Here is a 144,179-nt window from a genome sequence, read left to right as displayed (position 1 = left end):
GCATTTAAGAACCTCTTAGATAGGGACATGGATGGAAGGCTATGGGGGAAGAGAAGGGTTAGATTGATCTTGGAGTGGGTAAGGACGTGGGCTGAAGACCCTATACTGTTCTATGGTATATTCTGTGTTGTATGCTCTTAGCAGAGATGGGTTTGAGAAGCTCACTGCACAAAGAATGCATCTCAGTCAAAACCTGAGCAATCTCATATTATCCAGATCAGCAACTGGACCAAAGGTGCGTGCCAAATCCAGGTGACAGGCCCCACAAGTCTTGTGAGATAATTATTTAAGAGTTGTTTTCCAGCTTTGGGCAAAAATAACCAAAGAAGCCATGTTAAACAGCAAGTGCTTCACTGAAACCATTGAATTATCCAGTACACGGTCTGTTTGTACTTTTCACAGAAGTGCACTTTAACATTTTCAAGGAGCTAACTCTCCAGAGCCCTATCTCCACTCTCATCTTACAGGATACAACTCGAGAGTGCAGACTCTTTGTGAAAAGCGGGCTTTATTTTTAGCTTGGCTCCTGTTGATGTTCTTGAGAAGGTTTATTTTTACCTCATTGGTCTCAGCTCAATTTAGACCGTTATTGATTTTCGCGTGTTTAATGAGGGCACTCTTGGATGCCTTACATCTTTGTCATTGGCTCATCTTACCAAAGCTTGAGAGGTCAAGGCTTCTGGTGATGCTCCAATGACACCTGAATGATTAACCCTCACATCCTTATGTCTGACCACGGTAAAGGTATAAAAGAGTAAATTAATCCGTAATATTAATGTCTTTGATGCATTTCCCATCTCAGTGCACAAACATAACTGGAAAGACAAGCTGCTTTGAAACATACAGGCAAGGAGAACTCTCCTGTTAAGTATCTGGTACTCGTTATTGTGGTGTCGTTCGGCCATTCCAGTGCTGACAATCTTCCCTGAGTATTGCAGAGTAGAAATGGCAGAAGCCATGTTGTGATAATACCATTTTCCACCTGCTCTGATGTAGGCTGAGATTCCATTCATCCTTTGAGGTGGAATTATGCTTATCTGGTTTTGCATTTGTTTTTAGGAGACAAAGAGTAGAACCCTACAGCACATTATGAGCTATTCGGCCATCAATGTTGTGACATCCTTTTAACCTGCTCTAAGATCAATCTAACCCTCCCTTCCTACATACAGTACTGGGGGCAGAAATCTTGGGCGCCTAAACTTTTGCACAGTACTGTAGTTGTCAAAGTGGAGCAGAGAGCAAGTTTGTAAATTTGATGGGAGCAAAGGATGTCAGGGATGACGAGGGTGGAGCGCCACAGGAGGGGTGTGGGACAGATGGCAGAGAAGGGTACCGGGGTGGGGGAGGGGTGGCACAGGTGCCACACCCACTTCCGAGACACCAGGCAAAGTGATCTGATTCCCAACAATTGGTTTATTGATCATTACAGAATGTCTCCCTGCTGCTTCCCGCTATCTCCCCTCTCCCTTCTCCTTTTCCCTTTCTCTGCCCCTTTTCCCACTCAATCCACAACAGAGACCCAAATCAGAATCAGGTTTATCATCACTTTCAAATGTCATGAAAGTTGTTTTTGTTTTTTGTGGCAGTGGTACATTGTAATACGTAAAATTACTACAGTACTGTACAAAGGTCTCAGGCAGCCTAGCTATATATACATATATACATCATGTGGATAGCCAGCTTTTTCCCAGGGCTAAACTGGCTAACACGAGAGACCATAGTTTTAAGGTGCTTGGAAATAGGTACTGAGGGGATGTCAGGGGTAAGTTGTTCACGCAAAGAGTGGTGGGTGCGTGGAAAGCACTATCAGCGGCAGTAGTGGAAGCGGATACAATAAAGTCTTTTAACAGCCTCTTAGATAGATTCATGGAGCTTAGAAGAATAGAGGATGATGTGCTAGGAAAATTCTAGGCAGTCTTTAGAGTAGGTTACATAGTCAGCACACCATCCTTCTTATAATGAGACAATCAGAATTGAACAGTTGAGGCTGGATGAAAGTTTTATAAAGGTTCAGCAGGATTTCGCATATCCATACTCTTATATACCCTGAGTTTATTAACCTCTTTCTCTTTTGCCACTCTTAATGACTCCAGGTTCCTCCCCTCCTGAGTCCTGTTATCTCATGGGAGACTGTATTCCATATCCTCTTCTCATTAACAATGTATCGCTCCACATCAACACACATCTGCTCATCCTATTAGACTATGACATGAAAATTTCATCACTATCCTCTTTTCAATTCACAACACTCCCATGTTTTGTGTCATATATTGATTTAGAAATAATGACTTGTACCTCAAGACTATGTTATTAATGTGAATCCAAAAAAAACTCTACGGCTCCAGCACCTATGTCTTGAGAATGCTACCAATCAGCTTAACCAAGTACAAGATGCATCCATTGGCACACAAGATTCTGGAAATCTTGAGCAATCGGCACAAAATTCTTGAGGAACTTGGCTGGTCGGGCAACGTCTACAGAAGGAAATCATAGTCAACATTGTGAGCCGAGACTCTTCATAAGGACAGGAAAGGAAGGGAGAAGAAGCCAGAGTAAGATGGCAGGTAATAGATGAAGCCAGGTGAGGAGGAAGGTAAGTGGGTGGGAGGAGGAGGTTGAGGTAAAGGACTGAGGAAGAAAGAATCTGATAAGAGAGGACAGTAGACCATGGAAGAAAGGGAAGGAAGAGGGACGTCAGAGGGGTAGATGGGGAGAAATGAAGTGGTGAGGGGAAACCAGAATTAGGAATAGGAAAAGAGAGAATGAGAAGAAATTATGGCAGGTTAGAGAAATTGACATTCACGCCACCACGTTGGAGGCTACCTAGACAGAATATGCAGTGCTGCTCCTGTAACCTTCAACAGGAATCTTGTTCAGCATGGACTAGCTGGGCCAATGGGCATGTATCCCTGTTTAACTTTAAATGTTGAAAAGGTAATGTGTATCAGAAACAAAGTGCCTAAGTAAATCAAGTCAGTAAAGATTTTACAGAGTTGAAACAGGTGAAAAAATGCATATCCAAAGAATACTTATTGAATATTGTGACAGGATTAATCATTTTTGATGCTCATAGACAGTCAGTCAAATTAGATTCATGTGAATCACATCAAAGGCTGCACTACAAGAGTGCACTGTGGAAGGACTGAGATCTAATTTATCATGTCATGATGGCTCACAAAGGGACAGGTCTCAGGTAAATATGATTTTAGTATCTTAAGAAGCAAAATGGAATTGAGTGCCCTCAAGTCACCTAGCATTCAATTCAACGGAAAAGGCATCAGTAAGAAGTGTCAAGGGAGATTGAAGAAACAGGAATTACAGAGGAGGTCGTTAAAATAAGACATCAAAGAGCAAACCATTGTTAATGAACTAGACCATGAGCCCATCGAGTATCCTCCACCATTCCTTCATGGCTGATTTATTAGCCCTCTCAACCCCATTCTCCTGACTTCTCCACATAATCTTTGATGCTCTTACTAATCAAGAACCTGTCAACCTCCATTTTAATCTACAAACCAAAGCTACATCCTACAATAAGAAGTACAGTCATTGAATTACTAATATGCATGGAGGACCTCAAACGAGTTGAACTTGTTTCACCCAGGACCTGAAAGAAGAGTTGGAAGAGAGGAAGCTGGGATAGAATTCCAACACGATTCAGGTCATAGAGAGAAGCAATTCAACATGGAGAGCAAACGGATGTTCAAATATGGCTTGTTAATCCGATGATTGAAGTGTGTGGTAAAGACCTATCTTGGAGAACTAGGCCTCCTCTATATTGGTGACACCCAAAGTAGATTGGGGGACCACTTTTTTCAAGCGCCTTTGCTCTATCTGCAAAAAAGCAGGATTTCCCAGTAGCCAGCGATTTTAAATCCAATCCCCTTTTCCATTCCAACACGTTGGTCCATTGACTCCCCTACTGCCACAATCAGACCAATCTCAGATCAGAGGAGCAACACCTCACATTCCATCTGAATAGCCTTCAACCTGATTATACAAACATCAATTTCTCTAACTTCCAATAACTTTCCCCACTCCCCCTTCCATCTTCAACCGTGCCCCACTCTGGTGCCCCTCTCACTTCTTCTCTTCTTCTCACCTATCTATCAGCTCCTCCTGGTGCTCCTCCTCCTTCCCTTTCTCCCATCTCCTCTCCTATCAGATTCCTTCTTCTTCAGCACTTCACCTTTTCCACCTATCAATTCCCTGTGTCTTACTTCCTCCCCACCCACCTGATTCACCTATCACCTTCCAGCTTGTAGTCCTTCCCCTCCCCCTACCTTGTTACTCTCACTCATCCTCCCTTCCTTTCCAAAACTGATGAAGGGTCTAGGCCCAAATTGCCAACTGTTTAGTCATTTCCATCGAGGCTGCCTGACCTGCTGAGTTCCTCCTGCCTTAGTGTGTGTGGCAGAAGTCGGAGACATGTTTAAAATTCTGCACATACACTCCTTAATTCCAGCAAGATACATAAAATGTAATGCATGATTGTGAGTCTATTCCAAAAGCTGATCCTGTGGAAACACTGGTTTCCACTGAATTAATTTGAGAAACAATTGAATTAATAGAAGATTACAGAGCAGATGCAGGCAGATGGGACTAGCTCAGCTGGCATGGACTAGTTGAGCCAAAAGGATTGTTTCCATGTTCAGAATCAGAATCAGGTTTAATATTACTGGCATATGTCATGAAATTCGTTAACTTCGTGGCAGCAGTACAATGCAATACGTGATAAGTAGAGAAAAAACTGAATTATGTAAGTATATGTATAAAATAGTTAAAGTAAGTAGTGCAAAAGCAGAAATTTTTTAAAAAGTGAGGTAGAGTTCGTGGGTTCAATGTCCATTTGGAAATCCGACGGCAGAGGGGAAGAAGCCGTTCCTGAATCGCTGAGTGTGTGCCTTCAGGCTTCTGTACCTCCTTCTTCCTGACGGTAACCATCAGAAGAAGGTTGTATGACCTTATGAGACCTTGCTCAAGGCAGTCTATTGGACGTAAATCTACAACATATATTAGTGACACATGCACACAGACATGTTCTCGCATCTCTTCGTGTCTCTTGAAGACTGTTCAAGTACTTCGGCTTCGGAGTAACAAATATGTGCACATGTGCACCTATATTTCATGTACTGTGCCCCAACTTTTGTTTAAAAAGAACAGCATTTTGTATTGGTGCAACTTGTGCTTCCTGGTGGTGACCACCTATATTCCACTCCCCTTTCCCATTCTAACATGAGGGTTTATGGCCTTTTCTACTTGGAGGGTCAACATCTCATATTCCACCTGTGTATCCTCCAACCTGTTGATTTCTCTGACGTTCCTCTCCCTCCCCGTTCTCTCCTTTTCCATTCCCCATTCTGGCTCCCTTCTTACCCTTTCTCCTCTCCTGCCTCCTCTGCTGCATCTCCTCCATCCCTTTCTCCCATGGTCCAATCTCTTCTCCTATCAGATTCCTTCCTCTTCAGCCTTTTACCCCTCCCATCAATCACCTTCCCACTTCTTACATCATCACCCCTCCCCATCCACCTATCTTCCCCCTCATCTGGTTTCCCCTATCACCTTACAGCTTGTACCCCCCACACCCTCACCTTTTTATTCTGGCTTTCCTTTGAAAAACAGTCTCGGCCTGAAATGTCGACAGTTTGTTTTCTTCAATCGATGCTGCCTAACCCGCCGAGTTCCTCAAACACTTTGTGCGTGTCGCTTTGCACTTCCAGCATCTTGCAGAATCTCGAGTTCACCATCTTTTAAACTTCCTGAACAACATCATATCTTGCCACCTGCAAGCATTTCAAACAGAGTATGAGGTGTTACAAGGAGGTTTAATTATATGATGAGTCACTTTATTTTAGAGGTCATCCCAGTGCTAGGATTTGTGTGTCTTTGTTGTGTATTGTTGACACCAGATTTAGTGCTCCAGAGCTACTGTATTGTTATTGTATTGAAAACTGAAGCAACACAATGTATTCATCTATTAATGGCTGTGGTGTCTGAATGCCCAGATAGTGTTCTGGAGACGCTTTATAAACAACCTCTCAGTAATGCAACCATCTCTGCAGTCTCCAGCCTTGAATAGATCTTCCGTGTCTAGACATTAACGATAATCATTAATCTGGAAGGAGACAGTATACCCATTACCATCCTTTTAATAACCAACCCTTTGTTCATTCATTTCTATCAAATGAAACTGTTGAAATGACTTAGCAATTGGCACAATTATAAAACCTATACATTACCTACCAGTTACAGACGGTGTGTAGCAGATCTTCACAAAACTGAAAGCTAATACAGAATGGAATATTAGAAGCTACAAGGCCTGACACATCACTATTACTAGAAATAAGTTTCTTCTCAGTATATATAGCAAAGGAGAAAAGATACTTTTATAGACACCACCAATATCTCTATGATGGAGTGGAGTCATAGAACATAGAACATAGAGCATAGAGCATAGAAATTACAGACCCTTCAACCCACAAAGTTGTGCCGACCATGGAACCTACTCTGGTAACTACCTAGAATTTCCCTACCGCATAGCCCTCTATTTTTCTAAGTTCTATGTACCTATTTAAGTCTCTTAAAAGACCCGATTGTATCTGCCTCCACCACCGTCACTGGGAGTGCATTCCACACACCTACCACCCTCTGTGTGAAAAACTTACCTCTGACGTCCTCCTTGTACCTACTTCCAAGAACCTTAAAGCCATACCCCCTTGTGTAAGCCACGTCAGCCCTGGGAAAAAGCCTCTGACTATCCACATGATCAATGCCTCTCATAATCTTATACACCTCCATCAGGTCACCTCTCATCCTCTGTTGCTCCAAAGAGTAAACCACTCAACCTATTCTCATAAGGCACACTCTCCAATCCAGGCAACATCCTTTTAAATCTCCTCTGCACTCTTTCTACAGTATCTACATCCTTCTTGTAGCGAGATAACCAGAACTGAATAAGGTACTCCAAGCGGGGTCTAACTAAGGTCTTATACAGCTGCAACATTACGTTTCGGCTCTTGAACTCAATCACACAGTTGATGAAGACCAATGCACCATACACCTTCTTAACAACACTGTCAACCTGCACAGAAAATTTGAGTGTCCTATGGACATGGACCCCAGGATCTCACTAATCCTCCACACTGCCAAGGTTCTTACCATTAATATTATATTCTGTCTTCAAATTTGACCTCCTACAATGAACCACTTCACGCTTATTTGGATTGAACTCCATCTGCCATTTCCCAGCCCAGTTTTGCATCCTATCGATGTTCCATTGTAACCTTTGACAATCCTCCAGACCATCCACAACACCCCCAACTTTTGTGTCATCAGCAAATTTACTAACCCACCCTTCTACTTCCTCATACAGGTCACTTATAAAAATCACAAAGAGGAGGGGTCCCAGAACAGATCCCTATGGAACACCACTGGTCACCGACCTCCATGCAGAATACAAACTATCTACAACAACCCTTTGCCTTTAATGGGCAAGCCATTTCTGGATCCACAATGCAAGGTCTCCTTGGATCCCATACCTCATTACTTTCTGAATGAGCCTTGCATGGGGAACCTTATTAAATGCCTTACTGAAATCCAAATACACTACGAACAGTGATCTACCTTCATCAATGTGTTTTGTTACATTCTCAAATAATTTGATCAGGCTCGTAAGGTACGACCTGGCCCTTGACAAAGCCATGCTGTCTACCCCTAATCAGATTATGTCTCTCCAAATGCTCATACATCCTGCATCTTGGATCTTCTTCAACAACTTTCCCATCACTGAAATAAGACTCACTGGTCTATAATTTCCTGGGTTATCTCTATTCCCTTTCTTGAACAGGAAACAACGTTTGCAACCTTCCAATCCACTGGTACTTCTCCTGTCCCTATTGATGATGCAAGGATCATTGCCAGAGGCTCAGCAATCTCCTCCCTTGCTTCCCACAGTAGGTTGGGTTATACCTCATCCAGATCTCTTCAAAGCTTCAGCACACCCTCTTTCTTAATGTCTGCATGCTCAAGTGTTTCAGTCCACTGTAAGTCATCCCCACCATTACCAAGGTCCTTATCACTGGTGAATACTGAAGCAAAGTATTCATTAAGTACCTCCACTACCTCCTCAAACTCCAAGCACATGTTTCCACTATCACACCTGATTGGTCCTATTCACACACGGCTCATCCTCTTGTTCACCACATACTTGTAGAACCCTTGGGGCTTTCCTTAATCCCATTCTAGCTCTCCTAATTTCATTCTTATGCTCCTTTCTGGCAACCAAGTAATTTTCTAGAGCTCTAACTATATCTAGTTTCTTGAACCTTTCATAAACTTTTCTTTACTTCTTAACTAGATTTTCTACATCCTTTGTACACCATGGGTACATTCCAATGAGAAAGAGAAAGGATGGGTAGGGTACAGGAACCATGGTGTACAAAGGCTGTTGAAAATCTAGTCAAGAAGAAAATAAGAACTTATGAAAGGTTCAAAAATCTAGATAATGATAGAGATCTAGAAAATTACATGGCCAGCAAGAAGGAGCTTAAGAATGAAATTAGGAGAACTAGTAGGGGCCATGAGAAGGCCTTGGTGGACAGGATTAAGGAAAACCCCAAGGAATTCTACAAGAATGTGAAGAGCAAGAGGTTAAGATGTAAGAGAATAGGTCCAATCAAGTGTGACAGTGGAAAAGTGTGTATGGAACCGGAGGAGATAGCAGAGATACGTAATGAGTACTTTGCTTCAGTACTCACTATGGAAAAGGAACTCGGCAATTGTAGGGATAACTTACAGCGGACCGAAAAGCTTGAGCATATAGACATTAAGGAAAAGGATGTGCTGGAGTTTTTGGAAAGCATCAAGTTGGATAAGTCACCGGGACCAAACAAGATGTACCCAAAGCTACTGTGAGAGGTGAGGGAGGAGATTGCTGAGCCTCTGGCAATGATCTTTGCATCATCAATGGGGATGAGAGAGGTTCTGGAGAATTGGAGCATTGCAGATGTTGTTCCCTTATTCAAGAAAGGGAACAGAGATAGCCCAGGAAATTATAGACCAGTGAGGCTTACTTTAGTGGTTGGTAAGTTGATGGAGAAGATCCTGAGAGGCAGAATTTATGAACATTTGGAGAGGCATAATATGATCAGGAATAATCAGCATGGCTTTGTCAAAGGCAGGTCATGCCTTACAAGCCTGATTGAATTTTTTGAGGATGTGACTAAACACATTGATGAAGGAAGAGCAGTAGATGTAGTGTATATGGATTTCATCAAGGCATTTGATAAGGTACCCCATGCAAAGCTTATTGAGAAGGTAAGGAGCATGGGATCCAAGGGGACATTGCTTTGTGGATCCAGAACTGGCTTGCACACAGAAGGCAAAGAGTGGTTGTAGACGGGTCATAGTCTGCATGGAGGTCGGTCACCAGTGGAGTGCCTCAGGGATCTGCTCTGGGACCCTTACTCTTCATGATGTTTATAAATGACCTGGATGAGGAAGTGGAGGGATGGGTTAGTAAATTTGCTGATGGCACAGAGTTTAGGGGTGTTGTGGATAGTGTGGAGGGCTGTCAGAGGTTACAGCAGGACATTGATAGGATGCTAAACTGGGCTGAGAAGTGATAGATGGAGTTCAACCCAGATAAGTGTGAAGTGGTTCATTTTGGTAGGTCAAATATGACGGCAGAATATAGTATTAATGGTAAGACTCTTGGCAGTGTGGAGGATCAGAGGGATCTTGGGGTCCAAGTCCATAGGACACTCAAAGCTGCTGTGCAGGTTGACTCTGTGGTTAAGAAGGCGTACAGTGCATTGGCCTTCACCAACCGTGGGATTGAGTTCCAGAGCCAAAAGATAATGTCACAGCTATACAGGACCATGGTCAGACTCCACTTGGAGTACTGTGCTGAGTTCTGGTCAGCTCACTACAGGAAGCATGTGGAAACCATAGAAAGATTGCAGAGGAGATTTACAAAAATGTTGCCTGGATTGGGGTGCATGCCTTATGAGAATAGGTTGACTGATTGTGTGGATAGTCAGGATCTTTTTCCCAGGGCTGAAATGGCTAACGTGAGAGGGCACAGTTTTAAGGTGCTTGGAAATAGGTACAGAGGAGATGTCAGGGGTAGTTTTTTACTCAGATAGTGGTGAGTGTGTGGAATGGGCTGCCGGTGACAGTGGTGCAGATGGATACAATAGGGTCTTTTACGAGACTCTTGGATAGGTACATGGAGCTCAGAAAATTAGAGGGCTATGGGTAACCCCAGGTAATTTCTAAAGTAAGCACATGTTCGGCACAGCATTGTGGGCTGAAGGGCCTGTATTGTGCTGTAGGTTTTCTGTTTCTTTGTAATACTAAGAATGTTATAATCACCTATCACAACAACCCTATTCTTGTTGTATCATTCCACAATCTGCCTCCTTATCTGCTCCTCGATATCTCTGATACTATTATGGGGTCTATAAAAAACAATCAGTATTGCCCCCTTCCTGTTTCTGAATTCCACCCTCAATGACTCTGTCGGCAATCCCTCCGTGACTTCCTTCTTTTCTGCAGCAGTGATACCATCCCTGGTTAGCAATGCCAAGCCCCCGCCTCTTTTGTCTTCTTCCCTGTCCTTTTTAAATCATCTTAATCCCAGCACACCCATCAGCCACCCCCTGCCCTGAGACATCCAAGTCTCCGTAATGGCCAGAACGTCACAGTTCCATGTATTGATCCACAGTCTAAGTTAATCCGTCTTGTTTATGATACTCCTCGCATTAAAAGAGACACATCTCAAATCATCTGGCTGAGTGCATCTTTGCTCTAACATCTGCCTAGCCTTCCTCACAAACTCCCTGCAAACAGTTTCCACTTGTGCAACCAACCACTCCATCCTCTGCCTTTTCACTTCAGTTCCCTCCCCCTTCAAATCTAGTTTAAACCCTCCCCAATAGCATTTGCAAACTTCCCTCCCAGGATATTGGTTCCCCTCCAGTTCAGGTGCAACCTGTCACTCTTGTACAGGTCACCCCTTCCCCAGAAAAAGTTCCAACGATCCAGGAACTTGAAACCCTGCCCCCTGCACCATCTCCCCAGTCATTCATTCATCTGCGTTATCTTCCTGTTCTGACCTTCACTAGCTCGTGGCACTGGGGGTAATCCGGAGATCACCACCTTGGAGGTCCTGCTCTTCAGCCTCCTTCCTGACTCCCTAAACTTACTGTGCAGGACCTCTTCCCCTCTCCGGCCTATGTCATTGGTACCAACATGTACCACAATCTCTGTCTGCTTGCCCTCTCCTTCAAGAATATTCTGCAACTGCATGAAAACATCCTGGACACTAGCACCTGGGAGACAGCACACTATCCTGGCATCTCTTTTGCTGCTACGGAATCTCCTTTCTATTCCCCTAACTGTCGAGTCCCCTACGACTAGTGTTTGATTTCTGAATGCCTGACTTCCACCCTCACTTCTGAGTCTCAGAGCCAACCACAGTGCTTTCGGTCAGGCTGATGCTGCCTTGCCCAGATAGGTCATCCCCCTCAGCAGTGTCCAACGGGGAAAACCTGTTGCTGAGGGGAATGGCCACAGGGGGACCCTGCACTGACTTCTTTACCTCTCTCGGTGTTCGCCCATCTGCTCCCTGAATTCTGTATTCTGGGTGTAACCACCTGCTCAAAAGTTGTTTCTATCAAAGCAGGGACAAGGCAGGGACTGGGTATTGATAGTGAATGATCAGCCATGATCTCAGAATGGCGGTGCAGACTCGAGGGGCCGAATGGTCTACTTCTGCACCTATTGTCTATTGTCTAAATGCTCCGCCTTCCGAATGATCCTTAGTTCATCATCTCCAGCCCCGACTCCTTAATGCGGTCTTTCATGAGCTGGAGTTGGCTGCGCATCCCACAGGTGCTGTCTTCAGGGTGACCATCAGGTTTCATGAATTCCCACATCCTACAGGAGGAGCATTCCACTGCTATATCCACCACCCTGCCTGAACTGTACAACGCACAACCAAGACCAAATCAGCAACAACGAAAAGAAAAACCTACCCTTCTTACCTGTTTCTTTGGCCACAGCCTCTCCTCATTGAAACCTCTGGAGTCAAAGCCTCCAAGTTCCCACTCGGACGGCGGCCACTCTGCTCGACCCTATCTCTCTCTTATGGTTTAAAACATCAGAAAAAAACCCACACAGGGAGAAAACGCATCGTGCTTGGTGGTGCTCTGCCTGCCTTCCGCTGCTGCTGATACCGCCCAATAGACAGGCTGGATACCCCTCTGCACGAGGACAGGTACAAAACATTTGCTTTTCTTCCAACAGTCTGTTACTGGATCTGGAATTATCATTTGAAAACAAGATCATTGCATTACCACAAGCATGGGGCTACTGTGTCCATTCATGGGAAACCTTACCAATGAGAGAGAGACTGGATAAATGATAATGCCCTACAATATAGTTCCTCCTAAATGATCTCACTTTAACTTCTTTATCATAAATCGTAAAACTATCACAGTTCTGAAAGAGACCACCCGGCTCTTAGTCTAACAGTACTGTCAGTCCTATATTTGTATTTCCAGAGCGAATTGAAATTCGAATAATGTCACTTTCCTTCCAGATTTATTTGGGTTTAATCCCAGCCCCTAAGTCTTCTCTGATGATCTGGCTTCTGTCGTTACTATATTCTCTTTACCCCAGGTGTCCAGCCTTTCCTCATCTGACATCACGCACGAGGTAGGCAGCCTGTTCCTTCAGAGGAAATGCTGAAAATACTCTGCAAGTCAGGCTGCACCTGTGGAACAGAAACAGAGTTAATGTGAAGTTCAAAGTATGTTCATTATCAAAGCAACACACACAAAATGCTGGAGGAACTCAGCAGTCTAGGCAGCATGCGCTCTGGAAAAAGTACAGTCGACATTTCAGGCAGGGAAGTGCATGTATGTTGCTATATAATACCTTGGGATTTATTATCTTGCAAGCATTCACAGTATAATAAAATAAAATCAATGGTATCAATGAAAAAACACACAGGAACAAAGGGTAACAGTAAATCAATGTGAGAAACATAGACAAACTTTGCAAACTTAAATAAATAAATATTGCCAAGAACATGAGATGTAGAGTCCTTGAAAAAGAAAACATAGTTTCTGGAATCAGTTCAGAGCTGAGTGAGTGAAACTATCCACACCGGTTTGGGATCCTGATGTTGAAGGGTAGTAATTGCTCCTGAACCTGGTGGTGTGGGACGTCCTTCCTGACAGTGGCAGCGAGAAGACAGCATGGGCGGCATTCCTTGAGGATGGATGCTGCTTTCTTGAGACAGCGCTCCTTGCCGATGTGCTCGATGGTGAGGTGGACTTTGCCTGTGATGGACTGGGCTGTGCCCGTCGTTGTTTATAGGCTTTTCTGTTCTTGGGCATTGGTGTTTGAAATGATGTTTCAGGTTGATGGCACTCTGTCAGAACTGTGAAGGAAAGGAGAGAAGCTAATAAAGTAGCTGGGGGGGGGGGGTTGCGGGAGAGGCGATGTCTCTGACAGCATAATACCAGAGGAGACCACGGGGGAAGCTGTAGATGAGCTTATCAGATCCGTAAGTGAATGGGACAAGTTAGAGAGTGAGAACATAGACACAAAAACATTGACCTTTAAAGGGCAATCCTCAGTCAGTCCCCACTGTTTTCACTTTCTGCTACTTTAGACTAATTTACACTAACCTTTAACAACATTTTTAACACTTTCCACGTAGAAGTTTATAGTATTCCTGAAGTCCTGATTCCATACACCCATTACCTATGCACTTCACCAAACATATACCCTCCCCATCTAGTTCCATCTGCCCTTCATCTCCCCTAATCATTCCATGACCTTCCTTGCTTAGTAGATACTAACACTCATAATCTTCGTGTCCCTGCTTGTCTCCCTCCAGCCTCAGTCTTTATCTTCACTCTCCTACCCTCCACCCATCTTGCCCTTTACTCTCCCTCATCTATATTGACTAGCCTCTGCTTCCCAACTCCACCCCTTCTCCACCTAGCTCCTTCTGCCAATCATCCTTCACCCCTCTTTTGCCCTCCTTTGTCCTATCACCTTTGGCTGCCCCTCCACCTCTAATTATAGAACATAGAATGTACATCGAACAGATACCATAGCACAATACAGACATTTTGGCCTATCATCTTGTGCATTTACTGTATTTAACCTAAGCCAAGCTCAATTTAACCCTTCCCACCACATAGCCCTCCATTTTCCTTTCATCCATGTGCCTATCTAAGAGTCTCTAAAATGTCCCTAATGTATCTGCAGTACCAGCCGGTGATGCAGCTGGTCAGAACACTCTCAATGGTAGTCCTGTAAAAATTGATTAGAATGAAGGGGTGGGGTGTGCGTGAGCCTAGCTCACCTCAATGTCCTGAGGAAGTAAAGCAGCTGCTGTGCTTTCTTGACCAAAGAGCTGGAGTTGAGGAATCATGTAAGATCGTCCATTATCAGCACTTCTAACCATGATCCCATCTTCCTCCACCTGAAGTGCATTCCAGGCACCCAGCACGCTCTGTTCAAAGTTCAAAGTAATTTTATTAACAAACTACATATATGTCTCTATATATAAATCTGAGATTTATTCTCTTGTGGGAAATTGCAGAAATCCTCCATGAGGACCATATCCTTGTCCTGTTTTGAAGGCTGGCATGCTTCAGTGACACAGAGAGCCTTGTGCTTTGGTTCTTGGCAGAGTCACCTATGCCAAGCTGGTCGAAGGGTTCGAGGCCAGATTAGGAGTGATCCAGCGGTCCTCCAGCCTCAGGGTTTCAGCTCAGGGCTAACAACCCCAACTGGTAAAACAAAATTATTGCGGAAACAGCAATGAAGAATGCTTCTACATCTGAGTGCAGTGGTATTCCTGAGTCTCCACCTGAGACGTGATACTCCTGGACCTTCTTCCTGATGGCAGCATGAGAAGAGAGCTTGACCTGGATGTTGAAAATCCTTGACGCCGCTTTCCTTTGACAGCACTCCATGCAGATGAGTTCAGTGTTGGGGAAGGTCTTACCTGCGGTGGATTGGGCCATATCCGCTACTTCTGGAGGATTTTCTGTTCAAGAGCATTGGCATTTCCATGCCAGGCCACAATGCAGCCAGTCAATACACACTCCATCACACATCTTTAAAAGTTTGTCAGAGTTTTAGATGTCATGCCGAATCTCGGCGAACTTCTAAGGAAGTAGAGGTACTGCAATTCTTTCTTCGTAATGGCACATATGTTGGACCTAGGAAAGATCCACGCAATTGACAACACAGAGGAGTTTAAAGTTGCTGACACTCTCCATCTCTGATATCTCAATGAGTACTGGCTCGAGGAGCTCCGGCTTCCTCTTCCTAATGACAATAGTCATCTCCTTGGTCTTGTTGACATTGAGTGAGTGGTTGTTATAACACCATTCAGTCAAATTTTCAAACTGCCTCGTATATGCTGATTCGTCACCACCTTTGATTTGGCCAATGACAGTGGTGTCGTCAGTAAACTTAAATATGGCATTGGAGCTGTGTTTAGTCTTATAGTCATAAGTATAAAGCGAGTAGAGCGGAGGGCTAAGCACACAGCCTTGTGGTATATCTGTGCTGACGGTGATTGTTGAGGAAATGTTGTTGCCAATCCAAACTAATTGGGGTCTGCAAGTGAGGAGATTGAGTATCCAATCCCGCAAGGACATAAAGGATTTGAAGCTTATAGATTAGATCTCACATGATGATAGTGTTGAATTCTGAGCTGTAGGAGCTGATATGTTTCATCACCAGCCTCTCGATGACTGTGGATGTAGGTGCAACTAGACAATTGCCACTGAGGGAGGTGACCACCCTCCTTTGAGGCACTGGTATAATTGGAGCCTACTTGAAGCAGACTGCTGAAGTGAGAAGTTAATGATAATGTTGAACATCCCAGCCAGGTGGTCAGCACAAGTCTTCAGTACTCATCCACGTACCCCGTCTGGCCAGATGCTTTCCATGGGTTCACCCTCCTGAGGAATGCTTTCTCATGCTTTTTTCAAGGACGACAATCCAGCATTCAGGGGTTATGGAAGTTCATTTTTTCAAAGTCAAAACAAGGCATTGAGCTGATCTGGGAGCGAAGCCTTGCTGTCACCTATGTCACTTGGTTTCACTTTGTAGGAGGTGATAGCCTTCGTCTGTCGAGCATCCGTCAGTGATTCAGGTCTGGTCTGGCATTGCCACTTCACATATGAGATGGCTTTCTGGACATTTTACTTGGACCTCTTGTATTTATCTTGGCCACCAGACCCTGAACGACACTGATCTGGCCCTCGGCAGATTGCGAATATCATAGTTTGTTCAGGGTTTCTCTTTTGGGAAGACTCTGAATGATTTTGTGGGGACATACTTGTCTAGGATTGTTTTATAAAGTTTGTGACAACCATAGTTTGTGGATTTGTTCAGATCCACTGATGAGTTCTTGAACATGGCCCAGTCAACTTCACAGCTCTATGGGGGACAACTAACTGATCAGATCTCCGTGCTAGGCATGAAACGGTAGTCATTCCCAATCATAGTGTAACAGTGGTTGAGTGTGTTGGGAGTTCTTGTAATGCAGGAGATACATTGATGATAATTAGGCAGAGATTTCTTCAAACAAGCTTGACTGAAGTCCTCAACAATGATTTGAAAGACGTTGAGTTAGGCTGTTTCTTGTTTGCTAACCTCGGCATCAATACATCGAGTGCTTTATTAACAACTGCCATTGGCAGTGTGTAAACAGCGGTTAGGATCACAGAGGAGAACTCTTTTGATAAGTAGAATGGTCAGCACTTAATCATCAGACGTTCCAGGTCAGGGGAACAAGAGAGTGACAAGACCACTGCATCCATGCCCTACAAAGAGAAACACAGACTCCCACCTTCTGCCTTCTTCGAATCAGCAGACCAGTCCATCCTGTATATCATGAAGCCCTCGGGTCTTATCAACATATCCAGCTTGTCTGGAGTGAGCCATGTCTCTATGAAACACAGAACACAGCAATCCCTCATTTCCCTCCAAAACAGTAATCTTGCCTTTAGGTCCTCAGTCTTGTTCTCCAGTGACTGTACATTTGCTAACAAGATGCTGGGTAGAGGAAGTTTCGCTCCTCAGCATTTCATTTGACTTGTAGCTCTCCCTTCCTCCCTCTCTTTTGGTCATGGCGATGTCCTGTTGTCTGCTTAAGGGTGCTGTACCTGCATGCTTAAGTCCACAGAGTGCTTCAGAAGATTGTGAGATCACTGGTTCATTAATATGGTTTAAAAGTGCATTTCTTATAGGGGATTTCCAGGCTACAGATTGAGGTGAGATCATTCAGAAGTATCTTTAGAGGTTCTGTAAACTGCATGCAACACATCACCAGTGCTCTGTGTAAAAATCTGCCCTGCACATCTCCTTTGAACTGATCACCTCTCATCTTAAATGCCTGCACTCAAGTATTGGGCATTCTGATCCTGAGCAAAAAAAAAATACCTGCTGTCTACTGGCTCTCCCTCTCATAATGTATCAGGTCTCCTCACAGCCTCCAGTGCTTCGAAAGAAAGCAAAGCAAATCGCTCCAGAGTTTCTTACAAAGGCAGAATGAGCTTGAGGCTCCTCTTCCAGATTCCTCCTTTGGCTTCAGTTGGGAAAGCCTGTTTCAGAATCAGGTTGCTTATCACTGACGTATGGCATGAAATTTGTTGTTTTTGTGGCAACAGTAGGATGCAATACATAAAATGTACTGTAAATTACGCTGAAAAATATATATCAAAAAAATTAACTGAGCAGTGCAAACGGAGAGCAAAAATAGTGAGGCCGTGCTCATGGATCCATTCAGAAAGCTGATGGCGAAGGGGAAGAAGCAATTCCTAAAATGCTGAATGTGTGTCGTGTGTGTACCTCCTCTCTGATGATAGTAATGAGAAGGAGGCAGATCCTGGATGGTTGCATCCTTAGTGATGGAATCAGTCATTTTGAGGCACTGCCTTTTGAGGATGTCCTTAGTTGTGGGGAGGCTAGTGCCCCTGATGGATCTGAATGAGTTTACAATCCTCTGAAGCTTTTTACAATCCTGCACAGAAGCCCCTCCATACCCGTGATGCAACTAGTTAGAATGCTCTCCACAGTACATCACAATGTCATTAGTTTCAATATAATTATGGAGAAGGATAGGACTGGACCCAGGGTTGAGATTTTTGTTTGGAGAAATGCTAACTTTGAGGAGATGCGAAAGGATTTTTAAAGGAGTGGATTGGGACAATTAGTTTTATGGGAAGGATGTAATAGAGAAATGGAGGTCATTTAAAGATGAAATTTTGAGGGTGCAGAATCTTTATGTTCCTGTTCGGTTAAAAGGAAAGGTTAAAAGTTTGAGAGAGCCATGGTTTTCAAGGGATATTGGAAACTTGGTTTGGAAAAAGAGAGATATCTACAATAAATATAGGCAGCATTGAGTAAATGAGGTGCTTGAGGAATATAAAGAATGTAAGAAGAATCTTAAGAAAGAAATTAGAAAAGCTAAAAGAAGATGAGGTTGATTTTGGCAAGTAAGGTGAAAATAAGTCCAAGGGGTTTCTATAGTTATATTAATAGCAAAAGGATAGTGAGGGATAAAATTGGTCCCTTAGAGAATCAGAGTGGACAGCTATGTGTGGAGCCAAAAGAAATGGGGGGAGATTTTGAACAATTTCTTTTCATCAGTATTCACTAAGGAGAAGGATATTAAATTATGTAAGGTAAGGGAAACAAGTAGAGTAGTTATGGAAACTTTGATGATTAAAGAAGAGGAAGTACTAGAGCTTTTAAAGAATATAAAAGTGGATAAGTCTCCAGATCCAGACAGGATATTCCCTAGGAACTTGAGGGAAGTTAGTGTAGAAATACCAGGGGCTCTGACAGAAATATTTCAAATGTCATTAGAAACGGGGATGGTGCCGGAGGATTGGCATATTGCTCATGTGGTTCCATTGTTTAAAAAGGGTTCCAAGAGTAAACCTAGCAATTATCAGCCTGTAAGTTTGACATCAGTGGTGGGTAAGTTAATGGAAAGTATTCTTAGAGATGGTATATATAATTATCTGGATAGACAGGGTCTGATTAGGAGCAGTCAACATGGATTTGTGTATGGAAGATCATATTTGACAAATCTTATTGAATTTTTGGAAAAGGTTACTAAGAAAGTTGACAAGGGTAAAACAGTGGATGTTGTCTATATGGACCAGTAAAGCCTTTGACAAGGTTCTGCACAGAAGGTTAGTTAGGAAGGTTCAATTGTTAGGTATTAATATTAAAGTAGTGAAATGGGTTCAACAGTGGCTGGATGGGAGATGTCAGAAAGTAGTGATGGATAACTGTTTGTCAGGTTGCAGGCCGGTGACTAGTGGTGTACCTCAGGGATCTGTACTGGGTCCAATGTTGTTTGTCATATACATTAATGATCAGGATGATGGGGTGGTAAATTGGATTAGTAAGTATGCAGATAGGTGGCATTGTGGATAATGAAGTAGGTTTTCAAAGCTTGCAGAGAGATTTAGGCCAGTTAGAAGAGTGGGCTGAATGATGGCAGATGGAGTTTAATGCTGATAAATGTGAGGTGCTACATTTTGGTAGGAATAATCCAAATAGGACATACATGGTAAATGGTAGGGCATTGAAGAATGCAGTAGAACAGAGTGATCTAGGAATAATGGTGCATAGTTCCCTGAAGGTGGAATCTCATGTGGATAGGGTGGTGAAGAAAGCTTTTGGTATGTTGGCCTTTATAAATCAGAGCATTGAGTATAGGAGTTGGGATGTAATGTTAAAATTGTACAAGGCATTGGTAAGGCCGAATTTGGAGTATTGTGTACAGTTCTGGTCTCTGAATTATAGAAAAGATGTCAACAAAATAGAGAGAGTACAGAGAAGTTTTTCTAAAATGTTACCTGGGTTTCAGCACCTAAGTTACAGGGAGAGGTTGATCAAGTCAGGTCTTTATTCTTTGGAGCATTGAAGGTTGAGGGGGGACTTGATAGAGGTATTTAAAATTATGAGGGGGATAGATAGAGTTGACTTGGATAAGCTTTTTCCATTGAGAGTAGGGGAGATTCAAACAAGAGGACAAGAGTTGAGAGTTAGGGGGCAAAAGTTTTGGGGTAACACAGGTGGAACTCCTTTATTCAGAGAGTGGTAGCTGTGTGGAATGAGCTTCCAGTAGAAGTGGTAGAAGCAGGTTCAATATTGTCATTTAAAGTAAAATTGGATAGGTATATGGACAGGAAAGGAATGGAGAGTTATGGGCTGAATGCAGGTAGGTGGGACTAGGTGAAAGTAAGCATTCAGCATGGACTAGAAGGGCTGAGATGGTCTGCTTCCATGCTGTAATTGTTATATGGTTATATCAGTCACCAAAGTCTAGCAAGTATCTATAGATGTACCGTGAAGATCATTTAATTGTTTGCATCGCCATTCAGTATGGAGGGGCCATAGCACAGGATCAGAAAGAGCTGCAGATCCTATTATTTTCATGCATTTTTTTTAGAGTTTTCCTTTCCACTCAAATTATATCACCAACAGTACGATTTCATTGGACAATAAAGATTTTGCTTCCTGAATACCTTTAGGTGTATAATATATTTTGGGCTACTGATCATGAAAATCACGATGAAATTTCCCTATCACGCACCATTTTTTGATAAACGTGTTTATTATTTCAATTCATAATTCAAGTCAATTGAAATGCTGCCTACAATGTAAGCTGGAAAGTTTCCTCTCTTGTCCAGGCATGCTTGGGCAGCATGGCTTCTGCATGGCAGGACAGGTTTTAGTAATAGTTATTGGGTTCAGGACTGTAAGGATGCAATTTGCTATCACCAGACACAAAAACTTCTAAGAAGGATTTTGATATTTGAGACAGATGCTTCCCAGCATAACTGATGCCAAGATTAAGGAAAACATTTTTGTTGGTCCATAAGTCAAACAGGTCATCAATGACAGGCAATTTGTAGAATTTCTAGTGGGACCGGAGAAAATCACATGGAAGGCATTCAGGAGGTTGTTGAAATTTTTCTCAGCATCTACAGAGCACCAAACTACATGCAGCTGGTTGAAAGCATGCTTCAAGCATATAAAACCGTGAAGTGCAATATGTCACTAAAGACCCATCTTCTGCATTCCATTTAGACTTCTTCCCTGCAAATCTTGGTACTGTCAGTGACGAGCACGGTGAAAGGTTTCACTAGGACATTGCGGTCATGGAGAAAAGATACAAGGGCAACTGGAATCCATCAATGCTGGCGAATTATTTTTGGATACTTAAGTGAGAAGCCTCAGACCCCGAGTACAAACGAAAATCATTAACAAAATATTTTTAACTTAGTTGAACTATTGCAAAGCATCAGCACCATTATGCAATTAAACACATTATATTCAATAAAAGTTAATTTGTTGTTTATCCAAATTCCTACGTGATACAAGTAGTCTGAAATTATATTTGTGTTCATCTTCAAGCAGTCTATCATAAACAAAAAAATTCTGAGGAAGTAAAACTTTTGAAACAATTTGTTGTCCAGTGTTTCCTTCACCTCTCGTCTTGCTCCATGGGTGACAGGGTGCTCCAGAACAACGTGACTAGAGGCGAGAAGAATCGATAGAAAAACTCATCGAAAACCAGTGCAACTTATGTTTCCCATTTCTGATTACAGGGGATGAAAAGCACACATCTTGGAGACATGAGATTCTCCATATGCTGCAATGCAGAGACAACAGAAAGCAAAAGCTGCTGGAGGAAGTCGGCAGTTCAAGCTGCATCTCTGGCATCAAAGGGGTGGTCAATATTTCAGGTCACGCACCTGAAGCACAGCTGTGATGTAAGGGGATGACGGGGAGCTGAAAGAGGTGTGAGGGAAAGGGTGAGACAGGGCCTTGTAGATAATGTGTGGCTGAGCTGGGGGGTGATAGTCAGAAGGAGCAAGGACAGGATAGGTAGTAGAAGACTTGAGGGAACACAGTGACCATTACTTTCTGTCAGTTCTTCTGCTGGGGTTTTACAGAATTGGAAATTATATGAACAAGGACTGAAAGAGATGGTGAACCACCCTGGCCCTTGAAGCAGGAAGACTGATCTCCTACCGTTTTCACATTAATTCTCGATGAAAACTGGAACCACACAGAGGCCAATGGAACAGGAAATGAGCGGCTCAGGCAGTATCTATGAAAGGAAGCAGGGAGTCGACGTTTCAGGTCACGACCCTTCATCTGGACTTGGGGTAGGGTGGGGCTGTCCAGAATAAAAAGCTGGAGGGACGTGGTGGACCAGGTGACGGGGGCTCCATGTGAGGCTGGGGAGGGTAGGTAATAGGCATATGGAAGAGGGATGAAGGCAGATGGAGGAAGGGTAAGAGGAAAAGGCACCAGCAGCTGTGGGGCAATAGGTGGAAATGGCAAATGGTTGGGGATGATGAGATCTAACTGGGTAGGAAGGCAGAGCATGGAACAAAAAGGAGGGAAGAGGGAAGGGCAGAGGGGAGTAAAGGGGCAGGGTTACCAGTGGGAGGAGTGTGGAGTGATGGGTAGATGGAGGGGGAAGAGGTAGAGAGGAGAGAAAAGGGGTGGAGGGAGAGCAGTTAACAAAGGTTGGAGGTGGACAGAACTATTTATACTGGCCATCTCCCTCTGTCCTCCAGTTCAGCTAAGGTTCTCAACTGTGAACATCTACTGTCCTTTTCCCTCCACAACTGTTGTGTTACAGCATGTCACAGGCTCTTCCAGCCCAATGAGCTCACACTTCCAATTACGCCCATGTAATTAATTAATCTACATCTTTGCAGTGTGGGAGGAAACCGGAGCACCCGAAGCAAAGCCATGTGGTCACAGTGAGAATGTACAAACTCCTTACGGACAGAAGTGGGAATTGAACCTGGGTTGCTGTCGCTGTAGAGTGAGGCGCTAACCGTACTGTCCCCTAGATCCCCCAGCGTTTCAGGTCTTGCTCCAGATTCCAGCATCTGCAATCTCTTGTGTCTCCGGGAATAGGAAACCAGTAGCTCCAGAGCGCCAGTGGAACCAGGAAATCTTGCTTCATATATCGCTCGCCCATGAATTCTGACAATGTTGTGGTCACATTCTACTAAAGGAAGATGACACAGCCCTCCCCAACACCCTGACAGAGTTTCAGAACTAGAGCCTTCACTGTGAGCAGAAGAACTTATGAGGGGTATAGCATGCTTTTTCTAGTGAGATTAAGAGTAGAGGTCATAGGCTAAGAGAGAAAGGTGAAATCTTCAAGAGGAACCCAAGGGGAATCTACTTTACTCCAGTGGTGAGCGTATAGAATGAACGGCCAACAGAAGTGGTGGATGCAGGTTGGAACATTTAAGAGAGGTTTGGGTAAGTACGTGGATGGGAGGGCTATGGCGGGTGTGGTCGATGGGACTAGGCATATTGACAATTTGGTGTGGATTAGACAGGTCAATGAATGGTTTTCTGAACTGTAGTGCTCTATGATCTTATGAAGAAGAAAAGGAACCCGGGATGGTATGGATGGAGTGTAAGAGTGGGAGGGAACACTCTCTGGAGAAACAAGACAATGCAAATGCTAGAATGTGGAGAAGCACTGGAGGAACTCAGCAGGACAGGCAGCGTCTGTGGGTGGGGAGACAGAATAAACAGTCAACGTTTTGGGTCAAGATCCTCATAGTCATAGAAAAGTACATCACGGATATAGGCCTTTCAGCCCATCTATTCCATACTGAACCATTTAAACTGCTTACTCCCATGGACTTGCACTGGGACATAACCCTCCATTCTCCCACCATCCATGCACCTATCCAAACTTCTCTTAAACATTGAAATCAAGTTCACATGCACCACTTGTGCTGCCAGCTCATTCCACTCTCTCACAACCCTCTGAGTGAAGAAGTTTCCCCTCATGTTCCCCTTAAACTTTTCACCTTTCATGCTTAGCCCATAACTTCTGGTTGTAGTCCCACCTAACCTCAGTGGAAAAAGTCTGCTTACAAAAACCGCGTAATTGTATATATCTCTATCAAATCTTTTCTCTGTCTTCTATGTTCTAAAGAATAAAGTTCTAACCAATTCATTCTTTCCTAGAACTCAGGTCCTCCAGTTCTGGCACCATCCTTGTAAATCTTCTCCGTACTCTTTCAACCTTTTTTCATCTTTCTTGTAAGTAGGTGACCAAAACTACATGCAATGTTGCACAAAATTCGACTGAAAAAAAGATGGGAGGTAGCTAGTATAAAAAGGTAAGGGGAGGGAAGTGGCGGAAGGAGAGTTGGCAGGTAATAGGTGTATCCAGGTGGGGGGGTGGAAAGAAGGGAAGTAGTGAAAAGAAAATTTCTTCAAGGTAGGCGTACCCTGACGAGACTTCACATGGAAGCAGCTAAATAGAGACATGGGGGACTGCAGATGCCAGAGCCCAGTGCAACACACAAAATGCTGGAAGGACTCAGCTGGTCAGGTAGAATCCTGGGGACGGCCAGGAGGACCCACAGTCCACATTGAAATTACAATAGCAGTTCCCAACCTGGGGTCCACAGACCCCTTGGTTCATGTTAGGGTCCGTGTCAGAGAAAAGGCTGGGAATCCCAGAGCTAGATGATTGCAAAAAGCCATTCCGTTCTTCAAGCCAGCAAGACTGAACGCGAGTTAACGATTGTGAGCTGGAGGTCGGGCTGGGGGACAACAGCAGTGAGGAGCTTAGGATATGAGAGGTCCAGGCTTCTCATGGTTAGACCCTTCAGCTTCTGGAAATTTGTAACCGAGCATCCAACAACATGTGCAGTGGAACAACTTACATAATTGAGCAGCATGCAAAATGCTGCAGGGACTCAGCAGGTCACACAACATCCATGGAAGGAAATAGATGGTCTGAATTTCAGGTCGAGACCCTTCAGCTGGACTGTTGACCGGCATATCCCTCCACAGAGGCTTCCAACATATTTTAAACACAAATTTTACAATGAAACATAATTAGAACAAAAAAAAAACACCAAATCTATTATCATGCAGTGATCAAAGTGGTCGTGGTGTTTCTAAATGCAATGGCTGGCCTCTCCTGTTGAGTCTGCATCCATTTGCATCCTCTTCAACCTCAGACAAGGGTAACTCAAATTAGCATCTGCCCAGTCAGGCCCCTCAGGATGGCAGGTAACATGCACAAGCCGTGGGTGAGGAACAGGAAGGCGGCACACAGAAAATTTCTCTGAGGAGGTTTACGTCTGGATCATTAACTTGTCAGCTGCGGAGCTGTCAGGCCCACTTTCTGTAACTTCAGCTTCAGCTTATTGTTCAACCTGATAATGCTGAGATCCTGAAGTAATTCTATATTTAGTTTTATAACCTGAATAAAATATAGCCTTCTTGGCATTTCAGTGTCAACGTGTAAGCTTCTGAAGGAGCTCCAGAAAACCCAAGTTGTGCTCTGGCACATGGAGGGAGCTAACAGAACATGAATTATGGAGGGCTGCTTGCCCAAGCTGAAAATATTATTTATTGCTCTATTTACTTTAATTATTCCCTTTGGTTTCAAGATGTTCCGTGTAATCACAGCCAGAAAGAAAGTCAAACTTTTCAAACTAATGCTTGAAAAGCCGCTAGGCTACAATTGCGTTTTTCTTTGGAGATGTTCAAAAGGCAGGATCTTCCTGACAATAAAATTGCACTTGAATGAATGAATGCATGAATGAATGAATGAATGAATGAATGAATGGTGGCCCTTAAGAGTTAACAGACCTCACACCTTTTCTGCGTCTGGACAGGAGCAAGGAGCGTGGAGCTGGAGTGCTTGGCCTAGACAGAGTCTAGCTAATAAATCCACCAACGTAATCAAATACCCCTCCCACCCTGGATATTTTCTCTCCTTTCTCCTTTTAAATAATATAAAAGCGTGAAAGCATGGACCAACAGGCTCAAGGATAGTTTCTGCCCTGTTACTATGAATCCTGAACAGACCTTTTATCTGCTAAAGGTGAATTTCTATCTCTCAATCATGGCATGTCATGGTCCTTACACTTAACTTGTCCATCACACAAACCAGCCATGGTCTACATTGTGATTGTGGACTTCAGAAAAGGTAAGACAAGAGATGACACACCAGTTCTCATAGAGGGATCAGAAGTGGAATGAGTGCACAATTTTAAGTTCTTGGCTGTCAATATCTCTGAGGATCTAAACTAGGCACAACTTATGGATGCAGCTGCAAAGAAGGCACAACAGTGACTATATTTCATTCAGATTTCAAGGAGGTTTGGTATGTTACCAAAGACACTTGCAAATTTCTACAGATGTACCATGGAGAGCATTCTAACTTGCTTTATCACCATCTGATATTGGGTCGGGGGGGGGGGGGGCACTGCACGGGATCAAAATAAGCTGCAGCAAGTTGTGAACTCAGTCAGCTCCATCACAGGCACTAGCCTCCATAGCCTCTGGGACATCTTCAAGGAGTGATGCCTCAAAAGGGGGGCATCCATCATTAAAGACCCCCATCACCCAGGACGTGCCTTTGTTCTTATTGCTACCATCAAGGAGGAGGTTCAGAAGCCTGAAGGCACACACACCACGATCTATGATCAGCTTCTTCCTCATGGCCATCCAATTTCTGAATGGACATTTAATCCAGAAACACTACCTCACTACTTTTTTATTTATATTTTTGCACTATATATTTAATTAAATTTTTAATATATACTTACTGTAATTCACGGTTTTGTTTTGTTCTAATTATTATGTATTGCATTGTACTGCTGTCACAAAAACAATAAATTTCACAACATATGCCGGTGATACTAAACCTGATTCTGATTTTTTCTTGCCTCAGAAAAGCACGAACGTAATTGAGGACACCCCCCCACCCCAGTCAATCTCCTTTCACCTTAAAGTTATGTCCTTTGACTTTCCCACCCCTGAAAAAAGACTCTATTTACTTGATTAATGCCTGTCAGGGTCACGGATGTCTCAGATTGCGTCCACAACATTTTAGAGGGAGGGGGAGCAGCCAGATGCCTTGATACATATTGGTACCAATGACAAAGGAAGGAAAAGCAGAGGTCCTGAAAAGAGAATGTAAAGAGATAGGTAGAAAACTGAGAAGCAGGACCTCTCTCGGGCAGTAATTTCTGTAATTTCATGCGCCATTGAGGGTAGAAACAGGATGATTTAGCAAACTAATGCATGGCTGAGAAGCTGGTGCAGGGGGCAGGGCTTCAGGTTCTTGGATCATCGGCATCTCTTCCGGGGGAGGTATGACCTCTTCAAAAGTTGCACCTGAATCTGAGGGGGCCAATATTCATGCGGACATGTTTATTAGAGCTGGGGAGGGTTTAAGCTAATTTGGCAGGGGATTAAGAACTGGAGTGAAGGGACTCAGGATAGGATGGATAATGAAAATAGAAAAGATAGCGTGCAGTCAGACCATCAGGAAGGGCAGGCGGATGACAGGACATAATTGTAGCCAGCAGGGTGAGTATCAGTGCATTAGGGATGCAGAATCAAAAAGAGTAGCAAATATAGTACTCAATGTGTTATATCTCAATGCACAAGGTATAAGAATAGGGTTAATTATCTTGTGGCACTATTATAGATTGGCAGGTAAGATGTTGTGGCCATTATAGAATCGTGGCTGAAGGATAGTTGTAGTTGGAAGCTGAATGTTCAAGGTTACAAATTGTATTGGAGGGATAGGAAGGTAGGCAGGGAGGGTGGTGTGGCTCTGCTGGTAAAGAATGTTATCAGATCAGTAGAAGGATGTGACATAGGATCGGAAGATGTTAAATCCTTGTGGGTTGTGTTGAGAAACTGCAAGGGTAACAGGACCCTGATATACAGGTGTCCCAAAAGTAGCTGGGATATGGGCAATAGATTACAACAGGAAACAGAAAAGGTGTGTCAGAAGGACAATGTTATGATAGTCGTGGGAGATTTCAACACGCAGATCAATTGGAAAATCAGGTTAGTAATGGATGTCAGAGAGTGAGTTTGTTGAATGCTTACAAAATGGCTGTTTAGAATAGTTTGTCGTTGAGCCTGCTAGGGGATTGGGTGTTATGTAAGGAATCATAGCTGATTAGGGAGCTAAAGGTAAAAGAACCCTGAGGAGGCAGTGAGCACAATATGACTGAGTTCAACTTGAAATTTGATAGGGAGAAAGTAAGGTTTGATATAACAGTATTTCAGTGGAGTAAAGGAAATTTATGAGAGAGGAGCTGTTCAAAGCAAAGTGGAAGGAGATGCTGGCAGGGATGACAGCATAGCAGCAATGGTTGAGAAATACTCAAATGGGAAAACAGTACAACCATGGCTGACAAGGGAAGTCAAAGCTAATGTAAAAACAAGAGAGGTCATACAACAAAGCAAAAATTTGTGGAAAGACAGAGGATTGGGAAGCTTTTAAAACCCTACAGAGAGCAACTAAAAGAATCATTAGGAGGGAAAAGATGAAATATGAAAGCAAGCTAGCAAACAATATCAAAGCAGATAGCAAAAGCTCTTCAAGAATGTAAAAAATAAATGAGAGGTGAGAATAGATGTAGGAACGCTAGAAAATGAGGGTGGAGAAATACAAGGAGTGATTGATAAGTTTGTGGCCTAAGGTAGAAGGAGTCAATTTTAGAAAACCTAGCACATTTACTTTTCAACATTGTCCCCTCCTACATTTACACACCTAGTCCAGCGGTCGTGGACCATACTGATCCCTTCTTTGTAGAAGTCTGTATCTTGGACCTCCAGAAGTGGTCCACAGCAGGGGTGATTGATAAGTTCGTGGCCTAAGGTAGAAGAAGGTGAGTTATACAGCTCTCATTACATGCACATGCCGTTCAACTCTGAGTGATTATGCAGAAAGTTTGAAGTTAATAACTTTTGTGGTATTTCTGTTTCAGATATATGAAAATTGCAAGTAAGCACTATCTGAGAAAATGGACAACATTGGCCTTCGTGCAGTCATCTGCTACCTCAACCTCAAGTGTGTAAATATAGGAGGGATTATGCTGAAAACTAAATGTGCTAGGTTTTCTAAGATTGACTCCTTAGGCCACGAGCTTACCAATCACCCCTCATATTCAATGTACGCGGGGAAATCTCATTGAAATGTAATGAATTCTGAAAACCTGGATTGAGTGGACAAGGAGAAGATGTTTCATTAGCCAGAAGTGATGATTCAGTGGAATTTGTTGCCACTGATGACAGTGGAGGTCAGGTCAATGGCTATAGTTAAGGCAAGTTCTTGATTTGTTAAGGATTACAGGGAGGGGTGAGAAGGGCATTTAGAGAAAATCAGCCATGTGCAGGAGACTGGATGGGCTGATTAGCCCCATTCTGTTCTTATCGCTTATTGCCCTATGGTGTAACTTTCCTGCACTGACCGTGCTTTACAGGAGAGTTCATGGGACAAGATGTCACAGTTCAGATTGAGAAAGCAACTTTGAAATGGACTCCACAAACAGGCTCTTCGCAACGTGATGCCAGTGGAATAAATGCAATGTGGTTGAGTCATGGTATGTGCTGGCAATTTCGGAACCCAGGGTGCAGAGGAAGGACAGGCTCCCATGTAGAGTCGGCATCAAATGTTTATTCATCATAATTCCAAAAGAACATTAGTGGCTCAGCCGAACAACACCACGCAAAGTAACTAGGACCCCCACAATTAGCGCTAAGCAGGCATGCACTTAAATAATACAAGTAACACAGAATTCTGGAGCTTATCAAAATAAAGTTAACAAGCTTAAACAGAAAGCACCTGGAGATAACACTACAAAGAGCAAGCAACTCTGAACAATTATCAGCTCTCATTGAACAACAATTAACCAATTTATGTGCTCTAAGAACCTCAGAGTCCAATGCTCTCTGGTGCCCCACACTGGCCTGTAGAGCTCATTACAGGGTGGCCCAGTCTCCCAGTGCAGATTCAATCCTGACTCCTGATGCTATCTGAGTAGGATCTGCAGATACTGCTGATCCCGAAGAATTACAAGTTGGTAAAATGGTTTATTATTGTCATGTGTACTGAGATACAGTGAAAAGCTTTGTTTTGCATGCCATCTCATCACATCAGTGCATCGAGTTAGTACAAGGGAAAAGCAATAAGAACATGCTGAATATATTGTACATTTACAGGGAAAATGCAATGTAAGCACACAACAAGGTACCATAGTATAGCAAGGTTGACTGTCAGATCAACAGCCTATCTTATTGTACGACGGCGAGGTAGAAGCCGCCTGATAGTAGGAAGTAGGTTGAGTGGCCCCAGTAACTTGCCCCTAATGTGTCAGTGAGATGTAAAATCAGCAGAGGAAGGGCTGATGGGAACGTGGGAAGAACAAAAAGGATGTTTGATGGACCAGGTAGGCTGAAATGCCTGTTTCATTGCTGTCTGACACTGTGATGTCAGCAAACACACTGACCTCCAGTAGTTACATAAAGATTAGACAAGATTCATTCTTTAAGGTTGTCATAGCCAGGGGAGGTGGGTAATTAACTTAAGCTCCAACTACCTATTAATGGCGTGCATCTCAAATAGCCTCTGACAACCAAGTCCAGCTCCTGATCTTCATGTGTGATTTAGCTGCCAAGCCCGGCAGAATTCTTCTGTTTTACTGACAGAAGGGGCAAAGATGGGTTACTGGCAATTTAAAACCAGTTGCTTGGGACAGATGGGGCTCTCCGCTGTGGTTGACAGCACGTCTAGGAGAAGGGAAACACTGATCTCAAAGCTCTTCTGCCTGGTGGCTACACCCACTCAAGGGGGAGGCTTCGGGAATAAACCCCGAGGAAAAGTCTGGAGCTGAGGTCCCTGAGGCAGTCAGTGTTGACTGGCAGCTCCTGCAATGCCACTCTGTTGGTCTCCACTGTTCCTCTGGGTTCATCAGCTGCATGGAGAGGGGGAGCCTGCCGCATGGGCAGCAGCGTGCTCTCCATATCGTACGTCCCCAGCTTGCACTTGGTCTTGTGTATCATGGAGACAGCTGGAACACAATATCCACGGTCAACCCCGACCAATGGAGGGCTTTGATCGCAGGGATAAAAGCAGGAAGTGTTGAGAATTCAGATCATGCAGTAGGCCTAGACAGCTAAGATGTAATATCGATAGTCGAGTCTACCAGTCAAGGTAGCAGTGTGGAAGAGAGGAATTAGCCTGAAATCTCAAAGCAAAAATCATCATTAATCTTACCTGACAGTACTTTTTGTGTATTTTTTAAGGTTATACATTTATAACCTGGTGATGTCCATAATGGTCCTTTAACGTTTAGTAATGTGCTTCAGGGAGCTGTTAAATGGATCAACAAATAGACTGCAGCCTTTACAACTCTACTCCATAATTATGCCAGCGGCTTAAGTCCTGCTTAAAGAATGTTGACCTGTCAAAAATAATGTGTTTACTTAAACAATGGAGACTCAATTGAATCAGCAGTGAGCTGAATTTAGAAGCATTCAAAAGTACACCTTTCCTTCTAAGCTGAATTCCCTTTATGTGAGTGTTAAGGACCATAGGAGTGCACGCAGATGTTTAACAACAATAATAAGAAGTTTTCATGCTCCTCTTAATGTCTGTATCGAAAGGTCCTGCAAAGCTGTTGTCACAGCCTAATTGCAATGCCAATCATTGCTATAAGTGGCAGAGTCTGACTTTACCTAGTTACTTTGCAGAGCTTGAACCTGAATCACCGACGTTAGATTTGAAATATGTTTGTTGTTTTGAGGCAGCTGGACAGTGCAATACATAAAATATAATATAAAAAGTAACTAAACTATGCAAAAATATAGGTGGTGCTCATGGATTCATAGACTGATAAGAAATCTGGTGACGATGGGGAAGAAGCTTTTCCAGAAATATCGAGCCTGCGTCATCAGGCTCATGTCCCTCCTCCCTGATAGAGGTAGTGAGAAGAGAGCATGTCTGGATAGCAAGAGTCCCTAGCGATAGCTGCTGCATTTTTTAGGCACTGCCTTTCAAAGATGCCCTCGATGCTGGGGAGGCTAATGCCCATGATGGAGCTGGCTGAGTTTACAACCCTCAGCAACTTCTTTACTGATTCTATGCATTGACCCTTCATTAGAGACGGTGATGCAACCAGCTGGAATACTCTCCATGGTACATCTGTGGAGACTTGCGAGAGTCTTTGGTGATATGCCAAATCTCCTCAAACTCCTAATGAAGTATCACCGCTGGCATGTCTTCTTTGTAGTTATCCTCCACTGATAGCATGTTGCATTTTCCTGGAAAAATTAACATACTTCCACAGAAAAAAAATGCAAGTCAATTAGCTTTTTAGTCTAAATAATTAAAATGTTGTTAGTCACTGAATCTTTTTATTTTGGAGGGTTTACATATGTTACAGGTACCTTGGAAGGTGAGAGATAGCTAAGTTTTAATATAAGGTAGGAAATTGGCCGTTATTATCATGTGGATTTCTTTGCTTTCCATCTCAATAAGAACAAAATAGTTATTTATTCAGGATGGCACAGCAGTAATACTATTTGGTTGTTCAACGGCCAGCATCAGCAAACCAGAGGAACCAATTTCAAACCTCACCTGTGGAATTTCAAACTAGTAAATTATATGAAACTTTTAAAGGGGATTAATAGCTTCAGTAATGATGGCTTTGAAATGATTAAGTCGTTGTTAAATAGAAACAGAAAATCTGTAAAGCCCCCCAACAGATCAGGCAGCATCTGTGAAAGGAGAAGCAACATTGCCTGATAGAGTCATAGAGCAGTACAGCCCAAAAACAGGCCCTTCAGTCCATCTAGCCTGTGACAAACTATTCATCTGTCTAGTCTCGTTGAGCTGTACCAGAAACGTAGACCTCCATACACCTCCCATCCTCACCCCTATCCAGATTTCTCTTAATCTTATAACTGAAGCTGTATCTACCTCTGACGGTAAAATGTTTGCATCGGTTGTCCGAATGGCTGGTTTCCTTGCTGTCTTGCTGCCTTCGTCTTCAGGGGGGGTTACATTCTCTGTCGCTGGGACAAATTGTTAGAGGACTTATAAGAGCCTTTGCCTTCCCAGCTCCTGGTATGTTGGCTGTTGACACTGTCTGTATAGTTCCAAGTCCAGCTGAAGGTTGGTTAGCGACAACGCGGGACCACAGATGCTAGAATATGGAGCAGCAGGCTACTAGAGGAACTACTCATACGGCTGAGTCCCTCCAGCAGAGTTTTATAGAGTTACCGAGTCGTGGAGTACTACAGCTCAGCAACAGGCCTTTTGGTCCATCTAGTCCATGCTGACCTGATCCTCTTTCTAGTCCCATCCACCAGACCATCTCTCTCCAAACCCCTCCCATCCATGTACTTATCCAAATTTCTAAATGCCATAACTGAGCCTGTATCTACCACTTCCACTGGCAGCTTGTTCCATACTCACACCAGCATCTGTGTGAAGAAGTTTGCCCCTCAGGTTCCCCTTCCGCCTTTCAAATCTAAAACTAAATCTAAACCTAAACCGAAACCTAAACCTAAACCTAAGGTGCCCAGTCTGTTTTGTGTTTTTCACAATAAGGTGGTCTCGCGTTAACCATCTTCCTCATCTGTCGTTAAGGACCAAATGCTCGGCACATTGGTGTCAGGAGTAGGATGTGAGATTAATGACGAGATTGAAGAGCTATGATGTCAGATAGAGTGCCTCAAGACCCGGGAAATAAGAGAAGGGACCGAACGGAATGCGTCCCCCACACCCACTGGCAGGGCTCATAAAGACAAGACCCTAGGGAGGACCTGGGAACCGAACATCGTGCCTTCCCAAGGAGCCCCCCCCCCCACCCCGTACGCAGGGTCCCCAACCCGGGGGACACAGGAGAGTGCATCACCCACCTCCATCATGACCCACACAGGGAAACCCAAGGCGCCTGGGAGGATGTGCACCATGGCAGATGTCGCCAGAGGAACGGGAAGACCGAAGGGCCACCCTGAAGCTCCCAGATACGACGGTACCAGCTGCCCGGGTGCGTACCTGGCGCGAGTCAAACTTGCCGCACGGCACAACGGGTGGAGCCCCGCCGAGATGGCGGTGCACCTTGGAGCGGGATTCTCTGCGGACCCTCCTCCACCTAACGCCGGCTGAGCCGCACAATTACAGGGCCCTCATAGTGGCGCTAAAGCAGCATTTCGAGCAGAGGTTGTTGGCAGAAGCAGTGAGGGAAGAACTGTGCAGCAGATGGAGCATGTGGGAGAAAGCCTGGGGGTGCTCACAGCAGATCTCCGCCACTGTGCCCAGCACGGCAACCCCCTATCCTCTCTCACCCTCTGTGCCCTTGTAAAGGTGCTAACACCAGAACGCCTTCGACAGCATGTTCACCGGATGTGGAGAGGGCAGAATTAGTTATAGCTCCCCAAGGCAGTGGAAGAAACTGGTGAGGAGGAGCCCGTGAGACAGGTCTGACCAGTGTCACGCTGACCCCACCACAGGCCACAGAACGATGCCTGCTACCGGTATGGATAGGCAGGCCGTTTGGTTTGGGACTGCCCTGCACTGGCACCACGCCACAGCCCAGCACAGCCATCGGCAAATGGCAATCAGCTGGCACTGCCCGAGACCTCCAGCAGAATCCTTCCCCTGTCACCCCTCTGGGTGGGCCATTTGGGAGAAGACCAAGGCTTATATGTGGACTGCGTGGCGGAGGGCATCAGATGCCGTTCGTCGGTGGACACAGGGTTAGCTATCACCATCAACCGTCCCGGTGTTCCCCCCGACACGAACCAGCCATCCCCGCTTGAGTGGACAATGATGGCGGTCCAGCTGGCTACGGTCACTGGCGACTGTGCGGTGATGAGAGGGAACAGGAGGCTGCACATCGCAGTGGGGAGAAACAGAGTGGAGCATGAGGTGTGGCCCACTGACACCCGAGAGTCCTGCATCAATGGCCTGGACCTGTTGCCCCGCTTGGGGGACCCGTGTGGATATACTGGGGGCAACACTCTACCTCAGAGCCGAAGCCATGGCTCTCCATCAGGGTGGCTCCAGGAGGTGTAGCAACAACCACCACCGGTGTCACAGCAGCCCGCAGCAGCCAAATGCGAAACAGCGGAGCCAGGAGCAAGTGACGGTGACCGCGGACCACGAGCAGATGGGCGATCTGCTGGCCCGGGTGAGGGCTTGGCTGGGCACGGGCCGACGGCCGGAGTGGGCTGAAGTCTCCGCCCTGGATCCAGACACCGAAGCCCTGTACTCGCAGTGGGGAACGCTGGAGATGTGCGACGGGTTGCAGTCCCAGCGGTGACGGACATCTCCTGCCGCTGCTGGTCCCCTGGGGGCTCCGCGCCAAGGTGCTGTGGTCGGTGCCTAGGTTAGCGGGAGCTGGCCAGTTCAGGATCGCTAAAACATTGGGCAAGCTGTGCCAACGCTTCTACTGGCCTGGGTACAGGCAGGATGTGGAGCTGCTTGTGCAGTTCTGGGACGCCTGCAAGTCCCAGAAGGGGACAGGCGCCAGTCTAGGGTGCCAATGCAGCAGTACATGATGGGGTCCCCGGTATGGGTCCACTGCCCCTCCCAGGGGAAGGGACTGTCCCCCAAGTTGGGATGCCACTGGAAAGGGCCGGGAGAGGTGCTCAACTGCATCTCTGACGTTGTATATCCGGTGCAGTTGTCTAAGCTGCACTGGGACTGGCTAGCCCTCGACCACCACCAACCCAGCGAGGCTGAAGGAAGGAAGTGACACTCCAGGTGCCCTGCCTCTTGCCTCACCAAACAGTACCCCCCACCCCCTGGGGTGGCTCCAGAAACCTTCCTGCACTCCAGGCGGCAGTGACGACCACCACAGGACTTTATTATGGACTCTGGGTTTACTGAGGATGGCTGACCCCTTGGCTGGGGGTAGTGTGACAGTCTGGGGGGGGGGGGGGGTATGGTCGACAGCCCACCTCTGGATCTCTAATGACCAACACTGTTTATTGTTTTGTGTTAAAATGATTGTGGGATTATGATGAGAAATTCAAGTTCATTTATTGTTGTATTTGAGCTCAGGTTATGCAGTTATTCGCTTGTGTATTTGTGGATCACCCTTACTGTAACCGGGGTGTGTGACGGTCACCTCCCCCGTCAGTGTGAGACTGAGCTGTACTCTCTCCGGGTCATGGCACGTGGTCTGTCTTTGTGTTTATCACAAAAAAACTGTTGTTCAGCTTACCGAGCTTCCTCGTCTGTCATTATGGACCAAATGCTGGCCACAATATCTTTCATATAGATAGTTGACCAAAACTGCAAATAATACTCCAAGTTCAGCCTCACCAAAGTCTTGTACAACTTCAACATAACGTCCTAACTCCTGTACTCTTTGCTCTGGTTTATGAATGTCCATGTACTAAAAGCTCTCTTTACGACTCTATCCATCTATGAAACCACTTTCTAGTAATTATGAATCTGTATCCTAGCTTCTACTGAATACCTCAGTGTTCTCCTATTCTCATTTATTGTAAATCTTACCCCGGTTTATCCTGCTGAAGTTCAACACCTCACTTTTGTGTACATTAAATTCCATTTGCCATTTTTCAGCACATTTTCCAGCTGGTCCAGATCTCGATGCAAGCTTTGAAAACCTTCCTCACTGTCCACTATTCCACCAATCTTGGTATCATCTGCAAATGTCATTGAAGGTTAGGCAGCCTTTCTCAAGGAGAGGAACATGCCTCTCAGGATTAGGTTGAAGTTTAGACTAGATTTGTTTATTCTATCAGTTACATTCTGCAAAACTCTGAATTGACCACTCTTGCATCTGACAGTCATATTTCCTTTGTGGATCTGATTAGGAATCTTGCAACAACTTTGTGGTTGGGTCAAAGATTAGACCTTTATTTTAATTTATATTTCATGCTTTCAAAGTTTAAAAAGTTCAAAATTCAAAGTAAATTTGTTATGATAGTACAAATATATCACCATATTCAACCTCAGATTCATTTTCTTTTGGGCATATTCAGTAAATCCAAGAACTTTAATAGAATCCATGAAAAACCACACCAAACAGAGAAGACAACAGTGTGTGTGTGTGTGTGTGTGTGTGTGTGTGTGTGACTCCTACTGGAGTCGGGGCGCAGTCATGACAGGCTTTTTGCACCGATCTTTTTGGTGATTGCTCATCGTACGGCGTTTCTTGGGAATCTGAAACCTGGTGCAGCCCATCCCTCTCCAGGTTTTTTTTACGAGGTTGAGTTGCTAGCTCAACACTCAACCCAGGCACGGATGGAGAGCGTGCAAGGGAGCCGGCCGGATTCGAACTCGGGACCTCTCGCCCTGAAGTCCAACACTGATGCTACTACGCCACCAGCCGGCAACAACCAAAATGCAAAAGACAATAAACTGTGTACATACAAAATATAGCAATAATAAATAGAAGAGCAATAAATATCGAGAACATGAGATGAAGAGTGCTTGAAAGTGAGTCCATTGGTTGTGGGAACAATACAGTGATGGGGCAAGTGAAGTTGAGTGAAGTCATCCCTAATGGTTCAAGAGCCTGATGGTTGAGGGGTAATAACTGTTCCTGAACCTGGTGGTGTGCGTCCTAAGACTTCTGTATTACCTTCCTAAAAATGGCAGCAAGTCCGGTCAAGTCACTTTTATTGTCATTTCAACCATAACTGCTGGCACAGTACACAGTAAAAATGAGACAATGTTTTTCAGGACCATGGTGCTACATGACACAGTACAAAAACTGGACTGAACTACTCTGAACTGAGCAAAAAACTACACTAGACTATAGACCTACCCAGGACTGCATAAAGTGCACAAAACAGTGCAGGCATTACAATAAATAATAAACAAGACAATAGCCACAGTGAAGGGCAGTAAGTTGGTGTCAGTTCAGACTCTGGGTATTGAGGAGTCTGATGGTTTGGGGGAAGAAACTGTTACATAGTCTGGTTGTGAGAGCCCAAATGCTTCGGTGCCTTTTCCCAGATGGCAGGAGGGAGAAGAGATTGTATGAGGGGTGTGTGGGGTCCTTCATAATGCTGTTTCCTTTGCGGATCTAGCGTGTAGTGTAAATGTCCGTGATAGCGGGAAGAGAGACCCTGATGATCTTCTCAGCTGACCTCACTATCTGCTGCAGGGTCTTGTGATCCGAGATGGTGCAGTGATGCAGCTGCTCAGGATGCTCTCAATACAACCCCTGTAGAATGTGATGAGGATGGGGGGCAGCAAGAAGAGAACATGATCTGGGTGGGGGAAGTCCCTGATGATGGATGCTGCTTTCCTGCAACAACGCTCCATGTAGATGTGCTCAATGGAGCGAGGGCTTTACTCGAGCTGGACTGGGATGTATCCACTACTTTTTGTAGAATTTTCCAGTCAAGGGCGTTGGTGTACCCATACCAGACCGTGATGCGACCAGTCAATATACTCATCACCACATATCTTTGGAGGTTTGTCAAAGTATTAGATGTCATGCTGAATCTTTGCAAACTTCTGAGGAAGTAGAGATGCTGCCGTGCTTTCTTCATAATTTTCCTTACGTTGTTGGGCCCAGGACAAATCTTCTGAAATGATAGCACCGAGGAACTTAAAGATGCGGACCCTCTCCACCTCTGATCCCACGCTGAGGACTGCCCTCCTTATTCCTCCTGCTGAAGTCAGTAATCAACTCCTTGGTCCTGCTAACACTGAGTGAGAGAATGCTGCCGTGGTTCCACTCAGCCAGATTTTCAGTCTCCCTCCTATATGCTAATTGGTCACCATCTTTGATTCGGCCAGTGACAGTGGCGTTGTCAGCACACTTAAATACGGCATTGGAGTTCAGCTTAGCCACACAGTCGTAAGTGTAAAGCAAGTAGAGCCGGGGGCTCAGCACACAGCCTTGTGCTGCACCCTGATGTATTCGTCTTTGCTGTTCAGATGTTCCAGGATTGAGTGACGAGCCAATGAAGTGGCATCTGCTCTGGGCCTGCTGTGTCAGTAGGCAAAATGGAATGGATCCAAGTCACTTCTCAGACAGGATTTGTTGTGCTTCATCGCCAATCTGTCAAAACACTTCATCACAATGGATGTAAGCGCTACTGGATGATTGTCATTAAGGCAGGTGACGATGTTTTTCTTAGGCACTGGTATGTTTTCCTTAATCTTCTGCAGTTGCTACAATGGCTTGTCCGCCTGGCTATCAAGATAACTGTAAAACCAAGTAACATCATGGGACCTGTCTGGCCCTTCAAATGAATATACAGGATGCGGCAGGATTATTTGAACAAAAACCAAGCTCTTCTCTCTTGTGTCAAATTTTCTCCCTCAGTTAACTTCAGTAATAATAGATTATCAGGTCTTTTTCTTTAAATTTCTGCCTCCGTGCAGACTGCCTGCAAAGCATACTGGGACATTCATAGGTTGTGAAAGATGCTTCAGTATGTAAATGGGATTTGGCCAAAAACAAAATTGACAATGCTGTGTGAAATTTCCTGGTCATTACGTTGATAATGATCTGAAAAAATAACTGATAAGATCTCCATGAGGTAAGAGTATTTAGTTTTTGAAAAAGATGAGGTGAGTCAGATAGGATCTAATTTGAAAATTTTCAAAAGTCACTTTGTATATTTTACATCATCAGATCAGAATGGAAGTCTCAGATCAGTGTACCATAGATTAGATCTGAAAAGACATTTATGACAAGAAGTCAGTGAGACCATTAGACCAGGTGTCCACCGATAATCCACCATAAAAATCTCATCTCCGCTGATAAAGGATTTCAGACCCTAACCTAATATGTGCTAGGTTAATGCAGGGGCTCTTTAATTATCAAAAATAATGAGCTTTTCAATCAGGTACTCTCTCCTTGAACTGAAATTAGAACTTCTGAGGACTTGAGATGCAAACTTTCACTGTTAAATTCTTGAATTTTCTGAGCGGTTTCCGGTGACATCATCATCGAGAATGGCAGCTTACGTCACTAGCTCCTCCAGAAAAACCCGTATTAAGCCCCGTTATCCCATCAAATATAGTATTTTTTGAAAAATATTTGAACTGAAAAGAGGGGCAAGAATGGGGAAAAGGAATGGAAATAAAAAAAGCGACACTGCGGAGCCTGCAACCGAGAGGAGTGCAGCAAGCGGCTCTCCATCCCAATGGCGTGCTAACGAGATGGACGCTGGGCCTCGTTCAGGCGAAGCAGCGAATATGATTGAAATTCTGAAAGAGATAAGGGAGATCCAGAAAGATACAAAGCAGCAGCCACACGATATTAAGTCAGAGCTCGCCACCAACAAACAAAAAATAGCGGTGGCAGAGACTCGAATTGAGAAGGTGGAAGATCGCGTTCAAAACGTGGAACGGATACTGAGTAAGACGATAAAAATATTACATCGCCAAGAAGGTAAACTGCTTGATCTGGAGGGAAGATCATGGTGGAAAAATATCAGAATCTACAACATTCCCGAAGGAGCGGAGGGCTTGTCTGTGATGGAGTTTGTCGGAAAGTTGCTGCGGGATGCGCTGGATCTTCCCCCGACTATTGAGCTGGAAATCAAAAGAGCGCATCACGCGCTAGTCCTGAAGCCTACCCAAGATAGAGCAGATAAGCCATGCTCAATAATAATTAAATTCCTTCGGTACAGTTCCAAGGCGGAGATACTACGAAGGGCCTGGGGTAAGAAGAGGGTATTTTTAGACAATAAATTAATATATTTCGACCAAGATTACCCCCCCCATGGTCCTGCAGAAATGTAAAGAATACTCTGAAGTAAAGCGAGTACTAAAGCAAAAAAGGATTAGACTTCAAACTCTGTACCCTGCTAAACCGAGTGTTTTATGAAGACGGGATGCAGTTGTACCAGACAGTGGAAGAGGCGACTACAAACGTGAAGGCCAGAGGGTTGCCCGTCAGCGTGATCAAACCGAGGGAAAGCCTGGCTGAGGAATTATCCCGCTCCACTTGGGAAATAGTGTGAGAATTGAGAAGGCAGGAGACGGGAGGAGGCCGAGAGAAATATATCAGGAAGAGACAGGGAGTTTCCCAAAGACAGTCCTCACCCCCTCCAGAAGAGCCATAAGGTTTGGCTAACTTTAAAAATGTTGAGAAGCTAAATGGAAGCAAAAGTAGACGGTGATATACCTATCTCGAGAAATACTTATTGTAATGTGGATTTTATATTTTCTTAGTTGTTATTCCTTATTCGCTCACTTACTCCTTTATCCCCACCAAAATGAGAATATATATATGTGTGCATATATGTGTATGTATGTAATATATATGTGTGTGTGTGTGTGTGGGGGGGGGTGGGGGGGTGGGGGTGTGTTTGTATGTATGTGTATATATAGGAGGAGTACACAGGGAAATCTTTTCTGTGTAATGGATTTGTCACTGACTTTTATGAATACTGCAATGGGGGCCCTCAACTCACAAGTAGGAGGGCTTATCCCCCACAGCTGGACAATTCCTCTAGCTCAACGCAGGGTCATCTACTAGAGACCTTAGCCTTGGAATCACATGTTCGTTGCCATTTTTGTTATTATTTGCATTTCTTGGTTCTTATTTGTTCAGGGAGTAGATCGATCAAGTTTTATTCTGCTAATTTCAATGATTCATTGACAAATTAATACAGATGGCTAAGGACAAAGCAGAATTCATTTATTTTAATGTAAATGGGCTATTAAATCCAATCAAACGTAATAGAATTTTATCCAAACTGAAAAGAAGAACAAGCCCATGTAGTATATTTACAGGAAACTCAGTTAAGTGATAATGAGCATAGAAAACTAAAGAGAATGGGCTTCACTAACTTGTTTTTCTCCTCATATGAATCAGGGCATCAGAGAGGAGTTGCTATTCTTATCTCAAATAAGCTAAATTTTGACAAAGTATTCAAAATGGGAGATAAAGAGGGCAGATATATTCTGGTAAGGGGGAATATAGATGGAAATTCAGATACTCTATTGAATATATACGCACCCGCGGGAAGTGATAATGGTTTCTTTCAGAAAATTACTGATATTATGGTAGCAGAAACAGAAGGTCTCCCGATATGTGGAGGTGACTTAAATTTACAATTACAACCAAACTTAGACTCTTCCAATAGAAAAACCTATGAAACAAAATCTTCACATAAGAAAGTTAATACACTTTTTGAGGATGTTGGTTTAATTGATATATGGAGGGACCTTTTTCCCGACAGAAGGGATTACACTCATTATTTTGCTCCCCATTCTGTATATACAAGAATAGACTATTTCATAACGTTTGGAAAAAACAAAGACAAAATAAACACCTGTGCAATTGGGACAATAGATGTAAGTGACCATGCAACTATATATTTATCTGTTGATTTTGACCTACAACCAAAGAATACTATTTGGAAACTAAATTCAAGTCTACTCAATGATCCGTACTTTAAGGAACAAATTAAAAAAGACATTGGTCTCTACTGAGAATTTAATGATAACAGAGAGGTTTCACCTCCCATTTTATGGGATACTCTGAAGGCTGTCTTAAGAGGGAAAATTATAGCGATATCTTCATATAAGGAAAAAATAAGGAATAAAACATTAAGGGAATTACAAAAAAGGCTGAAGGAACTAGAGAAAAAACACAAATTGAATTTGACACAGAATACATTAGGGGAAGTTAAAAGAATTAGGAATGAAATTAATAGTTTGGCTATGCAAGAAATCAGGAAAATTTAATGTTTCTGAAACAGGAACATTATGAAAGTGGATCAAAATCTATGAAAATACTGGCGTGGAAACTGAAAAAAAAAGATAGCAGAAAATACAATTAGGGACCCAAGAACGAAAATGATTAAAAATAAGCTAAGTGAAATTCAAGAAGCATTTGAAGTCTTTTACAAAACTATATTCCAAAGTTCCAGGGGGAAGCATAACCCAAAATGACACCTTCTTGAATTCTCTAGAGCTACCCACTTTAAGTGAAGAACAAAATAGAAGGATGACTGCTGACATAACTGAAGTTGAATTAAAAGCTGCAATTAGTAGGTTTAAATTAAGCAAGTCATCAGGATCAGATGGGTATACAGCAGAGTGATACAAAGAATTTAAAAATGAGTTAATTCCTGTTTTACTCCCCACACTGAACTGGGCTCTAAAAAAGGCACAAATGCCACCCAGTTGGAAGGAAGCGATAATCTCAGCTATACCGAAAGAAGGCAAGGATAAAAGGGAATGCGGGTCATTTAGACCAATTCTTAATGTAGGTTATAGGTTACTTACCTCCATCATGGCCAAACGATTACAGGAGTTTCTACCCATAGTGATACGTAAAGATCAGACAGGTTTTATACAACAATGCCAAACACAAGACAATATACGAAGGACACTTCACATTATGGATCATATACAAAAAAATAAAATCGAAGCAAAAGTGATAAGCGTGGACGCTGAAAAGGCATTTGATTCGGTTAATTGGAATTTTCTTTACAGAGTTTTACGTAGATTTGGTTTCTAAGACACAATTATTAAAACTATACAGACACTATATGACAACCCTACTGCTAGGATTAAAATCAATGGATATTTATCAAATAGTCTTACCCTAGAAAGGGGCACAAGACAGGGTTGTGCATGGTCACCACTACTCTTCGTGTTATATCTGGAACCATTAGCTCAATACATCAGACTAAATGAAGGTATCAGGGCAATTACTATTAAAGGGACAGAGCATAAATTGGCTTGTTATACGGATGACATTTTGATCTATCTAGGGCAACCAACATACTCTTTACCTAAATTGATGCAATCCTTTGAAAAACATGGTCAATTATCAGGATACAAGATCAACATAGATAAAATCCAATTACTTTCGTATTACTATAGCCCACCAAGAGAAATTGAAAGTTGATACCCCTGGGCATGGCAAACAGTCTTTCAAATATTTGGGCATCATTATGCCAAAAGATTTGGCAAAATTATCAGAATGCAATTATCAGTCTTTCTATAAAAAATTAAGGAAGATATGGCAAGATGGAACCTGATTCCTTTTTTCAGTCTCAGTTCAAGAATTGAGTCTATTAAAATGAATATACTGCCCAGACTGTTATATCTCTTTCAGACCCTACCAATAGAGATTAATCAAAATCAATTCAATGAATGGAACAAGATGTTATCAAGGTATATTTGGCAGGGTAAAAGGCCTAGAACTCATCTTAAAACTTTGCAATTAGCAAAGGAAAAGGGGTGATGGGGCCCCTTAGAGATTATTATTTTGCAGCACAGTTGAGAGCTGTGATATGTTGGTGCAACCCATCATATGACGCTCAATGGAAAAACATTGAGGAGTGGGTACTTCCCATCCCCATACAAGCAATTTTGGCTGATAGCAACCTGCAAAGGTACATAAATACTATTGATAACCCATGGGTGAAATTGACTCTTAAAATATGGAAAACTACTATAAAAGAATATAATCTAGAGGGAGATATTGTAATTCTTAAATGGTGTGCATTTGACTGATTTTCACAAAATAAATTGGATGCTAGATTTAAGGACTGGACAGCTAAAGGAATATCACTTCTTTGCAACATAGTGAAAGAAGGAACACTGTTCAGTTTTGAAATGCTTAAAGAGAAACACTTAATAGAAAAACAGGATTTTTATCGGTATTTACAGATGTGACAATATGTTAATAAGATGCTTAAAAATGTAACCAAGGCAAGTACATGCTTAATAGAGCTATTTAGAAAAGCATATAATTCAGATAACGGTAGTAGAATCATTTCAAGCATGTATAAGGGGTTGTCAAATCTTCAAACACATTCGACTTCATACATTAAAACAAAATGGGAGAAGGAAGGAGGGATAATTATATCTGAGGAAGAATAGACAACAATATGGAGATATCAAAGGAAGTGTACCAGTTCACAGAAATGGAGGGAGTTTCAATGGAAATACTTGATAAGATATTTTATTACACCCTCTCAGAAATCCCATTATGATAGTAACCTCCCTGTTTGCTGGAGAAATTGTGGAAATCAAAATGCAAATCATTATCATATTTTTTTGGGACTGCCCTGTTATCAAAAACTGTTGGAAGGGGATACACAATGCCCTACAAGACATTTTTAAATGTGAAATACCCTTAGAGAGTAAGACCATATATCTTAGATATGTACCTCAAGAATGGTTGAAAAGAGATAAATATTTAATGAATATACTGTAGGTGGCTGGTAAAAAGACTCTTACTAGGAAATGGTTATCACAGGAGAGCCCAACTTTAAATGCATGGATGGAAATTACAATGGACATTTACAAAATGGAGAAGATAACAGCATCTGTTAATCATAAGCTGGAACAATTTGATTCATACTGGGAAAAATGGTTTATCTACATAATGCCTCGTAGGCCTGATTTTATTCTCATAAATCAATGAATATATTGTTAAAAAAAAGATCACTCCCTGCTTGTACATAGTTCTTTCCTTTTGCTTGTTTTTTCTTTCTACTCTTTTCTACAAGTGTACACCTCAGATAAATACTTTGTGGAGATTTGTGATATATATGACTGTATGATATATATGTACAATGTCTGAAATACATCTTATGGAAATGTTTGTTTGATGATGAACTTCAATAATAAAATAAATTGCAAAAAAAAAGAATTTTCTAAGCATATTTTGTCTCTAGATATTGTACCATTAGGTAGTGCGATCTATCGTCGAGTGTAATATTTCCCTTAATGGAGAATGTCTGTGCATGACTTTGTTTAATGTGGGGATGCTGATGCCCAGGCAGCCAACACACAGTCCTTGACTGATCAGGGTCAGGGACCAGTGCATGGCGTGCAAGTTAATGGGAGATCCTTCACTGCTGCAATCTTGCTGTGCCTCCACTGGATTGAGATGCGGTGTCAACTCCACCAGCTCCACTGCTGAGGTCATGGTTGGATTGCCCTTTCTTTGAAACTTCCCACTTGATAAACCAGCATGGGTGACCCTAAGGGGAGCTAAGCTCCAAACGGCATCACCCTCAGCATCTCAGGAGCGCACAAGCTTCTCTACCACAACCAGGTGACTATCCTCGGAGAAGTATCCTTGAAGAATTACCAGCAGAACAGTGAACATAGGAAAAGACTGTAAAGTGATCCAAAAACAAAATAATTACAAAGCCAACAACTTGAAGGCAAAATTGGCCAATAGTCTTTCGTTAGAACTTATTACGCAGTTTCTTCCTTCAAAGTTACCATCTGACCTGTAGAGTATTTCCAAGAAATCCTGCTTTTTGTCATGATTTGCAAGTTTGTACAGATATAGAACTGTACAACACACTCAGTGGCCTCCCAGCCAACCAAACAAGAGTTGACCTTTTTTGCTCATGAATTGTATTTTCCTGAATTAGAACAGTATCCTTCTACGCCTTAGCTATTCAGGTATTGTACATCTCTGAATGCAGTGGTTGCATCTGACACCGCCACCTCCTCTGGCAGCAGGTTCCATATACCAAAAGGAAAATCTGCTCCAATCCCCTCTGAAGTTCCTTCTTCTCATATGATGCCATGCCATCTTATTTCTGATACCATATCATGGTGTCACGTACCCCGTAACTGGGTCACTTACCAGCAAAGATAGAGAGGTCCGTTGAAGTCTGATGGTACTATTTTTAACAGTATTTATTGGTAAAAATACACAAAAATAATATCAATGCAAACATACAGATAATACACGTCGTCAATACTAAATCTAAAAGCGTGGGTATAATAATAATCAATAAGAAATAGCTCTATCATTGTCTAGGGGATAATGTATTGTCTGATGGAAATATAAAAGTCACTTTAGTTCATTCAGGCTGTAGGCTGCAGCCTTTGGTTGGAGTCAAGAGAAAGATGGAGGTTTAACTTGCCCATTCCTTTTATGATGTCAATCCTTCGAGAGTCGTTGGGGGACTGATTTCCCCGTTGTTGTTAGCTAAAACCGTTCTTCTGTGGCAAGACCCACTGATTCCAAGGCAAATGGAAAGGGACGCACGTGGGCTGTTTCCACCGGCTTCGCTATTACACTGTTACAGGAGTTCTCGCATTTCTTTTGGTGCGTCTGAGGGGCTGTTCCCACAGACCCTCTTTTATCCTGACTCACAGGGTCTCAGATGTCAATCAGGTTGGGATGATGCAATCCCTCCACCAACCTCCCCCTCGGTTCATTGCCTGGGGGCTTCGATGCATCGTACAGGATTCAATACACAAGTCCGTCTCCAAGAGACAATAGCCGGTATCAATGGTTCCGCCTTTCGGAGGCCAGGACACATTCCAAACTCTTTGTGGATTCTGCATGACTTTCTCTCATTTCCTGGGTCTCCTGAACTGACTCAATAGTGATCTTGCAATTCTCAGAAAGGAGGGGGCTACCCCGCACCCCTCGGCCCCACAGAGCCGTGGCACATTTGTAACAATGGGAAGAAGATAAACTTTATTTTATGTTATCAAAGCATCCTGAGATGCTAGTCAGCCATTGAAGTAGTTTTGAGATGGTGTCTCTTGTAATGCAGAGGAAGCAGGCAGCCAGTCATAAAGCATCTTCCTGACAGCGTCTTTCGGATCCCAGTGCCCAAGGCAGGATAATTCTGCACTCCAGATATCAGAATGTTTCTGCTGTCCTTTCACAGCCACTCAACCATGCAATCTTTCTCAATCCCAGTAGCATTTTCAGTACCACTTGGGATTCTACCAACCATAGTATTGTCTTCGGCAAATGTATAGATGCTGTCTGAGCCGTGCTTAGCCACTTGAGCATAGAGAGTGCAGAGCAGTGGGCTAACCACACATCACAAAAGATCACACACAACTGAATATAGTTATTCTGTGAACCTGCATGTTTCACTGTTTGTGCAATGCCAGCAATATCTCTCGTTTCCCCTGGGTGCCTCGGTTACCACACACATTCCAAAAGATGTATGGGTTAGGATTAGTAAGTTGTGGCATGCTATATTGGCACTGGATGCATAGAGACACCTCTATGCTCCAGCACATCTTCAGACTGTGTTGGTTGGTGACACAAATGACACATTTCACTGTATGTTTCAAACAAATAGTGTGACAAAAAAGGCTAATCTTTAATCTTCTGTCAGAATAGAGTGCCTGTTTCGGGAGACTAATGTCAGAAATGCAAACAAAATGAGGACACTGACAATGAAGTACTTAAATTGCAGTGAATTCAGAGCATTTTGGAGAGACGCATGCTGTAAATAGTCCAAGTCTCAGATGAATAGAGGACAGATTTTCTGACCAACCATATTTATGAGCAAGATCTTCAAACACTTGTAAACACAAGTGCGGTATGAGCAATGCAACTCAAGTATTGAGGTCTGTGTGATCTTAGTTTTGGAGAATACTTGCTAAAGGTTTCACAGTCCATCGCAGGTAAAACCCTCCCCACCATTGAACACATCTACAACGAGCACCTGCCACAAGAAAGCAGCATCCATCATCAAGGATGCCCACCATCCAGGCCAAATTCTCTTCTCACTGCTGCCATCAGGAAGGAAGGAAAGGAGACTTACTGTAAGTCCCATATGACAATGTTCAGGAACAATTATCACCCTTCAACTACCAGGATCCTGAACCGGTGTCAAAAACTTCACTCATCTCAACTCTGAACTGATTCCTCAACCTACAGTCTCACTTTTAAGGATTCTGCAACTCCTGTTCTCAGTATTATTTATTTTACAGTTGTTATTATTATTATTTGATTTTTTTGGTATTTACAGTTTTTCTTCTTTTGCACATTGGTTGTCTGTTAGTAGATATGTGTAGTTTTTCACTGATTCTGCTGTGTTTCTTTGTTCTACTTGGTTCTGCTGTTATCAAAATAAACAGCGGATCTCTTTTCAGGGTGGCTCTCTCAGCCTACTACGGTTTTGTCCAGTTTTAAACCCACTCTCTAATTTACTGTCTCAGATGAAAATAGGGTATCAAATCAGAAACAACCAAATGAATTATACCTTGACCTTCGATACATGGGTGATTCAAAATTATACCCTTCTTCATCAGTAAATCTAAACCAATTAATTCAAATGTAGAAATAAAGAAACAAATACCAAAATCAAATCTGCCATCCAGTTTCTGAATGGACATTGAATGTATGAATACTACCTCCCCACATTTTAATTTCTATTTTTCCACTACATACTTAATTAACTAGTTTTAATTTAACTTACTTAATTTAACTATCTATCTATATATATATATATACAAATGTTTGTATATAATACGTGTATACTTACTGTAATTCGTAGTTTTTTCGTATTATTATGTAATGCATTGAGCTACTGCTGCAAAACACCAAATTTCACAACATATGCCAGAGATATTAAACCTGATTCAGATTCTGAAATAGCAAAACTATATTCAAACTATATAAACACATGAACTTTGATCTGGATAAGTGCAGAACATGAAGCATAAAAAAAGATGCAAAAGATCTCGTAGAATATAAAACAGAGCAGCAGGATACAATATGAAACATATAGGTATCTGGGATATTAACAAGCAAAGAAAATAGATAGTGCAATAAATGGAAATTTTTCAACAGAATTTACTTCAAGGCCAAAGAAAATCTGCTAAACAGAACTTGATAGTAAAAATATAACAAAGGCAATAAACACTTTTGCTATTCCTATACTAATGTATTCTTTTGACATAATATCTTGGGTTGAAACTGATCTGGAAAATTTACAAAGAAAGATAAGAATCGAAATGACAAATTTTAGAAAACACTGTGTACACTTGAATGCACTTAGATTAACGCTACCTAGGACAGAAGGAGGAAGAGGAATAAAAAATTTACACAACTGTCAGATGAAATTTCTAAGGATGCATTTTCATCAATGATAACAGGATTCAGCACTTTATGTGCCAGCAGGGGAGGATGAACAGCCAGAAGTCTTAAGTGAGAGTGTAAAGTGCCAGACGTCATGATTCGTGTAAGTACCATTGACATAGGTAGGATGAGTAACAAGGTTCTGCATTAGGAGTTCAGGGAGGTAGGTGCTAAGTTGAAGGGCAGTCACATGCTAGTGAGGTTAGAGCTAGGAAGATTATACAGTTTAATACATGAGATATGACAACTAGTGGAGCGGTGCCGCAGAAACAACCATGTCAGTAAGATGAAAGAGCTGATTGTAGACTTCAGGAAGGGTGAGACGAAGGAACACATACCAATCCTCATAGAGGGATCAGAAGTGGAGAGAGTGAGCAGCTTCAAGTTCCTGGGTGTCAAGATCTCTGAGGATCTAACCTGGTCCCAACATATCGAAGTAGTTATAAAAATGGCAAGACAATGCCTATACTTCATTAGGAGTTTGAAGAGATTTGGCATGTCAACAAATACGCTCAAAAACTTCAATAGATATACCTGGGAGAGCATTCTGACAGGCTGCATCACTGTCTGGTATGGGGGGGGGGGGTAGCGGGTAGCTACTGCACAGGACTGAAAGAAGCTGTAGGGGGTTGTAAATCTAGTCAGCTCCATCTAGGGTACTAGCCTACAAAATACCCAGGACACCTTCAGGGAGTGGTGTCTCAGAGAAAGGCAGTGTCCATTATTAATGACCTCCAGCACCCAGGGCATGCCCTTTTCTCACTGTTACCATCACGTAGGAGATACAGAAGCCTAAAGGCACACACTCAGCGATTCAGGAACAGCTTCTTCCCCTCCACCATCCGATTCCTAAATGGACATTGAATCCTTGGACACTACCTCACTTTTTTAAAAATACTATATATAGTATTTCTGTTTTTGCAGGTTATATTAAATCTATTAAATATACGTAATTGATTTACTTATTTACTTATGATTATTATTATCCTTATTTTTTTTCTCACTGCTAGATTATGTATTGCATTGAACTGCTGCTGCTAAGTTAATGAATTTCGCGTCACATGCTGGTGATAGTTAACTTGATTCTGATTCTGATTCTCAGGAGTTGGTATAGGAAGGAGGGCATAAGACTTTTAGATCATTGGTCTCTCTTCCAGGAAAGGTTGGTCTTGTACCTGCAGGGGGCTACTATCCAAGCAGGAAGGTTTTTTAATGCTGCATGGTGGGGTTTAGACTAGAGTTGCATGGGGATGGGAACCAGAGTGCCAGAAGAGTTAGTGGAGAGGTTGCGGAGGCAGATGTTGGTAAGAACTCAAATTTAGGAATCAAAAAGTTGATCATGGTGCGACAATATCAGAAAGATTGAAGGTGTTGCATCTCAATGCACGTGTTATATGGAATAAGGTAGATAAACTTGCAGCACAGTTGCTGATAGGTAGGTATGATGTTGCAGGCATTAAGGAATCATGACTGAGACATTATAGCTGGGAGTTTAACATCACATTGTATTGAAAGGATAAGCAGTGAGGCAGAGGGAGTGGGGCGGTGTTGCTCTGTTGGTAACAAAAAGAAATCAAATCATAAGAAAGAGATGACATAGGGTTGGAGGTGTTAAGTCATTGTCTATGGAGCTAAGGAACTGTGAAGGGTAAAAAGACCCTGATGGGGATTGTATACAGACCCCAAAGAGTAGTGTGTGGGGATGTGGCCTACAAATTACAACGGGATATAGAAAATGCATAGAAAGGCCAATGTTACAATAGTCATGAGGGGCTGCAGTATGCAGGTAGACTGGGCAAATCAGGTTGGTGCAGGATTACAGGATGGGGGGTTTCTAGAGTGTTTATGAGATGGCTTTTAAGAGCAGCTTGTGGTTGAACCCACAAGAGGATCTGATATTTTGGACTGGATGTTGTGCAATGAACCAGAGAGCCAAAGGTAAAAGAACCCTTAGAGAAGTGAACATAACATGATCAAACTCACCCTGAAATTTGAGAAGGAGAAGCTGAAGTCAGATGTATCAGTATAACAGTGGAGTGAAGGGAATTACGGAGTCATGAGAGAAGAGTTGGCTGGAATAGATTGGAAAAGAACACTGGCAGGGATGATGGCAGAGCAGCAATGGCTGGAATTTCTGGAAGCAATTTGGAAGGCCCAGGATATGTACATTCCAAAGAGAAAGAAGTATTCTAAAGCGGTGTTCCACAGGGGTGTGTGCTGGGACTGATTCTTTTTACATTATATGTCAATGATTTGGAAGATGGAATTGATGGCTTTGTTGCAAAGTTTTCAGATGATTTGAAGATAGGTGGAGCGGCAGATAGTTTTGAGGAAGAAGAGGCTACAGAAGGATTTAGACAGATTAGGAGAATGGTCAAAGAAATGGCGGATGGAATACAGCATCAGGAAGTGTAAGGTTATGCACTTTGGTCGAATAAACGAAAGGGTTAACTGTTTTCTAACTAGAGAGAAAATACAAAAAACTAAGGTGAAATGGGCTGTGCAGGATTCCCTAAAGGTTAATTTGCAGTTCGAGTCTGTGATGAGGAAAGCAAATGCAATGTTAACATTCATTTCAAAAGGACCAGAATGTAAAAGCAAGGATGTTATGTTGACACTTTATAAAGCACTGGTGAGGCCTCACTAGGAGCATTGTGAGTAGTCTTGGGCCCCTTATCTTAGAAAGGATGTGCTGAAACTAGAGAGGTTTCAAAGGAGCTTCACAAAAATGATTCCAGAATTGAATGGCTTGTCATATGATGTTGCTGGGTCTGTATTCACTGGAATTCAAAAGAATGAGGGGTGATCTCATTGAAACCTATCAAATAGTGAAAGGCTTTGATAGAGCTGATGTGGAGAGGATGCTTCCTATGGTGGGAGAGTCTAAGGCCAGAGGACACAGCCTCAGAATAGAGTGGTGTCCTTTTAGGACAGAGGTGAGGAGGCATTGCTTTAACCAGAGGGTGAAGGATCTGTGGAATTCTTTGCCACGGGCAGGTGTGGAAGCCAAGTCTTTACGAATATTTAAAGCAGAGGTTGATAGATTCTTGATTGGTCAAAGCATGAATGGATATGAGGAGAAGGCGGGGGACTGGGGCTGAGAGGAAACTTGGATCAGCCATGATGAAATGGTGGAGCAGACTAGATGGGCCAAATGGCCTAATTCGGCTCCTATAATGTATGGTCTTACATGCAATGCAATTCTGATAAGAAGTACACACCACTAAATAAAATGAAAGCACAACCCAGAAAAATGAAGGAATTATCAATACAGAATAAAAGGTTAGGCAATGGAAGGGCAGGAAAGACATCAGCATGATCTGAATAGACTAGATATCGACAAGGAAGTGTCAAACACCTGGCTCAGAGTTGAAGACCTCTTCACAGAAACAGTGGAATTCCTTGTGGCAATACAGGACCAGGCGGTTAACACAAAAATATATCAAAAATACATTATGGAACACCATCATACTCATGATGATAAATGCAGAAAATGCCGAGAGAAACCAGAAGCAATCCAACACATTACAGGATCCTGTAGCAATTTAACTCAACCTGATTACTTAGGCAGTAACAATCAAGTGGCAAACGTCATTTGTCAAAATCTTGCTTTAAAATACAAACTCATGAAAGAAACCATAGCTTACTATAATTACAAGCCTAATCTATTTTTAGAGTCAGAGTCCTACAAGTTACATTACGATGGATCCATTATTACGGATTGGACAATTCATTATAATCGTCCGGATTACAGTAATGCAAAAACAACCGATTTAATAGATATAGCCATTGCAGACACACACAACATACAGAAAAAAACCAGAAATATGCTGAATTCAAAGAGGAAATTGAAAGACTGTGGAACATGAACAAGATATACATTGTCCCGATAGTAATATTTGCAACTGGTATCACAGCAAAGTCACTAATTAATAGTATTAAACCATTAGTCCTACACAGCAATATTTATGTAAATCTTCAGAAAGGCACAATGCTAAACACCTCCAGCCCAGAACTTACCAGCAATTGAGAAATCAGCGTGATTGGCTATGCCTGCACCTCAGGTTTCACCAGCCAGAGCTAAGAAAAAATAATTTAAAATTATAATAATAATAATTTATTTAGAGAGTACTTCTCATACAAACGATGTAGTTCAAATGATTTACAATGAGATAATGACAAATGTGAAAATTACACACAAAAAGATATTATTTGAAAGCAAGGTAAAATAAATAGGCTTTGAGCTGGTATTTAAAGGTGTCAACTGAGTCAGTATCCCTTATCATTTTAGTTATTGAGCTCCACAATTTAGGAGCATAGTTCAAAACAGCTGACCTGCCAGTTACATTTGATAATAAATTTACTTTGAACTTTGATCATTAGTTCAGTGGCTTAACTCCTCTCCCCTGGGAGGTTTGTGGGAGGTATGGCATAACACTTCAACAAGATAGAAAAGAATTGCGGCAATAAGGTAGGCTTGTCTGCCAGCAGTTTCGTCATATTCGAAAAAAGCTCTAAGATGCCAAAAAACATTAAAAAGACAAATCTAAAGGAGCTTCACTGGACTATGCAAAGCATTTGAAATAAATCAGAGGAATTAACAGCGCAGATAGATGTAAGCAAGTGCAATGTAATTGCTATTACAGAGTCAGGCTAATAATGAGTGATTTAATTTATATATAAATTAGTCAAAACAAATTAGCAATAATACTGCGAAGGATGAATTCATGGTTGAGTACCAGGTGCTTTTTTTTAAACAGCAGTATGTTTCAGAGCTTTGAGGGAATAGGTAGTCGTAATTCGGATATTTTTGCAGTGAAAAAGCACAAAATAACAACCTCAGTGTGTGGAGTGGCAAGGTGGAGATACGGCTCTACCAAAGGAGGTTCAAGGTACTTTTCCTTCCACTAGCCTGCAGGTCACCCTTGGGCAAGGTGTAGCACCTGCTTACCCTCCCCCCCCCCCCCCCCCCACAATCAGGGTCACATGAAGCCATGGAAGATGAGGTGAATGGTCGTACGAGCAGCCGGTGCATATCACAAATCCTGGTTATGTGACCACTGACACCAGGCAGACAGTCTCTGAAGAGTACTGATAATGGTTGGGGGTCACCTGTCTTGTAAATACACTGCCCAGAAGAAGGCAATGGCAAACAACTTCTGCAGAAGAAATTGCCGAAAACAACCACGGTCATGGAAAGACCATGATTGCCCTCGTCATGTGACACGACACTTAACGAACCAACGAACTGAGTCGAGTACTTTAGGGGAAGAGTGATAATAATGTGATAGAATTATTCAGTAGCTTGGAAATTTAAATGATTCAATCCAAAACCAGGGTTCTAAATTTAAGCAGAGGTATGAGCAGGGAGTTGCTATTGATAGATTAGGGAGCTTCTTTAAAAGGTATTGAAGTTGTTGGGGACTAAAATTGCAGAGTAACTGAACTGTCTTCAAGGAAGCAGATATAGTAACTCCCCATTAATACCAGGAAAGCAGGAATCCAATGAAATGGAGGAATTAAAGGGAATGGTTAGAAGCAAAAAGAAGACATACAGCACAGAATTGGACCCTTCAGCCCATCTTATCTATTCTGGCCATCCAGGCTAATCTCACTTACCAGCACTCTGTCTGTAGCTTCTTCTATATTCTGGCAATTCAAGCGCTACAGAAATAAATGTCACTGAAAGGTCATTGATTAATTGATTAACCTGTTCTCTCAGTAATTTAACACTTACATAAGATATTAGATAAATGTGGTTGTTTCAGTCTGCTAGCTCTGGTTGTGAGTGTGTGTGTTGAGTATGAGTGTGTGTGTTTGTGTGTGTGTGCGTGTTTCTGTAAGTGTATGTGTGTGCATGTGTGCACGCATGTGTCAATGAGCGGGTGTGGGTGTGTGTGAGTGTTTGGGTATGAGTGCCTGTGAGTGGGTGTGGGTGTGTGAACGTATGTGAGTGGGTTTATTACCTTTTATTAGTTTTTACATTTTTTAATGGTTTAAAAATAGTTAATGAGTTAATGGAGCTAAACCAGTGCTGCCTCCCCCCCCTTCCCGCCCCGTGATTTGGTCACCATGTCTACCTCAGGAAACTGCTATAGCATGGATATCTGATTCCTCCTACAAATGAATGATTTATGTATTAATGAGACTCACCTCTCTCTCCAATCCATGGGCTGTTTTAAAAAAAGAGTGAATAATTTTACAAAGGTTACTCTTAAGTAATTTAAAAGATCATCAAATGATAAATGCAATTAGCAGCAAATTCATCATTTCCAGTGATTGCTCAGTTTGTTCTTAGACACCAAGTAGTTCATTTCTTCACTTCCTTGATCTGATTACATTTTTTCTGTATGAAGAAAAACCTTTCATATATCCTGCCTTTGATATTCAAGACTGCTACATCTGCTGAGCAATATTAGCCGCACTGAGCAGAAAATCAATTAATGTATATTGGCAACAAGAAACAGTCTACTCAAGCCATTCAATCAATGACATAGTTCCTTCTAATCTGATTGCTATTCCTCATTCCTCTTACTGGACTGAAGGACCTGCGTTACAGGGTGACGTTGGCCACAATGGATCTTTTTTCCTTGGAGGGCAGAAGAATGAGGGGTGACTTCATAGAAGTTTATGGATAAGGTGGGTGGACCGTCTTTTCTCTGGAGACCAAAACTAGAGGGCATAGGTGCAAGACAGGAGAGATCTATAAGGGGCCACAGAGGTAACTTCCTCATGCAGAGGGAGGTGAATACCTGGAATTTGCAGCCAGAGGATGTGGTTGAGGTGGGTACCATTGCAATTAGAGGCATTTGCAAAGGTATATGAAAGAGAAGGGCTGAGAACAGGGGTTCTCAACCTTTTTGATGCCATGGACTAAAGCCATTAAGCAAGGGGTCCATGGACCCCAGGCTAGGAACCTCTGGCTTAGGGAGAATGCTGTGGCATGCATGGACTGTACCTCTATATATGGTATTTATAAATCTGCTGGGAGCAAAGGATGTTGGGAATGGTGAGAGTGGAGTGCCACGAGAGGAGTATTGCTCAGGTCGCAGAGAAGGAGTGCCAAGGGTGGGTGTTAGTACGGGGGGCAGACATATCCAGCCCTGAGACACCAGGCAAGGTCACTTGACTCCAAACAGACTTTCTCTCTCTCTATTCAATGCTTGTTTATATGTCTATCTAAAGGGCCTCATAGATACCCCTACTGTATCTGCCACTTGTATATTATGTAAGTTGAAGGACTGTAGGACCAGTCTTACACACACAGAGACACACACACACACACACACACACACACACACACACACACACATACACACACACAAATATATATATACTTACTGTCATTCACGATTTTCTCTATTATTATATATTGCATTTTGCTGCTACAGCAAAGACAACAAATGTCATGACATACGCTGGTGATGTTAAACCTGATTCTGATTCTCATATGCCAACATATACAGCACTCAGATTTATTTTCTTGCAGGTATTCACCGTAGAACAAAGGAATACAGTAGAGTGGATGAAAAACTACACACAATCACAAAAGGCTGACAGCCAATGTGAAAAATAAGACAAACTGTTCAAATACAAAACAAAACACAAATAATAAATAAATAATACTGAAAACATGAAACATAGAAAGCCTACAGCACAATACAGTCCCTTCAGCCCACAAAGCTGTGCCGATCATGTCCTTATCTTAGAAATACCTAGACTTACCCCTAGCCCTCTATTTTTCTAAGCTCCATTTGCCCATTCAGGAGTCTCTTAAAAGACCCTATCGTATCCACCTCCACCACTGTCGCCGGCAGCCCATTCCACGCACTCACCACTCTCTGTATAAAAAGCTTACCCCTGACATCTCCTTGTAAAGTTGAGTTGTAAGGTCCTTGAAAGTGAGTCTGTAGGTTGTGAAATCAGTTCAGTATTGAGGTGAGTGAAGTTGTCCACACTGGTTCAGGACCCTAATGGTTGAGTGATAATTACTGTTCCTGAACCTGGTGATGTGGGACCTAAGACTCCTGTACCTCAGATGGCAGCAACATGAACAGAGCATGGCCTGGGTGGTGGAGTGTTTGCTGATGGATGCTGTTTTGTTGTGATAACACTCTTTGTAGATGTGTTCAATGGTGGGGGAGGGCTTTGCCTGTGATGGACTAGACTGTATCCATTACGTTTCGCAGGATTTTCTGTTCTTGAGCATTGGTGTTTCCATAGCAAGCTGTGATGTAACCAGTCAAGCCACTCTCCACTCAGTGCCATCAGCCTCTGGTTTCCCCTGGATCCCAACAGTACAGGTCTGATTTCTCCCAGATCCCTGACAGTGCAGGTTTGTTTCCCTTGCATCCCTGATGGTGTAGGTCATCCTGAACTCTTGGAGAATGCTTGGCTCAAGGTGAAAGTACCTTCTTGATTTTGATTTACTCTACAATCATAATTTTTTTCCAAACCTTGGCTGTAAAATAAAATTAAGAGAAAACTCTTCTGAATCTCTGGAATGCAAAAACAAATTTTATTATGTTTGTGAATCTCTCCCTTCAAGTTTTCATGATGCAAGTAGTTAAAAGGCTCTTTCAAGCTGCTGAACAAATTAGAAGATCTAATATCTCTTGCATGTCAGCTGGAGTCGGATGCAAAAGATTGTAAATATTATTTTCCATTACTGCCAACAGAGTAATGAAGCGTTATGACAGTGTACTATCAGCCGTAAACTCACCCAGTCACCCACCATTCCACTGAATCATCACATAAATCCTCAATAACAATAACTACAGAAAAGATCCAAAATCCCCAAGAAACAGATTTACAAGCACACTAAGAAAGTTATCTAATTTGCCAAGCACTATCAAATAAACCAAATCCATTATATTAATTTGCATTGTCCTCAACCGTTTATTGCAATCGTTGTTATTGTGTGGTGAAGTATAATTGATCAGGAGAGCGAGGGGCATAATATTATGTTGCGGTTAAAAGCTCCCTTTGTCTCACTGGGCAGATTATGAAGACAGAGCCACACAAAGCTATCTCCTTCTTGCAGATGTGAGAGCTTACAGACAGATAGGCGATTTCTTTTTTCATTCCCAGCTTCCCTTTCCCATTCTTTGTTGTCTGTTTAATTTCCAAATGGTAATTGTCCCTCCAAGATCATCCCTGTTATGGGTCCCAAGCGACAAATTCAACTTATTACTTTTTTCTTGATAAATTGCAGGCCTGCGGTGACTCCCACGTCCTGAGAATGAACTGAATGAAAATTCATCCCACCTCCTCTATTTTCTAACAGGACCTTAGTTCCGTTAATCTCTTTTTGATATTCTGTCCTCCCTTCCTCCTTCAGACTGAAAGACTCATCTTTGCTTCAGCTGCTTGCTGTTGTTTGTTGTATCGTTTTTATGTATTTATGTTTTTAATTACAGTACTGTGCCAGGGTCTTAGTCACATATATATGGCTAGGGTGCCTAAGACATTTAGAACCATAGAACCATAGAACATTACAGCACAGAAACAGGGCTTTTGGCCCCTCTGTGCCAAACCATTTTTCTGCCTAGTCCCACTGACCTGCACCTGGGCCATATCCCTCAATACACCTCTCTTCCATGTACCTGTCCAAGTTTTTCTTAAATGTTAAAAGTGAGCCCACATTTACAACTTCATCTGGCAGCTCATTCCACACTCCTACCACTCTCTGCGTGAAGAAGCCCCCCCTAATGTTCCCTGTAAACTTTTTCCCCTTCACCCTTAACCCATATCCTCTGTTTTTTTTTCTCCCCTGGCCTCAGTGGAAAAAGCCTGCTTGCATTCACTATCTATACCCATCATAATTTTATATACCTCTATCAAATTTCCCCTCATTCTCCTACACTCAAGGGAATAAAGTCCTAACCTGTTCAATCTTTCTCTGTAACTCAGTTTCTCAAGTCCTGGCAACATCTTTGTAAACCTTCTCTGCACTCTTTCAACCATATTAATATCCTTCCTGTAATTCGGTGACCAAAACTGCACACAATACTCCAAATTCAGCCTCACAAATGCCTTATATAACCTCACCATAACATTCCAACTCTTATACTCAGTACTTTGATTTATAAAGGCCAATGTACCAAAAGCTCTCTTTACTACCCCATCTACCTGTGACACCACTTTTAGGGAATTTTGTATCCTCTGTTCTACTGCACTCCTCAGTGCCCTACCATTTACCTTGTATGGTCTACCTTGGTTTTTCCTTCCAAAGTGCAATACTTCACACTTGTCTGTATTAAACTCCATCTGCCATTTTTCAGCTGGTCCAGATCCCTCTGCAAGCTTTGAAAACCTTCCTCACTGTCCACTACACCTCCAATCTTTGTATCAACAGGAAATTTGCTGATCCAATTTACCACATTATCATCCAGATCTTTGATATAGATGACAAATAATAATGGACCCAGCACTGATCCCTGTGACACACCACTAGTCACAGGCCTCCACTCAGAGTAGCAATCCTCCACTACCACTCTCTGGCTTCTCCCATTGAGCCAATGTCTAATCCAATTTACTACCTCTCCATGTATACCTAGCAACCGAATCTTCCTAACTAACCTCCCATGCAGGACCTTGTCAAAGGCCTTACTGAAGTCCATGTAGACAACATCCACTGCCTTCCCTTCATCCACTTTCTTTGTAACCTCCTTAAAAAACTCTAATAGATTTGTTAAACATGACCTACCACGCACAAAGCTGTGTTGACTCTCCCTAATAAATCCCTGTCTGTCTAAATACATAGATCCTATCTGTTAGTACTCCTTCCAATAATTTACCTACTACCGATGTCAAACTTACCGGCCTATAATTTCTCGGATTAATTTTTGAGCCTTTTTTAAACAACGGAACAACATGAGCTATGCTTCAATCCTCCGGCACCTCACCCGTAGATACCGACATTTTAAATATATCTGCCAGGGTCCCTGCAATTTCAACACTAGTCTCCTTCAAGGTCCGAGGGAACACCCTGTCAGGTCCATAAGACCATAAAACAAAGAAGTAGAAGTCGGCCATTCGGCCCATCGAGTCTGCTCCACCATTTCATCATGAGCTGATCCAATCTCCCCTTTAGTTCCATTCCCCCGCCTTCTCACCATAACCTTTGATGCCCTGACTACTCAGATATCTATTAATCTCTGCCTTAAATACACCCAATGACTTGGCCTCCACTGCTGCCCGTGGCAACAAATTCCACAGATTCACCACCCTTTGGCCAAAAAAATTTTGCACATCTCTGTTGGGATTTATCTACTCTGGGGAGAGGTCCTGGGGATTTATCTACTCTGATTTGCCTCAAGATAGCAAGCACCCCCTCCTCTTCAATCTATATAGGTTTCATGATCTCACTACTTGTTTGCCTTATTTCCATTGACTCCATGCCAGTTTCCTTAGTAAATACAGACGCCAAAAACCCATTTAAGATCTCCCCCATTTCTTTTGGTTCCATATATAGCCGACCACTCTGATCTTCAAGAGGACCAATTTTATCCCTTACTATCCTTTTGCTCTTAATATACTTGCAGAAGCTCTTTGGATTATCCTTCACCTTGACTGCCAAAGCTACCTCATGTCTTCTTTTAGCCCTCCTGATTTCTTTCTTGTATTTTTTTACACTTTTTATACTCCTCAAGTACCTCATTTGCTCCCTGTTTCCTATACATGTCATACATCTCTCTCTTCTTCTTTATCAGAGTTCCAATATCCCTCGAGAACCAAGATTCCTTATTCACTTTGCCTTTAATCCTGACAGGAACATACAAACTCTGCACTCTCAAAATTTCTCCTTTGAAGGCCTCCCACTTACCAACGACATCCTTGCCAGAGAACAACCTGTCCCAATCCACGCTTTTTAGATCCTTTCTCCTTTCTTCAAATTTGGTCTTTTTCCAGTTTAGAACTTCAACCCGAGGACCAGATCTATCTTTATCCATGTTCAAGTTGAAACTAATGTTGTTATGATCACGGGAACCAAAGTGTTCCCCTACACACACTTCCGTCACCTGTCCTAACTCGTTTCCTAATAGATCTAATATTGCATCCTCTCTAGTCGACACCTTTATATATTGATTTAGAAAACTTTCCTGAACACATTTTACAAACTCTAACCCATCTAGACCTTTAACAGTATGGGAGTCCCAATCAATATGTGGAAAATTAAAATCCCCTACTATCACAACTTCATGTTCTCTGCAGTCGTCTGCTATCTCTCTGCAGATTTGCTCCTCTAATTCTCTCTGATTATTGGGTGGTCTATAATACAACCCCATTAATGCAGTCATACCTTTCCTGTTTCTCAGCTCCACCCATATAGCTCTCTAATCTGTCCTGCCTGAGCACTACTGTAATATTTTCCCTGGCAAGCAATGCCAACACCCCCACCCTTCATCCCTCTGCCTCTACCACGTCTGAAACATCGGAACCCTGGAACATTAAGCTGCGAATGCTGCCCCTCCTGTAGCCAAGTTTCACTGATGGCTACAATATCATAATTTCACATATCAATCCACGCCCTCACCTTGTCAGCCTTCCCCACAATACTCCTCGCATTGAAATAGACACACCTCGAAGATTATTACCACCACACACAACCCTTCTATTTGTGACTTTGCATGAACCTTTAACATCATTTATTTTCGCCCCCGCTCCACTATCTGCTCTGGCACTCTGGTTCCCTTCCCCCTGCAAATCTAGTTTAAACCCCTCCAATAGCACTAACAAACCTCCCTGCAAGGATATTGGTCCCCCTGTAGTTCAGGTGTAACCCGTCTCTCTCGTACAGGTCCCACCTGCCCCAGAAGAGGACCCAATGATCCTGAAATCTGAAACCCTGCTCCCTACACCAGTTCCTCAGCCACGTGTTCATCCTCCAGAACATCCTATTCTTACCCTCACTGGCGTGTGGCACAGGTGGCAATCCTGAGATTACCACCCTCGAGGTCCTGCTTTTTAACTTCCTACCGAGCTCTCTATACTCACTCTTCAGGACCTCCTCACTCTTTCTTCCTACGTTGTTGGTACCGATGTGTACCATGACATCTGGCTGCTCACCCTCCCACTTCAGAATGCTGTGCACACGATCAGAGACATCCCTGACCCAGACACCCGGGAGGCAACAAACCATCAGGAGTCTCTGTCACGGCCACAGAACCTCCTGTCTGTACCTCTAACTATCGAGTCCCCTATCACTATCACTCCCCTCTTCTTTCCCCCATCCCCCCTCACTATTTCACAGTACTCTTTTCCTCAACGTGAAGCAGAGAACGAGCTTGTATATCTGGAGTGAGCAAAGGCTATTGGGATGGTGAGGGTGGAGTGACATGGGAGGGGTGAGGGACAGGTGGCAGAGAAGGAGTGCCGGGGTGTTGTGGAGGGGGGGTAATTGACGTGGGTGCAGACACACCCAGCCACAAGACACCAGGCAATGATATCCAATTCCAAATAATTGGTTTATTGATAATTACAGAATGTCTTCCTGGTGCTTCCTGCTCCCTCCCCTCTCCCTTCCCCTTTTCCCAATCATGATTCACCCTTCCCACTCTCAGTCCACAATAGACCCATATCAGAATCAGGTTTATCATCACTCACATATGAAATGAAATTTGTTTTTTTGTTGCAGCAATAATACATGATATTACTCAAGTACTGTGAAAAGGTGTTTGGCACCCTTGTTATATATTCGTGTGTCTAAGACTTTTGCACTGTGCTCTAATTATACATTTGTTTGTTTAGAGATGCGGTGCAGAACAGTCCCATTCTCTGATGCTTCAGCCACACTGTCCAGCAAGGTTTAATCCTGCTTTTATTTTGAGTGATCAAAGATCAACTTTACTCACCATCTACAGTACTGTGCAAAAGTCTTGGGCACATGCGTAGAGTGAGAGTGACATATGTGAGTGACGATAAACCTGATTCTGATACAGGTCTCTATTGTGGACTGAGAGTGGGAAGGGGGGCAGGAAGAGGGGAATCATGATTGGGAAAAGGGGAAAGCAGAGGGGAGGGAGCAGGAAGCACCAGAGAGACATTCTGTAATAGACCAGTTGCTTGGAATCAAATGTCCTTACCTTGCCTGATGTCTCAGGGCTGGGTGTGCCTGCACCCACACCTACTGTCCCCCCCACCCCAGCCCCAGGCACTCCTTCTCTGCCACGTGTCCCACACCCTTCCCGTGCCGCTCCACCCTCACCATTCCCAACATCCTTTGCTCCCGCCAGATTTACAAACTCACTCTCCACTAACATTTACAGATGCAGCTCTGTGCAAAAGTCTTAGGTGCCCGAGTGTGGTGAACTACATATACCTGTCTGGACATGCCCCCGGCTGACTGCTCCAGTGGCTCCCCCCACAGACCCCGGTATAAAAGCGATTGAGGTCTGAGCCCGGCCTCATTCTCCAGGATGTAGTATGGTGGTCAACTACTGCTTGTTCTTTCTTCCAGTCAATAAAAGCCGATATCTCGCCTCACGTCTCAGAGAAAGTTATTGATGGTGCAGCAATTTTATTGACTGGAAGTTTTAAAACATGGAAAGAGTTTTACATCCGGAAAGATTGGATTTGGACCCCCCAAGACCCTGAAGCAGCTCTTGCCTTTGAACTCTGGCTTGCATGCTTCCAATCATACTTGGAGGAGGTTAGTGCGACTGAAGCCGCTGTTATGCACCGAATTCTCCTCTTGAGGGTCACCCCGAAATTTTACTCATTTATCAGAGGCCTGCCAACCTACGAAGGGGCACTGGACGCCCTCAAAAGACAGCACCTGTGTCCGGAGAACACCGTCTACACAAGACATCGTTTAGCTACGCGACAACAGCAGCCTGCAGAGTCGAGCGCCCAGTTTCTCCGACCCCTACAGACACTCGTGCGGACTTGCGATTGCAAAACACTTATGGTGGAACAGCATGCACAGCTGCTAGTACGAGACGCCTTTGTTACAGGAATCAGGTCAGTGTATGTGCGCCAGCGGCTGCTGGAAAATGCTGATCTTACCTTACGCTCAGCGATCGAGACGGCCGACATGCTGGAGGCTGCTCTGCACAACGCAGACGCTGTCCAGCCGCGCCAGTTCCCGTGAGCAAATTTGTCAATGCCGCTGCCAGTCGCGATTCCGCGAACTCCCTGAACCCGACCACAGCTGCAGCCAGTCGCAAGCCCATGCAGTGTTACTTCTGCAGACTTGAAAAGCACCCCCGAAAACGCTGCCCGGCCCGAGACGCGACCTGCTCCAGCTGCAGGAAGAAGGGCCATTTCGCCAGGGTCTGTAAGTCTGAACCACGAGCGGGGTCATGCAGCGCTGTGTGTGAGGCATGGGGGCAGCCATCTTGCCTGCCCACCTCGCGCGAGGCATGGGGGGGGCCATCTTTGTCAGTGCCAACATGCCCCACCCCCGACACACCGGTGCTTACCGGGCACCAAGAGGGCAGTTCAACTCTGGCCACCGTAACCCTCGACCAAAGCGCCCCACACCAGCTTGCAAGGTCAATGATGGACATCCTGGTGGAGGGACACAGGACTAGCTGCCTGTTTGACATGGGCAGCACTGAGAGTTTTATTGACCCGGACACGGTGCAACGCTGCGGACTCGTGACACGCCCGGTAAGCCAGAGGGTCACCTTGGCTTCTGGGTCGTATTCCACAGACATTCGGGTGGGTTGTGTAGCGACATTGGTGGTGCAGGGCACAGAATATCGGAACTTTGCGCTACTGGTCATGCCTCGACTGTGCGCGCCTGTGCTATTGGGGCTGGACTTCCAGAGCCACCTCGAAAGTGTGACTATGGCATATGACGGGCCCCTCCCACCACTCACTGTCAGGAATCCTCAGTTTTGTGGGACTTCGCCATATACCCCACTACTGACCACACACACACATCGAACCACATGTCCCACCCAGCACCATGCTGACAGCTGCGCCACTGACACCACTTGCAGCCTCTCCACCCTCAAGATCCCTCCCCCACCACTGTTCGCCAACCTGACCACCAACTGTAAACCGGTGGCAACTAAAAGCAGGCGGTACAGTGCGGGGGACAGGGCCTTCATTCAGTCAGAGGTGCAGCGGCTGCTCAGGGAGGGAATCATTGAGCCAAGCACAAGCCCTTGGAGGGCCCAGGTGGTTGTTGTTCAGACTGGGCAGAAAAATAGGATGGTGGTGGACTATAGTCAAACCATCAATAGGTTCACGCAGCTTGACGCGTACCCTCTACCCCGCATCACGGATATGGTCAACCAGATAGCTCAGTACAAGGTGTACTCGACAATAGATCTGAAATCCGCCTATCACCAGCTCCCCATCCGCCCAGAGGACCGCCCTTACACCGCCTTTGAGGCGGGCGGCAGGCTCTATCACTTCCTGCACGTCCCATTCGGTGTCACAAATGACACCAGAAGGAAATGGACCGGATGGTGGACCAGTGCCAACTGAAGGCCACATTTCCCTATCTGGATAACATCACCATCTGTGGTCACGACTGGCCGGATCACAACGCCAACCTCCAACGATTTTTCCAAGTGGCTGAAGCCCTGAACCTTAGTTATAATAGGGACAAGTGTGTGTTTGGAACCACCCGACTCGCTATCGTTGGGTATGTCGTGGAAAACGGGGTCATTGGCCCTGATCCCGACTGTATGCGCCTCCTGTTAGAACTCCCTCTTCCCACCACTCTCAAAGCCCTCAGACGGTGCCTGGGCATCTTTTCCTATTACACCCAATGGGTCCCCCATTACGCAGACAAGGCCCGCCCCCAGTCAAGTCTACCACTTTTCCCCTCTCTGCCGAGGCCAGCGCGGCCTTCAGCTGCATTAAAGGGGACATTGCCAAAGCAACGATGCATGCGGTGGACAAGACCATTCCCTTCCAAGTAGAGAGTGACGCCTCCGATTTCGCGCTTGCTGCTACCCTCAATCAGACAGAGAGGCCAGTAGCATTCTTTTCTTGTACCCTTCAAGGCTCTGAAATTCGGCACTCCGCGGTGGAGAAAGAAGCCCAGGCCATAGTGGAAGCTATTAGGCACTGGAGGTACTATCTCGGCGGCAAAAGGTTCACCTTGCTGACTGACCAGCGCTCAGTTGCGTTCATGTTCAGCAACCAACAGTGGGGCAAAATCAAAAATGATAAAATTTTGCAGTGGAGAATAGAACTCTCCACCTACAACTATGATATCCTGTATTGGCCTGGAAGGCTGAATGAGCCCCCTGATGCCCTATCCCGGGGAGCGTGTGCTAGTGCACAGCTCGACCAGCTATACTCCCTCCATGCACATCTTTGCCACCCGGGGGTCACTCGATTTTACCATTTCGTGAAAGCCCGGAACCTGCCGTACTCCCTTGAGGGCATCAGGACGATGACCAGGGACTGCCAAGTCTGCGCTGAGTGCAAACCGCAATTCCACCGTCCTGAAAAGGCGCAACTTATCAAGGCCACCCGCCCCTTTGAGCGACTGAGTGTTGACTTTAAGGGCCCCCTTCCCTCCACTGACCGCAATGTGTACTTCCTTAACAAAATCGACGAGTACTCGCAGTTCCCCTTTGCCATCCCCTGCCCCGACACCACTACCACGTCTGTCATAAAAGCCCTGCGCCAGCTCTTCACTCTGTTCGGATATCCCTGCTATATCCACAGTGATAGAGGGTCCTCGTTTATGAGTGACGAGCTGCGCCGGTACCTGCTGGCTAGGGGCATTGCTACTAGTCGGACCACGAGTTATAATCCCCGGGGTAATGGACAGGTGGAGCGGGAGAATGCCACAGTGTGGAAGGCCACACTTTTAGCCCTTAAGTCAAAAGGGTTGCTGGTCTCTCGATGGCAGGAGGTCCTCCCTGAGGCACTCCACTCTATCCGCTCTCTGTTATGTATGTCCACCAATGCCACCCCTCACGAGCGACTCTTTTCTTTTCCCTGGAAGTCTGCCACTGGGACCACCCTACCAGTTTGGCTGACGTCCCCGGGGCCAGTGCTGCTCCGGAAACATGTGAGGAGCAATAAATACTCCCCGCTGGTCAAGAGGGTTCACCTTCTACATGCAAACCCCCAGTATGCCTACATGGTATTACCTGATGGGCAGGAGGACACGGTCTCCATCCGTGACCTGGCGCCCACAAGAGCAGCAGACCACTACCCCGAACACTCCACGGTAACTATGAACCCTGTACCCGAGGTGACACCGCGCACACCAAGCCCTACACAGACTCCTCACGACACTCCTATACCGGGCGCGCATACCAGGTGCCTCGCACATGCATGAGGGATCACTGACGCCTAGTGGGCTGACACCTCCAGTTAGGCCGGAACCAGCACAACCACCGTCTCCGATGCAATCACCACCGGCACCTGTGCAATCACCACCACCGGCATCTGTGCAGTCACAGCCGGAGCTACGTAGATCGCAGGGACTGATTCGACCACCTGATAGACTTTACCTGTAAATATCCTTGTAAGAAACTTCGCCCCATGGGGACTCTCTTTTAAAACAAAGGGGGGTGAATGTGGTGAACTACATATACCTGTCTGGACACGCCCCCTGCTGACTGCTCCTGTGGCTCCTCCCACAGACCCCTGCATAAAGGCGATTGAGGTCTGAGCCCGGCCTCTCAGTCTCCAGGATGTAGTATGGTGGCCAACCACTGCTTGTTCTTTCTTCCAGTCAATAAGAGTCGATATCTCGACTTCACGTCTCAGAGAGAGTTATTGATGGTGCATCACCGAGCTATATATGTACCTATGTACAAAATTTTGAGAGTTCAGAGTTTGTATGTTCCTGTCAGGATTAAAGGCAAAGTGAACAAGGAATCTTGGTTCTCTAGGGATATACTATGTACTAAGTATATGTACTTAACTATGTACATTTACATGTCCTAGGAATTTGCTGTGGTGTGTTGCTCAGGGCAGGCATAAACATGAACACCAGCATATCGATATAACGTAAACAACATCATATAAAAATGGGTTAAAGTGTTTACAGAGAAGTGCAGTTAAAAAACTAGAATGATTAGAGTCATTGAGAGCAACAGATCAGAATCAAGCTCCCATGCCAGACTATTATTCTGCCTCATCTCAACAACCTGCAGCTGGACTGTGACTCTCTGTACCCCTCCCATCCATATACTTATTCAAACTTCAGATTCACATTCAGTTTATTGTCATTTAGAAACCACAAATGCGATGCAGTTAAAAAATGAGACAACGTTCCCCCAGAATGATATCACAAAAGCACACGACAAAACAGGCTACACCAGAAAATCCACATAACGTTTGGCAATCCCCAATCCAGAGTCCGGAGAGGCTGCTGCGTATTAATATCGCGCTACCATCTTAGCGCGTTCCCCAGAAAGGAGCTCCAAATCCACCAGACAAACAAGACCAAAAACTAAAGCTACAAGACCTGCACAAAACCACATAGTTACAGCAGTGCAAACAATAGCATAATTGATAATAAACAGACTATGGGCACAGTAAAAATAGTCCAAAGATGTTAAAGGACTATAATTTCAAAAGAAATCACCACACAGTTTCCACAAGTCCCCAGGATCCCGACAGACTCGCCATCCCACACCGGTGGCAGAAGGGAGTACCCTCGCTATGGACTTCCACGGCACTGCCCGACTCAGCCTCGCAGACGCAGTGGACAATGAAAGCTCCGTCGAGCCCAGCCTCGCAGACGCAGCACACACCGAAAGCGACCTGACCGCAGTGGACTCCGAGTCCATCGAACCTCCGAATCGACGACCATCCCCTCTGGCACAGCTTCTCCGAGCACCATCCTCTGCCGAGTGTATTAAGACGGCCCCGCCAACGGCCATCGGCAACACGACCCCGAGGACTGGGGGCCTGTTCTTCCCAGCAGAGTCCTGGACCTCACAGCAACAGCAGCAACGAAGAAGGTCTTCCTGGAGATTTCCTGATGTTCTTCTGTGCTCCCACGTCCGTTTTATGATTGCGCACGGCACCCCACTTCACAAATAACAGATAATCAGCTCTGGAGTGGCCGCTGCAAGCTGCGTTGCGCCGCCATGTTGGAAACTTCTCTTAAATGTTGAAATTGAACCTGCATCCACCACTTCTGCTGACAGTTCGTTCCACACTCACAGCCCCCTCTGAGTGAAGAAGCACCCCCACAAGTTCCCCGTCAACATTTCACCTTTCACCCATGACCTCTAGTTCTAGTCTCACCCAAGCTCAGTTGATCACATTAACTGCTGGAGGGAAGAAACTTTTAGGGTGGCATGAAGTTTTTGTTTTAATAGCCCTATAGCGCTTTCCAGAAGAGAACTTTTGGAAAAGACAGTTTGCAGTGTGAGTAGTGTCCACAATGAGTAAGGTCACTCACTGTTCCTTAATGGAACTTTTAAGATTTTTTGGTTTGTTTCACCTGACTTGTTAAGCAGCATTTAATCTTCCCAACATGCAGAGCACAAGGGAAGTGTTCTCACTGTGTCCTCACGGTAAACTGAAAGGTACCAGGAAGCCATTTTTGATTTTCATAATTTGCAACGGAGAGGAGTAATGAACGACTGAGGCAGCTTTGATGGAGCAAAGGTTAAAGTGGTAACTGGTTTGGACACTGCACAAAACAAAGAAATAAAATGCACAGGTGTGCTTTTGAAACTGCCTTCTATCTGTCCGGGGCGATTCCTGGCAGTATTTCAGAGGGTAACCGAGCAATTCTCTCTACGGTCTGCATGTAATCTAGTCAGCTCCATCTTGGGCACTAACCTACAAAGTACCCAGGACATATTTAGGGAATGGTGTCTCAGAATGTCAATGTCCATTAATATAGTCCTTCAGCATCCAGGGTATGCCCTTTTCTCACTGTTACCATCAGGTAGGAGGTACAGAAGCCTGAAGACACACCCTCAGTGATTCAGGAACAGCTTCTTCCCCTCTGCCATCAGATTTCTAAATGGACATTGAAACTTTGGACACTACTTCACTGCTTTTTTTTAATATACAGTATTTCTGTTTTTAGCACATTCTAAAATATCTATTCAATATACCTAATTGATTTACTTGTTTACGGATTATTTTTTATTTTTTTTTCCTGCTAGATTATGTATTGCATTGAACTGCTGCTGCTAAGTTAACAAATTTCACGTCACATATGGGTGATAATAAACCTGATTCTGATGCTGATCTAATCTATGTTCTGGATCAGTTAGTAACCAAAGCAGCTGCTCTGGCCATTTCTCTGATAACTATCCGTCAACACTTCCAGCAGCACCGGGTGCAAACACAGCTAACAAAATCAAAGACCCCCTCCCACTCTAGTCATCCTCTCCTCTTGCCCACCCCCACCACCACTCCTGATAGGCAGAACTGAGAATGTGTACCACCAGGGTGTTTTAACACTCTTGGACCAGATCTCCCTCAGACACTAAATGAAGAACTCTTGATCTCTCAACCTATCTCATGGCCCTTGCACTTCACTTGCCTACCCGCACCACCACATTATATTCTGCATTCAGCTTCCTTTTAAAGTTCAGGTTAAAGTTTACTGTCATTTAACCGTACACATGTATACCACCAAACGAAGCAGTGTTCCTCAAGACCAAGATACATAACACAGTACAAATAACTTAAACACACAGAACACATAAAGTAATATTACCTCAAATAAATTAACAAATAATAAAATATATTCCAGTGGATTGACATTTAGCATGAGTGAGGTACATTTATGAACAAGTCAAAAGGTAAGCAGTGTAATGCTACTGGCTCTTTATAAGTGATGAGATCTGGGTGGTGTCAGGGAGTTCAATTGTCTTATGGCCTGGGGGAAGAAGAAACTGTTTGCCATCATAACTGTCCTTGTCCTAATGCTACAGAACCTCCTGCCTAATGGCAGAGGTTCAAAGAGATTGTGGGACAGATGAGGGTGTCATGGTCCCGTCTGGCAATTCCCCATCTTGCCATTACCTCCTTAATTGGACCTTAATCCACTCGTCTGATTTCCAGTCATTCCCAGTTCCACTAATTACAGCACTCCAGGTTCCCATTAGCGAATGAAGGTTAAAATTCGGGCGTTACAGCCCTGCTTCGCCAGTTCGTTGGTCGACTCTAGTGTGAGTAAACTGCATTTCCTGATCCCTTAGGACCGTCATTTCTAAGCTCCACAACATTTCCTGGATACGCTATGTAAACCTTGTCTCCGTGTAAAGACTCTCCTGGATACCGGTTCCCCGTTCGCAACAGTGCTAACTCCTCACAACTCTGCCTCCGTGCCTGTGTCCTGAGCGTTCATCCTCAGCCTCGTCCTTGCAACAGGGGGTGATCCTTCACAATGCTGAGGGCCCTACATATGTAGCACTCCTTAGTTGGGTGGAAGAGAGATCCTAATGATCCTCTCACTGGGGTTTTGTGGTCAGGTGCCTTCCAATTCCACTTAAGACAATCGGTGGTTTAATGTATTTACGTATGGCAAGTCTTGTCTGGAAGGCACACAAAACATTCTGTTCACTGTATCAGTTCATGTGACAATATTAAACCAATATTAGCAAAACAAATATTACAGGATACAAAGAAGTCTGAAGATGCAGGAAATTCAGAGTAACACACAGAAAATGCTGGAGAAACTCAACGGGTCAGGCAGTATCTATGGAGAAGAATAAACACACTATGTTTCATGCCAAGAGAGAGAATAAAATTGCTGAGGGGAATTGACAACACTTTAGAAGTCAGTGCCATCACATTCCCTGGGATATCTGAGTAGATACACATTCTGGCATTATGCAAGTCTTCCTTGAATGTATTAATTGGAAATAAAGTTTTTTTATTTGCTTCTTTAAGGCATTATTTAGAAATAAAGTTGTCCAATTAAGGCTTGCTCCAGGACATAGTTTATAATTTTAGTCCTAAAATGACTGGCACAATAGCAAGGCTCCTCCAAGAGGACTGCAACCTTGTTATGATTTGGAGACTTGTGTCCCTCGAAAATCTGCAGACTTTATGTTGGCTGGACTTTATGCTTTGGCTCCTGATAGGGTCAGCCATGTCAAACAGGCCAAACAGGTCCAGGTTTGGGGGTTCAGCTGACGGCTAACTCTGAATGGTAAAACAGCATTACAGAAACAGCAATGAAGAATCCTTCTACATCTTCTACACAGAGTGCAACAGTATTCCTGGAACTGATTAGAGAGCTAAAGGTAAAAGAACCCTTAAGGGAAAGTGATCATAATAAGATCAAATTCACCCTGAAATTTGAGAGGGAGAAGCTAAAGTCAGATGTATCAGTATTACAGTGGAGTAAAGGGAATTACAGAGGCATGAGAGAGGAGATGGCCAGAGCAGACTGGAAAATAATACTGGCAGGGATAATGCCAGAGCAGCAATGGCTGGAATTTCTGGGAGCAATTTGGAAGACACAGGGTATATACGTCCTAAAGAGGAGAGTTGATACAACTGTGGCTAACAAGAGAAGTCAAGGTCAACATGAGAGCATATAATGGAGCAAAAATAGTGGGAAGTTAGAGGGAAGCTTTTAAAAACCAACAAAAGGTAACGAAAAAAGTCATTAAGAAGTTAAGATGGAATACACAAGTAAGCTAGCCAATAATATTAAAGAGGATACCAAAAGCTTCTTCAGATACATGAAGTTAAAAGAGAAGCGGGAGAGGTTATCGGATGCTGGAAAATAATGCTGGAGAGGTAGTAATGAAGGACAAGGAAATGGTGGATGAACTGGATAAGTATTTTGTGGAACACACTAGCAGTATGGTGTGAAGTTACCATAACTAGTGAGATTTTATAGGCATCCGTTAGTCTTGTGAGAACATGGATTTGTGCCTTGGAAGGTTTCCAGGGCGCAGGCTTGGGCACGGTTGTATGGGAGACCAACAGTTGCCCAAGCTGCAAGCCTTTCCCCTCTCCACGCCACTGATGTTGCTGAAGGGAAGGGCACTAGGACCCAAGCAGCTTGGCACCGGTGACGTCGCAGAGCAAAGTGTTGTTAAGTGCCTTGCTCAAAGACACAACACTCTGCCTCAGCTGAGGCTCGAACTAGTGACCTTCAGATCACTAGACCAATGCCTTATCCACTAGGCCACGCACCAACACTACTAGAGAGAAGGTCCTTGGGAAACTGAAAGGTTTGAAGGTAGATAAGACACCTACATCAGATGGTGTACACCCCAGAGTTCAAGAGACGAGGCTGAAGAGATTGTGGAGGCATTGGTGACTCACTAGATTCTGGAATGGTCCTGGAAAAACTGGAAAATTGCAAAAGTCACTCCACACTTTAAGAAGGAAGAGAGGCAGAAGAAAGGAAACTATAGGCCAGTTAGTCTGACCTCAGTGGTTGGGAAGATTTTGAAGTCAATTATAAAGGATGAGGTCTCAGGGTACCGTAGGAATATGATAAAATTGGCCTTAATCAGCATGGTTTCCTCAAGGTAAAACAAGCAGGATAGACAAGGGAGAATTGCTTGATGTTGTGTACTTGGCTTTTAAGAAGGCCTTTGACACATGAGGCTGCTTAACAAGCTACGAGTTGATGGTATTACAGGAGATATTCTTGCATGGATAAAGCAGGGGCTGTTTGGTAGGCGGCAAAGAGTTTGGTAGGAGGAATCCTTTCCTGGCTGGCTGCTGGTGATCAGTGGTGTTCCACTGGGATCTGTGTTGGGACCGATTTTTTTTTTGTCATATGTCAATGACTTGGATAATGGAATTGATGGGTTTTTTGCAAAGGTTGAAGATGACGTGCAGATAGGTGGAGGAGCAGGTAGGTTTGAGGAAGTAGAGATGCTACAGAAGGACTCAAACAGATTAGGAGAATGGGCAAAGAAATGGCAGATGGAATATAGTATCGGGAAATGTATGGTCATGCACTTTTGTAAAAGAAATTTTACAAAATTTGATTATTTTCTAAATAGAGAGAAAATACAAAAACTGAGATGCAAAGAGACTTGGGAGACCTTGTGCAGGATTCCCTAAAGTTAATTTGTAGGTTGAGTCGGTGGTGAGGAAGGCAAATGCAATGTTAGCATTCATTTCAAGAACGTTTGAATATAAAAGCAAGGATGTAATGTTGGCAAACACGAGGAAATCTGCAGATGCTGGAAATTCAAACAACAACACACACAAAATGCTGATGGAATGCATCAGGCCAGGCAGCATCTATAGGGAGAAGCGCTGTCGACATTTTGGGCCGAACGTCGACAGTGCTTCTCCTTATAGATGCTGCCTGGCCTGCTGTGTCCCACCAGCATTTTGTGTGTGTTGTTGTAATGTTGGAACTTTTTAAAGCACTTGTGTGGCCTCAGTTGGGATATTGTGAGCAGTTTTGGACCCCTTATCTTAGAAAAGATGTGCTGAAACTAGAGAGGGGTCAAAGGAGGTTCACAAAGGTGATTCCAGGATTGAATGACTTGTCATATGAAGAGTGTCTGATGGTTCTGGACCTGTATTCACTAGAATTCAGAAGAATGAGGGGTGACCTGTTTCAACCCTATTGAATAGTGAAAGGCTTTGATAGAGTGGATGTGGAAAGGATGTATTCTAAGGTGACAGAGTCTAAGACCAGAGGACACTGCCTCAGAATAGAGGGGTGTCCTTTTAGAACAGAGATGAGGAGGAACTTCTTTAGCCAGAAAGTGGTGAATCTGTGGAATTCATTGCCACAGGCAGCCGTGGAGGCCAAGTCTTTACGTACAGTATATTTAAGGAAGAGGTTGATAGGTTCTTGATTGCTTAGGGCATGAAGGGATATGGGGAGAAGGCAGTAAATTGTGACTGAGAGGAAAATTGGATCAGCCAAGATGAAATGGCAGAGCAAACTTGATGGGCCAAATGGCCTAATTCTGCTCCTTTTTCTTATGATCTCAGGCATTGTCTGTATGAAGTTTGTACATTCTCCCTGTGTCAGAAGCATGGAATCTGCAGCAGGGACAATACATCTCCACAAACGACTGCACAGCACGCCACCAATTGTACTCATGAATATGCATGCTCCAGCTAATTACGGGTTCATTATGGAAGTATCTCTTCTTTTTGTTGTACCTTTGTCGATACTTGAGCAAAGGCTCAGCAAAGTTATGCTCCCCGCTTACCCTCGTCCTTGGCTGAGAAGGAGGGCCACTGTCTCAACTGATGCGGGATACGAGTGGTATTTATTTTAGTATTTAGATAATGCTTTCAGCTGCTGTGTTGGCATTCTACTTTCAGTCTGAGAGTTTTAGTTAACGACCAAGTTGGCCGAGCATTTATTGTGTTTTGAAACCCTGTGGCCACATGAGTTTCCTCCCACATCCCCCAAAATTTGAAAGCTTGTAGGCTGATTTGTGTTCATAAATTACTTCATGTATAGTGAGTGGTAGAAACTGAGGGGAACGTTGAGAATTTGGGTAGGATGTAGAACAGCCCTTTGTCCCATGATGTTGTGCCAACGATGTTGGCATCAAATCCCTTCTGACTGCATGAGGTCCATAACCCTCCATTCTCTGCACATTCAGCCATCCATCTAGGAAGCTCTTGATTGCCTCTATCGTATCTGCCTCTACCACCACTCCTTACAGCTCTTTCCAAGCACCACCACACCTTGCGTAAAATAACCTGCCCTGCACATCTCCTTTGAAGTTTCACCTTCTCATCTTCAATACATGCCTTCCAGTATGAGACATTTCAACACTGGGGAAATGATACCAGCCACCTATAATTTTATAAATTTCTATCAGATCTCCGCTCAGCCTTGGCCACGCCAGGGAAAATTCCCAGTTTGTAAAACCTCTGTTACGGTCGGGTCCGAATTCCACATTCCGGTTCTTGATCCGGTCCACAGACTCCGGACTCCGGGTCCTTCGACCGTCCCTCGTTTCACCTTGAACTCAAATATTCACACCTGAGGATCATCTTAGCTCAGTTGGGCCCAAGGAGGTGCACCTGATTCCTATCGGTTGGCTGTGATTATAACAGGCTCTGGGATTGAGTATAGTTGGGGGGTTCTCCTGTCTTGGAGTATCATCGTCAATGACAAATTCTGTGAGTGAGTTATGCACTGGGCTGCTCTGTAGCCCACCCGAGTCTTCTGGCTGCAGTGAGTCTTGAAGTCACCCTGGACCGAGCTCCCTTTCTATCCCTTGCCTCCATCGGGTAAGCCAGGTCGGATTGCCGTTGCCTGGCGGAGGGCTCTGCCCCTTCCTATCCCTTGCCTCCATCGGGTAAGCCAGGCCAGATTGCCATTGCCCGGCGGGGGACTCTGCCCCTTCCGATCCCTCGCCTCTGACGGGTTGTGCCCTGGAACCTGCCCAGGCCCCTGTGTCCTGCCTGGGAGGGCTGCGTCCTGCCCAGGGGACTATCCTTCCAGCATTCCTAGTCCCAAGACCCCAGCCTCGAGACCCACTTGGACCCCAAGATCTCTCTGAACACCACGGTCTCCACACCTTGTCCTATCCTTTAGCTTGTCCCGTCCTTCCCCTAGTACTTCAGTGCCTGCGTCCTGCATTTGGGTCCAGTCTCACGTCCCCTTATGACAACCTCTCCTGATGGCTCATGCTCTCAGGAAATAGTGGAGATATTGCACTTGACTGAATCTAGAGTATTGCAATTATTTCTGGTCACCCTTTTCAGAAATCATATGGAGGTTTCGGAGAGGGCTCAGTCCACAATATACACATAGACCTTTGCATAGTACTGTAGCGTGGGTTTAGCTTGAATCCTGATGCAGAATTTGGACCCAAAATGTCGACAAATCCTTTTCCCTCCTCAAGTGCGGCTCAAACTGCTGAGCTCGTCCAGCAGATTGTGTGTTGTTCCAGATGCCATCATCTGCAATCTCTTGTAATGACGGCTATTAAACAGTATCTACAGTAATCACTGGAAGGTTTTTGAGAAATAGTGACTTTCTAACATTAGATTTGTAGTTACGACGGAGATCAGAAGTAGAGTGAAAAAGACAAAGCCCTGTTTGACCAAGCCAAGAAGTGGGGGTGTACAAGATCGGTATTACATCAAGGAGAAAACTGCAATGGGATTTCACAATAGAAGTGGAACTTCTCGGCCATGGAGTTACTGCAGTCAGAAAGCATGAACAGGCCAGTGAACACCAGCAGATGTCAGTGGGCACTGAGACAGTGGACTGAGGACAGAGATGAGACATATGTGGTCAGCCTGGTGCAAGATGTCTGTGACCATCTACCCTTAATGAATAAATATTTGCAGCTTGAATTTTACAGACAACAGAATTGACCTCCTATAGGCCCTGTAGGGGAGGCAGGGGGAGGGAGAGAGATCAAGAGTGAGAGGGGGAATTAAGAGTGAAGGAGATAGAGAGAGAGAGGGGGAGAGAAAGAGAGAAAGGGAGAAAAAGATTGAGAGGGAGAAAGGTTGAAAGAGAGAGACAGAAAGAAAGATTGAGAGAGAGGGAGAGTAAGATTGAGAGGGGGAAAGAAAGAGGAAGACTGAGAGAAAGAAAAAGACAGAGGGAGCGGGAGAGAAAGATTGAGAAAGAGAGCGAGAGAAAGATTGAGAGAGGAAGAGAGGAGGAAGAAAGATTGAGAGAGACAGAGCAAGTAAGATAGAGACTGAGAGAGGGAGAGAAAACTTAAGAGAGAGACGGAGCAGAGGAAGAGAAAATTGACAGAGAAAGAGGGAGAGAAAGATGGAGAGAGAGCGAGGGAGGAGGAGAAAGACAGCGAGAGAAAAAGAGAGAAAGAAAGATACAGGAGTTTCAATGTTGAATTTTAAGAGGTACACAATATATCAATATATAACACAGAGACCCAAATAGAATATAAAGATTGTAATATTTTGATTATTCCTTAATTTGATGGAACCTGTTATGATATATTACTGACAGAGTTTGTATTCATATATTTATATCATTTGGTCAGATGGTTTAATCACCAGGTGAGCTGGTGTTTGCTGCTCTGTGAGTCTTGACTGGTTTTCCACACTTGGTCAGATTCAGGATGAACTCAGAGTGCAGGAATGAGGGAGAAGTGTCCAAACCAAGCATTTAAGAGTTTCTGCCCATTCATCAGAGCCTGCTCTTCAGCCAGGGTGGTTCCCACAGCCGAGAAGCTTGTGTGAATACTAATGAAGGTCGAGAAGTGCCAACTTCCATTCAACAACATGATATTCAGAAAATCAGGGCCATGATGGATAATCACAACACAATCAGAATCAGGTTTATTATCAACGGCATAGGTCACAAAATTTCTTAACTTAACAGCAACAGTTCAATGCAATATATAATAATATAGAAAGAAGAAATAAATAATTCAATTGCAGTAATTTATATATATGTATTGAATAGATTAAAATTGCAACAGCACTGAACCGTGCTAACATGGTGTACACAGAAACTTTAACAACAGCATCACTTTTCTAAGGCAGGTATATCATGTATAGATAGCATGGTAGTGTAGCAGTTAGTTCCTTGAGTATACTTAAAATGGACATTGATAGGTTGTTGATTAGTCAGGGTGTCAAAGTTTATGGGAGGAAGGCAGGAAAATGGGGTTGAGAGGGGTAATAAATCAGCCATGGTGGAATGGCGGAGCAGACTTGATGGGCCAAATGGCCTAATTCTGTTTTTATGTCTGAGAGTCTTATAACACTTTACAGCACCAATGATCTGGGTTCAATTCCTGCCACTATCTGTAAGGAGATTGTACATTCTCCCGTAACCGCATGCATTTCCTCTGAGTGCTCTGGTTTCCTCCCACATTCCAAAGACATACAAGTTCATAAGTTGTGTCATGTTATATTGGCACCGGAAACATGGTGACATATATGGGCTGCCCCCAGCACATCCTCGGAATGTGTTGGTCGTTGAGACAAATGACGTATTTCATTTTATGTTTCGAGGTAGTACCTGCGATACATAAAGCTGATCTTTAATCTCTCAGGCAGAGGGTGACCAATTTAAGGAAGGTGGTGACATATTTTTCTAGAGGACAGAACTGAAAAGAATCATCATCTTCATGGATTCAGCCTCACTGTGAAGAATGCACCCTGCATAGGTGGTGGAAAGAGGATGCACTTCATCAGCTATCCATCTACCCAGCCCACCGGGAAGCTCCTACGCCATCATGAGGTGGCACAGGAGCACTGCGACGAGCGCAGCATTGGTTGTTGTAATTGAGGTTCGATCCCCGCCAGAGTCTTGTTTGTTCTCCCAGTGACTGTGTGGGTTTCCTCTGGGTGCTGTAGTTTTCTCCTACATTCCGAGGCACGCTATGTTGGTGCCGAAAGCATGGTAACATGTGGGCTGTCCAGCACAATCTTCACTGATTTGATTTGATGCAAACGGTGCATCGCACTGTATGTTTCAATGTACATGAGACAAATAAAGCTAATCTTTTTTATCTAATCATCTTTGGAAGCATCTGTCACTCCCACACTGATCTCATCAGTCACCTCAGAATCTATATAAGCAGCGTGAAAGCTGACTGCCCAAGAGAAAGAAAACATTGAGTATGAACTGCTCTCAAAAAGACTGGGAAATGGCTCAAAGAAACATTAACAAATTTAATGAGAATCACACAAGGCTGCTCGACAAACCACAAATGAGAGAGAATCTGCAGATGCTGCAAATCCAAGGAACAGACACAAAATTCTGGGGGAGATCAGCAGGCCAGGCAGCATCTATGGAAATGAGTACAGTCGATATCTTGGGCTGAGCCCTGCATGTGAGGCTGCTAAACAAGTTAAGAGCCCGTGGTGTGGAGGCGAGACTAGCTTGGATAGAAGTCAGAGAGTGGGGACAAAGGGGCTCTTTTCACGATAGCTGCTGGTGACTAGTGGAGTTCCAAAGGTATCAACAGGTATTCACTCTATGCAGGATCAAGGAACTGATGGCAATGTAGCCAAGTCTGCAAACCAATAAAAATGAACCTTTGGTAAAAGGGATTGGTGCACAACATTTCAATAAGCAAAGAAACTTTAAGTCCCGTTTTCCCTAATGTTTGTCAAGTGCCTAACATTCATGATGGGGAAAAAGTTCTTCCACAGTCTGTGGAGGCCAAGTCATTGAGTGCAATTAAAGTGCAGATTGATATGTTTCTGATAAGTAAGGGTGTCAAAGGTTACAGGGAGAATCAGAATCAGAATCAGAATCAGACCTTAATCGCCAAGTACCTGTGCACATACAAGGAATTTACTTCCGGCAGATGTTGTCTCTCTGCTCATAACAATAATAATGATAAATATAAATGAAAATATAGATTATACATACAGATAGTGCAATCCAAGTAATAGTTAGCCGACCGTTAACCGGCAGTTAACTGTTCAGCAAAGTGACCACAGTAGGGAAAAAACTTCTCCAGTGCCTATTAGTCTTAGTCTGGAGGGATCTGAAGCGCCTACCAGACGGAAGCAGTTCGAACAGTCCGTGCGCAGGATGGAAGGAGTCCTTTATGATGTTCCCCACCCTCTTCTTCAACCTGGAAGAGTACAGGTCCACAATAGAGGGCAGGGAGGCTCCAACGATGCGCTCGGCAGTCCTCACTGTGCGCTGTAGTCTGGTTCTATCCTGCTTGGTGGCAGCTCCAAACCACACAGTGATGGAGGTGCACAGGACAGACTCAATCACTGCAGTGTAGAACTGCAGCAGCAATTCCTGAGGCAGACCATATTTCTTTATGAGCCGCAGGAAGTACATCCGCTGCTGGGCCTTCTTCAAGATGGAGCTGATGTTCTGCTCCCACTTCAGATCCTGAGAGATGGTGGTTTCCAGGAACCTGAAGTTCTCCACGGTGGACACAGGGCTGCTGAGGACTGTGAGGGGGGACATAACGGGGGGGATGTCTCCTGAAATGGCAGGAGAATGGGGATGAAAGGGATAATAAACCAGCCATGATGACATGGCGGAGCAGACTTGATGGACCAGACAGCCTAATTGTGCTGCTACGTCTTATGGTCTTATTTTAATCACTAGGAACCCAGCACCCACACTCGATATCAATTTCCCAAAGCTTGACTTTCCCACACACCTCCCGCCCCTCCTACACTCGCTATCCAATTTCTCCCAAGCTTCACTCTCCTATCCTACTAGATTTCTTCTTCTTAAACCCTTTACATTTCCATCCATTACATCCTAGCTTCTTACTTCATCTCCCCCCTTTCCCCACCCACCTTCCCCCACCCCTGTTCTCAACTACCACCTGCCAGCTTCCCCTCCCTCCACTTTCTTATCCCGGCACCCTGCCCATTCCTTTCCAGTCCTGACGAATGGTCACTCAATCTGAACAGTTGACTGTCTATTCCCCTCCATAGAACTTGCCTGACCTGTTCCTCCAGGATTTCACTGTAGGCTCAGTGCCCACTTTATTGTGTACTTCCTGTACCTAATAAAGTGGCCGCTGTATATGCTTGTGGTTTTCTCCTGCTGTAGCCCATCCACTTCAAGATTTGACATGTTATGCAATCAGAGATGCTCTTCTTGTCAGTACCCCTGTTGAACTCTGTCTCTTCGTGTGTTTCCCCCAGCTGTCAGTCTGTGGTTTTGTGTTGCCATGTGCTCTTGTTTATTTTCATACCCCATGTGCTCCTGTCCCCGTTCCTGTTCTACTCTGACCACTGTGTCACTGATTACTCCGTCTCTCACCTGTTTCTCATTATTACCTGTATTGCTGCCACCCGTGTCTCATTGTGCTCCACCTATCATCTGCCTCTCAGTTTACTGCTCAGAGTATCGACTCTGCTGTTTCCTGATTCTGATTTTTTGATCTCCACCTGAACTTTGATGCCAACTTCATTGCCCCTCTGGACTTGTTACTCAATAAATATCACAGTGTGCACAGTACTCGATCTGCAATTGGTTCCCTGCTTCAGCGCCCTGACACTTCTGCACACTGCTGCTGTAACGTGCAGTTATTTGAGTTCCTGGCACCTTTCTGTCAGCTTAAACCATTCTGACCATTCTCCTTTGACCTCTCTCACTAACAGAGCATTTTCACTCACTGGATATTTTTGTTTTTCACACTATTCTCTGTAAATTCTAGAGACTGCTGTGCATGAAAATGCCCAGAGATCAGCAGTTTCTGAGATACTCAGACCACCCCATCTGGCACCAACAGTCATTCCACAGTCAAGCCACTTAGATCACATTTCTTCCCCATTTCGATGTTTGGTCTGAACAGAACCTCTTGACCATGTCTGCATGCTTTTATACAGTGAGTTGCTGCCACATGATTGGCTGCTTAGATACTTGCATTAATGAGCAGGTGTACAGCCACTGAGTGAGTGTTTCCACATTCGTAAGGTAAATGAATCTCAGTCGGAATATTATTCCACTATATTTGTATCCAATGCTTCTAGCTTTAAAGGCTTTTGGCTTTATATGGTTTAATCTACTCGTATTGCCAACTGTACTGTACATGTGACTGTCTCTGAGCCAGCTGAGTGAACTAATACAGACCAAATTTAATTTTCTCTGTCTCTCTCTCTCTCTCCATTTAAAAGCCTGCGATTTAAGCTGGGCATTCGTTCATGTTCACTCAATGGAAATGGCTGCGGAGTTTCAGGAGTTTGTCAATTCTTCCACAGTCTTTCTGTTAGAAACTTGGCAGAAGTGCTGATTGAACAAGCACTCCTATTAAAGTGCTAATAATACGCCTCAGCAATAACAGGCAGCATGAATTTTTATGTATTCTCTCTCCTACATCTTTCCAACAGAATATTTCACAGTGCACCGCAGAAATCTGACAAAAAAAGTTCTGAACTTCTCTACTTTTCCCAGTTCTAGCTCTCCTTCTCATCTGCCTATCGCTTACAATCAGTTCCCCTCTTCCTTCCCTTTCTTCTATGGTCCACCTTCCTCTTCTATTAGATTCCTTCTTCTTCGTCTCTTTACCTTTTCCACCTACGACATCCCAGCTTCTCACTTCAATCCTCTCTTCCCTCACCCACCCACCTTCCCCCTCACTAGGTCTCACCTATTACCTGACACTTTGTACTCCTTCCCATCCTCCACCCTCTTATTCTGGCTTCTTCCCCTATTCTTTCCAGTCCTACTGAAAGGCCTTGACCTGAAACGGTGACTCTTTATTCTTCTCCAGAGATTCTGCCTAGCCAACATTTTGTGCGTGTTTCTCTATTTTTCCAACCATATCCTCAGAAGCTGGCACCTATTTATCTGTTTGCAGTTTGTATGGGTTCATTAACCAGTGGTGACAATAAGCAGAGCTCTTGCACGTTAAATATGAACTCTTTACCTTACAATCTACTTCACCATGGTCCTTGTACCTTATTGACAATCTGCATTGAACTTCCTCTGGATCTGTAACTCCACATTTTTCATTCTGTTAGTGCTATTCTCTTGTACTGCCTCAATGTGCTTATGCTTTCAAATGATCTGACTGGAGGGCACGCAAAACTTAGTTTTTCACAGAAACTTGGTACATGTGAACCAATTCAAAACAAATAAACCACTAACTCAGCAGATCTTAACGCTGATAATTGAAGTTAGATTGGTATTTCATTGACTTCCTCGCCAAGAGACCACAGTTAACATCTCCTCCTCAATGCTGGTGCTCCTCGAGGATGCATGCTTTATACACCCATGACTGTGCTGCTAGACGCAGCTCAACTTCCACCAGGACACAACTATTGCTGACAGAATTTCAGATACTGATGAGGAGGGATTCAGGAGCAAAATAGTTGAGTGGAATCACAGCAACAACCTTACACTCAACATCAGTAAGGCCAAGGAATTGATTGTGGACTTCAGGAAGGAGAAGACAAGGGAACACACTAGTCCTCATCAAGTAGTCAGCAGTGGGAAGGGTGAGCAGTTTGAAGTTCTACTTTCAAAGTAAATATTCAAACTGGTCCGGAGGTTAAGATTCTAAATTAGAGAAGGGCTGATTTTGAAGGTTTCTAGTTAAGAGAAGAAAAAGATGTGCGTAGCAGGTATAGGCAAGCCGGAACAAATGGGGTGCTATGGAGTACAGAAAAAGTAAGAAGACATTTTAAAAATAAATCAGGAAGGCTGAGAGAAGGCATGAAGTTGATCCAGTAGACAAGGTGAAGGAGAATCCTAAGGGATTTTACAGGTGTGTTAAGAGCAAAATTGCTAGGGACAAAATTTGTCTACTGCAAGACCAGAATGAGAATCCATGTGTGGAGTCAAAACAGATGGGGGAGATCTTAAGTGCATTCTCTGTATCTGTATTTCCTCGGGAGATGGGTACGGAGTCTATTTCACCTCATCAACTTCATGGGCCCTGTATAGATTACAGAGCAGGAGGTTTTGCTACCCTGAGGCAAATCAGGGTGGATAAATCTCCAGGTTCTGACAAGGTGTAGGTGTACCCTCAGACCCTATGGGAGACAAGTGCAGAAATTGCCAGGGCCCTAGCCGAGATGCTTAAAATAAACTTAGCAAATGGAGAGGTACCAGAGAATTGGAGGATAGCCATTATTGTTCCACTGTTTAAAAAAGGCTCTGGACAGAAACCAGGAAATTATCGGCTGGTGAGTTTGACATCAGTTGTGGGAAGCTATTCCAAGGGACTGGATATACATATAAGCATTTGGATAGACATGGACTGATTAAGGACAGTCAGCATGGCTTCATGTGTGGTAGTCATGTCTAACCAATCTTATTGAGCTTTTGAATTAGTTACCAAGAAAGTGGATGTAGTCAAGGCAGCGGACGTTATCTATGTGGAATTTAGCATTTGGCAAGTTCTGGCATAGGAAGCTGGTCAGTAGGTTCAGGCGCTCGGCATTCAGAATGAGTAGGAAATTAAACTAGACATTGGCTTTGTGGGAGAAGCCAGAGAGTTGTAGCTGAGGATTGCCCTTCTGACTGGAGGCCTGTGACTAATGGTGTGCTGCAGGGATCGGCGTTGAGTCCTTCATTGCTTGTCATCTGTATCAATGATCTGGATGAAATGTGGTTAATTGGATCAGCAAATTATCAGATGGCACCAAGAATGGAGGTGTAGTGGACAGTGAAGGAAGTTATCATAGCTTGCAGAGGTCTGCATCAGCTGGAAAAATGGTCTGAAAATTACAGATGGAATTTAATGCAGGCAAGTGCAAGGTTTTGAACTTTGCTAGTTCCAACCAGGGTAGGAATCTAGGAGTACAGGTACATAATTCATTGAAAGTGGTGTCACAGGTAGGATCATAAAGAAAGCTTTTCACACATTGGCCTTTGTAAATAAGTGTATTGAGTGCAGGCGATGGGATTTTATGTTGAAGTTGGGTAAGACATTGGTGACGCCTAATTTGGAGTATTGTGTACTGTATAGTTTTGGTCATCTACCTACAGGAAAGATATAAACAAGGTTGAAAGAATGCAGAGAAAATCTACAAGGATGTTGCCGGGTCTGGAGGACCGGAATTATAAGGAAAGATTGAATAGGTTAGGACTGTATTCTTCAGTATCTAGAAGATTGAGAGGAGATTTGATAGAGGTATACACAATTATGAGGGGTATAGATAGGGTAAATGCAATCAGGCTTTTTCCACTGAGGTGGGGTGGGACTACCACCAGAGGCCATGGCTTAAGGGTGAAAGGTGAGAAGTTTAAGGGAAACATGAGGGGAAACCTCTTTGCACAGAAGGTCATGAGAGTGTGGAATGAGCTGCCAGCACTTGCTTAAGAGAAGTTTTGGTAGGTACATGGATGGTAGGGAAATGGAGAGCTATGGGCCCAGTGCAGGTCATTGGAAGTAGGCAGTTTAAATAGTTTTCAGTGTGTAGTAGATGGGCAGAAGGGCATGTTTCTCTGTTGTACGTCTCTATGACTAAGTAAGTGGGTGCCAACATCCCTGAGGATCTACGAGGAGTGATTGATATGTTTGTGGCCTAAGATAGAAGGAGTCAATTTTAGAAAACCTAGCGCATTTATTTTTCAACATAGTTCCCTTCTACATTTACACACTTAGTCCAGCGGTCGTGGAGCATACGGATCTTGGACCTCCAGAAAGTGTCCACAGATGGGTGATTGATAAGTTCATGGCCTAAGGTAGAAGGAGATGAGTTATACAGCTCTCGTTACATGCACATGCAGGTCAACTCTTTGCATGATTACGCAGAAAGTTTGAAGTTAATAATTCATCCCCTTCTACCTTAGGCCACAAACTTATCAATCACCCCGCTGCGCTATTAACTTCAAACTTACGGCATGACAGGAATTCTGTAGAAGCAAGAAAGAAGCATGAATGGTAGTTTGCCTCCCAGGTACCAGGGTCTGGGACGCTTCTGATCGTGTCCAACGTATCCTGAAATGGGAAGGTGAACAGCCAGAGGTCGTGGTACATATTGGTACCAATGATATAGGCAGGAAAGGGGAGGAGATCCTGAAAACAGACTACAGGGAGCCAGGAAGGAAGTTGAGAAGCAGGATCGCAAAGGTAGTAATCTTGGGATTACTGCCTTTGCCACGCGACAGTGAGAATAGGAACAGAGCGAGGTGGAGGATAAATGCATGAGTGAGAAATTGGAGCAGGGGGCAGGGATTCAGATTTCTGGAACATTGGGACCTCTTTTGGAGCAGGAGTGACCGGTACAAAAAGGACGGGTTCCACTTGAATCCCAGGGGGACCAATATCCTGGTGTAGAGGTTTGCTAAGGCTATTGGGGAGAATTTGAACTAGGATTGCTGGGCGGTGGGAACCAAACTGAAGAGACTGGGGAAGAGGCGGTTGGCTCACAAATAGAGAAAGTTTGGAGACAGTGCGAAAGGGAGGATAGGCAGATGATAGAGAAGGGATGTGCTCAGACCGATGGTTTGAGATGTGTCGATTTTAATGCAAACAGTATTGTGAACAAAGCAGATGAGCTTGGAACATGGATCAGTCCTTGGATCTATGATCTTGTGGCCATTACAGAGACTTAGATGGCTCAGGGGCAGGAATGGTTACTTCGAGTGCCAGGCTTTAGATGTTTCAGAAAGGACAGGGAAGGTGGCAAAAGAGGTGGGAGGCATGGCACTGTTGATCAGAGATAGTGTCACGGCTGCAGAAAAGGAGCAAGTCATGGAGGGATTGTCTACTGAGTCTCTGTGGCTGGAAGTTAGTAACAGGAAAGGGTCAATAACTCTACTGGGTGTTTTTTATAGACCACCCAATAGTAGCAGGGGTAATCGAGGAGCGGATTGGGAGACAGATCCTGGAAAAGGTTGTATTGGTGGGAGATTTTGATTTCCCAAATATTGATTGGCATGTCCCTAGAATGAGGGGTTTAGATGGGGTGGTTATTAGGTGTGTTCAAGAAGGTTTCTTAACACAATATGTAGATAAAAGGAGAGGCTTTACTCGATCTGGTCTCTGGATCTCTCTAACTATCCATCACATAGGATGACGATGGTTCCTTTCAGTCAGTTAGTGGGGTTTGATATGTGCGTCCTGGAGTGGCTGTACAGGCCGATCCTTCACAGGCACCGCTTGCCACATACTTGGCAGGTGAGGCCTGGAGGGGCAGCAGGGGCAGAGGCTCTGTTGTGGCGCTTCCTGTGCCTTTCCTCTGTTGCCTCTACGAGCTTGTTCTCAGCAGCGTCCACACCTTTTCTGATGGCGTGCCTCCGCTGTGAGTGATCTTGAGCCAGATCCTCCCATCTTGATGGGGCAATGTCAGCTTTCTTGAGGCTCCTGTGCAGAATATCCTTGAATCGCAGTCACTGGCCTCCTCGTTTTCGGGTACCACTGGACTGTTGGCCATACAAGATGTCCTGGGGTAGTCTTCCATCAGGCACTCTGACAACATGTCCTGCCCAGCGCAGTTGGGCTGACATCACCAAGGTTGGAACTGCTGGCATTCCGGCTCGAGAGAGGACCTCGGTATTGGAGACCTTGTCTCGCCAGGTCATCTTCATCAGAGAACATAGGTGACGCTGCTGCAGTTGGTCAAGATGGCGTAACCACATCTCACATCCGTATAGCAAGGCTGATATGACAACGGCCCTGTATACCTTGCACTTGGTGGCCAACCTGATGTTCTGAGACCAAACTCAATCTTTCAGCTGACCAAAGGCAAAACAGGCTTTTCTGGTTCTTGACTCAATCTCTACATCCAGAGAAGCTGAGGATGTTATTATGCTGCTCAGGTAGCAAAACTTGTTGACAGTGCTGAGACGAGTGTCATCAATGAGGACAGCTGGTTCTTCGTAGCTTGAGCCAGGAGCCGGTTGGTACAAAACTTCCATCTTTTTCAGGCTGATTGTCAGTCCGAAGCTTTTGGCTGCACTGGCAAGTGACTGGTGATCTCCTGTAAGTCTTCGAGAGAGTGGCAACCAGTGCCCAGTCATCAGCAAACTGTAGCTCATGTGCCACAATGTCCCTGACTTTTGTTTTTGCTCACAGTCTTGCGAGGTTGAGGAGCCGCCATCAGCCCTCATTTGTAGGAAGACCCCTGACTTCAGGGCTGATGTGGCTTCCTGAAGAACAGCAGGGAAGAATAGTCCAAACAGAGCAGGAGCCAAAACACAACCCTGTTTTACGCCGTTGCTGATGGGAAATGGGTCTGACAACTCACCACACATGTTGATGCGGCCTTCTATGCCTTCGTGGAACTGACGGAGGATGTTGGTTAGGCATGGGGGGGGCAACTGAATTTTGGTGGGAGCCATCTCTACCAACAGTGTCAAACATCTCTACCAATCAGGCCATCTCTATCAACAGTGTCAAACACTTTGGTTAGATCAACAAATGTGACCTAGGGACTTCTCTGCTGCTCAACACATCTCTCTTGGAGCTGCCTCAGTGAGAAGATCATGTCCACTGTAGAACCGTCTGTTTGAAAACCACACTGGCTTTCTGAAAGGATGTAATCACTGATGTTGGACACCAAGCGTCTAAGGATGATCTTCGCGAGGCATTTTCCCGCAACTGACAGAAGTGAGATGCCACAGTAATTGTTGCAGTCTCTCTCGTCTCCCTTGTCATGACTGATGCATCTTTGAAGTCTTGTGGTAGTTCTGCAGCTCCCCACAACTCCGTGAGCAGCTGGTGCAGGCATGATGTCAGTGGGTTACCACCATACTGGTAGATCTCGGCTGCGATACTCGGTTTTAGATCTTTTTAGCTGTTTGATGGCTATGATGACCTCGTGAAGAGTTGGGGGAGTTGGGTCGAGGGTGTACCCTGCTCAGTGATATTTCTTGGTCTGTTCGGCAGCTCGTGGAAGTGTTCTTGCCATCTCTTCATGTGCTCTGACTTCTCAGTGAAGATGGATGTACGGTCCTTGTTCAGGCGTTGTGAGGTGCCTTGATTTGATGGACCATACACAACCTTGATTCCTTGATGTGGTATTGGGAAATGAATAGGTCAGCTATCAGATCTCTCAGTGGGAGAGCATTTTGGAGATAATGATCATAATTCTATCTCCTTTACCATAACATTGGAGAGGGATAGGAACAGACAAGTTAGGAAAGTGTTTAATTGAAGTAAGGGGAAATATGAGGCCATCAGGCAGGAACTTAGAAGCAAAAATTGGGAACAGATGTTCTCAAAGAAACGTACAGAAGAAATGTGGCAAATGTTCAGGGGATATTTGCATGGAGTTCTGCATAGGTACATTCCAATGAGACTGTAAAGAATGGTAGGGTACAGGAACCATGGTGTACAAAGGCTGTTGTAAATCTAGTCAAGAAGAAAAGAAGTGCTTATGAAAGGTTCAAAAAACTAGGTAATGATAGAGATCTAGAAGATTATAAGGCTAGCAGGAAGGAGCTTAAAAATGAAATTAGGAGAGCCAGAAGGGGCTATGAAAAGGCCTTGGCGGACAGGATTAAGGAAAATCCCAAGGCATTCTACAAGTATCTGAAGAGCAAGAGGATAAGATATGACAGAATAGGACTAATAAAGTGTGTATGGAACCAGAGAAGATAGCAGAGGTACTTAATGAGTATTTGCTTCAGTATTCACTACAGAAAAGGATCTTGGTGATTGTAGTGATGACTTGTAGCGGACTGAAAAGGTTGAGCATGTAGATATTAAGAAAGAAGATGTGCTGGAGCTTTTGGAAAGCATCAAGTTGGATAAGTTGCCAGGATCAGACAAAATGTACCCTAGGCTACTGGGGAGGCAAGAGAGGAGATTGCTGAGCCTCTGGCGATGATCTTTGCATCATCAATGGGGATGGGAGAGGTTCCAGAGGCTTAGAGGGTTGCAGATGTTGTTCCTTTATTCAAGAAAGGGAGTAGAGATAACTCAGGAAATTATAGACCAGTGAGTCTTACCTCAGTGGTTGGTAAGTTGATGGAGAAGATCCTAAGAGGCAGGATTTATGCATATTTGGAGAGGTATAATGTGATTAGGAGTAATCACCATGGCTCTGTCAAGGGCAGGTTGTACCTTACAAGCCTGATTGAATTTTTTGAGGATGTGACTAAACACACTGATGAAGGTGCAGCAGTAAATGTAGTGTACATGGATTTCAGCAAGGCATTTGATAAGTACCCCATGCAAGGCTTATTGAGAAAGTAAGTAAGGAGGCATGGGATTCATATTGCTTTGTGAATCCAGAACTGACTTGCCAACAGAAGGCAAACAGTGGTTATAGATGGGTCATAATCTGCATGAAGGTCAGTGTCAGTGTGGTGTACCTCAGGGATCTGTTCTGGGACCCCTACTCTTTGTGATTTTTATAAATTACCTGGATGAAGAAGTGGAGGGATGGGTTAGTAAATTTGCTGATGACACAAAGGTTGGTGGTGTTGTGGATAGTGTGAAGGGCTGTCAAAGGTTGCAGTGGGACATCGATAGAATGCAAAACTGGGCTGAGAAGTGGCAGATGGAGTTCAACCCAGATAAGTGTGCAGTGATTCATTTTGGTAGGTCAACTATGATGACAGAATATAGTATGTACAATGTACTGTGTATGTAATCAAAATGGCTTCTTTGGTTTGCTAGAGTAGGAATGCTTTTATGTCTAATATGTGTTCTTTTCTCACAGTTGTTTAGCTTTGGACTTGCTGATATGGGGATTGTATTCATTTGTTAACCAATGAGGAATGTCATTTTGTCTTGTGGGGCTGGGAGCTTGGGGGGTTTCGCGGTCTTTTCAGGGGAGGCGGGAAGAAGACGCCAAGGAAGGTGGACATGCGCTGCACTGCTCGGTCGACCACCAGGGTGGTCCCAGGTGTGAGGACGTGGAGGTCGGAGGAAAGTGACGAGGGGTCGAATGGTTCGATGGTTGAGCTCCAACGATGTGCACTAAACTGACTGAACTTTGATAAGTTGGCACCTTTTGCTTTATTTTCTTTTCCTTCATATATATTGTATTGCATAGTACTCTCTTAGTTTTAGTAAAAGCTTTAAAGTGTATTCTGTAACGGTATCTGGTGTGAGTTTGATATTGTGTAGCACACGCGGCATAAACTTGATTCTCACAGCACCTGCGTGTACGGGAGGTGGGTTGGTGAGTGGCTGGATCTCCTTTTCCCCTGGACATACACCAGCCTGTTGGGTAAGTGTTACAAGTATTATTGGTAAGACTCTTGGCAGTGTGGAGGATCAGAGGGATCTTGGGATCCGAGTCCATAGGATGCTCAGAGCTACTGCGCAGGTTGACTCTGTGGTTAAGGAAGCATTCATTCATTGGCTTTCATCAATCGTGGAATTGAAATTAAGAGCCAAGAGGTAATGTTGCAGCTATATAGGACCCTGGTCAGACCCCACTTGGAGTACTGTGCTCAGTTCTGGTCGCCTCACTACAGGAAGGATGTGGAAACTATAGAAAGGGCGGAGGAGATTTACAAGGATGTTGCCTGGATTGGGGAGCATGCCTTATGAAAATAGGTTGAGTGAACTCGGCCTTTTCTCCTTGGAGTGACGGAGGATGAGAGGTGACCTGATAGATGTCCATAAGATGATAAGAGGCATTGATCGTGTGGATCGTCAGAGGCTTTTTCCCAGGGCTAAAATGGCTAGAATGAGAGGGCACGGTTTTACGGTGCTGGGAAGCAGGTACAGAGGAGATGTCAGGGGTAAGTTTTTTTACTCAGAGTGGCGATTGCGTGGAATGGGCTGCTGGCAACGGTGGTGGAGTCAGATACAATAGGGTCTTTTAAGAGACTCCTGGACAGGTACATGGACCTCAGAAAAATAGAGGGCTAAGGGTAACCCTAGGTAATTTCTAAGGTAAGGACATGTTTGGCACAGCTTTGTGGGCGGAAGGGCCTGTATTGTGCAGCAGGTTTTCTATGTTTCTATGTTAAAAGACCTGAACAGCTTAGAAGTTATTTCCCATGGTAGCGGATTCTAGGACAAGAGGGCATGACTTCAGGATTGAAGGACGTCCATTTAAAACTGAGATGCGGAGAAATTACTTTAGTCAGAGGGTGGTAAATCTGTCTAATTTGTTGCCATGAGTGGCTGTGGAGGCCAAGTCATTGGGTGTACTTAAAGCAGAGATAGATAGGTTCTTGATTAGCCAGGATATCAAAGGGTATGGGGTGAAGGGAAGGGAGAAAGGATGACTAGAAAAATTGGATCAGCCCAAGATTGAATGGTGAGCAGACTCAATGGGCTGAATGGCCTACGTCTGCTCCTATATTTTATGGTCTTATGATTCGATGTCCACTTAGGAATCAGATGGCAGAGGGGAAGAAACTGTTCCTGAATCGCTGAGTGTGTGCCTTCAGGATTCTGTATCTCCTACCTGACGGTAACAGTGAGAGAAGGGCATGTCCTGGGTGCTGGAGGTCATTAATAATGGATGCTGCCTTTCTGAGACACCGCTCCCTAAAGATGTCCTGGGTACTTTGCAGGCTGGCACCAAAGATGGAGCTGACTAGATTTACAATCCTCTGCAGCTTCTTTTGATCCTATGCAGTAACCTCCCCCCATACCAGACAGTGATGCAGCCTGTCAGAATACTCTCCACTGTATAACTATAGATGTTTTTGAGTGTATTTGTTGACAAGCCAAATCTCTTCAAACTCCTAACAAATTATAGCCACTGTCTTGCCTTCTTCTGGCTTCCATTCTTCCTTTCCAGTATGTACTGATTGAGGGTCCCAGCCTTAAACATCGACATAAGCATACACTTTCCAGTATGTACTGATTGAGGGTCCCAGCCTTAAACATCGACATAAGCATACACTTTCCAGTTTGTACTGATTGAGGGTCCCAGCCTTAAACATCGACATAAGCATACACTTTCCAGTATGTACTGATTGAGGGTCCCAGCCTTAAACATCGACATAAGCATACACTTTCCAGTTTGTACTGATTGAGGGTCCCAGCCTTAAACATCGACATAAGCATACACTTTCCAGTTTGTACTGATTGAGGGTCCCAGCCTTAAACATCGACATAAGCATACACTTTCCAGTTTGTACTGATTGAGGGTCCCAGCCTTAAACATCGACTATTTATTCACTTCCACATTTGCTGCCTGACCTGCTGATTTCCTTCAGCAATTTGCATTGGATGCCCTGGATTTCCAGCATCTGCAGAATCTCCCGTGTTAAAATCTGTTAGTTCTTCTTCCACAGGAATGGCAAATAAACGGGGTTGTGTCCTTCTGATCTGCAATCATTCATGCTTGCTTCAGCAGAACATCTCTGGAAGTAATGTGAACAACAAGGGCTTATTACCGTTGGTTCCTCATTGGCACAGGCACTGAACTTCAGAGAAAGGCTTTTCTTATGCACCATCCAGACAGAACATGACAAACATAACTACACTGAGGTAGTGACAAGGAGAAGAGAATGCAGAATAAAGTATTACAATTACAGATAAAGTGCAGTCCAGGTCAGCAATAAAGTGTGAGTCCCACAACCTTGTGCAAGGACCATGCCGTTTCACTGAAGTGCAAGTGGCTACATGAAGTTCAAAGTAAATTTATTATCAAAGTGCATGTGTCAACATACACAACCCTGAGATTCAATTTCTTGCAGGCATACTCAGTAAATATAATGACCATTACAGAATCAATGAAAGACTGCACCAATGGGACAGACAACTAGTGTGCAAAAGATGACAAACTGTGCAAATAAACAATGAATATTGAAAATGAGTCCATAGGTTGTGGGAACAGTTCAGTGATGGGGCAAGTGAAGTTGAGTGAAGTCATCCCCTCAGGTTCAGAAGCCTAATTGTCAAGGGGTAATAACTGTTCCTGAACCTGGTGGTGTGGGTCCTGAGGCTCCTGTACTTTCTTCCTGATGGCAGCAGTAAGAGAGAGCATGACCTGGATGGTGGGGGTCCCTGATGATGGATGCTGCTTTCCTGCAACAACGCTCTGTGTTGATGTGCTCAATATTGGGGAGGGCTTTACCCGTGATGGACTGGGCCATATCCATTACTTTTTGTAGGACTTTCCATCCAAGGGCATTGGTGTTTCCATACCAGCAAGTACACACGGAATGCAAGTCAAGATACTCGCCATCACACATCAATAGAAGTTTGTCAAAGTTTTAGATGTCACGCTGAGTCTTTGCAAACTCCTGAGAAAGTAGAGGCACTACATCAGTGGAGAAGGTGGTAAAGAAGATGTGTAGTATGCCTGCCTCCGTTGGTAGGGGTGCTGAGTGTAAGAGTGAGGAAGTCATGCTGCAGCTGAATAAAGCTTAAATAAGACCAGACTTGGAATATTGAATGTAATTCTGGTTGCCCCATTCTAGGAAAGACATAGAGAGAGTGCAGAAGCAGGTTAACAATATTCTGCCAGAATTAGAGGGTATGAGTTATAAGGAGAATTTGGACAAACTTGTGATGCTGTACCCAATGTGTCAGGTGCTAAGTGGAGAACTGATAGAGATCTTTTTAGTTATGAGAGGCATTGACTGGGTTAATGGTCAGAATCTTTTCCTCAGGGCAGAAACATCAAGCATCAGAGAACATGTATTTAAGGACACAGGGAGCAAGTTATTTTTCTGCAGAGTGGTGGGAGCCTGGAATAGGTTACCAGGGTAATAAAGGAACCTCCAAGAGGACCACAGACTTGTCATAGAGTTTGGAGGCTTGCAAGTCTCAATGACCCAGAGAGCGATGTCAGCTGAAGTCAGGGCTTTATGCATTGGGTCTTGTTAGGGTTACCCATGCCAAACAGGTCAAAGGGTAGAAGACAGTCCTCCAGGTTTGGGGGTTCAGCTCAGGGTTAACAACCCTGACTGGTAAAACAAAACTGTTACAGAAACAACAGTGAAGAATCCTGAGTGTGACAGTGTTCCTGAGTCTTCACCCGGAACGTGAGTGACTGACAGTAGTGAAAATCATGAGGAAGCCCTGAACACCACCAGGAAAGGAGAACCTTCACTGCTGCCCAGCAGCATAATGGCCAGTAGAGAGAGTAATAGAGGAAGAAAGCAGTGTAGATAGACACATAAATATGAAGGAACTGGAGAGATATGAATGACACACAGGAGGAGGACATTCAGCATAAATTGGCATCAAAGGTCAGCACAACCTTGCGGGCCTAATGGTCTGTCCACCACGGTGGTGTTCTGTGCTCAATGACAAGGTAGCTTGGAAGTCAAAAGTTCATCTTTTCAGCAGATGAGAGGCCCATTGAAGGGTCTGCAAAAAGCAGGAGTAGAAGCTGTCCGTGAGCCTGGTGGTACGTAATCTCAGGCTTTTGTATCTTCTGCCCAGTGGGAGAGGGGAGCAAAAGGAATGACCAGGGAGAGAGGATCCTTGATTATGTTGTCTGTTTTGTTTTAGATGGTTTGCATTAACAACATACCCCTTCTCTGTCTCTCTCCTTCCAGCTTCTACTCTGACCAGATGCAGGGCTTTGACTCCAAACCTCAACGGTCCATTTCCCACCGCAGATTGCCGTCTAACCTGCTGAGTTCCTCCACCAGTTACGTTTTTGTCTTGCTCCGAATTCCGCTCACTGCAGTAACTGTTGTCTGCAGTGGGAAGAAAACAGAAGGTGACAAGGAAAGGTTATCACAGAAAGATTTGGTAGAGGGTGAGGAAAGGAGTCAAACATGAATGGGACACATAGCATGAATGGCAGAACCGCAGGGAGCATCTGCAGTTAGTTAAGGTGGTGAAGATAATATGTGGATGCTTGCGTTTGTTAGCTGGCCATAGAAGATTGGAGCACAGAGGCTGTAAGACATTTATACAAAACATGGATTAGGCCACAGCTGGGAAGCTGTGTACATTTCTGATCCCCGCTGTAGAACTGCGCTGCAGGGATGCATCCCAGTAAGTTGTCTGGCGTGGAGTTTTGAGGAGAGACTGGATCCTTCCAGTTAAATTCATAGTCTCAGTTCTAATGTCATCCTTGGCTCATCTTCCTCTACTCTCTCCTTCAATGCTCTGCCTTTCTCTCTCTTTCACTCGCCCTTTCACTCTCCTTTCACTCTTTCTCTCAATCCCCCTCTCTATTTCTTTGAATTTTTCCTCTCTCCCCTCAATCGCCTTCTCTCTCAATCGCTCTCTTTTACTCTTATCACTCTCTGTCTCTCTCCCCTTCTCTCTCCCTCCTCTCTTTTTCCGCTCTCATCCCCTCTCATTATGTCCTTCAGTCTGAGATGCTCCAATGAAGTGAGGCTTCATTGTTAAATCCGTTCTCACCCCATGATACTACCCGTTGGAAGTACCTAGTGAATCGACTCTCTGAAACCGTTCTGTAATCTGTGACTTTTCCCCAGGTGGACACTGTGAAGGCAAAGCCCCTCTGTTCAACACACCTCATTTATTTGGCAAAGAAGGTGTCTAGCTGCATAAGAAAATCCTCGCTAATGCATTCACAATGTTTTTAGCGCCATCGACCTCCTCTCCATTCCTCTCACCCAGTGAATGAAGTAGGAATAATTTCAAAGTTCACAAGGGTGTAAATATAGGGAATGGTGGGAGGTGTGTGACAGGTGCGAAGAAGCAAAATGACAAGTTAGTGTTTTGACTGCACCTTTGGCATGGAAAGGACTGAGGAGGTGTCATTAGAAGAGAAAACAAGTGAGTGAGAGCAGACAAAAAGCATGGCAGTCTGCTCCTAATAAACAGATGGCCATGTGCACTTTAGGAATATTAACTTGTCACTCAGTGCTGCCAGGCAGGAAAAAAGCAGTCAAAAGTGTAAATCTATTATTTGCACAAAAGCTGTCTATACAAGGCAGCAGGCTTCCTATTAATTGGAGAGGTTGTTACTGATTCTTTGGTTAAATCTTCTTATCCAGATTTCAGACAACAGGATAATGTTAACCCCAAATCAGTCTTTAAAAGCAGCTGTTATGATCAGCAAACTGACTTTTCTTATTTTCTCAAATAAAATGTTGGTAGTAATAACCGGTTTAGGCAAGCCCTGTGGGAAGTAATCTTCTCAAGCTGAAGCCCTGTCAGCCATACTGAAAAACTTATGGGATGCAACAACTTTGAATGCGCCACACACATGCCGAATGTGACACACACACCAAATGCCACACATTCTGAATACAACACACACACGGAATGCATCACACACCGAATGCGACACACACACACACCGAATGCGACACACACACTGAATGTGACACACACCAAATGCACCAAACACACACTATGTGACACAAACACTGAATGCCACACACGCCGAATGCAACAAACACACCAAATGCGACACACACACAGAATGCAACATACACCGAATGCGACACATACGCCAAATGCGACTCACACACCAAATGCGACACACACACTGAATGCGACATGCACACAGAATGCAACACAAACACAGAATGTGACACACACCGAATGTGACACACACGCCGAATGCGACACACACACCAAATGCCACACACTCTGAATACGACACACACACGGAATACATCACACACCGAATGCGACACACACGCCGTATGTGACACACACGCCGAATGCGACACACACACCAAATGCCACACACTCTGAATACGACACACACACGGAATACATCACACACCGAATGCGACACACACGCCGTATGTGACACACACGCCGAATGCGACACACACACCAAATGCCACACACTCTGAATACGACACACACACGGAATACATCACACACCAAATGTGACACACACACAGAATGCAACATACACTGAATGTGACACACAAGGAATGAGACACATACGCCAAATGCGACTCACACACTGAATGCGACATGCACACAGAATGCAACACACACACAGAATGTGACACACACCGAATGTGACACACATGCTGAATGCGACACACACACTGAATGCACCACACACTGAATGTGACACACACACTGAATGCACCACACACTGAATGTGACACACACACTGAATGCACCGCACACACTGAATGTGACACACACAGTGAATGCGACAAACACGCCAAATGTGACACACACACTGAATGCACCACACACACTGAATGCGACACACACACTGAATGTGACACACACACCAAATGTGACACACACACTGAATGCACCACACACACTGAATGCGACACACACACTGAATGTGACACACACACCAAATGCCACACACACACCAAATGCGACACACACACCAAATGTCACACACACTGAATGTGACACACACACCAAATGCGACACACACACACAGAATGCAACATACACCGAATGCGACACACAAGGAATGCGACACATATGCCAAATGCGACTCACACACCGAATGCGACACACACACACAATGCGACATGCACACTGAATGCACCACACACACAGTGAATGTGACACACACGCCGAATGCGACACACACACTGAATGCACCACACACACTGAATGCAACACACACGCCGAATGCACCACACACACTGAATGTGACACACACACTGAATGCACCACACACACTGAATGTGACACACACACCGAATGCGACAGACACACCGAATGTGACACACACACCAAATGCCACCCACACTGAATGTGACACACACGCCGAATGCAACACAGACGCTGAAAGCACCACACACGCTGTATGTGACACACACTGAATGCACCACACACACTGAATGTGATACAGACACCGAATGCGACACACCCACTGTATGTGACACACACTAAATGTGACACACACACTGAAGGTGACACACACGCTGAATGCGACACACACACTGAATGCGACACACACACTGAATGCACCACACACACTGAATGCGACACACACACTGAATGCACCACACACAGTGAATGCGACACACATGACAAATGCGACACACACACCGATTGCGACACACACACCGAATGCGACACACACACTGAATGCACCACACATGCTGAATGTGACACACACACTGAATGCGACACACACACTGAATGCGACATGCACACTGAATGCGACACACATGCCAAATGCGACACACACGCCAAATGCGACACACACACTGAATGCACCACACACACTGAAGGTGACACACACAGTGAATGCGACACAGATGCCGAATGTGACACACACGCCGAATGCAACACACACACTGAATGAGACACACATACTGAATGTGACACACACACCCAATGCAACACACACACTGAATGCGACACACACAGTGAATGCGACACACACGCCGAATGCACCACACACAGTGAATGTGACACACACCGAATGCGACACACACACTGAATGCAACACACACACTGAATGCAACACACACACTGAATGCACCTCACATGCCGAATGTGACACATACCAAATGCGACACACACACCAAATGCCACCCACATTGAATGTGACACACACACAGAATGCAACACAGACACCGAAGGCACCACACACACTGAATGTGACACACACACTGAATGCACCACACACACTGAATGTGACACACACACTGAATGCACCACACACACTGAATGCACCACACACACTGAATGCACCACACACACTGAATGCACCACACACGCTGAATGTGACACACACACTGAATGCACCACACACACTGAACGTGACACAGACACTGAATGTGACACACATACGGAATGCAACACACACGTCGAATGCACCATACATGCCGAATGCAACACAGATGTCAAATACAACACACACACTGTATGTGACACACACTGAATGCACCACACATACTGAATGTGACACAGACACCAAATACAACACACACACTGAATGTGACACACACACCGAATGTGACACACACACTGAAGGTAACACACACAGTGAATGCCACCCACACTGAATGTGACACACACACAGAATGCAACACAGACGCCGAAAGCACCACACACGCTGAATGTGACACACACAGAATGTGACACACACACTGAATGCACCACACACACTGAATGTGACACAGACACTGAATGTGACACAGACACTGAATGTGACACACACACAGTGAACGTGACACAGACACTGAATGTGACACACACACTGAATGCACCACACACACTGAACGTGACACAGACACTGAATGTGACACACATACGGAATGCGACACACACACCGAATGCACCACACACGCCGAATGCAACACAGACGCCAAATGCACCACACACACTGTATGTGATACACACACCAAATGCGACACACACACTGAATGTGACACACACTGAATGCAACACACACACTGAATGTGACACACACGCTGAATGCGACACACACACCGAATGCGACACACACACTGAATGCAGCACACACACTGAATGCACCACACACACTGAATGCGACACACACGCCAAATGCGACTCACACACCGAATGCAACACACACACTGAATGTGACACACACACGGAACGCAACAGATGCACTGAATGTGACGCATGCACAGAATGCGACACACAACAAATACAACACACACGCTGAATGCGACACACACACACACAGAATGCAAGACACACACAGAATGCGAGACACACATGGAATGTGATACACACACGGAACGCAAAACATGCACTGAATGCAAAGCATGCACAGAATGCGACACACACACACCGAATGCACCACACACACTGAATGTGACACACATGCTGAATGCGACACACACACCGAATGCGACACACACACTGAATGTACCACACACACTGAATGCGACACACACACCAAATGCAACACACACACCGAATGCAACGCACGCATAGAATGCGAAACACGCACACACTAAATGCAGGAGGAACTCAGCTGTACCTATGGAGGGAAATGCAACAATTGATGTTTCAGGCCGAGACCCTTCATTGTTTTGGGTGTACTGTTCCATCACCATCTGATATGAGGGTAGGTCCACTGCACAGGATCAAAAGAAGCTACAGAAGGATGCAAGATTAATCAGCTCCATCATGGATATTAGCCTCCATAGTATATTCAAGGAGTGTTGCCTCAGAAAGCATCTATTATTAAGGAGCCCCATCACCCAGAACATACCCTCTTCTCGTTGTTACCATCAGGAAGGAGGTACAGAAGACCATAGGCACATAGTCAGTGATTCAGGAACAGCTTCTCCTCCTCTGCCATCTGATTTCTAAATGGACATTGAACCCATGGACACTACCTCACTTTTTAAATGATTTCTGTTTTTGCACTAATTTTTATTTAACTATTTAACATATGAAACCTCCTGGTTCTGTTGGCTGCGTAAGTGAAGGGAAGGTGTTCTCTGGTCCTGCCAAACTCGTGAGGTTGAGACGGCGCTCCAGCCCAAACCCCAGTTTGTGTGGATGCTGTGTAATTCACTACCCTGTTACAAATCAGTAACACAAAATAACATATAGTGCACTGCATACGATTAAAGGAATTATATTCATGGATCTTAACTTAAAAAGAATAGGGTGCATTTTAATTCAACAGTCAAATGTGCACACGTTGGAGCTCATCTTGAACTTCTCAATCACTCATGTACTGGGCCTCTGTCTGTGTGAAAACACACACCACCTCGATCTCAAACAAACGGGTCTCCCACTGGGTCACATCCTGTCACTGGTTCTCCCCAGCGTCTTTTCTCTTCAGCCCCCGCCAAACAAAAACCAACCTCACTGTCCCTCACCAAAAAATCCTCACCCTAGTTCCGGCATCCTGATTGGATGACACACATTCCATATCATCCCTTGCCTTCGACTGCTCTTACAGAACTGCTAAATGAAATGCCAAGATCATTAACAGTGAAGATGTGAACCCGGGCATTACACACACATATACAGTGTATACTTACAGTAATTCATCTATTTGTTCTCTATATTTATTATGTATCACATTGTACTGTTGCCACTAAGTTATCAAATTTCATGACATATGCCAGTAATATTAAACCTGATTCTGAAAAACTTGCAGCATCTGCAGAATCTCTTGTTTCTCAGGCTTTAAAGCAAGTTCAGAAAGAGGAAAAGGACAGAAAGTGGTGAAAGGAACAGTCCGTGGTGGGGTAGAAGTCAAGGAGGTTAAAGGACAGGTAAAAGTAGAAATTGCCAGGAATGTACATCAGAGGGAGTAACAGTCACTCACTCACCTGACCTGGGAAGCTGCCCCTTCACTGTCACAGCTCATAAACCCTGGACCAACACCAATGCTAGAGGGACCTCAGCAGTTCAAGAGGTGGCTCACCCCCACCTTTTCGAGGGCAGCTAGGGGAAAACAATAAATGCTGGACTATTTGCTAATAGCAAATAGCAGAAGTTTGATAGACAGAGACAAACTTCTCGATCTGATTGTTCTTCAACTGCCTTTTAGCAGCACAGTATCGGTTTAGACTAGCAAGCAAATTATCCACATAATGTTGACCCTTTTTTCTAAAAAAGAACTTTCAGTCAATATTTATGTGTCTAGTTTTATTTTATGAAATATTTAACCCCTAAGCATTTCTTTCTCCAGCAAAATTCATAGTTTTACTTTAATTAAACTGTAGTGTTTGCTTGTTAAGAGACGTGAGAGACATACAGCCTTACTAATAGTGCACCATTTTGAGTTGCTCCTGTTCTGAATCAGAATATTTGCCCTACATCCTGATGATTGCTAAGTGGCTTGAATTTGCAGTGTAAGGCACAGAGAACATTGCAAAACGATAAATCTGTTGGCACAAAATTTAACATTGGCAGAGCTTTAGCCCAGAATGTTGCATCAATATTTGTTACAAGCCAAAAAAGAGCACAAATAAATTCTCAGTAATTTATATTTTGGGAGTGTAGAATGGCACAATATGTCTCCAAGATGTACACCTGGCAGTTTGCCTTTCACACAGCCAGCATGCTGCACATCTGCTGTTTTGCATAAAGCGGAGAAGCTGTTCCAGGTTCAGCTTTGCACAGGACGTACAGCAGAGAAAGAGGCCATTCAGCCCAACAGCTCATGCTGTCTGATAAACATATGAAAAAAAATACAACAGCAGATGCTGTTGAAATGAAAACAGAAAATCCTGGAGCACTCAGCGGGTGAGGGAGCATCACATGTGAAGGACAGTTCTCACCCTGAAACTTTAACTCTGCTTCTCTTTCCATTCTGGCTTCACTAGAACTTCTTTCATTTTCTGGTTTTGTTTCTCAGCAGCCTTCTCTCTTTCCACTTCTATAGCTGTCAGCGTACATAGAAGATAAAAAAGTCCAAGTCAACTTATTATCAAGATATGCAGAGTATTCGTCACCACATGCTACCCTGAGATTCCCTTACTTGCAGGTATTCACAGGAAAATACAGACGTGCAAGATTGTTTAACGTCATTTCCAGTACTCAAGTGTAAAGGAGGATGAAATAATTGTTACTTCAGCACCAAAAAAACACGATAAATATAAATACATAAGATAGCTTATATACATAGTTTGATTGTATGTCCATGAAGTGACACAGGAATGTCCAAGCACAAGGCAACTCTGACAAGAAATAATAAATTAGTGGTGTTGTGGGTGCGTGGTGGGGTGGGTTAGTGGGTGCAAGTGTTGGTCAGCCTTACTGCTTGGGGAAAGTCTGGTGGTCCTAGTGTGGAAGATACGTAACTTCTTCCCTGTTGGAAATGGGGCAAGCAGTCCATGGCCACATAGGTGGGATCGTTCATGATGCTACTGGCCCTTTTCTGGGTTCTTGATGGTGGGTCCGCTGATGATGCGTTTGGCGGTTTCGACCACCAGTTGTAGAGACTTCCTGTTGGCTGCTGTGCGGTTTCCGTACCACGTGGTGATGCAGCTTGCTATGATGCTCTCTACTGCGCATCTGTAGAGATGTGAGTATTGATGTGAATAGTCCAGCTGTCTTCAGCCTCCTCAGAAGGTGGAGACGTTGGTAAGATTTCCTGATTGTATAGGATGTGTTTTAGGACCATGAGAGGTTGTGTGATGTGTGCATTCCTAGGAGTTTGAAACCTGAGTTTGAATAACTATACATACCAAAGACTGGCAAACATCCAAATATGCAAAAGAGGCCAAATCAAGCCAATCTTGAACAAAACAGTAAATAAATAATACTGAGAACATGAGTTGTAGAAATGATTCCATGGGTTGTGGAATAATTTCAGTGTTGAGATGAGTGAAGTTATCCTCACTGGTTCAAGAATCCGATGGTTGTAGTGTAATAACTGTTCCTGAACCTGGAGATGTGGGGCCTAAGGCTTCTGTGGCTCCTGCCCAATGACGGCAATGAGAACAGAGCATGGCCTAGGCCCTGCCTGTGATGGATTGGGCTGTATCCACAATTTTTTGTAGACACAACATAGAATAGTACAGTACAGGCCCTTTGTTCCATGATGTTGTGCTGACCTTTTAACCTGCTCCACTAACAATCTAACCCTTTCCCTTTCATCCATGTGCAGAAGACCCTTAAGTATCCTAATAGATGAACCTTGTACACGACCCATACATTTACCAGTCTCTGTGTAAAAACTTCCCTCTGACATGCCTCCACCTATACTTTCCTTTAAGCACTTAAAAGTATTACCTCTGATGCTAACTATTACCACCCTGTGAGAAGGACACGTGCCGTCCTCTCTCACTATGCCTCATCATTTTGTATTTCTCCAAAGAGAAAAGTGTTGCCCTGTTCAACCTCTCCTCTGTGACATGCTCTCTAATGCAGGCCGAATCCCGCACCCTCTCTAAAACTCCACATCCTTCTGACACTGAGGTGACCAGAAATGAACACAATATTCCTCAACCTCACCATTCTTTCATCCCTCATGTGAATATTAACATAAGAATTAGGAGAAGCAGTGGTCCTTTTAACTCGTTAACCCTCTTCTAGCATCCTGAGGAGTATGGTTGATCTTTGATTCTAATGCCATTTTCCAGCTTTCTTCCAGGATTCACGTTCAAATTCAGTTTATTGTCAATCAACCATGGATATGTATACCACCAAATGAAATGTTTCTCTGAACCAAGATGCACAACACAACACACAAAAAACAAAGATAATATCACCACAAGCAAATCAACAAATGATAAAAAGTGCATTTATGACACAAGTTAAAAAGTAAACAATATAACACAACTGGTGCTTATACCATCAAGCGTGATGGTAAGTCCTGGGTGGTGGCAGGGAGTCCAGTAGTCTCATGGCCTGGGTGAGGAAGTTGTTTCCCTTCCTACCAGTCCTTGTTCTCACTCTACAGTACCTCCTGCCTGATAGTAGAGCCATATTCCTTAATCTCTGGAAATTTATCCTTTTCTGTTTGCAATGAGTTCAAAGACTGAGCTTACTCAGATCTCTAGGGCTGAGAATTACACAGGTTCACTTCCCTTTCAAATTCTCACCCCCCCCCCCACCCCATCCTAAACAGCCTGTGCCTTATTTTAAGACAGAACACCTGGTTTTAGACTCTTCGGCAGGGGAACTATCCTCCCTGCATCCATCCTGTCAAACCCGTAGGAAATCTGTACATTTCATTTCCTCTCCTTGGAGATACGACACACTAACAGGCCCTTCATATCCAATGAGCCTACGTTGCCCATTTATACCCATGTGATAAATTAAGCAGCTAAACTGCTCAGCTTTGGACTGTGGGAAGAAACCCGAGCACCCAGAGGAAACACATGATCATGGGGAGAACATACAAACTCTTCACAGACAGTGGCAGGAGTTCAATGTGGGTCGCTGGTGCTGTGACAGCATTGTGTGTCAATGCGATCTTCTCCAATTCTTGCATGGTCCTGAGGATACAGGTCTAGAAACTTGACAATGTCAGCTTGTCAACTAAACAACGAACTATTGGCGAGTAGGAATTTATTCATTTCACAATAGCTTATTCATAAAGCATATAGTTTATAGTAACTTTATGACTTTACATGGCATTGCACAAAAAAACAAATTTCACATCGGCATCAGCACTGGACCTCGAAGCAAATAGTCCCCGGTTCGAACCTGGCCGACCCCTTTGCACGCTTTCCATCCGAGCTGACTTGAACATTGACCTGGCAACTCAGCCTAGTGAAAAACAGACAAATGCTAAAGAGACGGTAAAAAATGCCATCCGACGCACCACAAGACGTGAAAAAAAACAACAGCAACTGTGAAAATTAACATACTCAACCTCTTCTTATGCAGAATACAGGCCACCCCGAAACTAATTTAATGATTCATTCCTACATTCCTGCTATGATGGCCACGTTTTTTTTAGGTGAGGAGATTAACACTTTGCTCCATAATTCAGGCACCATTCTCACCAGGGGCCTTTGTAATTGTTGTAAGACATCTGCATCCTTGTACTCAAATCCTCCCATATTAAAACCAGCATATTGCATGCATTATTAATTGTTTCCTGCACCTGGAAGTAGGCTTTCAATGAATTGTGTACAAGGACACCAAAATCCATTTGCACGTGAACATTACCTAATGCTTAACCATTTAAAAAATTCAAAGTTCAAAGTAAATTTATTATCAAGGTACATATATGTCACAACACACAAACCTGAGATTAATTGTCTTGTGGTCAAACATGGAAGATACAAAGAAACACAATAGAATCAATGAACTAACGTACCCAAAAGAACGGACTACAACCAATGTGCAAAACTAATCCCCAATAAATTGTAGAAATACAAAAAGAAAAAGAAATAATAATAATAATTAATAAATGAGCAATAAATATTGAGTACATGAGATGAAGAGTCCTTGAAAATGAGTCCTTTGGTTCATTTATGGGGCGAGTGAAGTTGATAGAAATTATCTCCTGTAGTTCAAGAGCCTGATGGTTGAGGTGTAGTAACTGTTCCTGAATCCGATGGTGTGGGTCCTGAGGCTCTTATACCTTCTTCCTGATGGCAGCAGTGAGAAAAGAGCTTGGCCTGGATGGTGGGGGTCCTTGCTGATGAATGCTATTTTCCTGCAACAGCATGCCACGTAGATGTGCTCCATCGTGAGGAAGGCTTTATCCCTGATGGACTGGACAACATTCACTACTTTTGTGGGCCTTTCCATAAAAGTACGCTGGTGCTTCCACACCAGACCATGATGCAATCATTCACTATACTCCCCACAACACACCTATAGAAGTTCATCAAAGTTTTAGATGACATGCCAAATTTTTGCAAACTTCTAAGAAAATAGAGGCACTATCATGCTTTCTTTGTAAAGACACTTACATTCTGGGCCCAGGACAGATCCTCTGAAATGATATCACCGAGAAATTTAAAGCAGCTGACACCCTACATCTCTGATCCCCCGATGAGGACTGGCTAATGGTCCTCTAGTCCCCTCCTCCAGAATTCAATGATCATCTTCTTGGTCTTGCTACGCTGAGTGAGAGATTGTTGTGGCACCACTCAGCCAGATTTTCAAACTCCCTCCCATATGCTGATTCTCCATCACCGTTAGAACGTGAATATGGTACTCAAGCTGTGCTAGCCTCTCTGTCATGAGGATAAAGCGAATAGAACAGGGAGCTAAGCACACAGCCTTGTGGACTGACATTCATTCGATTATGGGGAGAATGTACAAATACCTCACAGTGGCGGAATTGAACTCAGCTTTTCTGTTCCGTGCACAATTTCACATTTTCCACAATTATATTGCATTTAGATTACTTTCAGCTTCTCTACATTTCATTGTACCCTCCTTTCTGCTCAGAATCCCACCTATCACTGTATCTTGGAAGTATGATACTTGGTCTCCTGAATCAAGTCACTGATGTGCATTGTGAATAGGTGGGGACCAATCATAATCCCTCCAGCCTGCCAACCTAAAACAGTCCATTTTCTTTTCATGCTCTAAAGTTCAGTCAATGCTAGTATATTACACCCAGTTCTGTGTAGCCTAAGCTTGCTCATTCAGCAATCTCCTTTGTAAGTACTTTATCAAGATCCATATACGTATGGGGAGTGTCTGATGGCTCTTGGCCTGTATTCACTGGAGTTTCGAAAAATGAGCAGGGAATTTCATTGAACCCTTCCGAATATTGAAAGTTTTAGATAGAGTGGGTGTGAAGAGGACTTTGCCATTCATGGGAGATTCTAGGATCAGAGGACTTATCCTCAGAAGAGAAGGACACCCCTTTAGAACAGAGATGAGGAGGAATTTCTTTAGCCAGAGGATGATGAATCAATGGAAGTGATTGCCACTGACAGCTGTGGAGGCCAAGTCATTGGGAATCTTTAAAGCAGACATTGATAGGTTCTCGACCAGCGTCAAAGGCTACAGGGAGAAAGCAGGAGGGTGGGGTTGAGAGAGAAAATAAAGCATCCATGATGCAATGGTGGAGCAGACTTGATGGGCTGAATGGCCTAATTCTGCTCCAATCACTGAAAGTCTATGGTATTATGGTCTTATGCAGTTCCTCCCCAGGCTATATAGAGCCGTACTTGTGAACAAACTTTTGGGAGTCTAACAGGATGGCTCATGCAGTTGCTCTGGAGCTGTAGGCATCTTCTGTCATTTATTCCTGGCAATATCTGAATGACTGAGTTTAACTACACATGCCTTTGGCGCATGGTGGTGAAGCGGTTGGCACATCAACTGACAGCGCCAGCGATCTCCAGTCGGGGTTCAATTCCCACCACTATCTGTAAAGAATTTTATGTTTCCCCCCCCCCCCCCGTGACCGTGTGGGTTTCCACCAAGTTTCTTTTCATGTTCCATTGACACATGGGTTAAGTGGATTTATTGGTTACATGGTATAACTGTGCACTCAGCATTTGTTGGGCTGAAATAGCCTTTTGCCATGCTGCACGTCAAGAAAATCCACTTATGAGTATAATTTTGATTCGTTTTACTACAGAAAGGACACAGAACCACTGAAGACGGAGCTGAGAAGGCTTACAGGGATGATATGTTTAAAAGGATTATAACAATAAAGAGACTGGAAAACATAACCCATTATTTATGAAGGGAAGGAGGAGGAAAGTACAAACTCCTTACAGACAGCAATGGAATTTAACACAGGTTGCTGGGGTTGTAATGATATTACTCCAACAGCTAAGCCACTGTGTAGCTCTGATGATACAGAGATTAGTGTTATCTGTAAATCCTTTGCTTCGAGAAATCAATCCCAGGACTTCCTTTGTTCATTGAAAGGTTTGACATTTTCTTTGGAATTCTCCATCTCAGGGGGTCAATCATTGAGTTCTTTCTGAACAAAGATCAATAGATTTCTGTTGATACAAAGGAAACCAGGTTTACAGGAACAGAGCAGGAAAATACACTCTGAGATCAAAGGTCAGCCAAGAGCTTCATGAATGACAGGGTAGATATGAAGGGCAGGGTAGCCAATTCCTGCTTCCAGTTCCTCGATCTCTAGTGAGGTGGACAGGTGATGAAGGACCTCCACTCCACTCTTGGAGGCTAGTGATATGAACGGATGGTGAAGGACATCCATGGACTTCTGGCTGTCCCAGGTCAGTGAGCCCTGGGTTTGGATGCCCAGGTAAGCAGGTGGTCAGACGGTGAGGTCAGAGTTCAAGACTGGAGTTTGAGGACCCGGGGTTGATACCGAAGATCAGAGCCTGAAGGTTGACCAGAAGTTTGCAAGTCTGGAGACTGGAGATCCAGCGGCCTGTCCTGGATTTGGAGGACTGTCTGGTTGTGTGGGTGGGTGGCAGTAAGGAAAGGGGCTCAAATAGCTGTTGTTGTCTTCCTGTTTTGTGACGTTCTGTGTAGTTCTGCTGAGCATTGTGTGATATGCTGTGTTGGTGCCAGAATGTGTGGCAACTCTTTGAGTCCCTTTGGTCCATCTAGTCCATGCTGAACCATTTAAACTGCCTACTCCCATCGACATGCACGGGGAACATAACCCTCCATATCCTACCACCCATGTACCTATTCAAACTTCTCTTAAACGTTGAAATCAAGCTCACATCTGCTGGCAGATTGTTCCACAATCTCATGACCATTTGAGTGAAGAATTTGCCCTTCATGTTCCCCTTAAACTTCTCACCTTTCACCTTTAACCCATGAGCTCTAGTTCTATTCTCATTGACCTCAGTGGAAAAAGCTGCCTTGCATTTACTCTATCTATACCCTCATAATTTTGTATACCTCTATTGTTACGACTGTGCCCCAACTCTGAGGGGCCGAAGGGTACAAAGTAGCCCCCTCATTTTTGAGAATCGCAAGATCGCTATTAATGCGGGTCTGGGACCCAGGAAATGAGAGAGAGACACATAGAATCCACAAGGGGTTTGGAATGTCCTGGCCCCTCAGCGATACAAAGCCACGGATAACGGCCATTGTCTCTTGGAGATGGAATTGTGTATTGAGTACTGTACTATTTATTTGAAGCCCTCAGGGGATGACCAGAGTGGGCTGGTTGAGGGATGACATCATTCCAACCTGATTGACATCTGAGACCCTGTGAGTCAGGATAAAAGAGGGTCTGGGGAACAGCCCCTTTAGACCCACCAGGAGAAACGCTGGAAATCCCGTGACAGTGTTTAATAGCAACAGCCGGTGGAGGGCCCACGTGTGTCCTTTCTCGTTGCCTGGGATCGAGGCCTTACCACGGAGGACGGCTGAGCTAAAGAAGAGATCACCACCGACGACATTTCGAAGGATCGACATCATAAAAAGGAAAACGGGCAAGTTCTAAAAAAATCGTCTCTCTCTCCAACCAAAAGCTGAAGCCTGAATGGACTGAAGTGACTTTTATATTTCCATCGGACAATACATTATCCCCTAGACAACGATAGAGCTATTTTTCTTATTGATTATTATTATACCCACGCTTTTAGATTTAGTATTGACGACGTGTATTATCTGTATGTTTGCATTGATATTATTTTTGTGTATTTTTATCAATAAATACTGTTAAAAATAGTACCATCAGACTTCAACGGACCTCTCTATCTTTGCTGGTAAGTGACCCAGTTACGGGGTACATAACACTATCAAATCTCCCCTCAATCTTCTACGTTCCAAGGAAGCAAGTCCTAATCTATTCCACCTTTCTTTATAACTCAGATCCTGCAGTCCTGGCAACATCCTTGGTTGAGTTGGTTGTTAACACAAACAACACATTTCACTATATGCATCCATATACTTGTGACAAATAAATCTGAATCTGACTAGCAGGTCAAAGGGTTTACAGTTTCAGGCCTGCCTGACCATTAATGAAGACTCTCACCATTACCCTTATTTAACAGCCTAAGGCCCATGAGCCTTTCACAGTCGCTCCTTGCCTTTGCAAACAATTGCATGCTCCAGCACCATGCCAATAAGCTATAAAATGGCAATTTCATCCACTGCCTTATTAAACCGAAGCCCATTTCAATTAATGTTTTAATGCATGCATGAGCACAGTAAAATAATAGATGTGCCTGTTTAATTCATTTTGGAGAGTCTTCAAAACAGTGCACAACTGCACATCATTATTCTCACTGATTATCACTCCGCCCCTTTGCCCTTTGAACTACAATCAGAGGCCATTTTATTAGGTGCCTCTTGTTCATGGTCTTCTGCTGCTGTGGCTCATTCATTTCAAGGTTCAGCGTGCTGTGTGTTCAGAGACGCTCTTCTGCTCATCGATGTTGTAATGCGTGGCTACTTGAGATTCTGCCACCACCCTGTGAATTTGAACCAGCCTGGCCATTCTCCTCTGAGCTTTCTTATTAACAAGGCGTTTTCACCCACAGAACTGCTACTCACTGGATGTCTCTCTGAAGGGTTCCGGCCCGAAACGCCAACTATACCTTTTTTCCATGGTTGCTGCCAGGCCAGCTGAATTCCTCCAGCATTTTGTGTGTGTGTTGCTTGGATTTCCGGCATCTGCAGACTTTCTCTTGTTTGTAACTCAATGGATGTGTTTCTTTGTTTTGCGTCCCATTCTCTGTAAACTCTAGAGACTGTTTTGCATGAAAACCCCAGGAGATCTCCAGGTTCTCATACACCCAAATAACCCCATCTGGCACCACAATCATTCCATGATTAACATCACTGAGATTACATTTCTCCCCATTTTGATGTTTTGAACCTTTTGACAATGTCCGCATGCTTTTATGCATTGAGCTGCTGCCACGTGATTGGCTGACTAGATATTTGCATTAACAAGCAGCTGTACAAGTGTACATAACACTGAGTGTATGTTCATTCTTAATTGGAGACCTTTGCAAAGGCCAATTCCTGATATTTTCTCCGAGTCCTATTGTTGGAAAAAAAGACTCCGGGTATTCCACAATTGGCTTTAACCATACTCAGCTCTCTGGTGCACAATACGCTATTGAGTGATAAATTGTTAAAAAAAAATCACTCAAATAATTATATCAAGTGGCATCTTTAGGAATATGAGAATGTTAGAACAAGTTACTTGGCCTTTTGAGTATGTTCCGTCGCTTAGCTAGGACGGGCTTGCTCTGTGTTTCATCTTTACTGTGTCTTATTTGCTCTGGGTCCCTTGACATTCTACTGAATAAAAACCATCTGCCTTGTCCTTGAAAGCTCCAAGTGATCAACAGGCTTTAGAAGGAGAGAGTCAGTAGAGACACAGACTCGAAGTGTCAGAGGCTCTGGGCCCAGCCCTGGCCTCCTATGCAATCTGTTCTGGGTTTGTGCGTTCTCCCTGTGAGGATTCCTCCAGGTGTCTGACTTTCACTTCCAGCTCACAAAGACATGTGGCTTGGTGGGTTAAGTGGCCACTGTACATTGCCCTTAATATGCGTGGAGTGACAGAACCTGGGGGCAATTGCTGAGAATGTCAAGGAAACTAAAACAGCATTAGTGCCTGATAAGTGTAACTGAATGCAGACGTCCAATTCAGATGAAGGGTCCTGACTCAAGGTATCTACTGACCACTCCTCTCCACAGATACTGAGTTCCTCTAGCAGTTCGTTTTTCACCTGAGCATAAATGAGTGGTAGATGTCCAATACAGATGTGGTGGGCCGAATGGCCTCATCCCTTGTGGTGCTACCCGAACTCCAGATTTCTTAGAGCCCTTGTTTCGCAAAGTGCCTCCTGGATTTAATTCCTCAATGGTGCAGTGCATATTTATGATGCTCTGTATATATCCTCACAAATCTTCCTGAGGCGTGAAGCACATGGAAGGCTTCAGTTGGATGTCCCTTTGTTATCTGTGACTCAGCCAACAGGACAATCAAAATATCATGTTCAAATGATATGAGCTCCACTGAAGTACAGAATGATTTCTCCATTACCAATGTCTCTGATTTTGAAACATGAGTGTTGTTGCATATAAAAGGATCCATAATACTCTTCAGAACAGGGGTTCCCAACATTGTTTATGCCATGGACCAATGCCATTAAGCAAGGGGTCCGTGGAACCCAGGTTGGCAACCCCTGCTTTAGAGGTACAATCCAAGGAGTTACAGGCCAGTGACCCTAAGTTCAATAGGTGGGAAAGTTACTGGAAGGAATTCTGAGAATTAGGATCTACCTGCATTTCAGAAGGCAAGGATTGATTTGCCTCTGAGCTTACAAAATCTGTCTCACAAACTTCACTGAGTTTTCTGAAAAGGTGACTGAGAGGTTTGACATTGGCAAGATATATAAAGCGGAAGAGGGTGGCTAAAGTCAACGTAGGTCCCTTGGAAGACAAGCAGGGGAAATTGACATTGGGTGATAAGGAAATGGCTGAGGCATTGAACAACTATTTTGTGTCGGCCTTCATGGTGGAGGACACGTCCAAAATGCCAAAGAATAATGTTATGGACAAAACGGGAGGTGAGGACCTCAAAAATCACTGTCACTAAAGAGAAAGTGATGAGAAAATTAGAGGGCCTGAAGGCAGATAAGTCCCCTGGTCCTGATGGGACGTATCTCAAGGCGCTGAGGGAATTGGCGAAGGTTATAGTTGACACGTTGGTAATCATTCACTAAAACTCTTTACACTCTGCGCAGATCCCAGCAGATCAGAAGACAGCAAATGTCATGCCACTTTTTAAAAAAGGATATAGGCAAAAGACAGGCAACTATAGGCCAGTTAGCTTAATATCTGTAGTCGGGAAAATGCTTGAAGCTGTCATGAAGGAAGAAATAACGAAACATTTAGAAAGGAGTGGTTCCATTAGACAGATGCAGCATAGATTCAGAAAGGGCAGGTTCCGTTTGATAAACTTACTGGAGTTCTTTGAGGACATGAGTGCAGTGGATAGAAGGGAACAGGTGGAAGTCATATACTTGGATTTCCAGAAGACGTTCGATAAGGTGACGCACAAGAGACTTCTAAATAAGATTCGGATGCATGGAGTCAGAGGAAGTGTATTGGCATGGATAGTGGATTGGTTAACCAACAGAAGACAGAGAGTTGGTATAAATAGGTGTTTCTCTGGTTGGCAATCAGTCATGAGTGGGGTGCTGGGCCCGCAGATGTTTACTATTTACACTGATGATTTGGAAGAGGGGACTGAGTGTAGCATAGCAAAGTTTGCAGGTGACACTGAACTGAATGGAAAAGCAAATTGTACAGAGGATGTGGAAAGTCTGCAGAGGGATATAGATAGGTTAAGTGAGTGGGCTAAGGTCTGGCAGACGGAATACAACTTTCGTAAATGCGAGATCATCCACTTTGGAAGGAATAATAGAAGAGCAGATTATTATTTAAATGGTGAAAGATTGCAGCATGTTTTTGTGCAGAGGGACTTGGGAGTGTTTGTTCATGAATCACAAAAAAGTTGGCTTGTAAGTACAACAGGTTATTATGAAGGCAAATGGAATGTTGGTCTTCATCGCTAGAGGGATTGAATTCAAGAGCAGGGAGGTCATGCTGCAACTATACTGGGTACTGGTGAGGCTGCACCTGGAGTACTGTGTGCAGTTCTGGTCTCCATACTTGAGGAAGGATATACTGGCTTTGGGAGCAGTACAGAGGAGGTTTACCAGTTTGATTCCAGGGATGAAGGGGTTGACCTATGGGGAAAGATTGACTGACCAGGGACTATACTCTCTGGAGTTCAGAAGAATGAGAGGGAATCTTATAGAAACATACAAAATTTTGAAAGGGGTAGATAAGATAGGAGGAGGAAAGTTGTTTCCATTAGTAGGTGAGATTAGAACTAAGGGATATTGCCTCAGGTTTCAGGGGAGAAGATTTAGGACGGAGATGAGGAGAAACTGTTTTTCCCAGAAAGTGGTGAACCTGTGGAATTCTCTGCCCAGGGAAGCAGTTGAGGCTTCTTCACTAAATATCTTTAAGATACAGTTAGATAGATTTTTACATAGTAAGGGAATTAAGTGTTATGGGGAAAAGGTAGGTAGATGGAGCTGAGTTTACGAGCAGATCAGCCATGATCTCATTGAATGGCGGGGCAGGCTCGATGGGCCAGATGGCCTACTCCTGCTCCTATTTCTTATGTTCTTAAATACCAGTGCGCAGTGAGCTATTTCCAGTTTAGATGGCACTACTGAACGTGTGCACCAGCTTCCTGGTAGTCAAAAAGCTAAGACAAAAAATCTGACTAAAAACATCACAAAAAGTACTTTTTCTGAAGTAAACTGTGTTAAATTATCACCACAAACAGTGAAGGCGCGACCAATGGCCAGCTGAGTTCAGGGGATGAATCATTGAAGCATGGAGTTCTGATGTCCATACGGCTGGCCCGGGAATGAAGCTGGTTTACTTTGGATGCCATAAGAAGAAGTCTGTGCCCAAGCAGAGAAGATTCGATTTCGATGCTCAGTCAAGTGGCCTGGGTGCGAAGCTGGGTTGCTTTGAGCACTGAGCTGATTTGAAAAACTTGAGAGCGACTTCGGGCTGGGAGATGAAATCTAGGCCCAGAGCTAGTTGCTGGGTGGTGTGGTATAGGCCCGGGGCCCTTTGGTGCCTGAGCCCTAGTGCAAGGTACGTTGTTTAGACAATTTAAATGCCAGCCCAGATTGGAGGTGGGAGCCGATTTCACTCACTCACCACGACCTTTACTCATCTCTCCAGGGCATGGAGCCTTTCACTGTTCCATTGTCGGGCCAATTTAAACACTGGCCCAGGTAGACTGAAAAGACAGGGTGTCGATCGGGGCGAGAGCCAGTTTTGCTCATTCTCTGCAATGATCATCTCCATGCCAGTATGGAGACTACCCCGGCTGCTGTGCTCCATGCCCACTAATAAGATGAACTGATAATGAAGCTTTGGGCCTACTCCGTGCAGCCCCAGGATTTGCATCTGGTTTTGGTTGTTCGCTTCAGTTTTTTGCATGATTTGTAATTTTTCCCCTTTCTCTTGCACATTGAGTGAGTGAAGGTCTTTTATTTTTATTCTTGTTGTTCTTTTCTTTAATTGGATTCTTACTTTGTGACTATCTGTGAGCAAGCATATCTCAAGGTTGTATAATTTAGATGTTCTTTGATAATAAATGAATCTCGAATCAGTGGCTCTGGGCATAAAGTCCAGCATATTTATTAGGCCTGGAAATTCACACTGGTGCAGGGAGAAGGAAAAGACAGTTGGAGGAACTCAAAGGGTAAAGCAGCTTCTGTGGAGGCAAAGGCTTGAGGTACTGCATCAGGGCTCTCAGTTATATTTTCCTCTTCTCCTCTTCGACCACCACGCCCCCCGCCCATTCCTTCTTTCTGCAAGGACCACATTCTTCATGACCCTCTGGTCCACTCTTTCACTCCCTAACGTTCATCCACTCTCCCTTTGTCCTTCCACCAGGAGATGAAACACTGGTCCCTGCACCTCCTCCCCAACTTCACCATCATCCTGGGGCCTACGCAGGCAAGGCAGAGATTCGCGTCCATCTCCTCACAATTCATCCACTGCTTTTGGGACATAGTGGGCATTCTGTATTGGCACTAGAATGAGTAGCGACACTTGCTGGCTGCACCCAGCACATCCTTAGGTGTGGTAGTTTTTAACGCAGGTGACACGTTTCTCCGTATGTTTCCGTGTACGTGTGGAAAGTAAACTCCCATCTTGAATCTTGATGTAACCTCCTCTATATCAGTGAAAACAGGTACAAACTAGGCAATCATTTTGTGCGCAATGTCCATCTTGAGCTTCTGGTTGTCAATATGACTCCAATTCCCCCACCACCCACCATCCCCACACTACCTTGAAGAAGGCACGCCAACTGCTATATTTCATTAGGAGTTTGAAGAGATTTGGTTATGTCACCAAAAACTCCAGCAAATTCCAACAGAGAGCTTTCCAACCAGTTCCTCACCTCCTGGTATGGAGGCTCCAGAGGGCTGTAGACTCAGCCCTCTCTATTGGAGGCACAACCCTTCCCCACCAGTGAGGACTCTTCCAAAAGAATCAGAATCAGTTTTAATTTCACTGGCCGATGTCGTGAAATTTGTTGTTATGCGGCAGCAGTACATTGCAATATGTAATAATAACAACTGTAAGTTGCAATGTTGAATTAAGTAAGTAGTGCAAGAAGAGAAGAAAAAGTAATGAGGTAGTGTTCATGGGATCAATGAAGAGTCAGAAGAGAAGGAGCTATTCCTCAAATCAAGGAGCCTCAAGAAAGCAGCATCCATCATTAAGGACCCTCACCATTTAATGGTAAAGCATTATGCTCCCATGATGTCCTCAGTGACATGCACTCTCTGATTACTACCACCAGGGAGGAAATACAGGAGCATGAAGAACAACACTCAACATTTTAGAAACATCTTCTTCTCTTTTTCCATCAGAGTTCTGCAAGGTCCATGAACCCATGAGCGCCTCCTCACTATTCCTTTTCTGCACTTCCTTAAAAGTAGTTTCCAAGATACTCAAACCACCCTATCTGGCACCAAAAATTATTCCACAGTTAAAGTCACTTTTCTTCCCCATTCTGATGTTTGGCCTGAGCAACAACTGAGCCTCTTGACCATGTCTGCATGCTTCTATGAATTGAGTTGCTGCCACGCGATTAGCTGATTAGATATTTGCATAAAAGAGCGGGTGTACCTAATAAAGTGGCCACTGATTGAATGGCATTGATAATAAACCTGATGCTGCCACAGTGAAGTTAAATTCTCTCCTAATGCAGGGTCTCGAACCGAAACATCTGCCAATCGTTTGCCTCCACGGATACAGCCTGAATCCCTGCAGCTGGCTATTTGATTCAGATTCCAGCATCTGTATCTCTGTTCCTCCAGGGAAAGTTTGAGGTAGCAGCTTCCAGTGGGCAGAGTGATTAAGAAACTATACTGTCCATGGGAACACAGCCAGGCTTTGCATTCTGTAATTGCCCAGACTCTGGGAGCGTCCCCCACCCTGGGAATTATCCTCATTCTGAAAGCACCATCTCAATAACTCTATGCGCACTGGGAATCCTCACACTGACTACGTTCACACTCTGGGATTTATCCAGCAAACTCCATATCCTTGTAATGCTTATTCTGGGAATATCCCCACTGATAATACACGCTCACTGAGAATTCTTACATTTATGGATTAGTGAGCAGACACATCAAAGCAACGCATATAAAACACATTCAGCTGTGGGATTTGTTGCACTCTAAGAAAGGTTCCCATTATTCCATGTGAGACAACATGCCACAAGGGAACAAGGAGATAAACTCTGGTTGAATCCCACAGTTACTTCCAGCAATACATTTTTTAAATCCTGTTAATTTTGATCCTGTGACTGATATTCAAATGCAAACTGCATTCATTTAACCATCCTGACAGTTTCTTCATAAAATACGTGAAATCTTTCATTAGAAATTGATTTTCAGGGGAGTAGAATTCATACTTTGATGTAAGGGCGATTTATTACTGAATACACGCTCTGTAAATCATAAAAAAACAGATACAGACTATGTTCTTGTGAAATTGCTCCCAAGATATTTCTTCCTCAGCTGAATAAGCAGCTAATGCAGTTTAGTGCATGAATTTTCCGAAGCCAGTGTGAATGTTAGCACTTTCCCTGACAGTTGACCTGCTTATTTGGAAGAATTATTGGCTTAATAATGTGTCTTATTACATATATCCTATGTCTTTCCCAGTGGGTTAGTCATGGATGAATTTTTTTCAGGGTTGCACCATTTTAAAGTAAAAGTGCGGCAGAGTTTGACAGGTAGCCTCGGTTGACAGGGTAACAGCGGAGTACGATGCATGCAGAGGGAGCTTAATAAAAAAAAAACCACAGTAATAATGAGAGGCCAAGAATTGACAACAAACTCCAGGGAATTCTCATTCCCAATGCAACGTTTTAACCTAAACGTCAACAGTTCCTTTCCTCCCACAGATCTGGGATATGAGGAGGGATGAAAGATGAATGGGCAAGATGTATCAGCTAAAGGAGGTGAGAGCCGGGGAGTTGGGAGGCAGGAGTGGGAGAGATAGAGGCAGACAGAGAGAGAGAAATAGATGAGAGACAGTTGGGGAAAGGTGGTGGGAGGGGAGCGCGAAGGTGGGAGACTGTTACTGAAGGGAGATAAGCAGGAACATAAAGGGTAATCGGTGCTGCACTCTGACAAGTAAAGGGGGAGAAAATGGGAACAGTAGCTTATTGTAAATTGTCTGGAGTGTGTAGAATGTGGAGGGAAGTTGAAGGAAATGCAAAAAGAATAAAATGGGATTAATTTCATGTGTAACATCCAGCAAGGAAAAATTATTACTGACTTCTTTCTCTTACCACAGATTACCAAAGCTCTCACATTACAGCTTCTCTGGACGTGTGATTCATTCAAAGGAGTTTGTGTTTCTTGATAATCCCAAGTGTAAAACACAGCCTCAAAACCTGAGCCTCTGGACCACACTCTGCAAATGGAACCTTGACTTCTTCGTCGGGAGACCACAGTAGGTTTGGACTGGAAATAACACCTCCTCCTAGCTAACAATCAACACTGGCGAACCTCAAGGATGTGTGCTTAGCCCACTGCTCTACTCACTCTACACTCACGACTGTGGGCCTAGGCGCAGCTCAAACGCCATCTACAAATTTGCCAATGACAAACATCTGTCTCTGGCAGAATCTTAGATGGTGACAAGGAGGTGTACAGGATTGACTGGCTGAGCGCTGTTACAATAACATCCTTGCACTCAGTGTCAGTGATTGTGGACTTCAGGAAGGGAAAGTTGAGGAAACACACCAATCCTCACCGAGGGGTCAGCGGTTGAAAGGGTGAGCAGTTCAAAGTTCCTGGGTGTTAACATCTCTGAAGATCTATCCTGGGCCCATGTCTGTACCTCCAGTTGAACTCTGTCTCTTTGTGTGTTTCCCCCAGCTGTCAGTCTGTGGTTTTGTATTTCCATGTGCTCCTGTCCCCGTTCCTGCTCTACTCCGGCCACTGTATCACTGATTACTCCGTCTCTCACCTGTTCCTCATTATTACCTGTTTTGCTGCCACCTGTGACTCCACCTATCATCTGCCTCTCTGTTTATTGCTCAGTGTATTTCAGTCCTGTGTGTTCACCTGTTTGTTGCTGATTGTGCCAGTGAGTTTTCCTGAGCCTTTCCAGCATTCATATCTGTACTCTGTCTGTCTGAATATCGACTCCGCCTGTTTCCCGATTCTGGTTTTTGTATTTCTCTGGATGTTTTGATCTCTGCCAGAACTTTGACGCCGACTTTGTTTGCACCTGGGGATTTGTTACTCAGTTAATATCACTGTGTGCACAGCACTGGGTCTGCCATTGGATCAGACCTGTTCCAGTGTCCTGACAGCCCAACATTAATTCTGAAGAAGACATGGCAGTGGCTATATTTTATTAGGAGTTTGAGGATTTTCGTTATGTCACCAAAGACTCCAGAAAACGTCTTCCTACTTGTATAACAGTCTGACTGGTTACATCACCATTAGAATGCAGGATTGGAGAAAGCTGCAGAGGGTTGTAAACTCTGCCACCTCCAATGTGGACACTGGCCTTCCTACCACTGAGGACATCTTCAAATGGAGATGCCTCAAGAAGGTGGTATCCATTGTGAAGGCCCCTCACCATTCAGGACAAGCGTTCTCATCACTACCAACAGGGAGGAGGTCCAACAGCCTGAAGGCACCACACACAATATTTTTGGAATAGATTCTTCCTCTCCACCATCAGACTTCTGACCAGTTCATGAACACTTTCTCACTATTTTCTTCTCTTTTTGCACTATTGATCTATTTTTATATATTCTTATTGTAATTTGTAGCCATTTTTATGTACTGCACTGCATGGCTGCCACAAAAGAACAAATTTCATGACATATACTGTATAAAAATGATTCTGATAAAAGAGGGAACATTACAGCATAGAGCTACAGCCAACAACATCGGTGCAGACCATGGTGCAATTAACCCCTGACCCATTTGCCTGCACACAATCCATATCCCTCATTCCCTTCACGTTCATGTGCCTGTCAAAATGCTTCTTAAATTTTAGTATCATGTCTCCTTACATCACTAGCCCGATAGCATTTTCCAGATTCCAGCACAACTCTATGTGTAAAACATTAGCCTGCAGGTCTTCTTTAAACTGCCCTCCTTCACTTTAAGGCTGTGCCCACTACTTCTTGACATCTCAACCCTGAACAATCTGTCAATCTCCACCTTAAATATAGATACAAACTTGACCTCCACAGATGCTTGGGGCAATGAATTAGCGCAGATTCATCACTCTCTAGCTAAAGAAATTCCTCCTTATCTCTGTTCTAAAGGACGCCCCTCTGTTGTGAAGCTGTGTCCTGGTGGGTCATGGGCATGCTCTGTGGGCAGCACAAGTCCAATGACACTTGCAGGCTGTCCCTCAGATTGTGCTGCCCTTTGACGCAAAATGGCACATTTCGCTGTATGCTTCGATGCGCATGTGGCAAAGCTTTGAAAAGTATATAGTACTTAGTGCAAGAGGTGGTCTGCTGCTCAGGTAGAATGAGGATTGTCAGGTCCAAATAAAGCTAATCTTTCAAAACATTTCTTTTATTTCTGAGGGATGAATATAATACAAACAAATTAAAACAAAAATGCTGTCTAGAGCAAGTAAAGCTCAAATAAAGAAATCTTAAATACTGAGAATATGAGGGTTTTCATAAAATTGGACTTGACTGGCAGATAATTAAAGGATTGCAGTCAAAATAAATTTACGTTGGAGTGAATAATCTTTGACCCCTCTCACCCTCGAGTGACTGGTGATGAAGCTTTTTGGTTTGTTTTTAAATATTACATTAAAGGAGACAGGTTGCCTGTCCCAAGGGAGCTGTTAATAGATCCTGTTTAAACCAAGACACAAGAAAAGGGAGGCAGAGCCAAAACTGGATCAACAGCAGGAAGCAATGAGCGGAAAAATAAGTGAAAAGATCAAAAAGAGATGATGGAAGTGATGGAAGAGATATTTAATTAAAAACAGGCTGGTGTTTAATATTTATGAAATTGGCCTTTGAACTCTGATGTTTCATGTGAAAAAGAGACATACACTGACTGGCTACTTCATTGGTGGCCCTTTTACACCTGCTCGTTAATGCAAATATCTAATCGGCCAAACATGTGGCAGCGACTCAAGGCATAAAAGCACGCGGACATGGTCACAAGGTTCAGCTGTTGTTCAGAGCAAACATCAGAATGGGGAAGAAGTATGATCTAGATGACAGTAACTCAAATTCATTTGAAAAAAAACTCAAACACATTACAACAGTGGTATACAGAAGAGCATCTCTGAGTGTACAGCGTGTCAAACCTTGAAGTGGATGGGCTTCAGCGGCAGAAGACCACGATAACACACGCAGAGGCTACTTCATTCGGTAAAGCAGGTATCTAATAAAGTGGCCACTGAGAGTAAGAGACTGGAGATGTTGAAATTTTCGGCAGAAGGCAAGCTGCTCTGGGAACTCTGAGGATCAGTCAGCATTTGTGAAAGGAAATGGACAAACACTGTCTCAGGTTGAGACACTTCATCCGGAGTTATTGTTTCCTGTGAATAGTTTTTGTTATTAACACAGGACGTGAATGCTAAAAATTGGAGGGATATCAGATTTTGAGATTCTGATCCCAAAGATGGTATTGATAAGGGTCTTGGCCCAAAACATCAGCTGTTTATTCCAGGGCGCAGGCCTGGGCAAGGTTTTTTTTATGGAAGACCGGCAGTTGCCCAAGCTGCAAGTCTCCCCTCTCCACGCCACCAATGTTGCCCAAGGGAAGGGCATTAGGACCCATACAGCTTGGCACCGGTGTCATCGCAGAGCAATGTGTGGTTCAGTGCCTTGCTCAAGGACACACACGTGGCCTCAGCCAAGGCTCGAACCAGTGACCTTCAGATCACCAGACAAACGCCTTAACCACTTGGCCTTGGCCACTCGCCAACGCTTTAGGTATAAGGAGAGGTCGACTATGTTGGAATTCTTTTCCCTGGAGCATAGGAGGTTAAAGGAGGTTTACAAAATCATGAGGGGCACAAATAAGGCAGATTGTCACTTTTTTTTGCAAGAGTAGTGGTGTTAAAAAATGGGGACATAGGCTTAAGGTGGGAGGAAAGAGTTCTAAAGGACATCTGTAGGGGTAATTTTTTTCCCACAAGGTGGTTGACTTGTGTATCATGTAGTCAGAGGAGGTAATGAAATCAGATGCACTTACTAAGTTTGAGAGGTATTTAAACAAACACTTTAATGAGCATAGAACAAGAGGCTAAGATCCTAATGTGGGCAAATATGATTAGTGTCAATGTGCAAAAAGGTCCCCATAGACATAGCAGGCCCATGGTCTGCTTCTGCACAGTGTGACTTTAACTGTTCTTTCAATTATCAGTTTAACTGGAGCACCTGAAAGAGGCTCCATTAAAAATTCTGTAAACATGACCTTAATTTTTAAAACGTGTTTACATGGTGAAAAGTGGTTATTTGTTCCATTAGGGCAACTGGCCATTAACTGATGTGGCTTTCCACTGAGCTTCGAGCTGACTTGACCACATAAACCTTGGAACTTGGAACACAGAGCATTTCAGTACAGTACAGGCCATTTGGCCCACACTGCTGTGCCAGCATTTTAACCTACTCTAATATCAGGATAACCCTTCCTTCCCAGATAGCCCTCCATTTTCTCTTTCATCTGCATGCCTATCTAAGAGACTCTTCAATGTCTCTAATGCATCTGCCACTACCATCAGCCCTGGCAGTGCATTCCATGCACCCACCACTCTCGGTGTAAAAAAAAAAGTACCTCTGTCATCTCTCTATACTTTCCTCAAGTCATCTCAAAATTATGCCCCTTGATATTAGCCACTTTCGCCCAGGGAAGAAGTCTCTGTTTATCCACCCAATCTTTGCCTTTTATCATCTTAATTAAGTCACTTTTCAGCCTCCTTCACTCCAAAGAGAAAAGCCCTAGCTCACTCAGCCTAAGCTTATTAGGCCTCATGATGGCCCAGCTTACACTTTATTCTGCTTTCTGTAATAGTCTTCCCATGTACTACCTCGCTGAACTGATGGCACAAGGTGGTCTCAAAGGATGACGCACAAACAAATGGTTTTTGCTCTACCTCAGGACATGTGACAACAATAAACCAATCACCAACTTAGTATGACATTGTCACCCAAGCTTTATTACCAAGGCAACAGGGAGAAGTGTTGTACCTCAAGTCAAGTCAAGTCAACTTTTATTGTCATTTCGACCATAACTGCTGGTACAGTACATAGTAAAAATGAGACGATGTTTTTCAGGACCATGGTTTACATGACATAGTACAAAAAAACTAGATTGAACTACGTAATAAAAAAAACACAGAGAAAGCTATACTAGACTACAGACCTACACTGGACTGCATAAAGTGCACAAAAACAGTGCAGGCATTACAATAAATAATAAACAGGACAATAGGGAAAGGTGTCAGTCCAGGCTCTGGGTATTGAGGAGTCTGATAGCTTGGGGGAAGAAACTGTTACATAGTCTGGTCGTGAGAGCCTGAATGCTTCAGAGCCTTTTCCCAAACGGCAGGAGGGAGAAGACATTGTATGAGGGGTGTGTGGGGTCCTTCATAATGCTGTACCTGCACTAATCCCTCCTTTTTCCACAAAACTATAAAAGTTTATTTACATCACAAACACACATGGTATGGACATTCAGTATTTACAAGACAGTGAGCACATTCAGATTAAAATATGGTTGCTACCATCTATTAAACAATCAATACCCCGGGGGCCCACCGTACCAGGAAGTCCTCCAATGTGCTCATTGCGACCGCGTGCTCCCTCTCCAAGGACAGACGGGCACAAACGTATCCTTGGAAGAGGGCAGGCAGTCGGCCCTGACAGCACCCTCCACTTTCTGCTGCCTAGATTCGTGAGTGGCCATCTTGGCTAGGCCCAGGAGCAAGCCCACCGGGAGATCCTCCTCATGACCCACCCCTTCTGAACTGGGTGCCCGTATATGAGGAGCGCGGGTCTAAAAGGCAGCCAGAACCAAAGCAGCAGCCCCGCTAGAATCTCAAACAGGGGCCGCAACCTCTCACATTCTGTGTAAGCGTGGTACACAGACTCCTCCCACCCACAGAGCGGACAGATGGACGGGGCGTCAGCAAACCTGCTCAAAGACCTGTTGTACAGTCCTGTCTGATGCAACACCTTCCATCCCAGGTCCCCAATGTACACGGGAAGAACCCCTGCATAAAGCTGGGGTCCTGCTCCACTGCCAGGTGGTAACAGCCTAATTCCTCCTGCCACCGCATGACTAGTAAGCCTTTGCCAGCATGAAGGCACGCGAGAAGGGGATGCTGCAATCTGCTGGAGGAACCCAGTGGGTCAGGCAGCGCTTGTGGAAGGAGAGGAATTAGAAACATAGAAAACCTACAGTGCAATACAGGCTCTTCGGCCCACAAAGCTGTGCCAAACATGTCCTTACCTTAGAACTACCTAAGCTTACACATGGCCCTCTATTTTTCTAAGCTCCATGTACCTATTCAGGACTCTCTTAAAAGACCCTATCGTATCCATCTCCACCACCACCGCCGGCAGCCCATTCCACACACTCACCACTCTCTGCATAAAAGACCAATCCCTGGCATCTCCTCTGTACCTACCTGTCAATGTTTTGAGTCAAAACCCTGCATCCAGAGAACAACATTGCAGACAGCAGGCAGACAGGCAGAGTGCAACTACAAGGAAGCCCAGAGATGAGGTTGCAGTCCCCATACTAGACGATGATGAGCCAATGAAACAGAACGGTACTCTTATGGTGCTGGAGGTTATCCGAATCAAGGAGCACACCAGCTCTGACAATCTGGAATGGTGCAACGAAATTAGTTAAGTGTTTCAATATAAGATGGTTATCCATTCATTGGAATTCAAAGTTCAAATTTCAAAGTACATTTATTATCAAAGTATGTATATATATTGTACAACCTTGAGATTTGTCTCCTAACAAGCAGCCATGAAACAAAGAAACCCAATAGAACACATTTTTTAAAAAGACTGTGAAACACCCAGTGTTCAGAAAAAATTGTACAAACGATAAAAGGAATCAGAACTGAAGCTCACCAAGGTGAGTTCACAGCCAGGAAGCCAGTCGCAGCTGATTCAGGAACCCATTAGGTGCAGGCCACAACATCAGTTCAATGCAGAGACGAGTAAACCTCGCTCATCTGTCACCTCTGGCTCTGACACACTAACCTTTTCAGTCTTGTCCGGTGCTTAAATCCACCAAGTAGCATGTTGTTCCTCACTCTTGGACCCAGGCCGTGATACTCTCGTGCCCGACCTTTCCAATTCCGCCTATCACTTGAATTGGTCAAACCTTGAATCGTCTCCAAGCCCACTCAGCCAGCCAAACATCGGCTTGATGCCTGCTCTCGGGCCCGGAACCCGCCACCTCGATTCGGCCTGTCCACGCCACGCTGCAACCGGCCTGCATCTCTGAGACTTCAGCTCTCACCGCAGATGTGCCGGGTCATACAGGCGGTTCAAAAACTCAGCTCTTAAAGGGAAATAGCAGGCTATTGATTGAAGTGGTCACTTTTTGAGAAAAGGTGTGATTATTAAAGTAGTTAATAGTTATGCGACATCTTCAGCCAGAAGTTCAACATCTCAGTTAGCTGACGTCCATCACTGTTTGGCCTGGCTGGAGGATTGCTACTGTTTGGATACTTCATCTTGCTGTGTTCTTTGATCTAATTCTCCCTTAAATGAGGGCTACTGTTCATTGAGCCCCTGCCCACACACACGAGGAGGGGTTGTCGCTGCTGATTAACCGAGTTCTGACAGTTTGCACTCCTTCCTCAATCACACTTCAATTAGTTGTACACAAGGGGGACAACGTGACCCTTATCACCCCTCTGTTCTAAAGTTTGAGAAAAGAAATGCCATTTTAAGTGGGCCTCTGGGATTCCTTTATTGCTGACTTCTCAATAAAAGAAAATTTATCATGTGATAAATAAGAGACCGTCTTAACAGATATTGGTAGTGATATCGGTTTAAATTTGTCACGTACAAAGATACAGTGAAAAGCTTAATTTGAATGCTGTTAAAAGAGATCAAGTTATTACACAGTGTATCGAGCTAGAATTATGTAAACAATGAAGAGTAAAGTGTAAAAGCTGCTGGAGAAATCCAGTGCAGCTAAATGATAAAGAGTGAGATAATAGATTGTGAGACCTGTAGGAGCCATGTATCTAATTTCTGTCTGTCTGTATTGTATTTTGTGTTACACATTTATTCTGGGTTGGGATGTGAAGAGTATAGTTGCATTTTCATGCCTTGTCTTTAGTTCAGTTTTCAGTCTGGTTAGAGCAAGGTGTAGTTCAGGGTGATGAATTTTTTTTTTGTTGACCGTTTTGGAATGCTTAGTTACATTCAACGCCAAGATTTAAATTTGCTAACGTTTTAGTACATTTGAATATGCTTAGCCCAACATTCCCTCTGATTTGTAATGACCAGTGTGTGCAAAACTCTTGTGCTGTGCAGTTTTTTGCCCAGTGATTAAAAACATGTGAGCACCGAATAATTTCTTCAATAAGTCCAGTATAAATAAGCCAGTTCCAAAACCGGCAGACAAACTCCACACCTTAGAAGGAACGTTGACTTACACTGTTTATTTCGTAATATTGTTAGTTTTAGTTCCATTAGTTTTTTTGTGTTACAAGACAGTTCACTTTTGCTTGTTTCTTATTTAAGGATCTTAATAAAGACTGAGATCCTTTAACATCTGCCGGACGATGCTGAGGATGTTCTACGAGTCTGTGGTGGCCAGTGCTATCATGTTTGCTGTTGTGTGCTGGGGCAGCAGGCTGAGGGTAGCAGATACCAACAGAATCAACAAACCCATTGGTAAGGCCAGTGATGTTGTGGGGGTGGAACTGGACTCTCTGACGGCGGTGTCTGAAAAGAGGATGCTGTCCAAGTTGCATGCCATCTTGGACAATGTCTCCCATCCACTCCATAATGTATTGGTTAGGCACAGGAGTACATTCAGCCAGAGATTCATTCCACCGAGATGTAACACTGAGCGTCATAGGAAGTCATTCCTGCCTGTGGCCATCAAACTTCACAACTCCTCACTTGGAGTGTCAGGCACCCTGAGCCAATAGGCTGGTCTTGGACTTATTTCCAGTTGGCATGATTAACATTATTATTTAATTATTTATGGTTTCTATTTCTATATTTCTACACTATTCTTGGTTGGTGTGACTGTAATGAAACCCAATTTCCCTCGGGATCAATAAAGTATGTCTGTCTGTGTCTGTCTGAACATACTTTCTTTGACTTAGAACTTAGTTTCTTTGGAGCATGTTGTAGAGTGCCAACCTTCTCCCCCTTCCCCTCCCTGCCACCCATGTTTAGTCTCTGAGAGGTTTTGGTTTGTCTAAAAGTAGCCTCCACAAGGCTAAGAGTCCATCTTACCACACGAGCGGATGATATGGAATAGAGATCCAAGATAACTTAGAATCATACATAAAATGACAAGGGACAGAATGAGACCATTCAGCCCACCAAATCTGGGCCAACACATATTACCTGAAGATTCAAACTTCACCAGTGAAAAGTTTCAAATGGATGTTATATTTTTTCTCTATTCTACAACAAACAAGATATTGACTATTCTGGACAAAGGTTGCTCCAAGAAGAGACACACTTTCAGACTCATTCTCTTCTACTTCATTTTAAATTATTCTCTTTCAATTGTCCATTCAATTCACTCTAGAGGGCACCAATTGATTTTGTTACTACCACCCCCTACAGGCAGTGAGTGCCAGATCACAACTCTAACATCCCCTTGTAATTTTTTGGACTGGATTTTCAATCTGTGTCAACCTGAGTTACTTTGACAGACATTCCCTCTAACTTGTTTACAGCTGCATGGACCAACCATTGCTCTAAGCAGGGTTTTTTTTAACATGGCCTGGAAACTGCACAGCACTTTAAGGGCTGATTTTTGCAGAGAGCGTCACCTTTCAGTGGGCTATTGATTTAATGAGCTACTGACTTCCATTCTGTGTTTATTGTTACCATTTCTAACAGAGCTGTCACTTGAAACACTAACAATGTTAATATGTTGAAGCTCTAAAAAGTTTCTAAGTAAAGGTTGCGGAAAGTTAATTATGTAGAAAATTTATGGATTATGTTCATTAGCATTTACTTAATTGCATTGCAGGGTATTTCTCAAGTATATTAGCATAATTTCTAAATTATATTAACATTATATAAAACGATTCCTGCTGCACAGCAACAAAGGCTACCAGCTCTGGAACATCTTAGCCCTGCTGCCGCACAACTTAGAGGGAACAGTGTTGACAGAGAGACCTGTAGAGTCAGAATAGCTTCAAAAAATGGCCGTACAGGACGATCCTTATGCAACACGATAGCGTAGTGGTTAGCATAACGCTTAACATTGCCAATACTAGGGTTCAATTCCTGCCACTGCAACGAGTTTGCACGTTCTCCCTGTGAGCGTGTGGGTTTCCTCTAGATGCTCCAGTTTCCTCTCACATTCAAAAGACAAGTTAGAGTTAGTAAGCTGTGGGCATGTTATGTTGATCCTGGAACTATGGCCACACTTGTATCTGCTTCTTGCGCATTCTCGTCGCAAAAGTGATGCATTTCACTGTGTGTTTCATTGTTTCGATGAACTTTGATCTGATAGACAGATTTGAGATAATGATCAGCCATTGCCCAAAATGGTTTTTCTCTTGTCCTGAAAATGCAATTTTAAAATATTATGCTGCATAACATCAGATAATGTGAATTCAATTGATGTTCAGAATGAATTTCAAAAAAGTGTTGTGAGCCTTCTTTAACCTTCAAATTATTTTCTGAAGAGAAACACCTCATCTAATTACATGAAGGGGCTTTGTCTAAAGCAATCAATTCATTGCTTGTTAATCAATAACAATAAGATATAATATTGATTTCAAACTTATCACTGGTGAAAAGAGAGCTCACGGTGTAATATCCATTTGAACAGCTTATTAATGGGAGTTTATTTTCACTGTCAACAGCGACTATTTGACAATTGACAACTTTGAAGGAAATTGAATGCTGAAGGCATCAGACAGTGCAATTACCTTCAACAACTGTATCAAGTTGATGAAAAGTTTAGAACTGATATCAGACAGGGAGATTTTTATAAGCCTCAATGACTCCCATCATGGAGGAGACAGTGTAGCATCCACACCTGAACCAGCAGACTCAAAAGCAATTATTTTCCCCAAGCACCAAGGCTGATCGACAGCTCTACCCACTTACCCACCACCACAACTTTATCATTTCCTGACAAAGTCATCCACATCCTCTACTGTGCCTATTATCTTGTTTATTATTTATTGTAATACCTGCACTGTTTTGTGTACTTTATGCAGTCCTGGGTAGGTCTGTAGTCTAGTATAGTTTTTGTGTTGGTTTAGGTAGTTCAGTGTAGTTTTTGTATTGTTCATGCAGCACCATGGTCCTGAAAAACGTTGTCTCGTTTTGACTGTGTACTGTACCAGCAGTTATGGTCGAAATGACAATAAAAGTGACTTGACTGGACTTGACACATTCTTATAAACTGACAATTGGTAATCAGTAAATTGGTTTTCTATTATCACATGTACCAAGGTACAGTGGAGAAACTTGTCTTACAGATCAATTCATTACAACATTGTGTTGAGTAAAGCAATAACAGAATGCAGAATAAATACATAGTGCATTAGTAATTCTTAAGAGATAGAATTTAGATTTAAAAGAGTAGAAATAATGAGAATTAATTAGAAATAATTAGAAATAATGGAGAGCAGCTTGAAAAGTGTCATCACACTCTAGCACCATCTTCCTAAAGAAGTAGAGATGTGAAAGGAGTCTCTGAACTCACCGTACACCCTGTCTTCACTGAAGTTTAGAAGAATGAGGGAGGACCTCATTGAAACCTATCGAATATTAAAAGGCCTAGATAGAGTGGATATAGAAAGGACGTTTCCTATAGTTGGGGAATCCAAGATCAGAGGTCTAAGCCTCAGAATAGCAGTAAGTCCTCTCGGAACAGAGATAAGGAAGAATTTCTGTAGCTAGGAGGTGGTGAATCTCTGAAATTCATTACCACAGACAAGTCAATGGGTATATTTCAAAGTCCAAAGTATACAATAAATATCAAGAACATGAGATGAAGAGTCCTTGAAAGCGAGTCTATGGATTGTGATGAAGCAAGTGAAGTTACCCCCTTGGTTCAAGGACCTGATGATTGAGGGGTAATGACTGTTCCTGAATCTGATGGTTTGAGCCTTGAGTCCTGTACCTTCTTCCTGATGGCAACAGTGAGAAGAGAGCATGCCTGGGTGATGGGGTCCCTGGTGATGGATACTGCTTTCCTGCAGCAACGCTTTATGAAGATGTACTCAATGGTGGGGAAGGCTTTACCTGTCACTGGACAATATCCACAACTTTTGTTGGATTTTCCGCACAAGGGCATTGGCACTTCCATACCAGGCTGTGATGCATCCAGTCAGTATAGTCTCCACCACACATCTACAGAAGTTTGTCAAAGTTTTAGATGTCATGGTGAATCTTCGCAAACTCTTAAGTTGAGGCATTGCCATGCTTTCTTTTCAAATGCACTTGCATGCTGGGCCCAGGAAAGGTCTTCCAAAATAATATCAGTGAAGAACAACACACACAAAGTGCTGGTGGAACACAGCAGGCCAGGCAGCATCTATAAGGAGAAGCACTGTCGACGTTTCAGGCCGAGTTAGTCAGGACTAACTGAAAGGAAAGATAGTAAGAGATTTGAAAGTAGTGGAGGGAGGGGAAAATGTGAAATGATAGAAGAAGACCGGAGGGGGTGGGATGAAACAAAGAGCTGGAAAGGTGATTGGCGAAATTGATACAGAGCTGGAGAAGGGAAAGAATCATGGGATGGGAGGCCTTGGGAGAAAGAGGGGTGGGGGGAAGCACCAGAGGGAGATGGAGAACAGGCAAACAACTAAATATGTCAGGGATGGGGTAAGAAGGGGAGGAGGGGCATTAACGGAAGTTAGAGAAGTCAGTGTTCATGCCATCAGGTTGGAGGCTACCCAGCCAGTATATGAGGTGTTGTTCCTCCAACCTGAGTTTGGATTCATTTTGACAGTAGAGGAGGCCATGGATAAACATATCAGAATGGGAATGGGATGTGGAATTAAACTGTGTGGCCACTGGGAGATCCTGCTTTCTCTGGTGGACCGAGAGTAGGTGTTCAGCAAAATGGTCTCCCAGTCTGTGTGGGGTCTCACCAATATATAAAAGGCCACACTGGGAGCACCGGACGCAGTATACCACACCAGCTGACTCACAGGTGAAGTGTCGCCTCACCTGGAAGGACTGTCTGGGGCCCTGAATGGTGGTGAGGGAGGAGGTGTAAGGACAGGTGTAGCACTTGTTCCGCTTACAAGGATAAGTGCCAGGAGGGAGATTGGTGGCAAGGGATGGGGGGGGACGAGTGGACAAGGGAGTCGCGTAGGGAGCGATCCCTGCGGAAAGCAGAAAGAGTGGGAGAGGGAAAGATGTGCTTGGTGGTGGGATCCCGTTGGAGGTGGTGGAAGTTACGGGGAATTATACGTTGGACCTGGAGGCTGGTGGGGTGGTAGGTGAAGAACTTTAAGATGCTGACCCTCTCCACCCCTCATCCTCTGATAAGGACTGGCTCACAGACCTCTGCTTACTCCTCCCGAAGTCAATAATCAGTAAGAGGTTATTGCTATGGCACGTACTCAGCCATATTTTCAACCTCCCCTCCTATATGCTGATGCATCACCTTTGATTTGGCCAATGACACTGATGTTGTCAGCAAACCGGAATCTGACATTGCAGCTGTGCTGAGCCTCACAGTGTGAAGTGAGTAGAGCAGGGGACTAAGCACACAGTCTTGTGGAGCACCTGTGCTGATGAAGATCGCGGAGGAGCTATTGCCGATAAGAACTGAGTGACATCAGCAAGTGAGGAAATCGAGGATCCAATTGCACAAGGAGGAATTGAGGCCATGGTCCTCTCAAAACTAATCAGAACTTGATGATTTTAGAGGGGATGACGGTATAGAATGCCAGGCTGTTGTCGGCAAAGTGCATCCTGAGATTAAAGAGTGGACGTTGAAAGGTTTTCGATTAGTAAAGGTGTCAAATGTTATGGAGAAGAATGTAGATGAGAGAGATAATAAATCAGCCATGATGTAGTGGGAGAGAGATTTCAAAAGAGCAAGCAGGGGCAGTCAGCACATTCTGAATGCCACAATTCCCTTGACTACCTGGAATTTGAGTGGCAGGGTAGAGATCTCAGAAGAAGCAAGCGGAGGTGGTGAGGGCATCCTGCATACCACAGTTCCCGAGGTGACATAGGGTTGTGTGGAAATAGGCACTTGGCAAGATTCAATAAAAAGATTTCTGGTTTAAGTAGAGCAGCCATTCTGTGAGAGTGCTTTGCCAAGGAGATGTGGAGTAGGTAGGTAATTGTTGTTGTTGTTAGTAATTCTGTCTTTAATATTGCCCATTAAGCGCAGTAAGGATGCCAGGCAGGATAGTGGAATGCTCCTGTTGTGGGACATGGTAAAGTAAGGAGACCTCCAGTGTCCCTGATAGTCATCCAACTGCAGCTTCTTTCAAGGAATTGGAGTTGGAGCTGGATAAACTCCGGATCATTCAGGAGGCTGAGTGGTTGACAGGACATTCGGGGATGTAGTTACACCACAGGTTACCAGTCAGGAGGGGGAAAGCAGATAGGTTGTCAGAGCAGAGTACCCCTATGGCCATTCCCCTCAAAACCAGGTACTGGATACCACTTTGGATGCTGTTGTGGGGAATGAGCTGGGAGAAGAAAACCACAGTGTCAGGTCTCTGACATGGAGTCTAGCTCTGTGGTTCAAAGGGAAGGGTGGAGGAGAGTTGAGCTGTAGTAATAGAGCTTTGACCGACAGCCAGTCCGGACATCAGAAGTTTGGAGAGAAGGGTCCACCGCCCAAGGATGAAAAACAGGAGCAGTTCACAGCACTGAAATAGAGCTTCGACCAGCAGTCGATCGACATTTGGGATCATTAGTAAAAACAAATTAATGGAAGCTAGCAGCCGTTGTCTGAGTAGACATAGCCGAAGCTTTTTATTTTCTCTTCTTTATATCTGCTTAACAAGGTAGAGATGCCAGGCAGGATACTGGGATGATTGCTCATCTTGTGGGATGTGGGAAGGCAGGGAGACCTCCAGTATCCCTGACAACCACAACTACGAGAAGTGCACCCAGCTGCAACTTTAACAATCCGTGTTAAGGAGTTGGAGCTAGACTGGATGAACTCCGGATCATTCGGGAGGCTGAGGGGGTGATAGATAGGATGTATAGAGAGGTAGTTCTACCCAAGATGCGAGACACAGGACACTCGGGGAGTCAGGAAACAGTGCAGAGTTCCCCTGTGGCCATCCCCTCACAACAGCCCTATTGTCCTGCTTATTATTTATTGTAATGCCTGCACTGTTTTTGTGCACTTTATGTAGTCCTGTGTAGGTCTGTAGTCTAGTGTAGCTTTCTCTGTGTTGTTTTTTTTTAAGTTGTTCAGTCTAGTTTTTGTACTGTGTCATGTAACACCATGGTCCTGAAAAATGTTGTCTCATTTTTACTATGCACTGTACCAGCAGTTATGGTCGAAATGACAATAAAAGTGAATTGACTTGACTTGAATTGACTTGAACAAGTATATAACTTTGCATACTGCCAAGGGGGGGCAATGACCTAACAGAGGAAATTCACAGTGGTCAAGTCTCTGGCATTGAGTCTGCCTCTATGACTCAGAAGGAAAGGGGGAAGAAGAGACAAGCTGAGATGATAGGGAGTTGGTTAGTTAGGAGAACAGAAAGGGGGTTCTGTGGATGAGAACAAAATTCCCAGATGGTATATCGCCTCCCAGGTGCCAGGGTATGGGATATCTCAGATCAAATTCTTTACGTTTTTAAGTGGGAAGTCAGACAGCTAGAAGTCGTGGCCCATGTAGGCACCAATGACATGTGTAGGTGGGGTGACTAGGTTCTGCAGTTAGGTGCTAAGTTAAAGGGCAGGACCTCCAGGGTTGTGATCTCAGGATTGCTACCTGTGCCACTTGCCAGTAAGGCCAAAACTAGGAAGATTATGCTGTTTAATACGTGGCTAAGGAGTTGGTATAGGAGGGAGGGCATAAGATTTTTGGATCTTCCAGGGAAGGTGGAACCTGTACAGATGGGACAGTTTGCACTTGAACTGGAGGGGGCTATATCCCAGCAGGAAGATTTGTTAATGCTGCACAGTGGGGTTTAGGCTAGAGTTACATGGGAATGGGAAGCAGAGTGCCAGAACAGTCAGTGGAGAGGTTGTGGAGCCAGGTATTGGTAAGACCTCTGACAAAGCTGGGAATCAAAAGGTTGAACATGGTGTGACAAAATCAAAAGGGGTGAACACAGGACTGAAGGTGTTGTATCTGAATGCTCGCAGTATACAGAATAAGGTAGTTGAACTTGCAGCACAGTTACAAATTGGCAGGTATGATGTTGTAGGCATCATGGAATCATGGCTGAAAGATTATACAGGGAGCTTAAGGTCCAAGGATACACCTTACACCGTGAGGATAGGCAAGAAGGCAGAGGAGGTGGCATGCCTCTGTTGGTGAAAAATGAAAGCAAAACCTTAAAAAGAGATGACATAGGGTTGGTTGATGTTGAATCGTTGTGGATAGAGGTAAGGAACTGCAAGGCTAAAAAGACCCTAATAGGAATTGTATACAAACCCCCAAACAGTAGTGAGGAAGTGGCTTGCAAATCACAATGGGAGACAGAAATGGCATGCTGAAAAGACAATAATCATGGAGGACTTCAATATGCAAGAAGACTGGGAAAGTCAAGTTCATGATGGATTCCAGAAAGGGGAATTTCTAGAATGCCTACAAGATGGCTTTTTAGAGCAGCTTATGGCTGAGTCCATGAGAGGATCAGCTCTTCTGGATTGGGTGTTGTGCAATGAACCGGAATTGACTAGAGAGTTTAAAGTAAAAAACCCTTCGAGGAAAGTGATCATAATATGATTGAATTCACCATGAAATCTGAGAAAGAGAAGTTAAAGTCAGATGCATCTGTATTACAGTGGAATAAAGAGAATTACTGAGGCATGAGAGAAGGGTTGGACAGAATTCATTAGAAAAGAACACAGGCAGGGATGACGGCAGAGCAGAAATAGCTGGAATTTCTGGAAGCAATTTAGAGGACACAGGATATATACATCCCAAAGAGGAAGAAATATTCTAAAGGAAAGGTGACACAACCATGGCTAACAAGAGAAGTCAAAGCCAACATAAAAGTCAAAAAAAGGGCATATAATAGAGCAATGATTAGTGGGAAATTGGAGGTTTGGGAAGCTTTTAAAAAATCAACAGAAGACAACTAAAAATGTCATTAAGATGGAATACAAAAGTAAGCTAGCAAATAATAGTAAATAGGATACCAAAAGTTTCTTCAAATACATAAAAGTGTAAAAAGAGAGGCAAGAGTGGATATTGGGCCACTGGAAAACAGTGCTGGGGAGGTAGTAATGGGGGATAAGAAAATGGCAGATGAATTGAATAAGTATGTTGTATCAGTCTTCACTGTGGAAGACACGAGCAGTACGGTGGAAGTCTCAGGTGACAGGGATCATGAAGTGAGTGAAGTTACTATAACTAGAGAGAAGGTTCTTGGAAAACTGAAAGGCCTGAAGGTAGATACATTACCTGGACAGATGATGTGCTCCCCATAGTTCTGAAAGAAGTGGCTGAAGAGATCGTGGAAGCATTTAGTAATGATCTGTCAGGAATCATTTCATTCTTGAATGGTTCTGGAAGACTGGAAAATTGTAAATGTCACTCCAAGAAGGGAGCGAGGCAGAAGAAAGGAAACCATAGGACAATTAGTCTAACCTCAGTGATTGGGAAGATGTTGGAATTGATTATTAAGGATGAGGTTTCAGGGCACTTGAAGGCACATGATAAAATAGGCCGTAGTCAACATCGTTTCCTTGCTTGACAAATCTGTTGGAATTCTTTGAAGAAATAACAAGCAAGATTGACAAAGGAGAATCAGTTGATGTTGTGTACTTGGATTTTTAGCAGCCATTTGACAAGATGTGACACATGGGGCTGCTTAACAAGCTATGAGCTCATGGTATTACAGGAAAGATTCTAACAAGGATAAAGCAGTGGCTGACTGCAGGAGGCAAAGAGTGGGAACAAAGGGAGCTTCTTCTGGCTGGCAGCCGGTGACTGGTGGTGTACCACAGGAGTCTGTGTTGGGACCGTCTCTTTTTACATTATATGGATAACGGAATTAATGGCTTGTTGCAAAATTTGCAGATGATATGAAGATGAAGGCAGGTAGCTTTGGGAAGTAGAGAGGCTACAGAAGGAGAATAGACAAAGAAATGACAGATGGAATACAGTGTCAAGAAGAGTATGGTCATGCACTTTGGTAGAAGCAATTAAAGGCTTGACTATTTTCTAAATGGAGAGAGAATAGAAAAAACTGAGATGCAAAGGGACTTGGGAGTCCTTGCACAGGATTCTCTAAAGGTTAATTTGCAGGTTGAGTCTGTGGTGAGGAAGGCAAATGCAATGTTAGCATTCATTTGAAGAGGACTGGAACATAGAAGCAAGGATGTAATGTTAGAACATTTTAAAGCAATGATGAGGCCTCACTTGGAGTATTGTGTGAAGATTTAGGCCCTTTATCTTAGAAAAGATGTGCTGAAACTGAAGAGGGTTCAAAGGAGATTCACAAAAATGATTGCAGGGTTGAATAGCTCATCATTTGAAAAGAATCTGATGGCTCTGGGCCTGTATTCACTAGAATTCAGATGAATGAGGGGCGTTCTCATGGAAACCCATTAAATGGTGAAAGGCCTTGACAGAGTGGATATGAAGAGGATGCTTCCTTTGGTGGGAGATTCTAAGACCAGAGGACACAGCCTCAGAATAGAGTGGTAACCTTTTAGATTGGAGATGAGGAAGAATTTATTTAGTCAGAGAATGGTGAATCTGTAATTCTTTGCCACAGGCAGCTGTGGAAGCAATATCTTTATGTATACTTAAGGATGAGGTTGATAGATTCATGATTGGTCAGGGCATGAAGGGAGGAGGTTGGGGCTGAGAGGAAAATTGGATCAGCCATGATGAAATAGCAGAGCAGACTTAATGGGCCAAATGGCGTAATTCTACTCCTATATCTTATGATAAGGGATTCATTGGCTAGGGGAACAGACAGAAGGTTCTGAAGATGAGAACTAGATTCCCAGATGGTATGTTGTCTTCCAGGTGCTAGGGTCATGGACATTCTTAAGTATGAGAATGGGTAGTCAGAGGATGTGGTCCATGTCAGGTAGGAATGGTGATGAGGTCCTGCAAAAAGTGTTCTGGCAATTAGGTGCTAAGTTAATAAACTAAACCTCCAGGGTTGTGATTTTGGGATTGACATCCACACTACATGCTAGTGAGACCAGAAATAAGAAGACATACAGTTTAACACGTGGCTAAGGAGATGATGCAGGGTGGAGGTCTTCAGATTTTTGGATAATTGGGCTCACTTCCAGGAAAGGTGGGACATCTACAGAAGGGAGGGTTTGCACCTGAACTGGATGGGAACTAACATACTTCTGTGAAGGTTTGCTGGTGCTGCACAGGGAGGTTTAAATTAGACATGGAAACCAGAGCAATAGAGCAGATAGTGGAGAGTTGTGAGGAAATAGGTTGTTAAGCCTACAGACAAAGTCAAAAATCAAAAGGTTGGCCAACGTTCTGAGCTGTGGATAGGCCAGAGAGTTTGCTCTAATGGGCAACTAAGGCTGGGGTAGGCAACCTATGGCCCACAAGCAACTACTGAGATGCTATGCTTATCCAGCCCATGAGCGATTTTTCCTTATTCTGAGTGTTCTGAATGTCCGCCACACTGATGGACATGCATGGCGTCTTGTTACGCCGGCCCCAGGGTCCGTTTTGTTCCAAACCAAACACTGGTATATACGAATGACGGGAAGGCAGACTGCCTTATTAATATGTATTAGATACTCTCCGTGCACGCACAGGTTTTCAGATGGGATCATTCAAATTTGTGAACAGAAACAGCGTCACTGTGTTTTAACAAGAAATCCACACTAAATATCCAGACATTTACTGGATACGAGATTACTGGGCAAGCAAGGAAAGATGAAGTTGAGCGAACGAAGGTTAGTTTCAGAAAACAAACGCCGATGAAAATGAAGGAAAAACCCGGGCCAGCTACAAAGTCTCAAAACGTATTGCAGAAAAGATGAAGCCTTTCACAGATGGAGAGTTTGTCAAAGAATGTTTACTGGCAGTGGTAGATATTGTTTGTTCAAGCTGTTTGCTACTCCATTTGATGAGGAAGTGGACACTGTATCAGAAATTTTTCAAATGGAATTGATTGAGAGGCAGTGTGACGACATATTGAGATCGAAATTTCATTCTGAAGATGTGTCAGTGCTTGACTTCTATAGAAAATATATTCATCCAAGTGGGAAGTATCCTAACTTAGTGGACCATGCAAAATAGATGGCATCATTGTTTGGCAGCACTTATCTGTGAGAGCAACTATTTTCAAAAATGAAGCACACCAAGAACCATTTGAGAACAAGACTGACTGATGCCCATCTGGATAATGTCTTGCTCGTGGCATCTGCAAGTCTGATACCCAATACTGAGAAGCTTTCAAGCAATAAATAGCAGCAAATTTCACATTGATTTATCGACTGTTAGTACTAAAATTTTCTTTTTTATTATACTTAAGTTACCACCATTCAATGCATCATGTTCATATGTTTTATGTTTAAAGATTCTTTGTGTCCTTTTAATAGATTCACAAAATGCCTTGACCGAAACAAATTGCAAATAAACTGAGTTCTTTGATTACTAATTGGCATCCTTGGTTAAGCAGAAATGATTTTCTAGCATGCGCTATTCATTAATTTGAGGCAAAACATAACTAGATGTATTTAAATGGATAATTCCCATATTTCAAGTTTTTATGGCATTTACCTGGCTCATTAATACGCGATCCGGCCCACAGAGGCAAAAAGGTTGCCGACCCCTGGGCTGAGGAATAAGAAAGGGATGACCACATTAATGGGATTATATTATAAACCACCCAACAGTCAATGGGATTTAGAGGAGCAAATTGGTAGAGAGGTCACAGATTGATGCAAGAAAAATAAGGTTGTAACAGTCGGTGATTTTCAATGCAAGGAGTACGGTAGTAAAAGTGGCTGACCTTAGGGCATGGAGGATCAGCACATGGAACTATGACATTGTAGCCAATAGTGAGACTTGGCTGCAGGAGGGGTAGGTCTGGCATCTCAATGTTCCAGGTTTCTGTGGTTTTACATGAAATAGTGTGGGAGGGATTAAAGGGGGAGTTGTGACATTACTAATCAGGGCAAATGTCATGGTAGTACTCAGACGGATAGGCTGGAGTGTTCATCTACTGAGGCTATATGGGTGGAGCTGAGGAAAAAGAAAGGGCTGACCACAGTAATCAATTATATTTTAGACAACCCAAAAGACAGCTGGATTTAGAGGAGCAAACTTTGCAGAATTCACAGATTATTGCAAGAAAAATAAGTTATAATATTGGTGCTTTTAACTTTCTACGTATTGACTGGGATTCCCATACCTTAAAAGGGCTGGATGGGAAAGAGTTTGTTAAGTACCTTCAGGAAAGTTTCTTTAATCGGTCCACAGATGTTCCAACTAGAGAGTGTGATACCGGATCTCCTATAAAGGACTGAGATAAGACAGGTAACAGAAGTTTGGATAGGGGAACACTTTACATCTAGTGATCATAGCACCATTAGTTTCAAGGTAATTATGGAAACAGATAGGTCTGGTCCTCAGGTCAAGATACTAAATTGAAGAAAGGCCAATTTTTAATGGTATCAGAAAGGATCCAGCAAGTGTGAATTGGGACAAGTTGTTTTCTGACAATGGTTTTCTTAGTAGGCCGAAGGTCTTCAAAAGTGGAATTTTGAAGATACTGAGTTTGTATGTCCCTGTCAGAATAAAAGGCAAGCAGAACAAACTAAAGGAACCTTGATTTTCAAGAGATAGCGAAGCCCTGGTTAAAAAGAAGGAAGTGCATAGCAGGTATAGGTAGTAAAGAGAAACCTGAGTTTCAGAAATGCAAGGGAACGCTTCACAAGGTAATCAGGAGGGCATGAGTTTGCATTAGCAGACAAAGAAGAGAAGAATCCAAAGGGGTTCTACAGATACATATTAAGAGCAAAAGGATAGCAAGGGACAAAATCGGTGCTCTGTAAGTTAGTGGTCATGGAAGTGAAAGAAATGGGAGAGGTCTTAAATGGATTTTTTCCATCTGTATTTACTCGGGAAACAGACAGAGTTTATCGAAGTGAGACAAAGCAGCATTGAGGCCATGGACCATTTTCAGATTACAGAGGAGGAAGTGCTTGCTGTCTTGAGGCAGATTAAGGTGGATAAATCCCCAGGGCCTAACAAGATTCCCCCCTCAGACTCTGAGGGAGGCTAGTGCAGAAATTGTAGGGGCCATGGCAGAGATAGTTAAAATGTCCTTAACCATGGTGCCAGATCACTAGAGGATAGCTGGTGTTCCATTGTTTAAGAAAGGCTCTAAGAATAAACCAGGGAGTTATAGCCAGTGAGCCTGACTTCAGAGTGGGTAAGTTATTGGAAGATACTCTAAGGGACCAGATATAAGGTACTTGGATAAACGTGGACTGATTGGGGATAGTCAGCGTGGCTTTGTGCATGGTAGGTCATGTCCAACCAATCTTATAGAGTTTTTAGGGGAAGTTACCTGCAAAGTTGATGAAGTCAGGACAGTAGATGTTGTCCACATAGACTTTCGCAAGGCCCTTGATAAGGTTCTACATTGGAGGTTGGTCAAGAAGTTTCAATAGCCTGACATTCAAAATGAGGTTGTAAATTGAATTAGACATTGTCTTGGTGGGAGAAGCCAGAGAGTGGTAGTAGATTGCTACCCTTCTGACCAGAGGCCCGTGATTAGTGGTGTACTGCAGGGATCAGTACTGGGTCGGTTGTTGGTTGTCATCTATTTCAATCATCTGGATAATAATGTGGTAAAATGAATCTGCAAATTTATGGCTGACACTAAGATTGAGGGCATAGTCGACAGCAAAGAAGGCTATCAAGACTTGCAGTGAGATCTAGACCAGCTGGAAAAATTGGCTGGAAAATTTACTGATGAAATTTAATACAGACAAGTGTGAGGAGTTGTTCTTTGGGAGGGCAAATCAGGGTTGGACTAGCATGGTGAGTGTAGGGCACTGAGGAGTGTGGTAGAACAGAGGGATCTCAGCATGCAGATCCATAATTCCAGGTAGCTAGGGTCATGAAGAGAGCTTTTAGCATGTTTGCCTCATAAATTGAAGTACTTAGTACAGGAGTTGGAATATTATGTTGAAGACATTACTGAAGTCTAATTTGGAGTATTGTGTGAAGTTTTGGTCACCTACCTACATGAAAGAAGTCAATAAGAGTGGAAGAATGCAGAGAAAGTTTACGAGGATGTTGCCAAGACTTGAGAACTTGACATAGGGAAAAGTTGAATAGGTTAAGACTTTATTCCCTACAGCACAGGAGAATGAGGGGATATTTGGTAGAGGCATAGAAAATTATGAGGGGTATAGATAGGATAAATGCAAGCAGTCTTTTATTCCACTGAGTGTGGGTGAGACTAGAACTAGGGATTATGGGTTAAGGGTGACAGGTGGAATACTTAAGGGGATTATGAGGGAGAACTTCTTCACTCAGAGGATGGTGAGAGTGTGGAAAGAGCTACCAGTGGAAGTGGTGGATTTGGGTCTGATCTCAACATTGAAGTGAAATTTGGACAGGTACATGGAAGGGAGGGATATGGAGGTCTATGTTCCAGGTGCAAATCTTTGGGACTAGGCAGATTAATAGCTTAGCATGAACTAGATGGACTGAAGGACCTGTTTCTGTGCTGTAGTGTTCTATGACTT

Source organism: Hypanus sabinus, chromosome 6 (assembly GCF_030144855.1).
Source record: "Hypanus sabinus isolate sHypSab1 chromosome 6, sHypSab1.hap1, whole genome shotgun sequence".
NCBI lineage: Eukaryota > Metazoa > Chordata > Chondrichthyes > Myliobatiformes > Dasyatidae > Hypanus > Hypanus sabinus.
The sequence above is the reverse complement of the archived record's forward strand: the minus strand, read 5'-3'. Positions refer to the sequence as shown.